Source organism: Nansenia antarctica (genome assembly GCF_963989245.1).
Source record: "Nansenia antarctica genome assembly, chromosome: 12".
NCBI lineage: Eukaryota > Metazoa > Chordata > Actinopteri > Argentiniformes > Microstomatidae > Nansenia > Nansenia antarctica.
Window position 1 is genome coordinate 7,819,608 of NC_137682.1, and position 144,179 is coordinate 7,963,786.

Genomic DNA, 144,179 nt, shown 5'->3' on the forward strand with positions numbered 1-144,179 from the left:
AATGACAAATGCCTACAGTACACCAAGACATACCTTTACAAATTATATTGAAAACCTGTTTTTTAACAAATGTAATTTCACTATTAATTGACTCATTTTGTGCAATAGGTATTGTGCCGATAGTCATCTGTGGTACGAGAAACACACATTTGAAGTGTGCAGACGGGTCAGAAGAGTGTCCTTCTCAAGAAGTAAGTATTGATTCGAGGGGCATTAACAAGTACGAGGACTGATCTAGTGCAACAAAAGTGTGAAAGCAAATCCATACGGAGTACTATGGAAGTGTAAACAGGGTAAGTATGTATACAATGCATTGTATTTATATTGTCATTCATCTACAGCAGGGGTCCCCAAACCAGTGGCGTGTCCAGACCTTTTTCACTGGGGTGGCCCAGGTGGGGCACCTTGTTATGCATGGGTGGCACCATTTTGAGAATTTAACACTTAATTCCCTGCATTCTGGTGAATTTGTACACACCATTTTGTGCTTTTTATTACCATTTCTGTCTCCACTCCCCATTGTATACTTTAATTGGGCTACTAAGGTCATGTTCTTACATGAACATCTGAATCATGACCCAGAGCAAGCGGATGAGTTTGCAACATTTAAACAAAGTAACATAGGCAATTGAAGCAACAGACGTGGTAGTTGATTGGTCAGGAAAATAGAAAACTGCCCGTTCGTCCCCCTCTTATCCAGATCAACACGCATGCGCTGTTGTTTTACTATGGACAGCCTCGATGCGTCGTTTCTAACCGGAGCGAAACCACCCTTTTTAAGCGGAGCATGTGTTGGTTGTTTGCTCCGGGAGTGACTTCGAATGTGCGTTCTCACAGCTCCAAACAACGCAGAGCAAAGCGAATGTTATCCTAAACTCTGATTCCAAGTTAAGCAAAACGTTTTAACCACTAGCACAACACCGTAGCCTATATGTAGCTATGCAAAAGTCTAACGTTATTAATGGTACTCACATTTCTTCAGGAGCGCCAAGACCACACCTCACCGCTGATCAAAAAGGTGTTCTGTTCGAAAAGTTCGTCTCGTGGCGCGAAGTGGCCTCTGCTCTGAGTGACTAGGCAGATAGCCAATCAATCAGGGTGGCACCTAGGGTGGCCAATCAGATTTCAGGGGTGGCACGAGCCACCCCTGGCCCCCCCCTGGACACGCCCCTGCCCCAAACTACGGCCCGTGGGACCCCCACACTTGGACCGGCCCTTTGAACAACGTGTAATTTCTAACTGCAATTGCGGCATTGCACCGACGTGGTGGCGGGGGCGCTGTTTCGCAAATAATTGGAAATACATTTCCACCATAAATTGATGCAGAAAGGGCACAAATTGCATCTAAATTCACCAGAATGCAAGAAATTAAGTGTTTGATGCTCGTTTAAGGACCCCCAGACAGCCCTGCTTCATGGGTCCCCCCGTGTATGATGAGGGTCCTCCCTCAAGTATCAGACTGTAAAACTGATTATATTTCATTGACATATCACTATAGGTATAAATTCCATCCAAATTCAACTGTTTAGACTTTGTTTGCATCCACCAGTGATCTCCTGCGCACAATTGCTTTGCGCAACCGCCTCCATTTCACACCGTTCCACTCTGTTCCATATTATTTTTATGTTAGAGACCAACCCAGGCCCCCCATCACAGAAAGGAAAAATGATGTGGCCCTCACAGAAAAAAGTTTGGGGACCCCTGATCTACAGCAATAGGTCCCAGGTCTCAAACAAACTCCAAAACAATCTACTAATAATGTCATGACATGAAAAATAATTGACCTGTAACTTCTAGATGTATTTTCACCTCACTAGATGTATTTTCACCAAATACATCTTTGGAGGTATGTAGGTATTTATGTCATTAATAGTTTTGAGTGAGTTACAAGTGTCATTCAAATGTTATCAAATCAAGATTTAAAAAAAGTATGATTGCGGCAGTATTTTACCAACCTTTCATGAAAGTGAAACAATTAGCAGCAGATAAACAGAGCAGAACTGTCTTTCTCTTCACTGCACCTCATTAAGGCACCGTCACTCAGAACCAGTGAGCTCCCTCATATCATTGACACACAGACTAATATAGGAGAGGGGTCAGCACAGACCCATTCTCTCCGAGAAGCATTTGAAATGCTAGATCAATCCACAACATCCCAGGTTTGGATGACAGGATGACAGATATGGCTGTGTGTCCTTCACCGGGCCTAATGAGCCCTTCAGGGAATCCTCTCACGCTGGAGGATGGGAAGACGGTGGCCACTGAGTGACCGTTCTTTATGTTTGCACTCTTCAATGATCTCAAGAAGCAGTGGCGGACTCAGGCTGTTTGAAGGGCAGGGGCGAAAAGGAAAAAAGGGCACCTACTGCACAACATGGGACCCCATCAGTGCACATGGTCAAGTTTAGACCATTGGAGGGGCACCAATTGGGCACGTCCTCTCCTTTTTCGCCACTCAAAAGGGCATTTTTGCCACTCAAAAGGGCACTTAAGAGAGACGTTTTTCAACCGTGGGGGCACCAGGAGGGGCCATTGTCAAGAAGTATCCTTGTTACATTACATTACAAAAGAACCCTGTGTCAAATCATTGATATTGCTGTATGTAGCCTAATCCTGCACTTTATGATTGTTATGTGATTGCACAATAATCAAACCGTTAATTTTTATCTCTGGTCTTGGACTCTTGGAGGAAAAACTATTTGAATGTACAGCACCTATACAATTCATGTCAAACATGTCCAGGCCCAACAGTAATTATGAAGGTTCCAATGAAGCAGATAAAGTCAGCTTGATACTGCTTTTCAAAACATATCGATATTTACAATACAGATTGCCTTATGTTAAATACTAGTGTGGCTGATATTTGAATATGCTGTCTTTTACAGTTCTGGATGGATTCTGGATCCATCTGGATGTACATCTCTCTACAAGCATTGGAAATGTTGGTGTTTTATTTCTGTCTCCTCCCTTCTCGTTTCTTCTCACTAACCGCATCCCCCCATCCACAGATTTGAAACAGAGATGTCTTACGAAAATGTGCAAAAAACTGTGACCAGAGTGGAACAGAGATGGATATACAGTATGGTAGACAGAGAAAGAGACAGACATGTACAGCAAAGGAGACTACATCGGATATACTGGATCTATTTGCCACTGACCACCTCAATGAGTTGACACTCTCTCTGTGATTTCCCCTTTAAAGCGATGCTCCACTATACATGTTATTGTTGTCTCAAAGTGATATCCCAACCCAGACAGTTTGTGACGTTAGAATTATAAGGTTCTATCTCAATTTTTGCCAAAATTGAGTTTTTTTTTGCATGATCCGTGTGGTGTTATTTTCAAAATGTTGACATTTTTGAGTCAGTAATTAATAAAATACAAAGGTTCCATCTCACAAAACATAATGGAATGTAAAAACTTTGACGCTCAATATCTCTGAACTGCCCTAAACGGAGATAGAAGAACCTTATAATTCTAAGCTCACGAGTTTGTACATGCATTGATCTTATATATATATATATATATATATATATATATATTTTTTTTTTTCACATTTCTGTCAGAATCACCATATTTCAAAAAGGTCCATAACAACACTCAAATTGTCTGTTATACTGTAGGTTTCAAATAAAATACTCTGTTCTGTTTTAAACATACAGTGACTTCGGAAGGTATTTAGACCCCTTCACTTTTTCCATATTTTGTTGTGTTATTGACTCAATTTAAAACGTATCATATTTATTTGTTTTGCAATCAATCCACACACAACACTCCGTAATGACAATGTGAAAACAGTTTTTTTTAATAAATGTTGCAAATGTATTGCAAGGATAGTAATTCATGTGATTTCAAAATTAATATCTTTAGTCTCTGGATTGCATGGGAATCAATTACACACTGTGTGGATTAGGCTGTCACTACCAACTCAGCAAATGTCCTAATTTTCTCTTGATCCTGACAAACCAGTGACAAACATACCCATGATGATACATGACGCAGCTACCACTGTTATTTACAAGAGGGATCATGCGGAAACTCTATTGCATGTGCTGGATTGCACTAAATGTAATGCTTTTCCAGCCACTTTCTGCTGTATCTGTATCTGTATCACTTGAATTCATTGTTGCAAACACAATTATGGATATGAGATCCATTATTTTTCCATTAAATTATTATTTTTGGCCACTTGGTTATAGACCAATTTTGTGAGTGACTGAGATGAGGTTTCCCCATCAACTGTGCTTTTTCCTCTCCGCCATTCAACTTTGCAGATTTGTGTAACTCTCCCCTAAGCCTCAGGGTAACATTCCTGAGCAGTTTTGTTCCTTTCGTTTAATCAGTTTGTAATGACAACCTGATCCACACAGTGTGTCATCGATTCCTAAGCAACTCAGAGGCCCTATAAAAGATATTCATTCCAAAATCACATTAACTTACTCCTTGTATTAAGATGCTCAACTCAACTTATTGAGTAACTTTTTTTATTTTTATTTTTATGTGTCCTAGCAAAGGGTCTGAATACGTATGTAAATGAGATACACTATATGGACAAACGTATTGGGACACCTGAACATCACACCCATATGTGCTTGTTGAGCTTGTGATGTTGAGCGATAAGGACTGGCTCGCAGTCGGTGTTCCAATTCATCCCAAAGGTGTTCGATGGGGTTGAGGTCAGAGCTCTGTGTGCAGGCCAGTCATGTTCTCCCAGACCAAACTCGGCAAACCATGTCAGTATGGACCTCACTTTGTGTATGGGGGCATTGTCATGCTGAAACTGGAAAGGGCCTTCCCCAAACTGTTGCCACAAAGTTGAAAGCATGCAATTCTCTAGAATCGCATTGTATGCTGTAGCATTAAGATTTCCCTTCACTGGAACTAAGAGGCCTAGCCCAAACCATGAAAACAGCCCTAGACGATAATTGTGTTCACATACTTTTGTCCATATAGTGTATTTCTGTATTTACATTTGAATGAATTTGACATTTCATCATTCTGGGGGTAGTGGTGTGGATTGATGGCCAACGTTTTTTAAATACATTTTAAATTGAGTCTATAACAATAACAAGGACCATGCAAGTGCAAGAGAGATGCCTGCTGGATTGGAACTTCTTTTAATAAAAGAATGTTCACGTGTATTTATAAATTAGTTACAGAAAAAAGTAATAGACAAACTATTCAGAAGCAACAGTGTTGTAATATATTTTGGATTTGAGGGTTTGGAATCTGTTCTAATTGTTGTGAAGGGGAAAAGTGAAGGGGTCTGAATACTTTCAGATGCCACTGTACTTACTAAATGCATTGAATTCCTGACAATTGTGCAAGTAGCTGCCTCTCGCTGTCGAAAGTGCACAAGTTGTGATTGATGGGAGGCTCTACTGAACATCAGAGGTCCCTTCCCATTAGATCGATAGTCAGAGGACCATGCAAGTGCCAGAGACAAACAGGAACATTTGCCTGTTGGATTGGAACCTCTTTTAATAAAATAATGTTCACGTGTATGTATACATTAGTTACGGAAAAAAGGTAATAGACAAACTATTCAGAAGCAACAGTGTTGTAATATATTCTGGATTTTAGTGTTTGGAATCTGATCTAATTGTTGTTACCGAACAAATGGGCTTATTGGCAAAAAGAGCTCAGTAAAGGCTGCACCAAAAAACTAAACAAGGGAGCTATACTTTAAACTACTTGAGCTTATTGACAACATCAAATCATAATGCAAAACAACTGTAGGCCTACAATGTACATATAGTGGAGCATTACTTTTGGAGCACAATGTCCAATAACAGTTCAATAAATTCATGTTTTGTAATCCAAAGCACATTTGTCTGGAAAGTGACTGCTAATATGTATTCAATTATTGTATATTTTTTATTTATTTGACTGAGTTAATGCTGACCATAATTATTTACTAAATACCAGGTGTAATGACGGCATTAGTTAGGTCCACCAGATCACAAAGCAAGTTTACATACACTTAGGTTGAAGTCATTAAAACAAAATGTTATAACCACTCCACAGATGGAGGGGGGCTGTTAGCAGAGTTTTTGATTGAGGAGTGGGGGCTTGCACTAAATCGACGGCGATGCGCTAAATGGCACTGAGTGCTTCTTTGCTTCAAACTTCTGAATAGCATTTCATACTAACTGGTGTTAGATCTCATACGTTCATCATGTTGTACAAGTTTCTTTTTATGCTTATTGTATTATCACAATTTGCCAGCTGACTAAGCCAAATTGTGGATTGACCCTTGGCATGCACACCTCCTACTCAATGTGACATGAGCATTGTTGAGTTTATTTTTTTTCTATCTAAGAAAAAAGGAGAAACATTTATTGTTGTAATGTTTAGAAATACCGGTAAGCACTACTGAAGTCATTTGTAATCCGCCAAATATATTCCTTGTGTTCAGAGTAAGAATCTTCCAGCATCTCTCCCTCATCTCTTGAATGGATTCAGTTGTGCACCTGTCCAACACAACACAATAGCCCCACTATCTGGCCTGCTCTTGATTAACACATGGCCACTGTGTCATTGACTGACTATACTGTCTTGAGAAGTCATTGATCTGGAGTCATGGGAGGAACAGATAAGACCAGGTCAAGCTTTAGGGCATAGCTGTTGGCCCTGGGAGAAAGAATGCAGGTCTGTAGGCTGTTTGTGTGGCATCCCCTCCCCTTGGTCATGCCTTGTGGCTTGGAGGTGGCCGGGGGGGGTGAAGACGGACCATATACCTGGTCAGGAACTGCCCAAAGATGAAGCTCTTGTTCAATTGATATCTGATATCTGACGACACATGCACTTAAGGAGTCATTGAAACACAGGAGCTTGTGTGACCATGAAAGCTCTGTTCCTACCGTAGAAAAAACCCCTCTTTGTGCACAGGAATGAGCCATAGGAAGAGCCTTTGATGATAAAGTATTCGAAACCCTGTCACATGGCCAACAAGCCCCAACTGTTATAAATGCTGCCTGTTCGATGAAGCACATTTGAGGTGACTCATCAGCTACAGTACACATATTCTTTATCCAGCAACAGCAAGGTAAACATGTTCTCTAATATTTTGTTGTTGAATGATTTTGTGAACTAGAATGTTTTTTAGGGGGAAACATGTTCATGTTTTTTTGGCGTAATGAAATTCAAGAGGACATAATACAAAGACTGATAACCCCTTTCACAGAACATCCACTGTGAAGGCAGTGCTAACATTCAACAAGCTTTTATAGTTTGGTTAAAGAGGAATACACATGTATGCTCTAATGTTACAGTCCATGTTAATATTGAAAAACCTGTGGCAGAGTATTATATCATGTTTACTGACATAATGAGTTTCATTGGAGTTTTCCTTCTTGACTCCAATTTGTGGAATAATAACACAACCACTGTGTTATTTTAAAGGCATGTGCCATGTTAAATAGGAGGTTACACTGGATAATCATACTTTTTTTTCTGAGTGGGGCAGTCCCACTCATATTTATCATTTTTATTGGACAGATAGTGAAGACAGACAGGAAAGTAAGGAGGAGAAGGGAGAGAGGGCATGTCAGCAGGGCATGGGCTGGATTCGAACCCATGCCGACATGGGTATATGTGTGCACTGTAGACTGCGGTGCTAGACCACTGGACCACCCCAGGCCACGGATTATCACACTTTTAAGAGAAATGTCTGAGGGCAAGAGTGGGCATATTGTCTGGAATAAGAGACTAGCTGCCACTCTGTGAAGTTCATTGACATGGTCCAAATTGATAGGTGCCCATACCGTGCTAAAATAAGCTGCCCTCCCGTTCAGGCACTAACATTAGCTGCAGCAGTGCCAGAGATGCAACTGATTTGGCTCAGATCGAAGAGCTGTAATCTACCCACGCACTGCTGGAGATCTCAAGTGCTGGCTTTTCTTTCCTGGGGAGAAATGTGCTTGGGGCATGAATAACGTTTGTGACACATTCAATCTTGTCTGTGCCTTGCCAAGCTGTGTTAAAGCAACAGGTGGGCTGCAGATCCGTTTGAAGATGTAAAATGCAGAGAGAGAAGGTCGACGCCAGTCTCATTGTGTTGTTGCGCTATTATCAGGACTTTAAAGGGGAAATCTGGGATTCAAACAACAATAAAGCAGTCACCCTCCAATTGGTTTGGGTAAACAGCTGAGGGATGCAGCTGGAGAAATGTAACTTCATACAGAGCTACTGTATGGGTACAGGGACTGACCATCCATGAGATCAGAATGATCGACTTAACCATGTTTTGATACGTGTTTTTGTTTACGATTAAATTGCTTACAAACAATTGAGTAAAACAGGTGAACTAAGCTTACAAGGCATTATAAGTTATATTTTTCAAGACTCAATGGCTATATAACATATAACACATAATAAAAAACGCCCCCCAAAATAATAGAACCAGATAGATACAATTACACTGCGTGGGCTTGTGCCCTAAGTCCCACACAGGTGTTTAAAGGTGATGCATATAGTTATGCACTCATGGGTTTCATAATAACAGCAAATATGTGCATATCCTTGTAAATAAACACAAAGTCAAATAGGTACTTGAAGGCCAGTACTCGACCATGACCCCATATTTTAGGAAGCATTTTGTTTGGACCAAAACAGTGTTCTTTATTGCATCTTCTTTATCATGTGATCTAATTCCTTGATAACTACTGACTTATCATTAGCACTATATTAAAGCAAAGAAAATCAACATACTGGACCTTCAAGACATGTGAGTATCAAATTCATCAATAATGCTGTCCTTCATTATCCTAGGTACAAATCATGTTTCTGATATGGATTTTAATTGGATCTACTTTTCCAAACAGTGAGTATCATATTGATTCAAATAGAGCTAGAATGATGTATTTTAGTGGACAGTGATCACACAACTAGAGCTGCATACAGTGTATTGGAGTAAGGAGGCTAGTATGGTGTTTTAACATTCATTGTTTAAGTTAGCATTTAAGTAGTAAAAAGCAAACTAAAGCAAACGTATGATGCATGTGTAGCCTATCTAATTAAAACATTATAGCACAATGGTTTTGTGTAAGACAGATTGTAAGATGAACCCTTACCTGTACTATAAAGCTCAGTCACAGATGTCTGTTTGCATGCTGTCCTCAGCTGTCTCTGGAAACCCTATATTCTGCCAGGAGACCAGCGGACTAAACACAGATGATCTCCTTATAGGTGAGATTGCTATGACATTACAAAAGGTTTCATGTGTTAATGTCTTAACACAGTTTTACCTCCCTAAAGTGATAGTTTAATAAATGTTGTTTTAGGGGTGAACTATCACATACCTAAAAGGTTGTCTGTTGACCAGTAGTGATACTTTTGCGACACAGCAGCCTAGTGTTGGCACAGCTTCAGCTAACAGTTTTACATGGATTCTCAATCAAATCTGACACCATTGTCTGCAGTACCAGCCTAAAAGTAAAAAAATGTTGTAAAAAGAATTAGTTATTAATATTAGTTTTTAAATTGAAATCCATTTCAAAGCTACTATGCATACCTTTTTCATCAGGGTTAGGTTATTATTATTTTTTTGCTAAAATGTGGATACATGTGGAATAAAGGGTCAGCTCAGCTACCTATTTGAAAATATATATGCATTGAGGAATGGGTAACTCTTTATAATAGGTTTGTAATGAAAACCATGCTGTTGGGCTAGATTTAAAAAGACAACTAGAATGACAGGCACCTCGCAGATGGTATCACTACTCATCAACAGAAGAAATCTTAACTATCCCTTTAATGAGTCGATAGAAACTCCACATATAAAAAACAGGGTAATTCTCCCATAGCACAGGATCTGAAAGCATGAGAGCAAAATCTGTTTTATTTTATGGTGACTTAATCACTTAGCCCTCCTGTCGTGTTACAACTTCAATTATAAATATTGTGTTGTACATTTAATTGCCTCAAGGCCATATGATATCCTCCACACTAGGCATTTGAACATTTGCTGATCACCACGTTCATTGAAGTGATTTGAGTGGTTTAGTCAACTTTGTAACGCCTGTGGTGTTCCCGGTCAAAAATGACCGCCATAGGAAATGAATGGGTAACCCTAGATTATGTTCATCCATCAGATGGAAAACATCCCCATACACACCCACACATCGCCAACCAGTACATTTTCAGTGTCTATTCTTCTATATTCACTGCAGTTATTCATGTTAACCGCTAGTCTGAGACATTGTTTACAGCTTAAAAGAGTGTTAAATACAATTTGGTGATGATTAATGGTTTTTGTGTTAATGTAAGAGCAGTTAAAACAAACCAGTCAAATTTGACTGGGAACACCAAAGTAAGTTGGGAGAAACGACCACGACAGGAGGGTTAAGAGTAAAATGGAAACATTCTGAATTAATTCTAAAGGTATAATAATGGGAAGCACAAATAGAGTGCAAAGGAGAGAGAGGTACGGATAGAATCAATAACTATGTTATGAAAAGTAAATACATTTATACACCGTTGGATCTTTTAGAGCAAAAATCTTAATGTGAAAGTCTTAACACAGGTTTTATTCAAGTAAAAAAAAAAAAACACACAAAAAAGAACATTTGTACTTAATGTAAATCAAGCACTGTAAACATTTGATTGCACTCCCATCATTTCAGATGCTGTTAGTACACTAGGAGAGTAACCCTGAGTTTCAATCTCATTATAGCCTATACCTTTAAGTTCAGAATGTCCCAAGTAACAACACGGGCCTGTAACTCATGCACAGAGGGAGTGATGATTGTTGACAGTCAAGGTCGGCTGGTTTATTGCTCTGGTGGTTTGATACAAGAACACAATCCTAGCTGAGTTCATGCTGGCACCCATGGAAAGCTGAGAACTTCCATCAGGTTTTGCACCACATGCCTTACTCCCACGCTGTGGTGATAGAGCTGGCCCTCCCTATCTAAGATTACATCTCTTCACTCACCACTTGCTACAAACCAAATATAATTGAGAACAACTTCATTAACTCCCCCCCTTTACCTCCTCCCACCTCCCATGTTCATATATTTGTTCATCGTGGTGGATTTTGTTTGTGTCTGTCTCATGTAGACTGCCTTGGACTGCGCTTCTCATGGCTTCACACGGTGTTCGATAATTTCCCTGCGCTGCTGAATTTCGCACTCAAACTTCGCTGCGCCACGAGCCTGTGCCCACGCGATTTGGAAGATTATGGATGCTCCTGCAGATACAGAGCGGTTGGAGACCCTGTGGATGCTCTTGACAGGTAGTATTGATCGTGGGACTGGGGGTAGTTCTACTGGTAGGGCTGTGATGATCAGGACTTTTTGGGTAACGATTAATTCTCACACCAAAGACTGTTTACAACAGTCATAACCACCAGTAGCCTATGTGGTTACTGTATAGTAGGTCATCTTCTAACCAGATAAACATTACAATTATGCTTTGTTATTATTATTATTATTATTATTATTATTATTATTATTAGGACTCTGTGTTCCCCCAGTTCTCTGAGACCAAACTCGGCAAACCATGTCATTATGGACCTCACTTTGTGTATGGGGGCATTGTCATGCCGAAAGTGGAAAGGGCCTTCCCCAAACTGTTGCCACAAAGTTGGAAGCATAGAATTCTCTAGAATCGCATTGTATGCTGTAGCATTAGGATTCCCCTTCACTGGAACTAAGGGGGCTAGCCCAAACCATGAAAACAGCCCCAGGCGATAATTGTGTCCACATACTTTTGTCCATATGGTGTTTATCTTATTTATTCCTGGGGGATACTAGCTTGAATAGCCTGACCCCACAACATTTCTTGTCATGGTAATTGTGTAGTCTGTTCTGTCCGGGTAGGACTATTTTGCAATAATGCCTGAAAAAAACACCAAAGCAAGGTATTAGATTGGTGTAACATGTGGCAAGGTGTCACTCATTTCAAATGGGTTTCCACCCCTTTGTAGTTACTTTCTGCAAAGGATTACCCCTTGTCTCAACCAGGTTTGAGGAAAACAGACACGTTGACTCCCCGATTATCTTGTCAAACCTATCTATGTTGCACTGCATACGTGTTGCATAATGTACTGATCTTCGTATGTACGGTAATGATCCTTCTCCCTTTGTATTGTTGGATAACCTTCGGTATGTCTGTCTTTCTCCAGATGTTGTTACATACACAGGATATGCTATCAAACCATCACAGAAAATAACTGCAGACAGGCACTCGCGACCATCTCAACTAACTTCACCTGCTCAGAAGGAAACTTTAGCTGTGGTAAATCTGTTAAAAACAAAAACAAACTAAATTACACCTTTTGACTTTCAATTGGTACTTTATGTTGTCATTCTATATTACACGAGGTCTCAAAAGTAGTCAAATTAAACTCGTTTTTCTTCTCACAGATCCCTCTGACCCATGCCAACAGAGCTTCTGTGAATGTGACCAGACAGCCATTGAGTGCATGTCTCAGAGCTTGTACGACGCCAACATGACGGGCCCAGATAAACCATACTGTTCAATTGGAGGCCAAACAGGTACAGTGCTTACCAATATGCAACACATTTTCTTCTGCTTATAGTTCATTTGATTGCTATGTCTCATGTCTCAATTGCACTGGAATATCATAGTGTACAAGAGATAAAATCATGTCAATGGGAAGAGAAAAAATTCAGAGGTTCATGTGGAAATTTGTCTCACTCTCTTTTAAAGTGTTGCTCGATAATGTCACAGAGGCCAGTCGAGTCTTCAATGGATCAGGTAAGACAGGGTGACGTCAATTCACCTCTAATGAAACAGGTGCACCAGACAGCTATGTCAAAGAACATCTAAAGAAACTTGATGATAATGATCAATTTATGTGCAGCTCACCCAGGTCAAACCCATTACAGCGATCTTTTGGTTTGATTTGCACTCCGGAGAGTCTGCCCACACCCGCCATATAAAATGTATTAAAATTGAAATACAGAAATACATCATGTACCAAAGTAATCAGACCCTTGGTCCCAAGGCATTGGTCCTTTTATTAAATAAGTGATGAAAACTGGTTGAGGATGGCCATGTGATTCTATTTATTTTTAATGTTTTCTTTTTTTACTTTTTAAAATACTTTTCTGAGACCTTTCATCTAATTGGATTCTATTCAAGTTGTAGTGTCCTGTATGATATAGCATACAGTGCTTTTTTTATATAAAAAACTAAAAAATAATCCATTTAATTTTTGTTGTATCACTGTACGTATTTAGTACACGTGATGCTGTTTCCATCGATTATGGTTGCTTTGCAATGTGTGTATCTGAACCTTTTCTCACTACTTATGTTACAAATCCCCAAAGCATGAGCAACCCTTCAGTGGATGACCACGGGTCACATTGACAATATGTCCAGTGCTCATCCACTAAATGTCACCATTAGGTGTTACTTCTCTAAAACCATTGGTGAGCTTCACTTGCTTTCTTCTGACCAGCAGATGTGGACACACTCATCAACAACACCACACTCAGTAATGACACAGACACCACAGCGATGTATAATGACCTGACCAGACCTCCTGATCCTTCAGCCCAATCATTCCAAGGTACAACCTAATTGGCTCCAAGTAATGAATGAACTGCCTAACCAAAGGGAAAAAGGGATAATGTTGTACCTTATGACATAATGGCAAGGATACAAGTAATCCTTACTGGTGCATTGAATGAATGAATGAATGAATGGTCTTTATTGTCATTGCTATAGTACAGGTACCAAACAACGACATTTGGGAGGGGTGGCTCCCCTGGTGCTAGGAAAGAAAAAAAACACAAAAAAAACAAGAAGGGAAAGGAGCTGGTTTACATAAATAAAGGCTATGTACACTATCCACTATACTATACTGTACAGATAAAACGACTAGGGTTGTCATATTGCACATAGTGTTATTGCACATTCATTTAAAGTGTCGCAGTTTGCAGGCTTGAAATGTACACATTTGTGCCTCAGCACTACACCTGATTTTTTCAATCCAGCAGCTGCCATCAATCCGTCCAGACTGTCCAGGGCCCAGAACCTAGGTCTTTGCTGTGTTCAGGGCCTGGATGGCCCTGGGGTAGAAGCTGAGCTTCAGTCTGTTTGTCCTTGCGGCCATGGTCCTGTACCGCCTTTTCGAGGGCAGCCGGGCAAAGTGTTCGTACCCATTGGAGTGATTGTAACCAATATGGTGACACAGTAGTTGATTGGGGCTTTTGAGAGCCTTTGTGAGATCTCGTGAGCTTAGAATGATAAGGTTCTATCTCCGTCTAGGGCAGTTCAGAGATATTGAGCGTCAAAGTTTTTACATTCCATTATGTTTTGTGAGATGGAACCATTGTATTTTATTAATTACTAACTAAAAAATGTCAACATTTTAAAAATAACACCACACAGGCATTAATAAACACATAATGGATCAGATTATGTAAAAAACTAAATTTTGACCAACAATGGAGATAGAACCTGATAATTCTAACGTCACAAGTAGTTGATTGGGGCTTTTGAGAGTCTTTGTGAGATCTGTGATCTTTGAGATAATCCTATTTTTGTGTGTATTCCTCAGTTCAAGAGATGCTTGAGATGCAGCGAGAAGGTCTTGTGAAGGAGGCAGAAGAGAGGGAGAATGAATACACAATCCAGACTACCCATCATTATCTAGGTTTCACTACGCAAGGTAAGATCGTTTACCTGATGAATAATCTTTATTCCAATTCACAATTGGAACAATTACTGTTCACCTCTTCACTGTTATAACTAATCTTTATGCAAACAATTATCAATATGATTGGATTATAACTATAAAAACAGTAACAATAATATGAGCATAAACCATAGGCAATACTAAACAATGTAGGCCTAGGTGTGATTTAAATGTTTTAATTGGTGTACTTTACTTTACTGTATTGTATTTTTCTTTTCAGATCGGAATTGGACTGAGACAGAGGCAGTCGGTATGGAGGAGATAATGGACGAGATGAAGGAGTACGCAGCACAGACCCATGACTCTGTGGTGAATGACCCAGGTTAGCATTGTTATTGAGAGCAAACACACGCATTGAGGACATACACAACATTTGGAACATTGAGGAGTGTCAATTAAATAAACCGTCATTTGTTTGTTCTCCATATCTGTCTGTCTGTTTGTTTCACAGCAAACGAGAGGCAAACCAATAATTCTCACCCACTGTTTTAACCTGTCAAGTCTTCATGTTTTGTCACATAAGGGCACAAATACTGTAGATACGCCTGAAGATGAGACATGGAATATGGTTTACAATCTGTCTTTTCAGCTGTTGTGGATAAGTACGAGACTGAAGCGCAGAGCGCCACTGAGACAGAACACCACCATCCACTGGCATCTACAGTTAAACCTGTGGAGACAACATCAACGAGATCAACAACTCTGACAAACCCAGCATCTCTGGATACAACACCATTGAGAAGTACAGTCTTTATCGAATCAACACCGACCAGCACTGAGCACTCTTCTTCTGAGGAAGAGGAAGTGGAGGAGATTGCAGAGCAGGACACATTTACAGCTTCACCACTGGGTTATGCTTCTGGAGGTAAACATGGAATTGAAATTATAGGTTTGCCTTGCTTGAACAGAGTAGCTAAAGCGAGTTTAAACCCATCATCAATGTTAATAATGGTAGCAGTACTGTTCCATGTGGTTGTTGTTGAAACCTTTGTATTTGTTATCCCATATAACTGTGAGTACAGGAACAGCAACATCCACAGCTTCTGTAAAGCTATCATCTCAGACCACCAGATCAACGACTGCTAAAACCTCGATGACGTTGCCCAAAACGAAACCTGATAATTCATCCGAGGAAGATGATGAGGAGGATGAACATGAGGAAGAGCAACAAGGTATATGCAGAGTACCAATAATTCAGTCCACATGCACAAAAAGTTAAACAAAAAAGAAATAACTAGAATTGGTCTTTCACCTTTCTTTTTCTTAGTCAAGGGTACCATTGACACTGTAACATCACGAATACCTATAACAGTGACAAAACCACATCAGAGTACCGTCCCAACCACCACTTCAACAATAACCATCCACACTATCACTGATGATTCCATGGAGGAAGGACATCCATCACAAACCACTCGTGACCTTACAGGTGAGAATACTCCACTACGAGGTTTGTACTGTATTTCATGGGAAAAAACAGGAACCAAAAAGTTGGGTTATGGTATGTAACCCTGTTACTTATTACCATAACAGTGACAAAACCACATCAGAGTACCGTCCCAACCACCACTTCAACAATAACCATCCACACTATCACTGATGATTCCATGGAGGAAAGATATCCATCACAAACCACACGTGACCTTGCAGGTGAGAATATGTACGCAAACATGTACGCACACAAACATGTACGCAAACATAATATGAGTGAGCTTTTGGCACAATTTATTTATTCAGATGCGACACCAGATATGCTCTGATGCCTTATCCGAGGTGACCGTACAAATAAATAAATAATCTATGAATAAATAAATAATCTTAATAATAAATAGAGATGTGGTAGACGGTATTTATCGAGGATGGGACCCCTCAGCCCCCCACCCACCTCTTCTTGGGGATATGTATATAACGGCTGCGCTGTATGGACAGCTCCCTTGTGACTGAATCCAGTCACAAAACAAGCTGGAAAGTCAGATCATCGGATCCCGATATGAGGACCAAAGCATTAGAATGTGTCACATATGCCTTTTTCAATCTCTTTCTCTGTCACTGACCAGATTACTGGGTGGCATTTTCTATCAACCCAGAGGATGACACTCAAGTTGAACTCAAGTTGAACCTGAAAGGACCTCTAGGGCAGCGGTTCCCAACCTTCTTGGACTCAAGGCCCACTTAAAAATCTCTAAAGTATTCGCGGCCCACACAGGCATTTTACACATGCGTAACATTTTTCGGGGGGGTGTCTCATCATTATTCTCCAGGTTTTAAAGAAAAAAAATACAGTACCATGATTATTTTTTTTTTTACCTTGATAAGGTGCCTCGGGCAGGGTCCGCCATGCAAATCGCTCCCGGCCTGTTCCAGGTGTAATTGAATAGGGTTTTCACGCATGGGAGCATAATTGAGACTGAGTCAACTGAAAAAGAACCTGTCCTATTTAGCTTATGTCATATGAGGCATCTACTGGATGTAGGCCTTATAAAGGGTTTATGAAGGCTTACATAAAGACTTACAATTGTAGGCCTGATTTATGTTATGTTCTTTGTAACAGCTGGAGAGCAGCACCCTGGTATCTCAAAATCAACCCCAATGACCCATTCCTCTGTAGAACAGAGAGGGGGACCAGTGAGTCTCTCATTAATGCTCCAGTACAGTCAAACGTTTGCATTCTCATTAAATACATTTGTTTACAATGGACAACACAAAACCTTTGACATGCATGATTAATTACATATTGTGTCATGTTGTGTACAAGTGTCTGTATGTAATTTATAATAATAATTTTGCCATTTAGCAGACGCTTTTAATCCAAAGCGATTTACAATTACGAATTACAGGGACATTCCCCCTGGAGTAACTGAGGGCTAAGTGGGCGGGATTTGAACTCACAACCTTCCGATCACAAGTCCAACTCACTATCCACTAGAGTACTAGACCACCACTACCCCCCCCATACCACCACTATGTCTGTTGTCCATGTCTGTCACTCTGTAGGCCTTAGGACTGATTGCTGCCCTTAACAAAGTTGGATTGAATTGTTTTGTACGACTTGTAATAATGTGTCATGTGTGACAGGCCAGGAGGCTGTTGCTGTGGAAACGACAGGACCTGGGAACTTGACACATCATTCATTTCAAACTACCGAAACAATCAGAGTCACTGCTTCAACAAAGTCACCACCAATGACCTCTGACGATTCATATGAAGAAGAGTACACCGCACCAACCAACATACCTCGGACTTCCACTAGCAATGGTTAGAAAGCCAACAATACATATAGCTACGGAGCCCCCCTGGGGTCACATGGTAGAACAAAAATATTTGATGTGTGAATCTGTTCCCTCGGTTTAGTAATCCGTTCCCTCGGTTTAGTAATTCATTAGGGTTAGGGTTAGGCTCTACGAGCCAGGGCCTAACCCTAACGAATTACTAAACTGAGGGGAACGGATTCACACGTCAAATTTTTTTTTTATACCATGTGACCCCAGGGGGGTATATAGCAGGTGTGCTACACAGAGAAATCCATCTTGAATGTGCATATCATTAACACAGTACCAGAACATTTACAGGTTTGCAACTGATTTGTACAGAGGAACTAAAAAGAGATGGTAGAACAACATTAAGCTTATTAGCGGGAATAAGACGGTGTCCCGGTAAAGTATATCATAGATGAGGACACTCATTAGGTCAGGTTTTATGGCTATTTATGCAAAGTAATTATACACATTATGAATTCATGCTGAAACATGAAAAACAATGCAGAAACATGTTATGTTTTACAGACCAGGGAAACATGATCTTGGTAACTACCCAATCAAGATCTGCAACTTTAGCCAAACCATTGGACCAGACCGCTCAACCAGTGAGACTGACCACCCCAACAAAATCAAGATCTGAGATCACCACGTCAATGAGAAGCACAACCTTGTCAGAAACATCTGATGCCCCAGATGATGCCTCTGAGGAGGAGGAGGGAAGAGAAGAGCAAGAGGAGGCAAAAGACAAACCTCCCTGCAAAGAGAAAGATTTGCTTGACAGCTCTCAAGAGAAAAACACAGATGGTAAAGAACATTTGATATATATATATCTATATATTTATATATCTATATATATACACATTGTGCTGTGTGATAAAACTACACATTTTAGAGTGGCCTTTTATTGTGACCAGGCTACGGCACACATGTAATAATCATGCTGTCTGATCAGCATCTGGATGGGCCACACCTGTCAGGAGGATGGGTTATCTCGGCAAAGGAGAAGTGCTCACTAACACAGATTTAAACAAATTTGTGAACAACATTTGAGAGAAATAGGCCTTTTGTGTACATAGAAAGAGCAAAAACAAAAGTGTTTTTGCATTTATATTTTTGTTCAGTATATATGTTACGGTTCAGGGTTAGGGTTAGGATTAGGGTTAGGGGTAGGGTTAGACATGCCAGCATGTACCAAGTGGACGTAGCACCTAACCCTAATCCTAGTTTTCCCACACGTACCGTATTCCCACATGTACCGTAACATATACGTATATATATTTTCAGTAGCATTTAGGTAAAGTGTCCAAATTCCACTCACTTCTCCATTGTGTCCCAGATCAGGGTATGTTGGTCCAGAGGAGGGCGGCTGTGCCTTTCTTTGCCTGGTCTCTCCTGGAGTCAGTGGGGCTCCATGATCTACAGCTCCAACCTGACGGCAAAGGTACTGTAGTAGGGAAACATGTATGTAGAGCTATAGTATATCGTGAGCTTAGAATCATAAGGTTCTATCTCCGTTTAGGGCAGTTCAGAGATATTGAGCGTCAACGTTTTTACATTCCATTATGTTTGGTGAGATGGAACCTTTGTATTTTGTGAATTACTAACTCAAAAATGTCAACATTTAAAAAAATAACAGCACACAGGCATTAATAAACACCTAATGGATCAGATTATGTAAAAAAAACTCAATTTTGACAAAAATGGAGATAGAACCTTATAATTCTAACGTCACGATGTGATGACGTCATGGTCATAATGCCATGAGGAGCTATTCCTCATGCTTTCATTTATGCCCAGCACCCAGAGATGGATATCCTCACTCTTTCTCTTAGAGCAGTGACTTGTTTTCCCAGTACAGAGTACTCTCTCTCTCTCTCCACCTCTCCCTCTTGTGTAGCATGTAGACCTGGCTACTCAGTATAGTCTCTGTGTGTAGCAGCCACCTGTCTCTGGAGTGCAGTACTACTTTCACTATTGTATATACAATGTCTTTGAACAGTGCAGTTGTGTGAGGTTGGGCCAAACTCTGTGTAGTATGGGGTCTGTGGGTCTCCCCGGTGCAGTACATTTTACTCTGTATAATTTGATATTCTCGCTCTCTCTGTCTCTCTCTCTTTCTTTCTGGCTCCCTCTGCAGAGTGTAGTCATTCCTTCACTCAGTATGGCAGTGATGGGCGTGCCAGGCAGCAGATGGCTGCTTTTGGGGAGATGCTGCACTGTGCTACAGGGCGTTGCCCTCACGAGTATGAGATGTATGGCTGCTACTGTGGCCAGGAGGGGAGAGGTCAACCACTGGACCAGCTTGACAGGTCAGCCTCTACACAGCCTCTACACAAGGTCATACAGTACCAGGTCAGCCTCTACACAAGGTCATACAGAGCCTCTACACAAGGTCATACAGTACCAGTGGATGCCTCTCCACAAGGTCATACAGTACCAGGTCAGCCTCTACACAAGGTCATACAGTACCAGGTCAGCCTCTACACAAGGTCATACAGTACCAGGTCAGCCTCTACACAAGGTCATACAGTACCAGGTCAGCCTCTACACAAGGTCATACAGTACCAGGTCAGCCTCTACACAAGGTCATACAGTACAGGTCAGCCTCTACACAAGGTCATACAGTACCAGGTCAGCCTCTACACAAGGTCATACAGTACCAGGTCAGCCTCTACACAAGGTCATACAGTACCAGGTCAGCCTCGACACAAGGTCATACAGTACCAGGTCAGCCTCGACACAAGGTCATACAGTACCAGGTCAGCCTCTACACAAGGGCATACAGTACCAGGTCAGCCTCTACACAAGGTCATACAGTACCAGTGGATGCCTCTACACAAGGTCATACAGTACCAGGTCAGCCTCTACACAAGGTCATACAGTACCAGTGGATGCTGGTGAATAAATCTGAAGATGGGTTCATTGTAATATATGGAATGGAATGAGGAATGGTAATGCATGCCTCTTTCCATGCATTATAATGAGCATGTCCTCCAATTTCTACCTCCATCAACATCCCCTGTAGTGTAGGTTAGAAATAGTACTGTCGATAACATGTTAGACACTAAGGGAAGGATATAGGGGTAGTGGTGGTCTAGTGGATAGTGTGTTGGACTTGTGATCGGAAGGTTGTGAGTTCAAATCCCGCCTGAAACCACTCCACTACTAGTGTGCCCTTGAGTAAGGCACTTAGCCCTCAGTTACTCCAGGGGGACTGTCCCTGTAATTCGTAATTGTAAGTCGCTTTGGATAAAAGCGTCTGCTAAATGGCAAAATTATAAAATTATTATATACAGTGCCCCAAAGTAATTAGAAGCATTTGTTCTTCTTGGGGGAAATAAGTATTAAGTAAATAAGTATAATCAATATTTTGTCCAGTAAATGTATTTCCATTGAGCCTATTCAAGTGAAATTTGCACCAGACTTTGGTATTAACAATCCATACAAAAAAATCAAAACATTAAAGTCCATATGTAAATAAAGTTTGTGTTATGTGTAATAAAGTGGAATGAAACAGGAAAAAAAAGATACCCAGTATGTGGTGGGGTCAGCAGACTTTAGAGTTATTGCATGCAAAGGATTGTTGACCAAATACTAAACATGAGTAATTCATTTGGACATTTGATAAATCTGTCCTATCACTTTTGGTGATCTAAAATAGGGGGGTGTAAAAAGTTCTGTAATTTCTGAACGTTGAAACCAATATGGTACAAACACAAATACCAGCTGCTAATATTTACTTTAACCCTTACTAGTAAACTCATGTTTGCTTTCAAATCCAAACTTTTGGAGTGTAGAAAAAGAAAAGAAGAAAAAAAATGCTTCACTGTCTCATTACCTACGGAGGACACTGTACATACTTTTGTGTTTGCGTTGGTACAAAATGTAATGCAAGTGGATAAAGAAAAGAAAAGCAAACTGAGACACAACTAACACGACCAGTCTCTTTCATTCCCACTTTCCCTCTCTCTCCATGCACGCACACATGCACACTTCCGTGGCTCTCTTGTTTTTAGTCTTTTTTCCAAGCACCAGGGGAGCCCCCCCCTCCTAAATTTCGTTGTATGGTACCTGTACTGTATTAATGACAATAAAGACCATTCATTCATTCATTCATTTCACTTCCTTTTTCACCCCAGGTGCTGCTTCTTCCACCGGTGCTGTCTGGAGCAGATCAGGACCGTGGGATGCAAACGAGAGAGGAAACTGAACGCCCACATCTCCTGTGAGAACAGGAAACCACAATGTGAGTGTGTAATTAGGACGGTGTCAGGTTTGGATTCCAATGTGGAATTATGGCAAGCTTTTCATGTACAAAAATAACATTCCAGTACAGTAGTGTTTCTTAAGGACTGTCTTACTGGGTGTTTTACATCTCACTACTGTAGCCGTTCAAATAAGTCAAACATAACAAGATGGTTCAGATCGCAATGGCTATACCGTCGATACACAATTCTTTCATATTTCAATGTTTGAAGGCAGTGCTTTTTGTAATGAAGAAGCTTTTATCACACTATCATGCTCTGATTATAGTTTAGTGTATTACAGAACAGTTGTAGACACTTTATAGACAAGAGTAACACAAAGACGATACTATATTACATTTAAATAAAAGAATCATGACACTTGCAGTTAGGCAACTATTGTAATGAAATCGTAAAATTCGGTCTGATACAATTTTTTTTTTTAGGATTACTGTAAGTAAAACTTGTCTGCTTTCATTACTTTTTCTAAAGAAGACACAGTTAGTTGGTCATGTAGAAACGAAAGGCTAAATCCTAACCTGAGGCACATTCATTGTTGTGTATGGCTTGACCTTTTAACTTGACCTTTTGTCAAACCTCCCATTGACATTAATGCATGATTAATCACTTGTGTCTCCCAGGCCGAGGCATCAGCGTGTGTGACAAGCTCCAGTGTGTCTGTGACAAGACCAGCGCAGAGTGTATGGCGGCTGCCCTCTTCAACCACAGCATCCCTCTCCACCACTGCCAAGGCCCCCGGCCCCCGTGCAGACAGGGCGGAAAGCCCCCCAAATCACACACACAGCCCCCCCAGTCTGGATCTAGTGAGGAGAGTGGGGAGCAGGAGAGAGGGGGGTCCGACAAAGACAAAGACAAGGACCAGGGGCTAGATACCAATATGCACACACCACCGCGTCCAGTACTGATTAGGCCTATTTCTTCCAGTGAAGAAGCAAGTGTTGAGCAGGGGAAGAAAGAAAAAGATGAGCAGCACCCAAGGCCAAATTCACAGAGCGTAGCCATCAATACACACACACCACATACACCACCACAACCTCCTCTTCCACCCACCACCAGTGAGGAACAGAGCGGGGAGCAGAAGAGAGAAGGGCCTCAGCAGGAACAGAGTGGGGAGCAGAAGAGAGAAGGGCCTCAGCAGGAACAGAGTGGGGAGCAGAAGAGAGAAGGCCCTCAGCAGGAACAGAGTGGGGAGCAGAAGAGAGAAGGGCCTCAGCAGGGGTCCGGGGAGAGCCACAGACCCCATACTACACAGAGTTTGGCCCCCCAACCTCACACAAGCCACAAGCCTAACAACCAGGATGATGTCCATACGCATGGCCAACAGCAGGGGTCCGGGGAGAGCCACAGACCCCAGACACAGAGTTTGGCCCAACCTCACAACCACAAGCCTAACAACCAGGATGGTGGTGTCCATACGCATGGCCATCAGCAGGGGTCCGGGGAGAGCCACAGACCCCATACTACACAGAGTTTGGCCCAACCTCCCAACCACAAGCCTAACAACCAGGATGGTGTCCACCATACGCATGGCCAACAGCAGGGGTCCGGGGAGAGCCACAGACCCCATAACCAGAGTTTGGCCCAACCTCACAACCACAAGCCTAACAACCAGGATGGTGTCCACCATACGCATGGCCATCTGCCCAGTGTGCTTGGTGTGGGATTTATACCTGGGGAACCAGCAGGGACTGGGGTTAGAGAGGAAGAGGAAGAGGAAGAGGAAGAAGAGGAGGAGGTGGTAGGGGGGGAGGAAGAAGAGGAAGAAGAGGAAGAGGGAGAGGAGGAAGAAGAGGAGGAAGGGAAGTAGAGGAAGATACTTTGAACATCGCATCATATTACAGAGCTTTCTGGATTTTTTTTCTTTCATCTGCACTCATTTTGAGTTGGGTTGAGTAAGTTCCTGTGGGGCTTAGTTCTATTTACTTACTACATCTACAGTACAGTAGAGAGGCATGGACAGGAATGAATGCCACTAAAGACTAGCCTAATGGGTACAGTATTTCTGCATATCATTGATATGGCAGTTATAAATCCTCAACCTACATTCTACAGATAACGAAGAGTACACAGCTGACATTTCACCTGAACAAGATTTCTTTAAAAAAAGCAGATCTGTGAAATATGTTCTTCCTTCAGGTAGTAAAAGGCTTCTCGGACCAAGTTTACAATTGAATTTATTTGAATAATGCTTTCAAAAGAGTATCTTAAGCCATGTTAACACATCAAAGCAGTTGTAATACATTTGAAATGTTTGATTGTTTGTCATTCCCAGGGGCTCAAATCTTCATCATATATATTTGTTTTTATCTGGCATGAATTTTCTTTTCTATACACTTGAGACTTGATATAATTTCTGGGAAGTAAAGGCCAATGCACACGGCCCCGATTTTGTCGCACCGCCGAATTCGATTCCATTGTTTTGAATGAGACAATGCACACGGCGTGCAATGCGATTTTGTCGCACGACAACATTCGATTCTCCATTCACACCCACACACTTCGGTGGTGTGAATTGAGAATAGAATGTTGTCGTGCGACAAAATCGCACGCCGTGTGCATTGGCCTTTACTCTTAATACAGTGCTTATTGGAATAAGTGTTACACTAAGAACACTTGTTTTCCTCCCATTTGTTGTTATAGTCACACTTCAATGCATATGAATAAGACAACCACACAATCATCTTGGATAGATTTGATATAAACATTTTTTAATCTCTTACAATAATCTCTATGCACAATTTACTTTTGAAAAGAAGCTCTGTCATACTCACAAGTGGTTAAATTAACAATGCGTAGTTTTGAAATAAGCAACGTTTTTAGCAGTTCAGTGGCTTTGAATTATGATGCAAAACCACATCACGTCATAACATGTTTCATTGTGGTGGCTTAACATTGACACCAGATCTTTGTATCTCTAAAACAGGCACAACACACTAACGTCTGCGTCACAGACTTGAATGAGAGAGCATCAATGGCTGCCCGGTCTGGTCCCTTTATCTGTTGCAAAAACCAATTGTATGTAGTTGTTCTTACCTATAAGAAACACAATTCACAAAAACCCGAGAAATTTAACCAGAACCATTCTATTCTTTAACCATTTAACCAGAAGTACCCATAATGCATCTTTGTAAAGACAAAATATCATGTCGATATCAGGCCCATGTTAAACAAACCAAGTATCCCATAGTACCATGTACGTAACCATATAAAGTGCAAAAATAATCCATATTCGTATTCATATGACTCGTCAATAACTCTGTTAAACATCTCTACCTCGTAATATTTTAATTTATATATATATTTATATTAAATCAAGAAAATAAACTTCATATCCCAGCAGCCCTCTAACCCCAGCAAAGCTTTTATCAACCCAGGTCTCGAGACCCCTCCTCCTGCGTCAGCTGGTTTACATGCAAACCAATCTCATCATCCTCTTTAGATATGCTTGAGCTGCTTATTGAAATTGGAATAGTGGAATCTGCCATCAAACTGACTTCTGGCAGGATTTGATCCTCAGACAAGGATTAAGGAGATCAGTTAGAATGGCGTATAGGGGTGTCCCACGTCTCCCATTGCATCATTAACAGCAAATAATGTAGACGGCGACAATACAGCATTTGATCTTGGTTCTAGAGACCCAGTTCTGGAGGGACAATGTGTCAGCATGTCTTCACACTGTTCTGATGGAAAAGCATTTCCAATACATGATGAAGCTACTATCACTAGTAGAACAGAATTAGATAGACAATGGATCAGTGATACTTCAAGGTAGTAGACAGGAGGGGGGAGATGCATTTTGAAACAATTTAAACTGTGCAAGATGAACCCTAACCCTAAGGAAATTGGATAAAACGCAGTGAAATTAATTCAATTGTATATAGACGTGAAAAGCAGTGACAAAAACAGCAGACACCATCTCCCTCCAGAAACACTGACCTCTCGTAACATTTTAAACAATAGACAAATGAAATGTATTTCTTTGATTGATTCAAAATATGCATTTGAAAGTCACACCATATTTTACGGTAAGACATTATGTAAAAGGAAATATTCCTACAATCATATCAAGGAGATACATGATATTGCACTATTTCATGAATACGATTATACACTTTTGATATGATTAAAGGGTGTTTTCAACAGAACATATCTACATGATTTCATTAGATCACATTAATCAATAGGATTTACAGTCTCCCACTAAACTTAACTTTCCTTTTTCCATTGCTCATCCATAATCCATCAACAGTTCCAAAAAGATCATTTCCTGACATGTACTGTAAATGTTAAAAAGGCAGAATCATCTCCTTTGGGAAACAGACATGCATCCAACTCCAACTATAAGAGGGTTTAGTAAAAATCCCCCTACAAACACTGACCACTGTCTTTTCACAAATGACCAACCTATTCTGATCAACTGATAACATACATAGCCTTCAACATAAAAAAAACCACCCATAGTCCATTGCATTATTAACAGATATGTCACACAAAGAAAACAAATTCCATGAACATGAAACTCTGTTGCCCCGTCTCAAATTCAAACTACTGTACCCAACGCCTCGATACCTCCAGTAACTTCCTACTAGCCCTCCGATTGGTCCATTTGACTAGTTTGGTTGTTACTGACCAAAGGCCATCAATAACTAACAGGACATGGTTGATCTTCACCTTGTCCAATGCAGCACTGCACATCATGGCGGCTCATACCACAGAGTGGAAGCAGGCAGCGCCTAAAGAGGAATCCTGCACCAGGCCAATTTAAAGAAAAAAGAGACAGTGGCAACCTGACAGCGCACAGATACCTGGTTCCCTCTGGACATAATTTCCTCTTGAGTGACATCACTATTAAGACATTGGGGGAGGGGAGTTTTGGTATTCTAGAATCTAGATGACCAACAGAGCTATGAGGAATCTAGTGCCGCTGGGTAAATTGGAGACATTGTTGACGAACCCTCCTCCATTCTCACATATTGTACATAGCAATCAAGAAGACAAAATCAAGACAATTCCACAGTGAAGCTGCAGCTATTAAGCCTACGCGAACAATACGACTCAACAGCTCAAATCCTATACATCATACACCTGGCCTATAGCATAGTATGATCATGTGCATCATCATGATCAAATACATCATTATGTATTTATTATGATGTATTGATGTATTATTATATCAAGACGTCAAAGTTAAAAAAATACTGAAAAGAGAAATGAAAGATATGTCAATAATGAAAAATGTGGTTCAATCTTGTGTTCCTGATACATCTCTTAGAAGAATAGATCCATTAGTTCATTGCTTTCAAAATAGTCTACTGTATTGTGCTCAGCGTTTTTATGAATTGTCGTTGCTGGTTTTGTGTGGGTTTGACAGGGAACAATGCTGATGACTTTCACACTTCACTTCATTCCTCTATCATGAAGCCTACTTAACACTGTCCAACGATGAACAGTAATACACAGTTAACAACTGATGATCTAAGTAAATTAATAAACTGACATGACATGACATGTTATTGTACGTATGTAACTAACCCTAACCCTTATTATAGGGTGTTATGTCTTGTATACTTAGGGGAGCATAATTAACTTTTTTTTTTACAAGCCTGTCCAGTACGTTTATCCTCCCTGCTAACGTCAATAACATAACATTGTAGATGTTTTTCAATCTGGCAGCTAAAATGGATTTCCTCTAATTAGACAATGTACTGCAGCTTAACGATTAGACACGATATGTTAGAGGCAAAAGACATGTGAGAGACATGCAGTACATATAGTTGTTACCAGTTATAGGGGTTGGATAAGGGGACTCGAATTGGAGTCAATGTTATGGTTGCGATTAGGGTGGGATCGGATGGCAACTCTGATAAGAGGTTGGTTGGTGCGTCGGGAAGCTAGTGGTGAAGTCAGGGCTATGTCATCTAGCGGAGACACTAGTTTTAACAGAGTTAGGGGGGATCTACGTACTGTAAGGGCTACCTCTGTTTTCGCTCGACACACAGGTCTAAGGGCTAGGGTTGAAGGTATTATGTTTTAGTGGTTAAGGGTTGAGGGTGTATGCGGGGTAGTGGTGGAAGTATGCAACTGATATCTGCTCTAGTAGACACAGAGGTCTGGGAATTTCATCTCGTAGACTGGGACAGACTGGTGTTGGGCGTGGCCTGCAGAGATGGACACCACGCCAGAGGGGCTTGGAGGGGGCCTGAGGGAAGAAAAGAATGATGAAGACGTTAGTGCCCTAGCCCACACTTCATCCATCAGTTATCAAAATGGTATATTCAAAGAACCCAGCTTGAGTCACTTACCGAATAGTGAGCTCGAAGATTTGAGCCAGTCTATCGTGTAACATATTGGCCTGTGGATATAAAGTCATGGATGGATACGACTTTAATACAACATATCAACTTTATTTAACTCTATTAGAAGTTGTGTGTGTGTGTGTGTGTGTGTGTGTGTGTGTGTGAGTGAGAGAGAGAGAAATGACACAGTGGACAATGCGTGAGCTTAGAATTATAAGGTTCTATCTCCGTTTAGGGCAGTTCAGAGATATTGAGCGTCAAAGTTTTTACATTCCATTATGTTTTGTGAGATGGAACCTTTGTATTTGATGAATTACTAACTCAAAAATGGAGATTAGAACCTTATAATTCTAACGTCACGAATGGTCTCCGCTGCTTACCTTAGACTCGCAGTGGGCGGCTATCTCCTCAAACGGAGCCTTCTGGAACTTCTCCATCACTTGACGCCTCTTCTCCTTCTCCTGCTCCTCCAAGCCTGTGGTGTCTGAAGGAAGAAAATGTAAATCACCGTATCACATTATGCCTCTCTCAGCAGCTATGCTATTAAAGGACTATGTGGTAACAAGAGGCTACTCCTCTCATACTGTTTCCAACACCTTACCAATGGCCTTCTTTAAGGTCTCAAAGGTGATTTCTTCAGCCAGCTGAGACTGCAAAGGAACCAAAGAGGAAAAGCATCACCCAAAAGGATCACAGACAATACGATGCATAACTTTGTCATTCCACAAGGCAGAATGGGACAAACTCTACAGCAGGGTGAAGCACCATACACCTATATTTTCGGACATATAGTGCCCTGCGTAAGTTATGAGACAGTGAAATATTTTTTCTTCTTTTGGGTCTACACTCCAAACGTTTTGATTTTAAATAAAACAATTACTATAATGGTCAAAGTAGAGGTTTGGTACTTTTAGGGTACCCAAAAGTAAATGGACTTTGACAGACTTGACGGGTGTTTCTGTTAGGGTCCAGTGCATTTGTGTAGGCATAAGAGAGCTAAGTCAATATGTGGTGTTGATTCGAGGCTGCCTACGATGCCTAGAAACCAAAGACAATATTGACCCACCGCAGGGGGTTAGCTTTGCCTTTGTTCACCCCTGTCCCCTCCCTCTCCACCTTTGTGATAGGATTGAGAAGGGAGGGCCGAAGTTACCCACATCATCTCCATCTCCATCCCTCTTCCTCATCTTCTATGTAAAGGATCATGGGAAGGGGTGGAGAGTAACTGTATAAAAGGTGTTTTATGCTGAATGTTGTTCAGGAGTTGCTTCGCCAACCAGCTCAGCTTTTTGATTGTCCGCAATCATTTCTACTGAGACCATCAACAGCTCAGGTTTTGTGAGATATTATTTGAAAGTATTTGAGTAAAATGTTCTACAACAAAGACTGCATGCATGTTGAGCGAGTCCCCTCCTAAAGTGTGAACGTTAACATTATCTAAGATCTGGTTAGCGAGCTCAGGAAAATATCATCCATTTGGTTTTCTTAGCACCGAGAACCAACTTTAGACCATATAATGAGGTCTGCAGTCTGTAGCTCATCAACAGCCTGGTTCGGGGGAAGAGGCAACTGAGTGGATTATTGTGTTGTCTGCACAACTACGCACTTTAGCTGTAAGCATGTCCTTCCCAATGTTATTTATAAAAATAGTACACAAGACAGGGGCTAACATTGAGCCTTGGGGGACTCCCTTAGAGATCGCCATGAAGCTTGATCTGTGACCGTCAGTATATACACACTGGGTTTGTATCTGCAAGGTAGTTTCTGAACCACTCTATAGCCATGTCATCCGTAGCAACATCACTGAGTCTGCCCAGCAGCGGCTCATGGTCGACAGGGTCAAATGCCTCGGACAGATCAACAAACAGGGCAGCACAGTGCTGCTTTTGGTCCAGGGCATTCCTAATATTGTTTGTTACAAACATAGCTGCTGTTATGGGACTATGACCTGTTCTAAAGCTAGACCGATTTTCATTCAAAAATATTATTGTCAGCTAAGAAATGTTTTAATTGAGAGTTTTACTTGAGATTCTGAGATCTCGGCAAAGGGTAGGGAGTTTGGATATAGAGCAGTAGTTATCTAAGGCTGAAGCGTCCCCATCCCTCAGTAGGGGGAGAACATAGGCTGCATTCGGGGATGGAATTAGTCTAGAGGCTCTGATTAAAAATATGAGTGACAGGCTAAGCAATACAATCAGCTGCAAGCCTTAAAAGATAAGGATCCGACTTTTTTGGATCAATAGCTTTCAAAGCTTCTAGTGGGAGATCTGTAGATCTCCACACTAGAAAAACACACAAAAAACCCCACTAAAAACAAAAGGGTCCCTAGTTGTGTCTGTATAGGATAGAGGCGTCACAATACCGAGAGCTCTGAGACCCTGCTGCAGCTATATTAAAAACAGATCCATCTGATATAAAATGATAATTAAAGTGCCTGACAATATCATCTTTGATCTTGTTATTACGTCCGTAGTGTGTGGTTCTGTCTGTGTTTTGTTTGTTTCTTGTGTTTTCTCCCTGGTGATTGTCCTTCCTCCTGCCTATTGCCATGGTGACCTCTGTAAATTGTTTATCACTTGGCCAGTTATCTGATATACTTCAAACTGGTTATTAATACTTATACGCTCTCTCTCCTTTTTTATAGAGAGTAGTTTTAAAGTTAAAGTGTTTCACGGAAACCTGTTTTTGTTACCTTTTGTTTTATTGATATTCTCCTGTCGCCTCTGGTTCTTGTCCCCCCGGTTTATTGTTACCGGTACTTCACATATCCCCTAGATTCTATATGGGGTTGTGACAGATCTTAATTTCAGCGCGCTCGGGTTTAGCAGTAGAGGACAATAATAGCAAAACTATTACCTGGGCATTTCCATTAGACTACCAAAGCAAGACACCGGAGCACTCATATCTGCGCGTTTGTCACAGGGTGACAGTCACCCTGTTCCTCTGCATCAAACGTGGAGATTGTATGAGCGCCCCGGCGTCCCCAGTCGATACACATTTCCGAGATGTACAATCATGTTTATTTAGAAATAAATTATTACCTGTGCCGTTTGACAGCGGATGATGTTAGACATATTTAATGTAAAGTTATCTATCTAATGTTAGGCTGATTTGTGCATGATAGGGGCGCATTTTGACCTAGTTCCATCGCATTTTGCATTTCCCCCCCCTTGATGGTATATGACGATGATACAGCTGTATAGCGGCACTTATTAAACCAAAACAACCCGCAATCAAATCCGAGCAGTTGTTATTATGTAGCCTAATATTATTGATGGATGTGCCATTTTTGATGGGGAGACTGGATGTGAGCATGTAGCTGACTAATGCCGTGGACAGCGGCTGTTTCTTCAGCGTTCCTGTCACAACGGATTTCGGAACATAAAAATAAATCTGCGCTCCCTGTAAGTCATGCATTTTCCCATATCTTATTTCCCCCTTTTGATGGCATATGACGCCAGAAATTTAATTAAACTTCAGCCGCAAAGTTGTTGCACTGTTGTCCTATATCAGTGCAGACTGAAAGGGTAGGAGCACACGTTGCATACAGGTTAGAGCGCCGTTATTCTGTCATGGTCTGATAATGAAGCATTGTTCTTTTTTATTTGATGACTTGTTTGATCGATTGATAGCATAAAACTTAATGCTTGTGAATGAATCGCGAGCGTCAATGCTTTTCTATGACACTACCGATGACGTATCAGGGTCTTGAAGGATTGTCCCATTTCATAGGGAAAGATTTCAACCACTACGGCTTGTGGCTCTGTTCAGAGGCCTTGGCTCAAAAGCGAGTGGCACTCCAAAACGAGCCGTAGGGGTAGAACAGGGAATCGGGATCGGGCCATAGTAGTTTCGGCTCTACACTTTTGGAGTGTAGAGCCGAAAGAAGAAAAAAAAAAATGCTTCACTGTATTGAAAGCCTTTTCAATATCCCTACCCCTCAGAAACAACAAAGAAATTCAATTCACAAACTTATGTGAATTCCTATTTAGGCATACATTATCTGGTAGGCTGTTGGAGATGATGTCCACTTGGAGAGAGATGGTGTCGACAAAACTCTTTCTTCTGCTTAGGCGGTCTTCATCTGAGAAACAATAAAAATAATTGAAGAATTTTAGAAAGATAACGATATAATGCTAACAGGTTAGAATGATCATATCTTTGTTACCTATTTGGGAGTTTACAACAAACCCGCTTGAAGAGCATCCCTTTAGCGAGTATTAACAATTCATATTTATACATTATACATAACCACATGTATTATACATGTGGATAGCCAAATTATGTCTACATTCATAATAATAATAATAATAATAATAATAACAATAATAATAATAATATCTTGGTTTTCACAAACCCAAGGACACTTTACAGATTTTACAGAAAGAAAGTCAGACAGACAAAACAGAAAACACAGAGACAGCGACAGCGACAAAACTAAACTAGGGGCCAAAGGCCTTAGTGAACAGATGGGTTTTGAGGGCTGATTTGAAGGTGTCTAGGGTGGGGGCATGGCGGATCACTGTGGGGAGAGAGTTCTAAAGGGTGGGTGCTGCCACACTGAAGGCTCTGTCCCCGAAGGTCCGTAGGTTGGTGCGGGGGGTGGAAAGCAGACCCATGTCTGAAGACCGCAGGTTGAAGGATTTGTAGGTGAGAAGGAGGATTTTGTACGTGATGTGGGACTTGACAGGAAGCCAGTGGAGGTGAATGAGGGTGGGAGTGATGTGCTGCCAGGGCTTGGTGTGGGTGAGAACCCTGACAGCTGAGTTCTGCACATACTGATGCCTGTCCAGAGCTTTGCTGGGAACCCCGAACAGGACTCCATTGCAATAGTCCAGGCCCCGGCATGGACGAGGCATGGACGAGGGTTTCGGCCACAGAGTCAGAGAGGGACGGTGTCTGGCAATGTTTTTGAGGTGGAAGAAGGCAGATTTGGTGACGGATTTGATGTGACTGGAAGGAGAGGGTGGAGTAGTGCCGAGATAGATTTGGGTATCATCAGCGTAGCAGTGGAAGTTGAGGCCGTGATGACGAAGGATCTGGCCGAGGGGAAGCAATCACAGAGCCTTGAGGCACGCCTTGATTGACTGGGGCTGGGGGGGAACTCGAGCCATTGATGGTGACAAACTGTTCCCTGTTTGAGAGGTAAGATTGGAACCAGGAGGGGGCTGTGCCGGTGACAACTAGGAGGGCGGATAGGCGGTTGAGGAGGATGGTGTGGGAGACAGTGTCGAAGCGGCCAGAGTCAGCAGCGATGAGAAGATCGTTGATGATCTCAATGAGGGTGGTCTCCGTGCTGTGGTGTGATCTGAAGCCAGATTGTAGGGGCTCATAGAGCTCATGGTTGGACATTCATACACATAAGACAACATAAAAGATTGTAACATGAAGAGGCTACCATTTTGAGAAACATTATGTAAAAATAAAATCCAACCACCACTATTACCAGGTAGACCACCTCTCACTCTATGACTTTTAGTGTTGATTTTGGTAGATGGCTGCATTGTTTGATTTTTCTATCCACCCATTTTCCCGAGCCATAGTAAGTACCTACGGTATTCTCTGAAAACCCTATTTATATCACACAGGGTTGCACAGGGCCCTTTTCCTTTTTTATCATTCAAAAATTATAAATAAAAAGAAACCTTGCTTTAAAATGTGCAGAAAGGTGTCATGTTTAACTTTGGTAGCATTAAGTGTTCAGTTTTTTTTTTTTTTTCAATCACTTGTAGATTAATTGTAACAGACATTTAAACCCGGGGTGCCCAAACTTTTGCACCCCGCTGCTTGAAAATAGAACTTTCATGGATACATTTAAAAATGTTGCCATTCCATGTACATTTACATTTGACATTTTTGGCATTTAGCAGGCGCCTTATTCCAAAGCGACTTACAATCAATACATTTGAATACTAAGCATGTGAATCTTCAGTCCACCATTCGTTGCAGGAAGAGTAATCTAGCTCAGGCCCGGGGCCATGTGCAATGACGAGATTAAATCAGGAAGGTCAAGGGATAAGGCTAGAGTGAGGGTCAGTAAGGGAGAGTAGGCTATAGCAGATCAGCTCATTAACAGCGAGATGAAGTGAGCAAATCTTCTGAAAAAAGCTGCTTCCATGAACAGCCTTGAGGCATTCGGTGCAGATGGGCACACCACGATGCGCAGATGGACGGTCATTCTACAGGGTGATCTAGTCTCATTCTCTTGGGCCATCTTAGCTTCTTCCTCAGAGCTTGAGATTGAGCATGGAGGAGGAGGCTCTGTGGACAGCCTCCAGGAAGGACATGTACATCCTAGAGGGCACCTCATCCTTCATCTCCCATGTCTCTGTGGCGGGGTTGGGCAGAAGGAAGGGGGTCCAGTTCAGTGCCATCGTCTCCATTCCCGTCGAAGGCACAGTCAGATAGCTCACTACGAACACTAACTAGCCGATCTTCCTGCGAACAGGGCACTAATATTTTACTGCACAATGCAAAAAAAGTGCTTTGTCAAAGCTAGCTAAAGGCTCAAATGGTCTGTAATCCACAATCACTTGACATAGTTTTATTCTACATCTACATTAACCACAGTAGGCTACTCACAAACATTTGACTAAAACACCTGTATCAGCACATTTGTACTCACCATGATATACATCCAAATGCACCATGTTTACGCCATCCGGCACCATGATTACAAGATACACATGTCATACAGTGCGCACTTAAGGAATTAAATTAAAGACATAACCGGCTACCATAGCTTTTGAAAATAAACCCGTATCTACAAAGCTACTGCTTGGTTTCTAAGGATTAGATGTTTGGGGATGGGGCAGCAGGGTATGTGGACCCTTCCCCCCCCAACTTAAAGGGGTCATAGGTGGTCCTGTGAGCATCAGCACTCTGGTCCTATAGGATCCATGCAATAGGGTTCATCTACAGGTCAGTGATCTCCGGCTTTGGTTATGGGGACATCGTCAGTATTTAGTTTGACTTTGGTTTATTAACTTATTTGGGGTTTTAAAGGTCATAGAGGAGTTCTCACTTGAGACATTTTTTTTTTTTAAACCAAATGACTGCAGTTATCATGGGCTGAGCCACAATGGACACCAGCCATGCCAGCCATGCCCATAATACCATGGTTGGAGAGCAGTGACAGAGGCAACTGTGACATTATGTGGCTACAAACATCTGGGGCATTTAGCTTCCTCTACTTGGGGCTGATTACCTCTCGACGTCTGTTTGCACCTGTGCAGGATCTTCCCTACAGTGTATAGGACTGATTGAAAGAATAAAGAGCGGGGGTAGAACAGCAACAATAATTCACTAATGATCACATATTTTCAAGGTTAAATGAGGAAACTCTTACTGCTCCAGAAGGAAGAAAACAAAACAGAGCGATGAACACAGATCAGAGCATCCTAAATGCACACAAATGAAAGCTAACTGTCTTGGGCTAGCTGTGCTGACCTGTCACTTGGGGGACATAGGGAATGGAGAGACGCTCCGCATTGTATCCTGGGCCGGCCAGGCACTCCGCCAAGTCAGCAGTCTGGAAATACAGCGTCTTGTCCTCCTTCTCCAGGGAGCTGGGAAGCCTGGAGGAGATGGGGAGAGAAGAGCACAGGGCTGTTATTATTACCAACGATGAGTAAGCATTAGCGGTGTGCGTAGCGGTAATGTGAGTGCCTGACCACCCCAAAGCTCACCGGCATTTGAAACCACCCGCTCCATCATTTTCATCACACAAATCACACCTGGTTTTCTGATTATGAGTATGATCCTATTATGAGTATCAAGTTCTGGTTAATGCATACAATTATTGATACAACTATAACAAGATTGGCACAAGATCAGTATTTTTTACTGAAAATGAAGGGTGAAATCCCACTCTCCCATCTTATTTATTTTTTATTTTTTTGGAAGGATGTAAAAGAGGAAGTTGATAGGTGAGAGGATGACATGAGGAGACAGGATAGGGATATGATCAGCTGTAACAATTAGACCAATGCAGAAACAGATGGTCAATATTTGATGTATAGAGAATGGGCAATTAGTCAACTTGGAAACCCACCCCATGGGCATTTTTAGATTGTGGTGTGGTATGGTGCAGCAATGTCTAAATCAAACAATGTATAAACATAATAAAAGGGTGTTGATTCTGTCTTGTGCCAACCATAGAGAGATGATGAAAAATAACTGTGGGACAACGATAACTGGGACAATATCAAAACCAAATGTTGCACAGCAGAATGTGATACATATAACATCTCTTCGCCACCACGTCGGCGCAATGCCGCAATTGCAGTTAGAAAATTACATAAATCCACCGATGCAACGCTTGTAGAAAATACGACCGTCAGAGTTTTGTCGAGAGCTGGAGACGGCAAGAAATATGACAGAGACGGCCGCCTCATAATTCTCTATGCAGGAAAACCCCTGCTACTATTCAGCGGTAAACATTTGGTCTTTTCACACATTCGGCCGAATACCGAATGTGCTTTTTTTGCTATTATTCGGCCCAATACATTCGGTGGCCGAACCTTCGGTGCATCCCTAATTTAATTGCATTGAATGTTTGAACATTGAACATTTGTTAATCTCAGAGGACACTGTGGTTAAATTAAAAGTTTAATGAAACTAAATCGAGTGTCTTTTCAGCAGAAAAAGATGTCAAATGCCAGCGTGATCTGAGAATACAGTGAGTTTAATGTAATCAGATAACGTATCAACATTCATCGTTTGACAACCCCAGTTTCACTGGTTAAGCACAAGCAGGGGAGAGGCAACAAGCAGGGTTTAAGGAGTTTTATAGATCAAGAGTCAGATTATCATATTCCTCCTGATATTGCCTTTGGCTTCAAGCTATCGTGCTGTCAGCATCACACTTGGATGTTTTAAGATGAAAAGCTAATCTCAAAATCTTGACCCTGAAGGTGCTTTTAAAAGTGTATTTATTTGATGAATAATCTCTTTTTCCGATCATAAAGGTGTTGCTAAAGATCGAGAGTTGTTTGCGGGGGAAAATGACAGTACAGTACACATTTGGATCAGAGATAACCAGTGTAACTAGGGGGTTGCTAGGTTAGTTGCCCTAAAATCAAAACAAAATGTTCTCTGAAACAGAATGGTGTATCCAAAGTCCAAACAATGTTACAAAGCCACTCTCAAATGTAGTAATTTACCACCATCTGGACAAATGTCATAATAATCCATAATAACGTATAATATATTACGTAATAAACCTGTGAGAAAGCATCCGATTTCATCCGATTTCACTAAATGTGATTACAGAATCTGATCACTGAGCACACTTGAATGCAGTACTTTAACCGAGGCTCATAACAGATCTAGTAGGGCCGTGTTCATAAAGTGAATCAGAGTAGAGTGCTGATCTAGAATGTGTTTTGCCTTTTGGATGAATAATAATTAATGAATACTATTACATGGACAGACGGAAACCTGATTCTACATCAGCAATTCGAGTCTGATACACTTTTAGATTGGTTTATACTCAGTTCGGCGACTCTCCGTCGACACGAGTTGCAACAACATCATGAACATTCTATTGTTGGGCCACCTCCATTTTGGTCATTGTCGTTTGTGAAAAGTACAAAACATGACAGATCGGTGTATTGTGCCCTATACCGTCACCTAAAGACAACCTACAAACCTACTGACAATCACGCTGTAGTATAAAACCGAATGTTCATCTCAAACAACAGCTGTCACATTCTAACGATTGTTAAGGTGGTTATGCGAGCGAGTATAAAGCAGTCCTATGGGCCCTGGAGTCAGCGGGGAAGGACACTTACTGACACTTCTCTTTGAAGATGTGCTCAGGGAGGAGGTAAGGGGCCTCGAGGTTCCTCAGCTCAATCACCTAGAAGAGAGCAGAAATGGTAATGTGAAACAGAGAGAGAGCGAGAGGCAGAGTGAGCAAAAGAAGGGATAAAATAGATAGAGGAAGCTCAAGGGATAAAGACAGAGAGAGAGAGAGAGAGAGAGAGAGAGAGAGAGAGAGAGACAGAAAGCAAGAGAGAGCGAGAGTGCGGTAAAATGACAGGTAGAAATAATATATATGGGGGGAGATTTAACTTAATCCTGAAAATGGGCAGACAAAACAGGGGCCATTACCTTGTTGATGTGTTGACAGAAGGCCGGGTTGGCAATCATCTGACTGAGGAAGTTCAGGTAGGCTGTCACCAGAGCCATGATGCCACAGCGGATGAACATGGGCATATTCTCCTCATTGACCAGGGCCATGTCCTGGAACCAATCACAGACCGGGTTAATTAATTAATTAATTTGGCCATTTAGCAGACGCTTTTATCCAAAGCGACTTACAATTACGAATTACAGGGACATTCCCCCTGGAGTAACTGAGGGCTAAGTGCCTTACCCAAGGGCACACTAGTAGTGGTGTGGCTTCAGGCGGGATTTGAACTCACAACCTTCCGATCACAAGTCCAACTCACTATCCACTAGACCACCACTACCCCTTAACTCTGAATTTGTAGCTGGCTATTCATTTTCGGATTAGAATGGGAGCAGTGATCCAACTCTACTAAGCACGTTTCTGTATGTGCTTACTACCTATTTGTGTATCATACAACAACATTTAAATGTATTCAATTCAACACATTTAACAAAATCGGTCATATTGGTAACTCTTTAATATCATTTAATAACATTTATAAATGTTGGAATAATATTTCTTAATAGTGTGTTAATTATTTGTTATGGTTTATGAATGACTTACGTTATTATAAAGTGTTACCTCACATTCAAGGTCCATATTATGAAAAACTCACTATACATTTGCGTCTCTGATGACCGTACGAATACAGAAACTAAGAAATAACGCAATCCAGTCCGTTTTCTGTGCGCTGCGTATTTCAGAAAACAGGCGATTCAACAAATCATTCAGACTGGCTGCCCTCCTCTACGTAAGCTGGGGTCTCAGAATTATACCGCCCCCCCATCTGAGTATCTCCGCCAACGGCATTGAGTAGACATAACATGTATATTTTGTTTTTTTCTGAATTGTTGATATTCCAGGGGAGTGTTTGAATGTTTCATGTATTTACTGTATATGTGTCTATCGATGTAGCACTGCCCATTGCTATCTATTTAGTGCAGTTTGGTTTTGTGCAATTTGTTTCGTTTGTTCTGTTCTTACAAATAGGCAAGCTAGCTAGGTACAGTGTATTCAGACCACTTTTTCCACATTTTGTTGTGTTATAGACTCAATTTAAAATGGATTAAATTCAAATAATTTGCCATAAATTCACACACAATATCCTAGAATGACAAAGTAAAACCAACAAAGTACATTGAATAAAATTGAAATACAAGAAATATCCATTGTACGTACAGTAAGTATTCAGACCCTTTGCGATGACACTCTTAAATGTGCTAAAATGCAAAACATGTCATCAAGAAATTACTCAATAAGTTGAATTGAGTCCATCTTAATGCAAGAACAATAGTTCATGTAATTTAGGAATTCATATTTTAGTTTTTATAGGATCTCTGATTTGCATAGGAATCAATCACACACTGTGTAGATTAGGACACCCCCCCCCCGTGGCTCTTCTAGTGTTAAGCAGTCATTACCACCATTAGGAAGCTTGCATGTTGCATACTGCACCTTTGAGTAGGTGGAGTAATCCTAGATTTAAATCATTAAATACAGTAACATCTGTACATCAGCAATGGAAATGCGTCTGTCAACTTTTCTCCAACCCTTATTTTACCAGGCAAGTTGACTGAGAATATAATATGTTATTATTCTCATTTGCAGCAACGACCTGAGGAATAGTTGCAGGGGGAAGGAGAGGGAACCAAATGAGTCAACTAAAAGCAGAGGATGATTAGATGGCCATGATAATAATGACAGCCAGATTTGGAATTTAGCCAGGAACATTTACTCCATTAACACATCTACTCTGGCGATAAGTGCCATGGGATCTTTAACGACCTCCATTTAATGACTCTTCCGAAGGACGGCAACCTCTGCAAGGCATTGTGGTCCCGAGACCAGAGGGAAGAGTGCCACCTACTGTTCCTCCAACACCATCTCCAGCAACCTGTTTTGGTCCCCCATCTAAGGATTGACCAAGGCTTACCTTGCTTAGGCTTCCCAGACAAGCCAGGATTTCAAGGTTGTGTGGCAGATGGCTAGCTATGTGTGAGACACATACACACACACACACACACACACACACACACACACGCACACACACACACACACACACACACACACACACACACACACACACACACACACACAGCTGTTTGTTTTGTCTACCATGCTGAGACCTTATACATTTTAAATGTCAGAACACTGGAGACAGGAGAGACGCATGCACGCACGCACGCACGCACGCACACACGCACACACACGCACGCAGGCACGCACACACCTTGAATACTCTGCATTACTCTCTATCTCAGCTTGCTGGCACGAGCTTACATTAATTATTGATACTGTACATGAAGATGAATACACGTAATAAAATGTCACAGCATTCACTTCCTGTGTCATCTCTGGGTCACAGCCCAGACAATGATCTTTCTCACTGTATGAAAAACAATCAAATCATAACCTCTCCTCCGCATGACCTTTCACATGGCCAAAACCAATCTTCTCACAGTCCGCAAAGCCCTTTACCCGGATTAGGGTGTGTGTTTAGTAATCCTTGCAGGGTGGAGCAGTGCAGCTGGAGTGTGTGTGTGTGTGTGTGTGTGTGTGTGTGTGTGTGTGTGTGTGTGTGTGTGTGTGTGCGTGTGTGTGTGTGTGTGTGTGTGAGTGTGTGTGAGTGTGTGTGTGTGTGTGTGTGTGAGTGTGTGTGTGTGTGTGTGTGTGTGTGTGTGTGTGTGTGTGTGTGTGTGTGTGTGTGTGAGTGTGTGTGTGTGTGTGTGTGTGTGTGTGTGTGTGTGTGCGCGTGTGTGTGTGTGTGTGTGTGTGTGTGTGTGTGTGTGTGTGTGTGTGTGTGTGTGTGTGTGCGTGTGTGTGTGCGTGTGTGTGTGTGTGTGTGTGTGTGTGTGTGTGTGTGTGTGTGTGTGTGTGTGTGTGCGTGTGTTCACCTCTCCGGTCTCCAGTGCTCTGACATTTACAGTTGATAAGATCTCAGGATGGAAGACAAAAAACAAACAGCTGTTGTGAATGTGTTTATTATGTGTGTGTGTGTGTGTGTGTGTGTGTGTGTGTGTGTGTGTGTGTGTGTGTGTGTGTGTGTGTGTGTGTTGGTCGGCAATGTCTAATGACATGAGGGAGTGGTGTTCTCAAGGACAACCCCCTCAATAGTGACAACAGACATGGTAAATGACAGACCTGAACATTTGCTTTACCTCATGGTATGATAGCATGGATGGCATTTAGTTTAAAATATTGTTTACCTGGTACATAGATACTGTACACATCACACACTTTGCGCCCACATCGCAATTCGATGACGTTGCGTCACATATGGTAACAGCCGGGACAGAATTACTATTTTATTTTGTATGGTTTGTGTGCTATTAATCACTAGGAGTCACCAGTGGCTGCCATTAACTTGCAGTTGGCAATTTATTTTGAGACTATAGGTCAGTCATAGAATGTGTGTCCATGGGGAAAGGGTTGGTTACCTGCAGGGCAATAGCTAGCCGGATGAGGTCCACGACCACCTCCTCGTTAGCCAGCTCGATGGTGAGAAGGGCGAGGGCCGTGAAGAGCAGCTCAAAGTTCTTGTGGCCGTTGTCCTCCTCCTTACAACCCAGGTAGATGTGGCGGTACAGCTGCTGTCCATGCTGAGAGTGGAGGGAGAGACAGAGAGAAATGGAAAGATAAAGAGATAAAACAGCAATCCAGAAACGAATAAACAGACTAAAACCAGAATAAAAAAAGAGAGAGACGATTCTGGATCATACAAAGAAGAACGATGATGATAATCTTGTTTCAAATATTGTTAGGGTGTAAAAAAAAAAAAAAAAAAGCAATCACTACTATACATGTCATTTAACTCACTGTATCCAAGAGTTGTGTTTAAAACAATTCTTTCCTGCCAATAAAGCGTTTCTGAATTGAACAGAACAGAATATAATGATATATCTGAGGGGATCTATCCAGAAAGAAAGGGAGAATGAGCAATAACCATGCCTATCCAGCAGACAGAGATCCTTAGTATAAAGATAGTTGCCATGTGTAATTAATGGGACAGTGAAGCATGTTCTCTTCTTTTGCCTCTGCACTCCCAAAATTACTATGAGGTTAAAGTAGAGATTAAAACATTATATTTAATGGTATTTGTGTACATATTGTTTTCACCATTCAGAATTATATATATATATATATATATTTTGATACATGTACACATTATGTATCAAATGGGTCCAAATTAGGCATTCATGTTTAACATTAATTTTAGTTGATAATCCTTTGCAAGCAATAAATGCCTGTAGTCTGTGACCCATTGACCGCACCAGATGTTCGGTATCTTCTCTGGTGACACTCTGCTAAGGCTTGTACCGCAGCCATCTTCATTTGTTGTTCGTTTTGAGGACATCTGACCGTAACTCTCCTGTTCAGCAAATTAAATAGATTGACATCTGGAGATTGACTTCAGGTTACACCTTAAACTGCTCCTCCAGCCCCGCGGTGGCGCAGCGGTCTAAGCATCAGTCTCTGGTGCAAGCTGCCCACTGGGGACTGGGATCGAAACCCGGTCTCGCCAGACCCGGATACGGCCGGGGCCCACGGGGAGCAGCATATTGGACGGCCGCTCCCGAGGGTGGTATAGGCTATTTTCCGGATAAGGATCCGTCGCGCAACACCGCCCCCGTCTGGTGCCGGACAGTGTTGGGCTCGAGGGGCCGGGTAGCTAGTCTATCGGCTCTCTCATCTGGGCTGCCGGCCACGGGGTGCGCGTGCGGCTGATCCTACGCAATAGGCGACAGGGGATAATTGGACACTAGGTTGGGTATAATTGGATACTAAATTGGGTGAAAAAGGGATAAAATCAAAAATAAATGTATATAAAAAAACTGCTCCTCCTGAGACATCTACTACCCCCCAGCACTGCGTCTCCTGAGAGACCCGCTTTCCCCTTTACTGTGTCCCCTATGACTTCTACTGCCCCCACTCTGTTCTCCAGTGTCTATATATATATTATTTTTTTAAACTCCCAACTTTTAAGTCGGATCTGAGGTGAGAGCCAGCTTTTTGGTGTTAAATAATTAGCGCCAATTTGTGACTAGACATACTACTTTTTACATGCTTGGGGCATGCCGTGGTTGGCCAGAGAGCTCTCTGTCTTGACAAAACTAAACCGTCATTGAAGGAGAGGAAACATATCTTTGATGGCCCGTCAAGCCCTCAGGACTGTTCTGGCAGGTGATAGTCAACAGGTCATTGGTGAGAGGAGCTTTTGCAAAACAATCAATTGTTGCCGAACTCTCACAGGCAGGTCAGTCATATCTTTGTGCACACAATGCCCTTTAGTAAGGCCCTTAGCCCTCAGTTACTCCAGGGAGAATGCCCCTGTCATTTGTAATTTGTAATTCGCTTTGGATTAAAAGCGTCACAAATTTGATAATAATAAAAATGTAATTAAAAAATGCTGCCAGGCACCTCCATACTCCATACTGATACTGATACTGATACTCCATACGAAGCAGTGGAGAATGTCTGCAGTCTGAATACAGCCTGTGTTGGACAGGGGCGCTGTCCTTCCGGTAGCCGCGGCAAAGTCTATCTTTTTCTCCTGCTTGCACCACATTGGCCAGGGATACCTTGGCGGGTGGAGATAGCACAGGTTCTTTACACAAGACCTTGCACCTCACATTGCGCAGGGGACTTGATATCCCAATCGCAAGGCCAAATATTCCACCTTTGTGAGTTGATGGATCTCTGGGTTAGCCTGTGAGAGGTCCAACTTACACTCAGAGCGCATGTTGAAAATCAATGACACATCGCTAGTCAACGTACACAGCTTGTTTTGTGAGGCTGCCAACAATGTAAAGTAGTGTTTTAGTTCACTAGGTAGCAGTGGGGATTACTCATCGAATCCATTGTGTTGCTGCAGTATTTTGGCTTGACTAGCGAGTTTGTGTTGTGATTCTCAACAACGTTGAAACGTAGTTCCGTGTTTCAAAAGAAAAGTCTGAACATGCGGACATGCGGACACACTACTTTACATTGGTTGCCAACATGCGGACCAAATGATCAGACAGTGTCACAAATGTGGTCACATTAAGAAAAAAAAGAATGAAAAGGAAGACATTCATAGACTCTTCAGTCCTGTGACAGTCTGTAAGAAGACACCAATACCTTATTGAGGCATTCTAAGCAAGCATGTTCAGTATATATGCAAATGCTGCATAATGCAAATTAATATTTACACCAACTTGCATGAATTTGCACATATCATCAGATATACGTAACCATAGACAAACACATATAGAACTCTATTTAGACAGAGGCATGATTAAAAACACACGCATCATGCCCATCTGCTCATACTAACAAAAATGTGTAAAGACGAGTGATTAGAAGATGTTCTACCTTTTTCATGAATCCAACATCTTGCTTGGATATCTTCTCCCTCTTGATCTTCAAAGCCGCCACATTGGGAATGATCCTAAGTAAGGAACCAATCAAAATAGAAATACAGTGCCCTGCGTAAGTAATAGTACGGGGGAGGCAATTGTTCTTGGATTTGGATTCAAACAATTACTATGAGGTTAAAGTAGAGATTCTCAGCTTTTATTAGATGGTATTTGTACCATATACAGTACAGGCCAAACGTTTGGACACACCTTCTCATTCAATGCGTTTCCTTTATTTTCATGACTATTTGGTACATTGTAGATTCTCACTGAAGGCATCAAAACTATGAATGAACACATAGGAATTATGTATTTAACAATAAAGTGTGAAATAACTCTAAATATGTCTTATATTTTAGATTCCTCAAAGTAGCCACCCTTTGCTTTTTTGTTGTTAATAAAATATATAATAATACTATTAAATATAATATGTGTTAATAATAATATGTTATTATATATATATATATATATATTATTATTATATATTTTATTAACAACAACAATTTTTTGTTTTATTAACAACAAAAAAGCAAAGGGTGGCTACTTTGAGGAATCTAAAATCTAAGTTATTTCTGAGTTATTTCACACATCATTCCACAAGTGTTCATTCATAGTTTTGATGCCTTCAGTGAGAATCTACAATGTAAATAGTCATGAAAATAAAGGAAACACATTGAATGAGAAGGTGTGTCCAAACTTTTGGCCTGTACTGTATGTGTACAGTACATATTGGTTTCACCAATTAAGGAGTCATGTTTACTATTTTGTGGACAATCCTTTGTATGCAATAATCGAGTATGTTCTCTGGTGACGCTCTGCCAGGCCCGTACTGCAGACATCTTCAGTTGTTGTTTGTTTCGTGGTTTGCCTCAACATCTTATTATCAGGAAATGAAATGCTGTGGCTCAATTGGATTTAAATCATAAGTTTGACTTGGCCAGTCAAGAACTTTGCACTTTCTGTCCCTGAAAAACTATTTTTAAAACAAAAATTGTTTTACTGTATGACAAAGTGCCATCCAATGAATTTGGAGCCGTTTGCTTGCACTCGAGTAGACAACATGTTTCTGTACACTTCGGAATACATTCATCTGCTGACATCAGCGTCTACAATAATCAAATAAGACAAGTTAGCACGTTTTAGTGCCAGCTATACATGCCCAAACCATAACACCCCCTGCACCATGTTTCACATACAGTATGTACGTATGAGGTGGTATGACGTACAGTAAATTATGTGCCTTGCAATCTCTCTGGCCTGTGATAATACCAATATTATACCAATTGTCCACAATACAGACCTCTTTAGGCTTTTTAGGAACTTTTTTAAACAAACTCACCTGTGGTTTGGAACTTGTAGTGAAGCGTCTGTAGTTTGGCTAGTTATAATAATAGCAGCCTCAATAATGGCTTCTTTGCCATTCATTGACACCTCTTTGGTCCTCACATTGACAGACACCAATAACAAACTCCAAAGGCAAATCCAAATCCACATTGGCAGCTCTCTTATGCCTGCACACATTATGTGAAGGAACAGACCTGAGTTAAGGTAAACGCCTGTCAAGCCAATTGTCCCCTTATATTTGGGTACCCTAAAATAGGGTGACTATGCATACAAAGTGTAAGTGAATGGTAAAACCAATATGTACACACATACCATGAAATAAAAGCTGTTAAGTCCTCTACTTTAACCTTATAGTAAATTATAGTAAATATTTAAAATACAAACTTCTCAAATGTCGAGACAAAAGAAAAAAAGAAAACCATGTCCCATTACTTACGCGGGGGGGGGGGCATTGTAAATATCAATAAAATAGTATAACAGTATGAATCTAGTTTTGTAGAAAATGAAATTGACCATTACACACATTCAAACAGAAAGACTCACATCTGCAACCAAAACAAACATTAGACAATATCTGTGGGGACCCCTGATCCCCCTAGCCTGTCTGACACTGGGGTAGAGTGTTGGTGCGACACCCAGCTGTTACCTAATCCCCCGCAGCTTGGCACGGTTGTCGTGGCGATCGATGATGTTGTGCAGGATCTCGAGCACCAGCTGGCGGAGCTCGCTGTCCTCCATGAGGGAGATGGAGAAGAGGGGATCCAGGAAGGGCGGGGGCAGCGCGGCGGCCATGGTTTTGGACTTGAAGCCAGAGGTCACCTTTGGTAGAAGCACGGAGAGGTCAAGCTTTAGTCAAGTTCTCTATCTCTAGTATAGTCTCTGAGTTCGCCACCTTTTACGAACTGCACTGGCTTCGACCGGGGGAATTAACACACACCCAACCTCATCATGTTTCCGTGCTCCACCGTTAAGTTCATTCTTTCCTTATCTGCTTTACGCAGCCTCCTGATCAACTCATCCTTGCTCAGCATCGACAACTCCTTGTTGGAGTAAAATCGGTAAAATCGGAAATTGGTAAAATTGGTTAAAATCATCCCACTGCCCATCCAATACAATTTTGGCCATATTCTGTACTGGTTATGCGTTCCCAGTTTCAATGGTATCAGAATCAACAACCTGTGGCTTTTCCGCCTCCTCTACCCCCTGGTCCATATGATGTCAATCGGGGGCAAGAGGCTTGGTTTATGTTGGCATGGCCATTAAAGCATCTAAGCCATAGTTGTACAGTTATGAAATTATAAGTACAGTATTCTCCCACACTGTACTCATGATGTCATAACTGTACATGTCCTATACTAATATCCTATCACTATTGCAACTTGAGAATTGCTGACATGCGGCCCTTTTCACCAGACCGTGTGACATATTCTAAACTCTCAAATGATGTTGACAGGGCAAAAAGACGAAAGTATTCCCTACTAAGTCAACAGACACATTGAATTGTTTTTCACTCTGAAACACTGAAATTGACAGTTAGCAGTGTGAGATCTGATCCATAATATTTTAGACTTGCTCCTCCAGCATTCTATTGTTTGACCAAGGACCTAGGTTTCAAATGACAGTGTGTGAGCGGTATATGTTTTCCAATCTAGGAATGTGTGTTGTGGACAGACTTGCTGGCTCCCGCAAGCCATTTTCTTCGCCTTATCTGGATGGCCACTGAGGCAGAGGAGGTGGCAGATAGGGTGAAGGGGTCAGGTTGACCGATACATTACGACAGACAACTGTTGATAGAAAAGTACGGAGCCCCCCTGGGGTCACATGGTAGGATAAAATTATTCGATGTGTGAATCCGTTCCCTCGATTTAGTAAATCTGTTCCCTCGGTTTAGTAATTTGTTCCCTCGGTTTAGTAATTTGTTCCCTTGGTTTAGTAATTCGTTAGGGTTAGGGTCAGGCCCTACGAGCCAGAACGAGAGGGAACGGATGTTCTACCATGTGACCCCAGAGGGGCTCCGTAGAAAAGTCTACATAAACCGGCGAGAATGCTGAATTGTTTATATGCGTGTGCGGACTGCCAGGATCTGTGTATCTGTACTGAGCTGGACTTAATAAACAATATTTTCTGCAAAGGCCACGCATATCCATGTCGGGAGTCTGATTGAGGATTCGTCTGTATTTGTCTTTTCACGGTTCCAGCAATTTCCTTTCATTTGTCGGTACTGAACACAATGCAGAGTCAAAAATACATTTTTACAAACACCTTAAATCCAACAGCAGGCACCAAAAATGCATCAGACAATCATAGTGGCATGTTCACAGTAAACAGACTTTGAGCTCCACTGATGCATCGCTCATTCAATGACCACGGTGAGTGGGTGTTCATCTGTGCCCCTGCGGTGACAGGTAAAATGAGATATGATTATTAAATGTCTATCTTTAACCTAAGGCTGATACACACTTTTTCCAGAGCAAGCTTCCTGTCACGGCCTAGTGATCCCTCTGCTCCTGATTATTAGATGATGAAAGGAGAGGTGTTTGTGTGTGTGTGTGTGTGTTTGTGTGTGTGTGTGTGTGTGTGTTTGTGTGTGTGTGTGTGTGTGTGTGTTTGTGTGTGTGTGTGTGTGTGTGTGTGTTTGTGTGTGTGTGTGTGTGTGTGTGTGTGTGTGTTTGTGTGTGTGTGTGTGTGTGTGTGTGTGTGTGGGGGGGGGGGTTGATGACTGACTGACAGTCTTGTACTCTGGAGATAAAGTGTGTGAGTATGTACATACAGGCATTTCTAAAGCAGTCTGTATCATGTTTTACTGATGAAGACAGAGTATTAAGCAATATGCCAGATAGGGCTTTCACACACGCCAAGGAACCGTTCCGGTTCGCGTTCTGGAACCTCCGAACCTTGGTGCTGTCTGGCGAACCACGTGCTCTTACTAACCAGCTACTCTGATACTAGAATAGAAATGGCTTACGAAGTTCGCGTTCGCGTGTTAACACAGGCAGTTAACACTCTCATATAAAGTGTAATAAAGTGATCGAGACTCTGAATGTACGTTTTCTTAACATTGCCAGTTGAAAGTCTGCATCAGACCATCTCACAGCTGAAAATAATAATTAAAATGTTGACTACGGTATTTACGTTTTTTTAAATACAGATTTTCCAATTGTTTGACTGAATGAATGGAATGAATGAATGAATGGTCTTTATTGTCATTGATATAGTACAGGTACCAAACAACGAAATTTGGGAGGGGTGGCTCCCCTAGTGCTAGGAAAGAAAAAAAAGAAGAAGGGAAAGGAGCTGGTTTACATAAATAAAGGCTATGTACACTATCCACTATACTATACTGTACAGATAAAACACTGTGCTGTACTCTATGCTATGCTATACCTATTCTAACATTTCCTATTTCTCTACAACCTTATGTACCCTGACTGTTGCACAACTGTGACACAATATAAAATGTCAATCGGGTTGGTTTGCTCGCTAGATAACTAACTGAAGCTTACTTTACTAGTGTATCTATTTTGGTGTAACGGCTAGCTGGACAGTCAGTAATAGCTTTGGGGAAGTGATGGCTCATTTTACATCCCCACGGCATTGTTTACATTCGTATATAACATCCCACCTCGTTGTTTATTATTATCCCTAACTTAAATGATGGCTTCTAACACCTCTTGGCCAATCACAATGCTTGTTTTTAACGAACAGTTGTATAACATACTGCAATGACTGATTCAACCTAGTCTAAGCTGTGAACTCTGGCCCCCCCATCCTATAATGACCCCACCACCCCCAACCGATAATCAGACACATGCCAGTGCAGATCCCACCGCTATCACCTTTGACACAACTGGCCACAACTGACCGCTCTGGCCCCAGCAGCTGCATGGTGTTATAAATACTTCAACCTTTCCCTCATCCTCCAGCTGCACTGGAAAGCAAAGCGGGCAAGGGGGGCGGAGGGGTTGACTCCGTAATACATTGCCCTTCGAGAGAGCCCGGTTAATCGCTGTGCGTGCAGCTCTGGAAAAAGGAGTGTGTGTGTGTAGTCTTGATTGTGTGACTGCTGTTTCTGTTGTGTTTTTTTTAGCCACCTGTGTTTCCTTAATGAAGACAAGTATTCCTGTGCACTCAGTGAGGACAGAGAGATAAAAAGGTCTGAGAGTCGACTAAGCTAACCTGACACGGTTGGAGCAACACTGTCCAGAAGGAGACGTACTTATTTACTTTAACATTAAAGTAAATTGGAAAACTGGGTGTTTACAAAATGATGGGAAATCAATATAACACATATTGTTATTGATAAATGTATTACAATACATATTGTTAGGATACATGTGCTGGAACAAATCTGTATGGGCAGGTAGCATTACTCTCTGTACATTGGAACTATCAACAGAGACCCTTTCGACAGACAATTATTGGACGCATCTGTGGCATTCCGTCTCTGCTGACGCCATAATTAAAAAGTCTGTTGCAATTGGCAGGCAGTATTAATGGATAAACGCAGGACTCACCATGATGAGAGAGCTCAGCAGCATGGTCTGGATACGCTTGGTGCCCTGGTGCCTGAGTGGAATATAAACAAGAGTTTACCCTGTCATTAGTTACTGGAATAGGAATAGTGGTGGAAGGACACAGAGGCTATGTCTCAATCGAGAAGGATACTGTCTTTTAGGGCAGCATTTGAAGGCAGGAAGTTACAACCTGCACTCTTATGCATGTCCCATTCAGAAGGCGCCATAGAATAATGCCCGCAACGGTGCCTTCATTGGGCCGATTTTGAAGGCACCATACCATACCGTTGCCAGGTAGGATATCACATAACTAAATGCGAAATGCAAACATTCTTAAAGTAATTCCAAAATACATAAACATCTCTTGATGTATTTTGCCTCCTAATGCTAGCAAGCTACTCTGTTTATAGCATAGTGTGCCTACGAAGTCCGTGTTAGTATAATTGCTCATTGTTGCTAGCTAGTTTGCTAGTTAACAAAGCACTGTAAGACTCAAGTCTTTTTCCTGCGTGAAGAGTGAACATGTATGACGTAGCTTGCTACCTTTGAATCTGTCTCAACTTTGGAGACAGACACAGCAGGCACCTGTCTTTGGATTGATATACAGCCAGAGAAGGAAGAAATCAAGGGCATCTCACAACGTCAAAAACACATACACAGGTGTAGATGTAGTGAATGTGTGTCTGGTCTTGTTCTATAGAACAAGTAAAACTATAAGAAGCATTGGTATCGTGGAAGTGAATGTATACAAATCTCCTATAGCATCTGTGGATCGCAGAACCTGATGTAAGCGTACCTCAATGTGACTCAACACTATAATCACAATATTACATTCTCAGCACTTCACGACAAGCCCCTGTCCTACAGAGCTCTTGCGGGGCTGAGCGATTTGAAGTGGTTGAAAGTGGCCTCCCTACCAGCTCCTCCTCGACTCAGGAGTAGGATCAGGAGTAGATGAACCACTGAATCTAATTTCTCTCCTGCGGCAATTAAACAAAAAGAAAGAGAGAAGGAGAAGAGGGCCCTATTTCGGCACTGCAAACAGGATCGTTTGATTTGGGATTATCTGTGCTTGCACTTGGGTGGCTTTAGGGATTAGTGCTTTGAAAAACAGTCCTTTTTACTGACCCGGGGACAACATTCACTTTAGGGGGGGAATGGAAAATAAGAGGACACAGTGTTTTACAGAGCTTAAGAAACAATTTACTTTGGAGTAGAAGCTGTATGGGACCTTTGCCTCTGAGGCGAGCGGCGAGAAGCTAGGAAACAAATTCCTGATGGGTAGAGACATCAAGACAGGGACACTGCAGTTTGGCAGGGAAGCAATTTTTTGTCAAGTTCATGTCAAGTGAGGGGGAGTTCTACTGAGAATAGAAACCTAATTACTGTAAAAGTGTAAGTGTTTGCATTCAGAGTATACTTTCTGTTGGTATTTCTCACTTTTACACTCTAGAAAAGAGGAGGAGAGGTACCAGGGCTTTGTGAGGGGAATTCTGTTTAGGGAAAGAACATGGTGCTATAAAGAGCCAAGTCACTAAAGTACTGTATGCTCCCACATCGTGTCTGTGACTATGCTAAGTTCAAGACTCATGTGTTGGCTATGTACTCTATAAGCTTAGGTCTAAGTGACTGCTGAATAAAATGTTAGGCCCAATTATTTGATCGGACAAATACATTGGTATTAAATTAAATAGGTCTTTGAGTTTAATAGTACTCAACCTGAATCATAAACGTAAACATGTGTATAAAAAGGACTACACCTGTGCTTAGCACCTAGTTATACTTCATTTCAGTTCCAATCCCTGGAACAAACCTAATATCCCCAGGAAACCTTGACAGTGTCTCTAACGAGAGTAACTCACCCGATCTTAACGGTGTCTAGGGTGTGGCAGGGGGTGCCACAAACGGGCACCTTGCCCATGATAAACATCATCACCTCTGCGCGCTGGTAGTCTGGCAAGTTGCCACCAAAGAACCCTGGGAAGAGAGGAAAACATTAATAAAAGCTATATGCAGTCTTATATAAAAGGATACTAATGCAGGTACATGACTCAGTAACGGTACAGACCCCATATGAAAAAGGATATATTGGATTAGATATTTAAAAAATATGATAATATTGGAATAGAGATATACCAATATAGACACCTTTACTGCAGCCATCTTATGTTTAATACAGGCTATACAGTACATTCCATGAAGACCATGACGATTGCAGTAGAAAATGGGAACATTGTTGCTACAATAATACAATGAAACCCTGTTACAATCAATAGTGGATCGGCAACAACATTGTGTTAGAAGCATTTGGTACAATTGCTAGCCTTGAGAGCTGAGCATTGCAAGGAGCCCTACACATTATACAGTATACAGTATACACTCAATGTACACTTTACTAGGAACACCTGTGAACATGCATGGACCCAACCTGCCTTCTGTCAACAGTCCAAGCTGGTGGAGGTGGTGTAATGGTGTGGGGAATGTTTTCTTGGCACACTTTGGGCCTGTTAATACCAATCAATCATCGGTTGAATGCCACAGCCTATTTGAGTATTGTTGCTGACCATGTGCATCCCTTTCATGGCCACAATTGAATCTTCTAATGGCTACTTCCAGCATGATAATGCACCATATCACAAAGCAAAAGTGTTGGGGCGCTTAGGTGGCATAGCGGACTAAGTTGTTGACCATGTAACCGCAGGGTTCCCGGTTCGATTCCGGCCGCGGACATATCCTGCATGTCATCCCTCCTCTCTCTCTCACCCATCCTTCCTGTCAAATCTCTACTGTCTCTATCACAATAAAAAAAAATATATGAGTGGGACTGCCCCACTCAGAAAAAAAAAGAAAGAAAAGAAAAGCAAAAGTGTTCTTGAACCAGAAACCTTGGATGAGCAGTGAGGTACCGCCCACTGACTGCTGATCTTAGATCTGCCGATGCAGAAGTCTACAGTACATCCAGGGCCAACCTGAAGAGGGGTAATCAGGAAAGCCAAACACAACCACAAACTGTGGCGATTGAGGAGCACTCTCAGAACAACTGCGATCCCTGACGCATGTCGCAAGGCCATCACAGGCCATCACAGGCCATCACAGACTACAAGCCCAAAAACACAGCCTCCCTTACCAGCACTGCCTCAGTACCTGATGAGCTCAACAACTTCTACATTTGCTTCGACCAGGACAACAAAGGAAGCAGCCATCAAAGCTGAGCCTCCCCCAAGACGACCAACACCCCCTCCCACTCTCCATCAAATGGTAAATGGACTGCACTTATATAGCGCCTTTATCCAAAGCGCTTTACAACGACCTCTCATTCACCCATTCACACACACATTCACACACCAATGGCGGCAGGCTACCATGCAAGGCTCCGGCCCGCTCACTGGGAGCAATTTGGGGTTCAGTGTCTTGCCCAAGGACACTTCGACATGTGACCAGCTGGGACTCGAACCGCCGAACTGCCAACCTTGCGTTCATTAGACGGCGGCTCTACCTCCTGCGCCACAGCCGCCCCATCACTGATGTGTACCCCTCGCTGAATACGGTGAATGCACAGAAGGCTGCTGGCTCTGACAGGACGCCTGGCCCGTGATCTCAGGACGTGTGCTGGCCTGGGCAGCTGACCGAGGTCTTCACTGACATGTCTAACCTGTCACTAGCCCAGGCAGTTGACCCCCAAGTGCCTCAAGTCAGAAATCATCACGCCGTGCCGAAATATTCCGCTGCAGCTGAATGACTTCTGCCCCGTTGCACTCATGCCCACCATCATCATGAAGTGCTTCGAGAGGTTGGTCCTGGCTCAACAGACCACCCACCCCCCCACACTGGATACCCACCCAGTTTGCCTACCGCCCGAACAGGTCAATAGAGGATGCCATCTCCACGGCATTTTAAGAGCAACGGGAGGCCCCTACCCAGTATTAGTATACTGTTCCTAATAAAGTGTTCGATGAGTGTATATATGCCATTTAGCTGACACTTTTATCCAAAGCGACTTACATTGCAGTGAGTACATCTATTTTTCAGTAGGCCTATATATATGTATGGTCCCAGTTGGAATCGAACGCCCCAACCCAAGCGTTGTTAGCACCATGCTCTACCAACTGAGCCACGGAGGACCACATAACGCTGTGTTTAGTGAATGAGACACTGACCAATGGTCTGGATGATGGCATTCTGGACGATGCGCTCCTCACTCTCCTTAGGCCGACCAGAAGAGGACACGCTGGAGCTGGAGTTCCTCCTGGAGCTTTCTCCCAGCTCAAAGTCCACACTCATCCTCAGGTGCTTCAGCAGGGTGTTGAACACCTCCAGTACTGTGGGGCCTGCCAGCACACACACACACGTGCACACACACACACACACACACACACACACACACACACACACACACACACACAGCACATGGACAAAAAGGAAAACATACACAGACGCACACACACATACACACACACACACACACACACACACTAAGATGAATTTCATCAGAGGAATGCAGCATATTCCAATATTACCAGAATTTCGGGTAACCGAATATATGTTTACACATGTAGTCACACATGAGCTATATGTTACATAATACATTATACAGGGGGGGTGGGGAAACAGAGTAGCCTAATCTACTCTACCAGCACAATGAACAACACCGTCATAAACAGAAGACACAGCAACACAACAACAGAGACCAAATCAAAACTTTCGCCCATGCAGTAGAGACACAACAAAGAAAACCATTTACATGAGATAGGCCTACTCATACTGTATGTTTTCTAACAAAACTGGTTCATTTGCCTCAGATGGGTTCAGTTTCAATTTGATAGGGAGGCCCACTATTACATAAACATACCTAACCAGAGGTTTGTTGGGGAAGTTGGGTTAATATTATTTTTTTTGTGCTGGTTCAACCCTGTTGAGAGAGGGTTTCATCCAGAGGGCAAAGTGGACGAGAAGGAGGGGTTCAGAGGATGAATGCATTCAAAATGTGTACATTTCTCTGGAAATTGTTTTCCTACTGCAATTCATTATAGTAATTCTGTGACAACATCATACAGTTTCTTACGGAGCCCCCCTGGGGTCACATGGTAGAAAAAAAATATTTGATGTGTGAATCCGTTCCCTCGGTTTAGTAATCCGTTCCCTCGGTTTAGTAATTCGTTAGGGTTAGGGTTATGGTTAGGGTTAGGGTTAGGCCCTACGAGCTAGAACGATCGCAAGGATTAGGGTTAGGGTTAGAATCCTTGCGATCGTTCTGGCTCGTAGGGCCTAACCCTAACCCTAACCCTAACGAATTACTAAACCGAGGGAACGAATTACTAAACCGAGGGAACGGATTCACATATCAAATCTTTTTTTTCTACCATGTGACCCCAGGGGGGCTCCGTAGTTTCTTGTGGAAACACATGTGGCAACAACAAATGTAACATATCATGAGGACAAGCCCACACGTAGTAGTCAGAAACAATCAGGAGTCAAACACTTCATCAAAGCTTTTTCTTTTTTCATATGAGATAACTCAGTCGTAAGATAAACAAACAAAGGTAAATATGCCATTGATAACCCTGAATGAAATGTTGTAAAATTCTTCAGCAGCAAGCTACTGTATAATGGAGGGACAACGCTACACAGACACATTGAGGCTGCAGGACTCACCGACAGAGCCTTTGGCTGCTATTGCGACTGTCTCTAGGAGAACCTGCACAATGCCAGCCCGCATCCGTGGCGTGTTCTTGTTGTGGGTGTCCAGGTGGCCCAGGACTTGTTGGATGACATGGTGAGAGTGTTGGGCCTGAAGAGAAGAAGGGATGGAGGGAGGGGACTGTTAGTCTGAGCTGACAAGCCAGCATTTGGCCACTGGAAACATATTTTCGAAACTACAATGTACCGTTTTTTGTTCATGCTTGACTAGATTACAAAAGGTGAAGGTGTAAATGGGGAGTTTTTTTTATTCCTTTTCTTATTCCACTTTCAAAGGGTTAGGGTTAAGTAAAGTGCATCATACGGCAGATCTAAAACCTACATCTGTTGTCACGATTCAAGATTCAAGATTCAAGATTCAATACATCTGCAATAAAGGGTATTTTCATCCTAGTAGTAGTAGTAGTCATAGAAAAAGTCACCTGCACAACATATCACATTGCCAGCTACTCAAATGGTGAATGGTTACCTAAAACAAGTCACCCAACATAATCAAAACTGTACACCTAACGAAAACAGTCTATGTATTTACACTCAAAACAGTCCCAAATTTCTACTCGTAGTTAATCAAACGCATATTACACAGCTGACAATACCCTGCCTGCTACACCAGAGCCAGAGAGATGTTCTCTCCTCCCATCAAGACTGACCACCTTTCTCTTTGCAGAGACAAAACCCTGAAGAATTACGGCTGACCCCTCAAACGAATCTTTTAAAACGCACACACACACACACACACACGGCTAAACACAACTCAGCCCGAGCCCCATCGATCGCCTCTTATCTCTTCAAGGCACCTTCTGGCCACCTGGGAACTCCAAAGTAGCCGGGAAATTAAAAGAACAACGGAGAGAAGGAAAGGAGGAGAGATGAGAGAAATTGAGGGAATGAGAAAACATCTGAGCGGGTGGGGTGGGGTGAGAAGAGCGGAGCGTGGAGGAAATGGGAGAGAGTCTGGGGACGGGTGTCCCCCGAGTGAGACAAAGAGCAAGAGAGAGATAAAGAGAGATTGAAAGAAAGGGAAGTGCTTTTTACCCAGCAGCTTCACACTGGCTAAAGTCAGTGCTAGCCCACGTAGGGATGTGCAAGTGTGAACAGTTCGCCTCGTGCCAGACTGAAAGCTCGCCTAGCCATAGGTTAAAGGCAGTATGAAAAAGCCTAGAAGGTGTGTCTCCTATAGAGGGAGGTTGAGGAAAGAGTGAGAAAAATAAATGTTGGACTAGTAAGTGTGCACAACTGTCCAGTCACTGATCATTAGGTGGGAGGGGCTGAATGTCTGCTGCCTTTGACACAGTAAACCACCCGATCCTTCTCTCCACCCGCTCAAAACTGGGCATCTGGGCTCTGCACTCTCCTGGTTTGGCATCCTACCTGGCTAAACGCTCTTACCAGGAGACGTGGAGATGATCGCTGTTCTCTCCATGAGCCCTCTCCACTTGGGGACCCCCAGGGCTCCGTCCCAAAGCCCTTACTGTTCTCCCTCTATACCAAATCTCTTAGCTCAGTAATGTCCTCTCACATGGTTTCTCCTACGACTGCTACGCAGACAACACTGAACTCTTCCTGTCTTCCCCCCCCCCCCCCCTCCTCAGAGGTGGCAACACGTGTCTCTGCGTGTCTTGCAGACATTTCTGCTTGGATGTCGGCCCGCCAACTCAAGCTCAACCTTAACACGACTGAGCTACCGTTCCTCTTTATTTTATGACTTTAATCAGAAGAGACGGCTTAAACAGATCGGGAGAATATCAACAAACAATATACTCTTCAACCTCATAAACTCTGCTCCCCCATCCCTCGCTGTTCTTGAGCCAACTGAACGGCCTACAGCGCAGGATTCCTCAGACTCAACACAGTCAGCTGAATTGTTCACACGGGATAAGTCTGGATACTCAACACTGAAGGATATCAATACCAGTCCTCTCCTCATGGAGAACATGGTGAAGAGAGGCATGACCCTCACCACTAGAACACCTGGCCCCACTTTCCCTGGGATGCTAGCCTCAACAATAGCACCCACCGCCCCACCTCGACACCGCAAGAAGGCGCTAGCCTCACCAACAACCCCCCCCCCCCCCCCCCCCCCGATGTCACCCATAACCAGTTGACACTCTGACAGTCTGACAGTCGCTGCTTCCATAGAGATGATACCTTTGACCTTCCTGATATAAAGCTGGGACTCTCAATTCTTGCTATCCCTGTTCATATCAGTAACAGAACGGCTAATCCCAGGTCAGAATACCCAAAATCTAATCTCTATACTATGCCACACACAGCCTACACAGAGACCAAACACAAAGCCACTGAAGGTAGCCCTTTTTAATGCTAGATCTTTAGATAATAAGTCTCTCTTAATCAACGACTTGATTAGCCCCTATGAACTCGATTTCCTGTTTGTAAACGAGACTGGCTAAACAAAGATAACAAGGCACCCAATTTTTTAATCCTAGATGTTGTCAGATCCCATAAGTGCATACCTCTTGCAGCCTCTGTGTGTGTGTGTATGTGTGTGTGTGTGTGTGTGTGTGTGTGAGTGTGTGTGTATTATGCTACACAGTGAATAACATCCCAACGGCCCAACGGAGTTGAGTTCAAAGGAGGATGAGTCACAGGAGCTCCCACACTGCCACTTTCTCACTGTCCCAGTCTTCATTTCACAATGTCCCCCTATTTCAGGGCACCAAAGGTAATAGGACAATTGGCTTGACAGGGGTTTTAGTTTGTCAGGTGTATTTCTTTCTATCATTTGTGGAGGCTGTAGCGACTCCCCCCGGGTGTTGACATGGGCCAGCAACATGGACAGAGGCCATTCCACCGGTGGGGCAGGGTGATAGCGGGAAGACACCATAAGGATGCACGGCTGCCCCACATCACGCAATCAAGGTGTATGGCCGCGGGAAGCAAACCGCGGGCTCGTTATTCCAACGTGCCACACCTGTGCCCCTTACGGGAGGCACAGATAAAGAGAGTGGAGCTGTCACAAAGGGGGAAGAGCAATGAACCGAACAACGCGTATCGAGAGGGTGTGTGCCGGTCTCCGGCAGAGCAATTCTGTGGGAAGTAATATTAATGAGTGTGGAGAGAGAGCCCGACAGCCCGTAGAGTGGAGCCGGAAGCACCCCACGGCCTCTGAGCCACTCATGCATGCATTGCAGTACTGTCTATAGGCTTTTTGTTCCAGCCCCACTCTAACACACATGCTTCCACTAATGATGGTCTGGATTATTTTGCACTGCTCACCATTTTTCACAAGGAAAATTGGGCACTTTGATTTGTTACTGCAGCCAATAGTAATTGAAGAACCCACCTGTATGGAGTACATGATGATCCTGAAACAGGAGACTGCAAACTCATTGGGATCCCACAAACGGTGGTTATCTAGATGCCTGTGAGCAGAAGAAAACAAGGAAATGCATTACCATGACAGCATTCAACCATCCTGATGGTTTATGCCGGCATTTCCAGGGACATGCCAGGATAAACCGCCGACTTGGTACATGCCGGCATGTCCCGGGAAATGCTAGCATGTACCAAGTCGACGGTTTATGCTGGCATATCCCGGCATAAACCATTTTTCCACATGTACCGTATATATATATATATATATATATATATATATATATATATTACAGTAATATGTTCATTATATTAAATATATTGTTGTATTATTGTTGTATTATTTAAATATCAAACAGGATATTTAAATAATATAATATTTAAATAATATCCTGTACATTTTAGCAATGGGCGAGTAACATTAACAAGGTTTACTAATGTATACTCAGATATTTACATGGAACATGGATATTTACATGGAACAGGAACATGTGATCCTGATTGTAAAATGCTACTTTTAATGTTTTGTATTTACGTAAATAGGCAATATTTATACAAATTATTTTCAACTGTGAGATGGTCTGATGTTGAACGTCAACTGCCAATGTTAAGACTTTCATTTTCAACTCATCAGCAACCATGTAGCAATGTTAGCTGATGAGCATCAAATGACAACCTTGAGTCAATGTTGACAAATTACCATCACATAACAACATTTTATAATCTAACCCTAACAGTTAATTCCAAACAACCATCAAAAAAACAATGTCAATCCAACATTGCAAAAGCTACAGAGCTCAAGCACTTGCATTTGCATGTTTTTCTTTGCACTTAAAGTTGTTCCTTTTACTCTTAGCCCTGAGACGACAGCAGCGATTCATTATAAAGACACTAGAGTGATCTCTCACAGTGGCATGGCCCGCATTTGACTCCCACTCTGCGTTCAGTCCCAGACACTCCCACACAAGTTATGGTCAAGCACAGCAGGCAGCTTGGGCAGTTAACAGATTCATAAAAGTGATCTATGGCTGCCTCACACAGATACACAGACATGGAAACAAGCATGAATACACACACACACACACACACACACCCCGACATGGGACCACTGGCCTTCATGGTATACAATAAAGCTGTGTGACCTGTCAAAGGCACTGTGGAAGCCATTGAGTCACCGTTAAATTCTAACTGACTGCCCCGCGGTGGTGTAGTGCAAGCTGCCCACCGGGGACTGGGATCGAATCCCAGCTCGCCAGATCCGGATATGGCCGGGGCACACACGGGGAGCGGCATATTGGGCGGCCGCTCCCGAGGGCGGTATAGGAGTATTTCCGGACAAGGATCCGTCGCGCAACACCGCCCCCTGGGTGCCGGAATAACAGTGCTGGGCTCGAGGAGCCAGTCAGCTAGTCTGCCTGGCGGCCTCCTCTGGGACTGCCGGCCACGGGGTCGTGCGGCGGATCCTATGCAATAGGCAGGGGATAATTGGATGCTAGGTTGGGTTCAATTGGCTACCAAATTGGGTGAAAAAGGGATAAAAATCTGAAAAACAAATTTATAAAAATTAAAAAAAATCTAACTGACTACATGCAAATGAGTCACCGTGAGCTGGTGGTAGGCAAACTACAGGGATCTCCATACATTACATTTAATATTACATGTAATATTTATGGCACCTTGTAATGACCAACATGGCCACATAATGACCACATAACCATAATAGGCATACATGTGTTGCAGAGATGTTTCCTTGTGGCAATAGAAAGTCATCACACCCCCCTTCACTTTTCCCACATTTTGTTGTGTTATAGTCTCAATTTAAAATTGATTAAATAAATACAAATTGGTATCAATCCACACACAATACACCATAATGACAAAGTGAAAACAAGTTTTTAGAAATGTATGCTAAGTCTTCTATAACAGCTTCCAAACACTTCCTGTAGCCAGCTAAGAGTCTTTCAATTCTTGTTTTGGGAATTTTTCCACATTCTTCCTGGCAGAACACCACTAGCTCAGAAATATTCTTACGCCTTCTCGCATGCAGGGCATGTTTGAGACATGTCTCCACAGATTTTAAATAATACTCAAGTCTGGGGACTGTGATGGCCATTCGTCTTTCCTGGAGGTACTTCATGGTTGATTTTGAGGTATGCTTTGGGTCATTGTCTTGCTGGAGTACCCAACCTCTCTTCAACTTACATTTCTGGACTGACCTTCGAACATTAGCCTCTAGAACATGGGTCTCCAACATGTCGCTCGCGAGCTACCGCCTCGTCACGTGATACGCTGTAGTGTAGACTACTACTGTATCTGAGGTAAAGTTAGTGTTTGGTGTTAGCAAGCCAGTGTAGCTACAGCGAGTGGAAAACCCTTGGGCTCGTTGGTAACATTAGTCCGCCAGTAGTCTTGCATAGCCAGACCTATCTCCACACTTCGCTTCACGCTGTGCCAGCGCTGGAGAATACTTTTTTTTGTTGTGCAAGTGTGCGCGCGTGAGACGCAAGACTTTTTGCAGGGTGAGATGTCTGCAGATGAAAGTAAGCAAGTTGAAACGTTAGCAAATATGTGACCGGTGCTAGTGGAATTGCGAACAACATGCTCACGGCAAAGCCTTCAAATCTCTTGTTAAAGTATTTCTGATCAAAAAGTCAGATTTTCTTTTTTTGTCATCAGACGTTTTGAAGTACCCACTCGTTTTTTTTCTGAACAGTTTTTATTTCATTAAATACGTGTAGTAAGTCAGCAAAATAAGCTTGTTTAACATGTAATGGGAGAGATTCGTCCTAGTCGCCTGGGGGCGGGGACGGTAGCGGGAAAGAACAATGTAATTTAATTCGGTGTGAATGGCTGTGAGCTCAATCGATGTAGCCTATTCATAGTTTTCAGTCACGTGACTGGCGCAGAGCCCTGGAGGGCAAAACATAGTGGAAATTCCATAGAACTGCAGCACCGACCTGTCATTTTTCCACCTGTTTCAAGCAACGATTATTTAGATCACCTCTCAAAAGAAGAAAAACAAAGATATGTGAACAAACTACACATTTTGGGCACTTGCGATCCATATACAGCACCCGCCGCAGTATTTCAATCACTAAAAACAGCGAAGTCGCTGCCAGAGCTCCAGTTCGGTGATGTTTACATATATCTTGTGGAGAATCCTTCCCCTTACACTGCCACCAGGATGAAAGTGTACAAAAGTACAGACAGTTATCAGTTTTTTCGATCTGGATGGGTCAATAATGCTAACGTTAACTAGCTAGCTAAAGGACGGACACAACCAACTCCAAGCTGGTAGCGTCCACAAAAACAAACCATGTCAGAACGATTATGCAAAGAAAATAAAAAAATTCAAATGATCAGTGTTTACTTGAGCTTATCTTTCAAATGTTCGCTGCAGAGACGTGTGTACTTTGATGGTTTGCCCTCCACAGGGACTGAGGCACGTCTAATAGCTAAAATCCACAATCTTCCCCTCTCCGGGTTTTTCTTTTTCTGACGGAATTCTGTAGAAGCACAACCCAGGGTCGTCTCCTCGTCGGTTAGTGCACCCGATTGCACAGCAACTATCCAGCATTTTGTCAAACGACTAATTACTTGGTATAAACCTGATAAAATAGCTGGCAGGCAGCGGAAGAAAGATTTGTTATGCCCGTCAGGTGGGCGTTCCTATAAGAATTTGACGTCACGTGAAAACTATGAATAGCTGGGCGAGGGGGAGGGATAAAAAGGCACATGGTCCACTGTTTACAGTACTGTGTTTTCATTACACGACGCAAGATGGACTCGCAAACGCTCGCCGATGAGATCGACAGAATCTCTGCTGCCGGTACAAGGATCGACACCGGAGAATTAACGACCTTGTTCATCGCTGACTACATGAACGGAGGCTCTTCGGTGCATTGTTATGAAAGCGTGCATATACACACACTCACAAGGATTGCAACAGAAAAGTAATTGTTTGTTTGTGTAACACTTTTCATGCTGTGTCGTATATTGGCCAACAGATGGCACATTCTGATATATAACCAGCAATCGGAGCAGGCTGGTCAGGGGAAGTTAATGTGCTGGACATGTAGCCAGACGCAACAGGCTCCAGAGTGTGTGTGTGTGTGTGTGTGTGTCAGTGTGAGAATCATCCACCCACCCACAGAATCTCACTTCTGTCCACCGACACGCCCATTCAACAGTGCCACCAAGGAACATAGGTAGAGCGTCTTGTCCATTGGGACTATATCAGTGAGTTAGTAGTCTAGGTGTGTTCCCGTTTACTCTCTTCACATGATGAGCACAGTGGGGGAAACAGAGATTACTGAAGGATTCTAACAGTATTTTCTACCACAATATTTGATATCCACTGTGAAGATTAGGTCAGAGGTGGAAATGCAGGGTCTCGCACACCAAGGGCTGTTCCCAGACTGCTCGGGAGACAGTTAGTCAATGTTTTTGAGTCACCATCTGTTGATGTCAACAACTGTGATATGTGTGGGTCTTATATGCTCCTGTGTGTGAAAAGATTTTGTTGTTGGGTTTGTTTCAGGAGAGGTGTATGGTCTGAGGTATGTCACTTGGATATTACTTTATTCTACGAAAACCACCACAACCCGTGAGGCGTCTATCCTTTAGAACCTGAAGGTCATTGTGTTTAATCTGAGGTTGCTAGTGATATTTGATATTGAAAACTGTTGGAAAGAAACACAACAGAGAATCAGGAGACATTTGTCGCCAGATATATTTTTTAGACATCAAAGAGCCACTAGAGCTGACTCCTGGTGTGACAATACTACGACACCACGGTGTGTGTGTGTGTGTGTGTGTGTGTGTGGTGTGGTGTGTGTGTATGTGTATGTGTATGTGTATGTGTATGTGTGTGTGTGTGTGTGTGTGTGTGTGTGTGTGTGTGGTGTGTGTGTGTGTGTGTGTGTGTATGTGTGTATGTGTGTGTGTGGTGTGTGTGTGTGTGTGTGTGTGTGTGCCACTCTCTCTCTTAGCATCAGCCCCGTCTCAGCATGAACATGTTACTTTGGGACACAGTATTTGTGTGTGTGTGTGTGTGTGTGTGTGTGTGTGTGTGTGTGTGTGTGTTGGCTACGATACATTTTTAAGCTGATGCTTCTTGGCGGACAGCCGAGCATTATTTTAACCTGAAATCAGATTTGACACCACAGGAGCAAAGCTAGAAATTATGGAGCAGAGGGGTTCGCAATGATGAAGGAGCTAAGAGTCACTGATCTGTCATAGAGATACAACTGACTTATACCTCCTTCACCTAAAACAACCATTATTCCTCATGCTCACAACCGTTGTAATCCACTGACATCCACTTGCCTTCCCTTACTTTCTTTTTTCATAAAAAAGTCATTCAAGTCATAAAAACAAACAAACAAAAAAAGAACACAAATGTGTATCTCTATTGGGCTCTCCCCAAGTCCAAAAGGAAAAATTAGGAATGCTGAATGTTGAAGACATAATATGGGGCTCAAATTTGCTTCCACTAAAAGTGCCCTGCACAGCACAAAGTCTATAGCCCTCGCCAATCAGAATTTGACTGCAAATGTCGCAGTTTTCTTTACAAATAAATTGACAATACTTATATACTCCTCTCGGTAAATGCTACAGTAGCCTACTGAAGGTCTATTTTGGGTCACTGGCAATAGTGGCAAATAAATAAATGGTTGTTTGAACCTGAAGACAGCAATACGCACAGTTCCAATGTTCAGTGGGGGCAAGACTTACATTGGCCTATAGTATGTTTGTTAATATTATTCTCCCCTCCCAATATTACCATGGTTTGAAGTAGTGGAATTTGACAACACAAGAATTTTGAATTTGAAATTCTAACAACCATCATTTTGTGAGATATTCTCTCCCATGAGGAAGAAGAGATAAGAAGATGACCTTAATTGGCAAACGACGGCTCTGATATGTGTTGAAGACGTCTAATTAAAAAAAGGTCCTCCACATGGAGGCTTGCAGGCCGATTAGCGTTAGCTGGTGCTTGAGCATTAAAAAGGGAAGCAGTAATGGCTCAGCAATTTGGTTTCAGGAAGGTTGGATAGGAGGGGACCAAAAGCTTAAATTAGCCACAGTGAAATTGCATAAAATGGGATGATAAAATGCTTTTTGAGTAAATTATATGTTAAGCATTCAGCTATCCAACATCATTTGTGGGTCAGTTTCATGACCTACATTATCGCATTCCCAATGTGTGTAGGAGGGTCAAGTCGATTTTTTTTACATTTGGACCGTTAACATTGTTTCCCCATTCAAATAAACGCAAATTAACTGACATAACTAATGTTGGTTCTGTAGCACTATTAGTTATTGTTTTTGTATTAATAATGCACAAAAAAACAATATACACAATACATGAGCATAATATTAATATAGTTCCGTAATTATTAGCCTATTACTTATGATGACTATTGAGTGTGGAACGGGATGAGAGTCTGACGTCATTCAACTGCATGTTGTGTAAGTTAGTTTACAGAGCAGCGGCCGCAGCTGGACCCTTCTCTTACATAGTGCTGTTGGAATAGGCTAACTATAACAATTAGACAATCGTGTCCAGTGTGGGATATGTGGAACAAAATGATGGTAAATGGTAAATGGACTGCACTTATATAGCGCCTTTTTTTGCTGCTCCGAAGCTGCTCCAAAGCGCTTTACAACGGCCTCTCATTCACCCATTCACACACACATTCACACACCAATGGCGGCAAGCTGCCACGCAAGGCGCTGGCACGCTCACTGGGAGCAATTTTGGGGTTCAGTGTCTTGCCCAAGGACACTTCGACATGTGGCCAGCCGGGGCATGAACCGCTGATCTGCCAACCTTGTGATCATTAGACGGCGACTCTACCTCCTGCGCCACAGCCGCCCCAAAATGATCTATCGTAAACGAAGCCCTATTGGCTCTGGACCAGTGTTCATTTTGGCAGTCTTTTTAGTCACTTAGTCTTTGGTGTTTAGATGAAGATGCACACCAGTTCTAGTCACACCAAGTCACCTCCATTTTTCTTAGTTCCAGTCCAATTCCAGTTGATGAAAACTGAAAACATTCCAGTGCAGTCTCAGTCCACAAAAACATTTCAGTCGAGTTTTCGTCTCTGACTACGGCTAGACTACAATGTTTTGGGGTTTTTGTGGGAGTTCCCCAAGAATCAATCATTGCCCCCTCCTATTCAATCTACATGCTTCCACTGGGACACATCCTAAAAAAGAACAAAATTGCCTACCACAACTATGACACAGATGACACTCAAATCTACACCTCCCTCTCACCGAACGAGTATAGTCCCATCAACAATCTCTGTAATTGCATTGAACAAATAAATGCCTGGATGACACAAAACAACTAAGTTGTTAAAAATAAATCTTGATGTAATTCTAGACTCTGATCTAACCTTCAACAGCCACATAAACTCGATAACTAAATTAGCCTACTATGACCTGAAAAACATAACACGAATGAGAGGTTTCATGTCCAAACAACACCTTGAAGAAACATGCATTTGTTTCGAGTAGACTTGATTATTGTAATGGTCTACTAACAGGCCTATCAAAAGGATCCGGTCGTAAATTGCAGATCATCCAAAACCCTCCAAAACCCGGCTGCTAGGGTCCTAACAAAAGAAGTTTGAACACATTACACCAATCCTGAGATCTCTACACTGGCTACCAGTCTTTCAGAGAATTTAATTCAAAATACTCCTAATTGCATACAAATCACAAAATGGTCTTGGACCAAAATAACATATCAGATCTCCTCCCACCCTATATTCCAGCAAGGCCCGGTCAGCTGAGACTAATCAGCTAATCATTCCAAGAGTGAAAACAAAACGATGTGTGTGTGTGTGTGTGTGTGTGTGTGTGTGTGTGTGTGTGTGTGTGTGTGTGTGTGCGTGTGTGTGTGTGTGCATGCGTGCATCCGTGTGTGTGTGTGTGTGTTTACAGAATGTAAGTACTCACACTAGAACAGGTCGAACTGCGTTGTTCATATTGCCATAGGCTGCTCTCCCCAGCAGCTCTCTGAAGCAGCTCTCCGCCAGGGCAGCCGGGTGCTCCTCTCCACCCTGCTCCGTCTCAGAAGGAGTGCTAGGGTGGCCGACCCTGAGAGAAACAGAGAGAGAGAAGGAGCGAGAGAGGGACATAGAAAGAGCGTGAGAGAGAAAGAGAGAGATACAAATACACAACTCAGTCCAACATAATCTACATACACACAATATAGGTCTAATAGAATATATTGAATAGGTCAAACAGAGAGAAAAAAAGGTGGATGCAATACTAATCAGTCCACATCATGTGGGAGCCAGAGAGAGAAAATGGTTGGGAAGAAATCAATCAGTCAATCACAAGTGAAACCAGTCTTATTATTGAAGTGAGCCAGGGCATATAACAGGGAGTTATATATACAATCCTATAGGAGTAAAATGAGCATCCCATTGAGTGTGATATTGATAGAATAATGACATGCTGCTAAGTCATTTCCCTGAAATAAGCCAGCCACAGATGGGTCCGTAGGCAGTAGCCAATCCCTCGGGAGATAAAAACAATTAAATGATTCTTAGGCCCACATGCAGTTCATGGACAATTAAATGCTTATCGATTGTTTTCAAGTCAGGAACATTGCTTTTGAAATAAATAAATGTGAGGACAGCCTACTTTTTTTAAATTATCAGTCGATGTCTCTCCAACAGGCTAAACAGCGATACCTCAGAGAGACTGCGCCTCTATGCTGCTGTGAGAAAAAAGAAAGAAATTGTGCCGCGCGGCGACCGTATGGCAGTCAAGGTCGTCTTCAAGGTAACTTATTTAATCCTCAGTGTGACACCGTTTACACGGGGGGGGGGGGGGGGGGCAACGGCACAACAACAACAACAAAAGCTATTAATTGGAAGCCATTCCCTTGTACCCCAGCCATTTAAGCTGCACCTCATTCTCCTATTCAGGTCACGTAAAGCCTTTCCTGAGAAGCAATTAACAGAATCAAATGCCCTTGACCGATGCTTTCCACCAGGTCTTCTAGCTAGACCGACATGAGATGTTTTTGTAGTGTAGGGGTATCTCAGCACGTTGTATTATAAGGCAATGTAATATGAAGCATATTTTCCTTGTGTGCAATCTTCACGATTATCATAATTACATATTGATAATAAGAGCCAGATAATTACCCTCTTTAGGAACTCTTTGGTAACTGAATCTTATTAACTGTGGCATACTCATATGTTTGCCTCTGCTCTGCTGCCCCTCATAATCATTATGGTGACAAAAATGAGACAAGCATTTAGACTGAATTGTCAATATTATTTTCAGAAAAGGTCTTGGAGACCCTGGACCAATGATTATATGGTACAGCTACATGAAGTAACCTGACCCGTATCAGTGGATCAATGGAAGTGATTGGCTGATGGCTGGGGCACAGATGCACAGCTGGGATTCGATCGATGTCTCCTTATAGACCGTCGTTCGGTCAGGTTTCATATTCCACACCTCTGAGGCTGCGAGGACACTAGCCGTTTGGCATTCAGGTCACACTCTTTCACCACATAGGTCATTAAAGGAATCAGATATCCATGGCCGGCTGCTAGCAGGGGGCTTTGGCCATCATTCAAAAATGGCTCCATTCTTTGTCCTTGCTCCCTGAGTCGAGATGAGTCAAGTCAAGCTTGGAGAGTAAGTTGTGTACTAAAGAAACTTATGACAATTAATTGTTTTATCAGTATTTGTTTGCCCTATAATACTAAATGTGAGACAAGACAAGAGTTTGCAACAGAAACAGAGAGGTAGTTGAAACAGGAAGGCATTTGTATCTAAGAATACAGAATGAATTTCAGAACACAGTATAAAACTTCACACCAACAGAGCCATCCACTGTCAGCGCACACTTGTCCTCTCATGTGCTAGTCCTCCCCCACACCACCCCATTCCTGCCCCAGCCCCAAGCCCACCTGATGGGGGCACACACATCTTCTTCCTCCATCGTCGTCCTGGGTGTGACTGAACCTAGTGGGGAGGCCGATATTCCTGCATGACTGAACCAGCGGCCGCTTATCTTCCTAAGCGCAGACTCTAAAAGTGGGCTAGATTAGCTTCTCCTTTGGGGGGGCCAGTGAGGGAGAGTCACTGGGGAGTATTCCAAATATTGGAACAGGGCCACATGGTGATTCCCTATGGTGAAGAACATCCCCGAAGCTGGTTAGGGTTGATGAAAGAAGACCATCTTCTTTGCAGATAAACTGCATCATGCCTGTCAATGCTGAGGCCCTTTCATGTGACACTGTTTAGGATCAGTAATCAGTCTTGGCATAAAAAGTCACCCTGCACATAACAAATGTGTGCACCTGTCCATGTGTGGTTTGGGCAGACGTAGGGGGCATACTGTCACAGTGTAGCAATGTATTTCTTGAACTGTATCCCTCTAATGGAATTAATACGTGTGTGACTAAGGATACAGGGAATATGCCCCTCCTTTCTAACCCTGGGCATTGTCATCTGGTTTGGTGTCAAATAAATGTCCAAATAATGATAGAGACACACTGCTGACATACATACATACATCAAACCCCATAATTCCTCAGCATGCACTAGTGCTCATCTGTGCTTACACAGCTCTAGGTAAGAATGGAGGGTAAAAGTCTGTCTCCAGAAATAGCTTTGTTCACATGGAAACCATCCAGAGGGAAGGAGAAGAGAGAGAATGCGACGGTGAGCGTGGGTAGTGTGCGGTAGGGGAGAGGAGGTTGGAGGAGGTACGCTCTATCTCCACAAACCTGTCCTGTCTCATCAAGCTGTTGTGTGGCAAGGTGCCTAAATCTCCCATGGGGTAAGTCTCTGGCGTGGGCGAGTCCCAGCTGAAGCAGCAAAGATGGAGGAGGGATCCTCCTCCTCCGACCCTCTCTTATTTCTATATTTCCTGTATAAAATGATCATCAAGCTTTCCATTCTCTGAAGGCTTTAGGAGGGTGATGACTGATTGCAAGGAGAGGGGAGGGGGGCTACTGCAGTACAGTAATTCAGCCAGCTTGAGTTCCTGTGCACCGCTCATCCTCATCAGAGCTAATGGGATATTATTTTATTGACTCTATACTCCAAAAGTGTGTATTGTAAACCAAACAATTATGTTGAAGTATAGATTCTAATTCCTGGGGGGGTATTTGTGTACATGTTGAATACATAGTACACCTATTTCAGGGCACCAAAAGTAATGGGACAATAGGCGTGACAGGTGTTTCTGGTCAGGTGTGTTAGATCACATCATTTGTGAATGCATAAGAGAGCTCTCAATGTCTAGTATTGATTATGGGCTTTGTATTTGCCTTTGGAGTCTGCTATTTATGTTTATCAACATGAGGACCAAAGAGGTGCCAATGAATGTCATAGAAGAAGCTGAAAAATCAGGAAGAAACGTTTTGACGCCAAAATAGTAGGCTTTCCAAAATCAACAGTTAAGAACATTATTGAAAAATAAAATAAAATAATTGTGAACTCAACTATCGCAAACAGGCTGGTAAGAAGACTTCTACAGGGGACGGTCAAAGAATCCTCACCATAATTAAGAAAACCCCCAAAACAACTGTCCCACAGATCAGAAACTACCAACCGCAGAATACGTCACTAGCCAAACTACAGTCTTCACTGTAAGGTGCAAAACACCTACTTATCCTAAATAAATGGTCAGGATACAGTTAGCTTTATAAAAATAAAAATAAAATATTTAAAAAATAAAAAGCCTGCAGAGGTCTGGAAAAGGGTATTGTGGACAGATCAGATTAATTAGATCATGTACCAAAATGAGGCGAGGCAGGGCAAGGCAAGGCAAATGTATTTGTATAGCACATGTCATACAGCAGGGGCAATTCAACAGTCTACTCTCTCCAAATCGGCCACGGTAATACTACACAATGCATCACAATTAGGACTCTCAGACCCCTGGAGATTTATTAACCCACAAAGTAAAGCCTTCTCCTTCTTCTCACACAGACACCACACCTTTTCACAAATAGATTTCTTTCTACTCAATAACAATTTGATTAATCTAGTCAATTCTCAGCCCAGATTTGGGACACTTTGGTCAACTGAGAACACGTTCACCGACAAGGGATGTTGAACACATGAATGAACAATGAACACATATGCCCATGGGTTCGAATCCGGCACATGCCCTGCTGACATACCCTCTCCTCCTTACTTCCCTGTCTTTCTCTTAATATTTCTATCCAATAAAAACATGGACAAATATGAGATTGGGACTACCACAGGTACCACACTCTAGCCCAGCGGTTGGCACTCCACACATTTCCTGTTCTGGTTACTAACCCTTTCCTGTTTCCCTTTCGTCTGTCTCATCCCTCTTTCCAAATATACTAAATACCAAAAGGAGGAGTGTCATTCTCCTCATCTTAAAAAAGGATGCAGGAAAGTTTGAGATGTATTCGCTTATATAGTACCTGTCCAAATCCTCAGCATCCTGCATGTTGAACAGCATGGAGGGGATGAGTTTGTCCATGTGTTGGGGCTCCCAGATGATGGCCTGCAGCTCATCGTTCACAGTCTTCCTCACCACACCCTGCAGACCTTTGATCCCAGCCACACGGATCCTACAGACATGGGAAAAACAACTCATTCAACTGACGAAACCAATTGATTAAATGCCAGTGATTATTATCTATTTGTGAATCATTTTTGAATACATTTGATCATCGCGATAGATAATCATGGTTATTTTAGAAACTGAATCGAAAATAGAACAATTCAAAAAGTGGTAATCTCTAAGCATTATAATACATCAATGCTACATTGTACACATAGACAAGAGGGGAATATATTACCAATGCATCCAAATGACCTCTAGATACGCCTGAGAATCTCATCAATCTCTACTCGTAGAGCGTGATGTTCCCTTTCCAAACCATAGTATGACTGACCTTGTCTGAGGTCGTATTAAGCATCAGCTGTAACAATCTTATTCGGAAACGTTCCACCTACTTGTATGACCATATGGACGGTGAAAAATGAAATAAAAAACGAGCGATAAGTCATATTGTTTATCACATTCTACCCCATGTTCCTTGGCTCCTGCTAGACCACCCACACTAGTGACTGGAAAGAGAGCTGCTGGAGTGATATTTCTGCTTATAATATACAGTGAAAATGGTGGGGGGTTGCCGTCTTCACAGGGAGAGAGAGGGAGAGAGAGGGGGGGGGGGAGAACTCATGTGTCTAAAGCCAAGCAGACACTGCAATTTTTGTCAAACGCAGACAATTCAAATCAATGAGTGTCTTGTATTGTGTCACAGTTGTGCGATCGAAAACTAACCAAACAGATGTTTGTGGGTGAGAACTGTTGAGTGAGAATGTCTTTTGGATTGACATTTTGTTGACGGTTGTTGGTTAGTAAGATGTCGGTTGGATTTAACAGTTTGTTAGATTGACTTAATTGTCAATTGACTTATTGTTGACTTAAGGTCGTCATGCCAAATAATTAAACATAGGATGAAAATAAATGTGTGATAAATGTTGCCCAGAAGGAATGGCATCAGTGTTCCATTCAATTAAAATGCAATTTCCCATGGTCATATTTACATTTGAATCAACACCTAAAATGTACAAAAGAGGAGATTTGCTAAATACATTTTTACATTGAATATAGTTTCAACTAGAACATGAATTGATTGCCAAAAAGTTTTTTGAGCAGAACCAAAACATATAAGGAGTTCCCAGTATGTTCCCAGAATGTTCTTACATGTATTAAAAATGTTTAAGAAGGTTGATCTAATGAAGTTCTCCTCGCTGTATTTCACATATCTGAGCAATTGGGCTGATACGATTTTACAATCAGGATTACATTTAGCATTTTAGAATAGGATAATATTTGCCTGAAGAAGGTTTATGACCGAAAGCTCGCAATAAAACAATGTTTTTGCACAGTGCTTGAGTGTGCGGATGGTGTTATTTTGCACTCTAACGATACTCTTCAGTTCCAGCAAAGTCTGATCATGGATGAGCGGTGGTATTTTCACTATTTTGATAGAATAGGATCATATTTAACATTTGATTTCACCTTATAACCTCTTGTAGGATATTGCATTGCCTTAGTTTGTGTGCCACCAAGTCAGTGTAGATTAGATTAAATTACACCCTCATGACTACATGACTTTCCTTGTTCCCTTGTTATTGTTCATTTGCTCATTGTTTGTTTCTTTGTTGGTCTTGGTAGGTTTCATTGTTAATTTTTGTAATATATAAATTATTTTGTGCAAATTCTGGTTGTGCGCCGACCATCAAGTGACATTTTTGTTGATGATGAATAGGGGGCAGGTAATTATACGATTTTTCTTCTTCCTGCTCCTTTTTTGCCCATGGGAAAATCAATTAATTGTATAGGACACATAAAAATGTATGACATGTATGATAATCCCATGTGCAAAAATAAATAAATGAAATGAAATGAAAATGAAAATATGTGTGGGAAGACCACACATCTGCACGTTGCTATAAATGGGCCTGAGCACCGTTATCTAGTGTCCCTCGAGGGGGTTCAGATCTTATTAACTTTATTAAATGTGGACCAAGGTCTCCTTAGAGGAATCATAGGTGACAGACTAGCAAAGACTATTCCAGATATCATAGATACAGACCAGACAGGCTTCATAACAAAATAGGCAGCTATCAGATAACGTTCATCACACATTAAACATTATAAATAACCCAAGTAAAGACAGGACCCAGGCAATGAAACTTACTTTGAATGCAGAGAAGGCTTTGGTTTTCATTACACTGTTATTAATTGGTTACAGGCAATGTATAATGGATCCAGAGCCCAGGTTAAAGTGAATTGAACCTGCTCAGATAGTATTGAGCTGTTATGGGGAAACTAGACAGGGACATCCTCTCTCTCAATTGATGTTTGCACTTTGTATCGAGCCACTGGCAGTGACATTATGTTAGAGAAGGAAATAGAAGGAGTAGAAATAACAGGTGAAAGGCACAAGCTAGTTTTATATGTGGACGACTTAGTATTGTACATCACAAACTTGGAGAAATCAGCACTTATAGACAGAATAACGGAATATAGTTTATTAAGAGGATATAAACTGAATATGCAGAAATGTGACCTTGGGAGACCCTATACCCTCACAGTTAAAAGGTCATTATTGATGGGAATGGGATCAAGACAGAGTTAAATATTTAGATATAATGATCCCGAAGAACTTAGAATTATTATGTGACTTAAATTATGGGTGTACACCATTGACACCATAAGGATGAACATACATCCCAGGTTTCTGTTTCTTTTTCAGACATTGCCTCTTTTTATTAAAACAAGCACCTTGGGTGTTTGGGACAGATTATTCAATAGTTTTCTGTGGGATAGGACAAGGCGAGGGTAAAATTGAAAACAGTCAAACTTGCAAAAGATTGAGGGGGACGAGCTTTTCCCAACCGACAGACCTATTCTTACCCATCCAAAAAACAGCCTATATGATACTGGTTGAATAAAAAAACTGCTAGATAGAGAACCATAAAGGTGATGGCAGAAAACAGACCAATCAGAACACTCTTGGAGGAAGGAATATAAAATACATTGATAAAAACATGTTTAAAAAATACTTGGTGGTACTGAAAGGAATAGCTATTGTCTTGGTGGTACCGAGAGACATAGCTGTCGCTGTTGCTCCTTACTTTATCCCAAATTAAAATGATGCAACCTTTAAAGAATGGACTTAGAGGGGTTTGACTATATTTGGACAGTTTGTGAATGAAAAAGGAGTAGTATTTGCTGAGCATTTGCAGTAAACTTACCACATTCCCATTTCTAGAGATATCTTCAAGTGAGCAGTTATATTAAGAACAGTGACTTCAAGGAAAAAACATCAAAGGAACTACATCCTCTTCTCATTTCTCATTGTGGGCACTTAAGTGGCGTAGCACACTAAGGCGCATACTATCGCAAGGTCCCTGATTTGCAATGCAAAGAGTGCAATTTGTGTCATTAATTTCCTGCGTCAAAGTTCACGTTGAACATACAGTACATATTTCACACGGTTGAAATGATTGCTTTCATGAATCAATCAAAACAAGTTTACATGCCATGTGCAATGAGAATAATCCATCTGACAAGGGTCTCAAGGGATAATGGGAGCACGCAGGGGGGACTAGAATGAGGGACAGCGAGGGACAGTATAACAGATCAGCCCTTCTCATACTGTGATCAGTGTTGATATGCTTTTATTCACATTGTTCTGGAGGCCTAATACATACAACTCACAACTGTTAGTCTGTAAATAAATGGTTATATTTTCACTGTTTTACTGACCGTATCCAACAAGTAATTTGTAGTTGCCTCACTGTCAGTATTTTACTCTTCTTTTTCTCCTGTCTGTCGTATCATGTATCATGTATCATAGTTGGCTACAAATTAATTACTTTCATAGGGGTGTCATTGCTGTAGCTTTGGACAGTTCTTGATATGTGCAACATTCATGATCTATAGTCTACACATGTTGCTGAAGCTCCTGTTGCTTGAGCTCTGCTTACAACAAGGTCAAATTGTTTCTCATTAACAAACAGCATGACAATTTATCTAGCCACTAGACATTCTTTTAGAGATACAATTTGAATACTGAGTAGAATCCAGGCCCACTCCTCCCCTAGAACCTTCTTTATTTAACACATTCTCTTAAAATTCAGAAGATTGACATGCAAACATTGTTTTTACTGAACTTCAATTCAGATGTTTGAGTTTGACTATTTGAGCTTTACTTGAATTGGCATGACATCCTATTTGTGCATATACCACCGAGTGCACAGCCTAAACTGCTTAAACTATTAACTTTAAATCAGACTTGTTTAACTTAAGTTGCTTGAAAAAAATCTTTACATACCATTCATACTTTTTGAGGTATACTTGAATTAGCCTGAAATTGTATTAATTCCTAAAGCCATTCACTCTGAATGGGGACATTTCAAAATATATCCACTTTTTCATAATATTTTAAGCATGACAAAATGTGTACCAACTGGACCTACTTAATAGACTTTTTAAACAGATACTTTTTTTTAACATCAAGCACATTTACACTCTCTCGCTCCATCGATCTATTTATTTATCCATCTATCATACTAGTACAAACCATTTGTTTTACTTTTATCACCAAAATAAGATTTTGCAAGCCCAGGAAATTTCGGTCAATTGAGCTTTCGGTCATAGACCTTCTTCAGGCAAATATTATCCTATTCTAAAATGCTAATTGTAATCCAAAAATCATATCAGCCCAATTGCAAAATCATATCAGCCCAATTGCTCAGATAGGTGAAATACAGGGGGGAGAAACTTCATTAGGTCAACCTTCTTAAACATTTTTAATAAATGTAAGAACATTCTGGGGACATACTGTATCCTTATATGTTTTGGTTCTGAACAAACCCTTTCGTCAATCAATTCATGTTCTAGTTGAAACTACAGTATATTCAATGTAAAATTTAGCAAATCTCCTCTTTTGTACATTTTAGGGATTGATTCAAATGTAAATATCGTGAGCTTAGAATTATAAGGTTCTATCTCCATTTAGGGTAGTTCAGAGATATTGAGCGTCAAAGTTTTTACATTCCATTATGTTTTGTGAGATGGAACCTTTGTATTTTATGAATTACTAACTCAAAAATGTTAACATTTTAAAAACGTTTTAATAACACCACACAGGCATTAATAAAAACCTAATGGATCAGATTATGTAAAAAACTCAATTTTGACAAAAATGGAGATAGAACCTTATAATTCTAACGTCACGATATGTCCATGGAAAATTGCATTTTAATTTCATGGAACACTGATGCTATTCCTACGGAGCAATTAACACTCAACAATGTTGGATGTGTTTTTAGAAGCGTGGTCCACTTTTGTATCTTTTATGCACAATCCCAAATGAACCCCATCATTACCCTTGTGTTGCAGCAACGGACTAGTGACATTGGGGACAGATCATTGTACTACAAATCAAAAGGTTGTGGGTTTGAATCCTAAACAGTGTCATAAAGAACAGTGTTTATTCAATCGTAGTGACCGACGACATGATATTTAGCTTGAATTTCATGTTTTTTCTTATTTTAACACAGGAAAGAGAGACTGTTCCAGAGTGCTTGCTCACCTGGTCCTAATCTCCGGGTCGTCGTGTGTGGAGTGGCACATGGCACTGAACTGGGACACAAAGAAGTCGTAGCGGCGGTGGTAGGACGGCGTGTCCTCCTCTATGTTGGCAAACTTGACAAACTGGTGGATAGGAAGGGAAATGTGTGTCAATTGTTATTCTGGAGACCGACCACGAATTACACCTAATAAACTTCCCTTATTCATGGTTAAGCACAATAAGATAATAATTACACTTTCCAACAATTCCAAGGGGATACAAGGGTTTCAATAGGGAAATGCGCTGTGTGGCACCAGATGAATGTGAAATCATGAGAAATAAACATTGGTTTACAAGTGAATGGTTTGGCTTAGTAACCATAAGGACAATCTAATTAACATGGCTTTCACCTCAAAGTCAAAGTGGTTTATTGTCACGTACTCTGTGAGCAGACCAGTGAAGCACAGGGAGATTGCACAGTGACAATATATGACAAAATATACTTAAATGCTAAAAAAATATACTGTAAATACAATACTGGCTACAAGCAATAATTAACAATATGTATATTTTGTTTATTTAACCAGGAAGTCCCATGAGATTAAAATCTCTTTTCTCGAGGGAGACCTGGCCAAAATAGCACACCAGTACAAGAAAGACAATTATAGAGAGAGAGCACAGAGCAAATCAGATAAGGAACAATAAGGAGAACAGAGCACAATAAAAACAGACAAGGAACAACAGATACATATTATAAAATCCATTTTAGCAATAGCAGTTGCACATTTCAGTTACATTTGCAGTTACACATTTCTTGATCAGAGCTTTCAACGCTTAAGGTTAGGTGGTAGTACTGTAGGCAGTGCAAAATAAGTGCACTAAAATGTCTATCTATAGTGCGAAACATCGTATAGATAGCAGAGGTACTGTAAGGTCCATATGAAAGTCAGCATGTCGGTTGGTGTGTTTGTGTGACTCTGCTGATCGTTCATCAGTCTAGTGGCCAATGCGGTAGAAGCTGCCACAGAACCCAGTTAGGTCCCAGGCTGGTGCTCTGGTACCATCTGCCAGATGGCAGCAGGGTGAACAGTTTGTGGCTGGGGTCTTTAACGATTGGCCTTCCTCCGACACCTGTTGGTGTAGATGTCTTTGAGGGCCGGGAGTACATACAGCTCCAGTGATGGACTGAGCAGTTTTCACTGAGTTCCTGAGTGGTGAAGTTGCCATACCAGGAGGTGAGGCAGCCAGACAGGATCCGTTTACAGTGAGCTGAGCAAGGCCAGAGACAGCTGTACTGTGCTAAATAACAAAGATATGAAATATAGTGTACCATCCCTTTAAGGCTCTTACTACCCTCACCCATATCACGCACACGCACACGCTTCCTTCCCCCTCTCTTCTGTCAGCCACTAAATACCACATATAAATAATGCATAGGCTTTCACATCTAAACCACCGGCTCTGTTTCCTGCTCAAATTGAATGAAGGTTGCATTGACAACGAAAACAAATTCGGAATAAGGAAGTGGGGGAAAAAACACTTCTCATTCACCTTCAGAATGCTTAGGGGACGCGGCCTCTTAAAGCACAGAGGCTAATTCTAACATGCCTCCGGAAAAAATTAATGTACCAGTGAGGCATTCTGAAAATGCAAATGTGCAGGAATTTCAGTGGACATTTTTGACAGCAGGTTGTATAACAGCAGGCTGTATATCAATGTAAAATTGTTCAATACATGTACATAACATTAACAGAGGCAAGTTGACCAATGTATCCTGGGACCAATCCTGTGTACAACAGTTACACATCCTCACCAACATTCTTCAATCTGTCCACTGGCTGAAAGAAGAACAGAATGCCTCCATTTGCCCAACACCTCCTCCAATCTGACAACAGACACTTGCTACCACAACCTACTAACTCTCCCTCAGGCACTCACAGAAACTTGTCTGACAGAGGCCCGTCAGAACAACAACTGAACATGACAGCTGTCCCCTACATAATAGTAAATGTATATACCGGTAGCGCCTTATTCCAAAGCACTTTACAATGGCCTTTCATTCACCCATTCACACACACATTCACACACCAATGACGACAAGCTACCGTCCAGGGCACCGGCCCGCTCATTTAAATAACGTGAAACAATACTATTGTGCAATATGACAACCCTAGTCGTCTATCTGTACAGTATAGTACAGTGGATAGTGTACATAGCCTTTATTTATGTAAACCAGCTCCTTCCCTTCTTGTGTTTTTTTTTTTTAAAGTTTTTTTTTTTTTTTTTCCTTTCCTAACACCAGGGGAGCCACCCCTCCTAAATTTCGTTGTTTGGTACCTGTACTGTAGCAATGACAATAAAGTCCATTCATTCATTCATTGGGAGCAATTTGGGGTTCAGTGTCTTGCCCAAGGACACCTCGACATGTGGCCAGCCGGGGTTCGAACCGCCGATCTGCCAACCTTGCAACCTTGCGCCACAGCCTCCCCGACATGACAACTTTTGAATGCCACCTCCAAATGTGTATATTGTATACTGTTTTGTGTGTGTTTTTGCCATTAATCTTGCGCGACTTGAGAATTGCCGACATGATCGTGTCACATTTTAGCAGAAACATTGAAGTCTCATCAGAAAACATCATAAGAACATTCTCAAATCAGTTGGGAAAATGTATATAGGTGCAACCGTGTCAACCCAAAAATTGCATGCATGGGGGGCCCCCCTTGACCAAGTCAGGAGACTGATGATCCCTCTTACTGATGCGAGAGCTGTGCTTACCGAGTTGGTACCCAGGACCTGCAGGTCTGGCTCACGGGACTCCAGTAGCTTGGCCACCATGTGGAGGAAACTCTCGACGAAGGGCTTGATGCTCTGGGAGTGGCAGGCCATCAGGAGCTGGTCTAGAGCCTCCATGGCGATCACCACATACCTACACATGGGTCAATAGTCAATATTAGGGTTATCCATGAGGAAAGAGGTCTACAGATCTTATATGAAAAAAATCTAATATAATAATTTCCTATAGGACACTTCTGTCCGAATTATTGGAAGGTCTGGTGTCAAACTTGCCCTTCGTTTACCGGTTGAAATTGCCAGTCGCATGCATAGCCATTGGCTTTAGATTGCATCCTCTCCTACATCACATCACTTCCTGCCAGTGCTTCCTACCACACGTATCCTATAAGTGACTGGCCTGGTGTGAGTAATAGGAGGGACACGAAAGGGCAAAGGTGGAAGTCTATACTGAGTGGACATACTTAATCCAAAAGACCAAGGTGCCACACAACAAACATCTAATGATGGGTAAAAGCAAAGAGCTGTCTCAAGACCTTCGCAACCAGATTGTTGCAAAACATGAAAATGGAATTGGCTACAGGTGTATTTCACAACGTCTGAATCTTCCAGTAAGCACCATTGGGGGCATTATCATTAAATGATAAGATAACACTTGTTATCAAAATGGCATCCTATAAAGTCATAAAGAGAGGATAAATTACGTTTTTGTTTCAAAACTCAGAGTGTAATGATACATAACATAAGAGTTCAAGGTAGCTAGCCATATGGCGAAAGGATTAGACAGGCTGGATCAGTAGGTATGGGGTAGTGGTGGTCTAGTGGATAGTGAGTTGGACTTGTAATCGGAAGGTTGTGAGTTCAAATCCCACCTGAAACCACACCATTACTAGTGTGCCCTTGAGTAAGGCACTTTAGCCCTCAGTTACTCCAGGGGGAATGTCCCTGTAATTCGTAATTGTAAGTCGCTTTGGATTAAAAGCGTCTGCTAAATGGCAAAATTATTATTAAAATTAAATTAAATTATTAATTATTAGGTTCAAAACCATAATTGGCAGTTATTAAGTTATTAAGCCCATGTCTCATTTAGTACGCAGTTATTGGTTGCTAGATAATACATGGTAATATGTTAGGCCTATTATGTAGATGAGATCCAGAAGCCACATTCTGTAACCTGTGTCCTCAATGTGTCCCTAACTGAGCCTTCGCCACAGAGGGCACACAGGTTTCAAACATGCCCTTGGAGAAGAACCGTCTTGAAAACAGAAACTCACTAATAGGCCTTTCACACCGGCAATGCCCCGTGCCAGTTCTGATTCCCGAAACTAATTTTGAACCGGCTGGCGCGTTCAGACCGAAAATAAATAGGTTCGGAACCAGAAAAATTGGTTCTCAGCTGGAACCAAAAACGAGTTGTTTTTTCCTGATGAACCGTGACGTCGTCAGTGGGTGTGTCATATTCTAGGCTGTGAAGACAAGAGCAAGAAGGAGGGAGACAAAATGTAATCTAATCTAAATCTAATCATTAGTGACTAGAAACGTTTCATCATTCTCGGAGCCTTGCCGGTGTGAAAGGCCTATGGGTCTGCAAGTCAAAATGTTCTGTATTATGCTATCAACATTGGGATCTGCTTCTATGACTTGGCATAATATAATGAATGTGTGTTTAATCTTTTATCTTTTACAATTATTTTGTTCAAACATAGAGAATCTTCAATGGAATAATGATATAAAGAGAACCGGGGACAAATGTAACAGTGGTCAATTTTAACAATCTGATTTTATCCAATCAGTGTTAGCTGGGTGATTGTGAATATCCAGCCCGATTCAAGCCTAATAGCGGGGCGTGTTCTTTTGGTGTCGGCTAGATATAAGGAGCATTGATCTGCCAGTGAATTTGTGGGGAGCTGTGTATTTGTGGCCTGTAGAGGGATCTAGGGGACTGTGGTGGAGAGTGGGTGATGGGATGATTGACACCGGCTGGTGTCAATCATGTCATCATCATTTGGCATTGAAGCTGTATGTTTGTTCCCTCTCGAGAGCAGTGACGGGAGAGTGAGATGCAAGCAGCGAGTGACACCACAGACCCGAGCGAACACACGCAGTGAACGACGTCCGCAGAACCGAAAAGGTTGGGGAACCGGACACGCTGCACACACTGCTGGACTGACATAATTATTATTTGTGTTCAATGTTTGATTAAAGACTATTCCAGCACACCTGTTTGGGGTGTGCTGAGGGCTAATTTGTGTTGGCGAGAAATAAACGGGCGGCGTCCCAACTACATACTCCCTCTGTGCCTGAGTCCTCTACACACTACAGTATTATATACCTTTGACTAGACTAAAAGAAGAATCTCTAGACTTGTAAGTGAATTTAATCTTGCTTAATACTGCGTGCTATTGTGTAGTTGTGGTGTGTAATCAGTGTTGCTATATATATATATATATATATATTTAGTTCTATACCCAACCATGTATACCCCTTGCCATATTGACAATGAAAAGACAAATCTATTGGCTGCACTCACCCATAGCGGTGTCGGACGACGTCTCGGCTCAGCCTCTCAGCCAGGTAGGCACCTATCCTGTCCAGCTTCTCTGGAGCTGAAACTGCATAGAAGGTCAGCTTCTCCATGTCCGACTTGACCAGGCCATCCTGGGAAGAGGCCACAAGGAGTTACACAAGACAGTAAGACAAGGTTAGACATTTCAGGGTAGTGTTTTCACATAGTACATTTTTTATGGACAGGAAATTGGTGAAAGGGTTAATAATAATAATAATAATAATAATAATAAATAAATAATAAAATAATACAAGGGACAGTGCTGTAATCTGAATTCAGGATCATTGCATCACCAATGCAATCCAAGAAAGAAGTAACCTTAAGGTACACCTATTCAATCCATCATAACATATCATTTCTATCCTTAAAGTGTTGAAGAAAGAGAAGGTGAGAGATGGGGAACAACAGTAAAAAGGTATGATACATGTTGCCACAGATGGGCCTCTGGGGGATGGACAATGGTAGGGGACCATTATGGTCACGATGGGTAAAATGGGTGAAACATGTTTTTACAGAAAAATCTCTTTTCAACATCTAATGCTCTCCAAGTGATAATTAATTTGAAACGGTCTCGACCGTGAACATTTAAATTTCCCTTTGCACCTTAAACTAAAGGCCCTTGAGATGACCGCGAGAGAGAGAAGAAGAAAAAAGATACTGCCATGTTTATACAATACTGGGCTTCATTCATCAACCTTGCATACGCATGGATTTGCTCTTAAGTCGTGTCTATTCAAGAACCTTTCGGCATTCATCAATTTCTTCTTAGTTGAGTCACATTGCATCACATTAACACATCTGTGTTGATCCTCAATGTACAATAAACTATTATAAGCTAATAAATGCATAATTTGTTATTTCAACAACTTTGATTCATGTATTGATTTATGTTAGTTCACAACATAGGTTATTGCTCATCAATATTGATGCAGCCTGTGAGAAATGAACTGTAAACATCCTTACTTATTGATAGGAGCAAAACATCCTATGATAGCTTATACAGTGTGATGTTATGAAATGGCTGTTGTGCCCTGTGTAAGTAATGAGACAGTAATGAGACATTTTTTTCATTTGGATTTACACCCCAAAAGCCTGTTTGCAATTGCTGAGCATTGCTTTTTTTTATTTTTATTTTTTATTTTATGATGAAAAAAATTATGATCTTCCAAACTGTTGATTTTGGCAAGCCTACGGTACTGGTTACATTTCTGATCTTTATTTTGGGGGGATTTTCCAGCCTAATAATGCCTTCATTGACATCATTGGTGTCGAGCCAAGAAAAAATGCTCCACTGTCTATTACGTATGCAGGACACTGTATGTATGTCAACAACAATCCATACAACTGAAGATGTAGCAATGCCATATCTGGTGTCGTTAGAGGTTGTGGCCATGCGCCATGACTAGAGAGCACATCTTCAAACACCGCAGCTGTATGTTTGCTGAGAGTAACAAGTGACTCAAGCCATTTTTGCCTGCCAAGGCAGACAGCGTGGGACTGATTCAACTTGGAAATGTCCTTATATGAGATATTATACAACAGTTAGTTCCGACCAAGTCATTTGATTGGACAAGAGGCATTCCATGAGTGCTGATATACAGTATAACAGCACTGGGACCTTTAACTATATGTATCACTCCGCCGCACAGATGTTCTACTAAATGACCGTTAATTAGACTACATGTTTGTGTTCAGGTTACTAGGCAACAGTCCATTTGATGTTCAGTTGCGGAACACATTTTTTTTATTTTTATGATTAAATAAACAAACAAATCATAATCTGTTGTCGCTTATTACTGTTAACTAACAGGCCTGCGGCCTCGTACCTACGACCGAATCACAGCCGTGCTGATATTCAGTATAACAGCACTCCCTCTCGTGTGATATTGCTTAATAAGGGGTGTTGTACTTATGCCAAGTACCTGCATGCACATACAATTTAAGAAGATTTGGGCATTTACCCGCGGGCAAGAACAAAATTGCGTCTCTGCGCGTTTCATGAATCACACTTTGGTTTTGCTTATGAGAACAAAGAACATGTGGGCATTATTTAAAAACATGTTGATGAATGAGGCCCACTGCTTTTTAATTAACGGGGGGGTCAAGAGTTAATGAGTTGTCATGTCCAGGTTATCCTACATTATCACGTTTAATATGATAGACGTGTCAAACTATAGAATATGAAAATAAAACACAGAAGAATAGATGACAGGTCAAACATAAGACATACATGTATTCCCCCATGAGTATTTACAGTCATGGACATGATCGAACAAACATATATCTTACACAACATTACGTTATTATATCTGACTCCAAAGGACATTTCATGGTTAATAATGATTGACAATACTTTGCTCATCTCTGTGTGACAGAGTATCGATCATAACAGATGCTAGATTCCATTAAAAATACTCTAAATGCTATCTCACCATACCCTCACGTTAAGATAAATCGGCTTGCGAGGAGTTTACACTCATGCCAATAGCTGAAGCTGATGAGTCTCTCTCCGCCTCATTAACAACGCATGTGAACATTAGATATTGATGGTAAACTCTGTGATAACTTGGTCACGATTATGTCATGCTGTTTTAACCAAAAATGAGAATTGAGTATCAACAAAATAACCAATGTAACAGATTCAAAGCGACATATGACTAAGTTCTAACCATACCATACCTGCATCACGGACAACACGGGAGAATGGTGCCTGCGACGGGCCTAACCCAAAACTCTACTACAATAACGCTGTCCCTCGCCGTAAATATAATTTCCAACAAAGGACAAGGTGTGAGATACATTGCAATCACAGTGGAATGACCTGGGTGTGATCTCCTCAGACACATTACAATCGCTACGGAATTGACAAATGGTGTGAGGGAGTGACTTCTTCAGGATGTCCTCCAGGCTCATTCAACTGCAAATAGTTATACATTATATTGAAATCGACGCTGACACCCAATTATGGTGTTTGAACGTGATGCAGGTTTCTCATCATAGTGGTTTTCCCGGGATGACAATAGGCCTGGATAGATGCAATCATCTTTGCTATTACTGCAAGTGCAGTGACAGCTGCTTCATAAACACATTATTACTGTATCTGTATGCATATTCAGTTGCTCTTAGGGCAATGGCTCTGTAGCTGTTGATAATGTTTCAAGTTTTTATTGTTACATCACATTACACAATAGTTGATAGTTGTCTACAGTAGGTCAACAGTAGGCTTGTTTATGAGCCTGATCACCTGGGGGAAGTAGCTGGTTAGCCTCTGAGTTTTGGCCCTGAGACTCTGGAAGAGTCTTCATCTTTTGTATTACATCGGTTCAAACAGACTGTGGTTGGGGTGGTATGTCAACTGATGATAGTGATGGTGATCGTCATCGTACATCACAAAAAATGTTCGGGCTGTCGATCAGCTTTGAGATGAAAATATTTGATGGGAATAATTACATTGGTTTTAGCATCAACTGATCAAAGACAGCTGGAAACTGATGGTAATTAAACATCCACGGGTCTGTGACGGGTCACCTTGTATTGTTGGTACTACGCAATTAGAAACCATGTACCATGCCATTCTGAATAGCTAGGGTGAGTCAAGTGAACTTTTGAGGCTCCTGTCTGGTGTTCACAAAAGTATGGCTTCAACACATTTAGAGCGAAAATTATATTTGGCAGCCCTAGATGTAACTTTGAGGACATGGAACAAATTATAGTTATAGTGGGAATTAAATGTTGAACAATGGACACATTTTGGAGAGGCAGGTAGCCTAGAGGTTAGAGGGGCTAGCAAGGGGCTAAATGTGATGAAATGTGTCATGTTTAACCGTGTACCATTTAGAGGTTAGGTTTGCTTCTTTTCACTTAGATATTAATTGTAAAAGGCATTTTGACTAGGGGTGCCCACATTTTTGCACCCCAATGTATCTACCACTGCCATTGTGCCCTTGAGCAAGGCACTTAACCCCTAATTGCTCCAGAGGCGTTGACTGTGGCTGACCCTGTGCAAAGAGCAAAACATACATTTTGTTGTATTCTGTGCAATAACAAAAAAGGTTGAAGGTAAAAAAAAATAATAATAAATAATACAGTATTATGCATACGCTAAGAAAAACTAAATGTCCCTATCTTAGCAAATGTATTCTGTAACAGTGGCTGTACTCACTTTGGGGTCCTCTGGGAAGATATTGTCCACCAAGCGTTTGTATCGAGGCCTGAGTGGCCCACAGCATCCACACACACCTGGCAATTAAAACATAGAAACAAGCTGATGAGGCTGTGCTCATAATCAGGTGATAAAAACAACAGACCATGATTGCAAAACAAGAGGATTAGATCGAGAAACAATCTTTAAAAGGGGCAATCTGGGATTGGCACATTTATTTTGACTTTTGTACTATTATTGGGTTAATTGATTAAGTTGTACTTGGTGGTCATTGGTGTATTAAAATAAGGTCCGCGGATGAGGTAGAGATAGGAGCCAATACCACACCCAAGAAAAACAAGCTATAAAAAAGTTTAAAACTGGGACGGTAATCATACTTTTCACAATTTCACAGTGTGATTTTGTAAATATAAATAGGGAAATAGGGTTTTGACTACATGACCCCTTTAACATGCATTTGTATTATCAAACAGCACTTCATCAATCAATATGAACTGGTGATTCTGGTGACTGGTGACTCATTTAAGGGGCATGGTCAAAGTATGGATTTGTAGGAATGCAAGCTTGTAAAGTATTGTGTAAGTGTGTGTATGTGTGTGTGTGTGTGTGTGTAATGTGTATGTTTAATTTACATTCATGGCCATGTCTGGAGCCATGTCCTCCTCAGTGAAATGCCAATCAGGGTGTTTTATGGGTCTCAAGGAGCAGCAGACGAAAGCAAAGATCAGAGGAAGTCAGTCCTCCAACGATACAGCAATTTGGAAAAATCGTTAGCATTAGCCGCTAAACCCCATTCTGCAGCGCCAATAATAATGGTCTTCAACAAATAGCGACTAGGAATCACACACTTTCTATGAACCACATGTGTACAATAGAGTCATGGTGCTGGCAATTTCACTCACACTGCTTTATGATAATTGCGATATGCATCTATTATAACAGAACCTTTGGTTCCATAATCATCAATGCACAAATGCCTTTCATAATGCATAAATGCCAGAACATTACAAGCTCATAACAGAACCAGAGAGTAAGCACATGATGTCAGTACTGAGGCCACAGCAAGTTAGCAACATGAATTACAAACTGAGCTAACCCTCATACAGAGAGGTAAACGGGCTCTGCCACTCCAAGATAAGGTCATAAAATAGACCAATAATATCATACGAAAAGAGGGAAAAGTAAGACTAATTAAAAGCTAGGTGGGTGCTTCGCTGGGATACAAGCAACGTCTACATACTCCAAGTAAACCATCTCCAAGTACAGTGCAATATTAACACAATCCATCATATTATTTCAGACAGGACAATTATAAATGGTCATTCTTCAAACTCATGAATGAACTTGAGAAAGGGCAAGGACTCCATTTCCCAGATGCCCCTCCGTAGACACCTGACCTGAGGGGGCATTCCTGGTATACTAGAGTGAGAACAGATACAGTACAGGTAAAGTAAGGTCCAACGTTATTTTCTCTACACACATGCAGCTTGCTGAGTCTCCCGGGGGTTGGAGATTAATAAACTAAATACTAACACTCATATCAAAGGCCTGTCAGCGGGAAACGTATCTAGGCCCTGGCTTTAAGGCGTTCATTATGGATCCAGCAGTGTCCCACCACAGAGGACACCAGGGAGCTTGTGAATATGCTACAGTGTAATCAGTGTCGATTAATGGAGTTCATTTCATACACAACGTTTCGGGGGCATACAGTATGTTTTACTGCGACGGCTTGAAGTAAAGAAAAATCTGAGTAGTAATTTGTTTGGGGATTAGAATAATTTTGGATTCTCTAGGAGACATGTTTTTCCCCAATAGAACCTGGTCAAGTACAAATTGGTCGAAATTTGAACACATGAAACCTCTCATTCTTGTTATGTTTTTTCAGGTGATAGTAGGCTGATTTAGAATTACACCGAGATTTCAGACCTGTTTTTTTAGTTTGAAGTGAGAGAGAATCATGTTTTGCACTGACTTTCTATCTTCTGACTTTCTATCTTCTGACTTTCTATCTTTTTCTTTTCGATCGCCAGCCTGGCTGGTTTACTGCAACTCATTGTATGTTGGCATCGACCAGTCTCTGACCAGTCTCTGACCAGTCTCTGTCCAGTCTCTGACCAGTCTCTGACCAGTCTCTGCTCCAGTCTCTGCTCCAGTCTCTGCTCCAGTCTCTGCTCCAGTCTCTGCTCCAGTCTCTGCTCCAGTCTCTGCTCCAGTCTCTGACCAGTCTCTGCTCCGTCGGCTGCAGCTAGTTCAAAATGCTGCTGCTCGACTACTCACCGGTACCAAAAAGCGGGACCACATAACCCCAATCCTGGCTTCACTCCACTGGCTCCCTGTCCGCTTCCGTATCGATTTTAAATTACTTTTGATTGTTTTTAAAGCACTTAACGGGCAGGCACCCTCGTACTTGGCTGACCTATTGCGCCACCATACCCCATCCAGAGCCCTTAGGTCAGCTGACCAACTACTGCTGGAGGTCCCTAGGACCAGACTCGAAACGAGAGGGGATAGAGCCTTCTCTAAAGCAGCCCCTAGGCTCTGGAATAGCCTGCCCATCCACGTCAGATCCGCCCAGAGCATTGAGGCTTTTAAAACATTTGCTAAAACACACCTTTTCTCCCTGCTGTAATTGCTGTATGACACACTTACACCAAAACATTGCATAAATGACATGGCATTTGACTTGAATGATTAGATGTTAGATATACACAGACAATACACACAGATGTTCGATACACACAGACAACTAGCAGAAGCTGACCGCTGAAAAGCATCATGGGGGATTTGACTGGGGCAGGGGTGAAATCATTAGATGGAGGTCATGCTTCAATCACGCCTATTTATATTACACGCTCGCAAGACCCACGGACAGGGAGGTTGATGCTTAATGCACCCTGACAATAGAGCAACGATTTTGGCCAGCCAAAACAGTGTGTGTATGTGTGTGTAAATTAAAATGGATTAAGGGGACTCTTATCTGCTAAACTAATTTCTGTGCCATTGCCAAATGGCCCAGTCCTGCAGGATTAGGCGCGAGTGATTTCATGTATCCCCCTGGTGCTTTGGAAGTATATCAGGGATACAGACCTGGAAAGGGTTCGGGTTATTTTGAAAACTTCAGAGAACTGGACAGAGGTTACTTTATTTTGAGTACTTTCAATGGATTGTTGTCCCTATGATGAGTTTAGCTGTAGGCCTACAGTGTTTTGAGCCTGTGGATCCCCGACTACTAGCACAAGCGCAGGAAATGACTGAAATGTAAGCAGCAAGAATGCCACTACCTAGCCATTCCACAACATGGTGTACCTTTACACAAAGCAAGAAAGAAGTGCAGGATTTATCTAAGAAAAGCCACAAAACAACTGTCCCACAGATCAGGAACACTCTACAGTACAGGAGGTAAGTGTGAATGTGTCGGAGAGAATTTACCATATTCACCTATAATTTTGCCATTTAGCAGACGCTTTTAATCCAAAGCGATTTACAATTACGAATTACAGGGACATTCCCCCTGGAGTAACTGAGGGCTAAGTGCCTTACTCAAGGGCACACTAGTAGTGGTGTGGTTTCAGGGGGGATTTGAACTCACAACCTTCCGATCACAAGTCCAACTCACTATCCACTAGACCACCACTACCCCAGCCTACAGAGGCTACACTGCAAGGTGCAAACCACTAGTTGGCAACAAAAACAGGATGGCTATGTTACTTAAAAAAAGGCAGCAGAGTTCTGGAAAAAGGTCTTGTGGACAGGTGTACAGAAACAAGCCCAAGTACAAATGCCTCCAATCTCATTGGACAGCTCTTCATCATACAGCAGGACAATGACCGAATGATTACAACATGATGAATAACATCTTTGTGTTGTCTGCTGGGTCATTTTAATACAGTACCGGACGGTACACAACCACAAGTGTTTCACTCTACACAGTAAGCTGGATTAAAGCTACAATGATTAGCGCCACTGCAATGTGGTACCTTCCAAAACAGTCACTCAATCAATCTGCTCCGTTTTTTGTGCAGGTCCTGAGAGATTGGTACCTAATTAAATGTGTAAGTGAGCTACATTTTAGGATGCATCTGCAGGCACTGTAAATTATGAAAATAAATGATTGACATTGGCTTTTGTGGTTACAGAAAATGTTGACACACAAGGGTGTCATGTTACTAAGAGAGAGATTTACACCACCACATCTGGACCTGACATTTGCTCGTTAATCTGCTTTCATTTTAGAGAAAATTAAATGTGCAAAACGTAGCTCGTGTGAGTGTGAGACCATTTCTTCCAAAAACATGAGGCTCGTTGCGAGCTTTGAGATGCAGATACAATTCAACAGTTGTATGTAGGCCTACCACATTAAAAACAAGCATCAGGGTGCTCCGGTGGGAAAATATAAAGCACAACCAACCAACTATCCCTTCAATGTTAAAGGCAAGAGCCAGCGCACCTTGTGTCAAAATGAGAGCCAGGCAGAGCTGAGAGCTGTCATTCTTCTGTGTTTACCCACAGTTCCACTTAGTAAACTCAAGCCCATTTTAGGCAACATTTTATCTCATAGTCAAATTGTTGATAATTGTACTGCATTCAGATTCAGAGATGTTCCTAATAACTTGTGTGTCCACTGCTAATTCTTGCTTGTCTGCATTATTCGAGCCAAGGAAGGGAAACATTCTGCGAATATACAAATGTTGTACCTACAAGGCAGCTTGGAGAACATTGTAGAGCATTGTATCAACGAAGCAGCTTGGAGAAGAATGAAACATTGTACTTGTCTACCAACAAGACGCGGTTTATGCAAAGGTGTTCATGACCCATCTTGTCTGATGTTATTACAAGGCAGGAAATGTGATGTGCAATCACTCAACCATTGGTGATCCAAATTGAAGAAAAAACAGCCACCAAACACATACAGTTGTGCTCCTCATAGCTACGACATTAGAAAATGTTGATTGGTTAGTGAGTGGTCAAGCCCTCGACACACCTCCATTCATATATTAACCTAAAGCCACTGAAAATAAACTAAATAAACACACTTAAACTGCATTCCTCTTCTTCTATGACTCCAGAACTCCAGCATCTGCCTGAAGCTGCCTATTGGATGTGTACATACGTTCTTATTCCTGTTTATCTGTACATCAAACCTACCAAGACTCAGGAGGGATCGTCTATCCCAGGCTCTGCTGTAGTTGAACGCTCCGTCAGCTTCCGTGCGAGGTACCTGCATGTATCTCCTCATGGTGCCCCTTCTCAAGGACCCACAAGGAGAATTCACTGGTCCTCACAAGACACTGGTCCTCGCAAGGTACGGCCCCACCAAGAACTTCAGAGTCCAACAAACTTAAAGAGGTGCATTTTTCTATTTCCCTCACTTAAGAAAATCTGCTGGCTATGTGAAGTTAGAGGAACCTTCTAGCTCTGACAGAGAGGGAGCTTGGCCAACAGGGCTGACTGCTGAGTTGCCTGTCTGTTAACACCTGCAATTATCAGCCAGTCTCATGGAGAGAAGGGGAGATGCCATTGGGCCGTTATCTGTGCCTGTCTGCCCTGGGTCAGGTTACTCTGCCTGATTGGATGGCAATCGAGAGGATAAGGTGATACAACCTAGAGAAAGACCTTGAAAGAGCTGGAGACTTGGAAAGACCAAAGGGGTCATGGATGTATGTTTTTACAGTTTGATAACGACAATCTGTTTAATAGGCAACACCATGTTTACTTGCATTATCATTATGGTGGCATTGCAATGTAGTATTATGTTGTGTCAACATTGTGCAACAAAGAAAAACACATGACTACACCACTAGACCCTTCCTTTAAACAAGAAAATATATAATATATAACATACTTTCTAATCTAATTCCCGCCATGAGATGGATAGTTTCCCTTTGAGTAAAAAAATAGGCATAGATTTCATTTTTCTAAACGTTGAGAGATGGTTATTGAGTTACAATGCCATCCTTGTGAAATGTACAGTATTTGTACCTAAACGTTGAAGATCATTCAGATGCAAGTACTAAGAATAACATGGCTTTTTTGCACACTGCAAGGGCTTTTTCTGGACAGAAGACGTCACCCTCAATGATTCTATATTGAGACCACCAACCCACACTTCACCTCTGTCACTGATATGTGTGTCTGGTTTAACTTTCTTTGCCACCTTACATCACATCGTTGCCACTCATTAACATTTTAACAGTTGGATCAACATGACTTTGGTACACTATGTACTTGTAAATATACAAGTAACCCTACATGACATATACATTTAAAATGCCCGCCCAGCAAGTCGGTATGCTGTTTTCCATATAATTATTGATTGATTGATTGATTGAAAACTTTATTAGAAGGTTTGCAGAAGTAGGTACATGAAAGTACATATTACATACAAGGTCAACTAAAAGGATAAAAACCCAAGAAAGCCACTGGCTTATTTCAATTGGGGTCCTATAGACAGAAGAGATAAAACAGTTATGTATTGCATTGTCACAGCTAAGGATGTAATGATGCATCGCGAGACAGTTAATTATCGCTACAAATATGTGACGATTCAAATCGATGAGATGAAAAATGAATCGCGATACTCTTTTTAACCCTAAACACCAACCATGTCACCGCCAACAGCATTTTACACTAGTTGTTCTCATTACAATAATTCCTAAACTATGTGCTATCGAAACAATTCCAATGGTCCCTGAAAGTAGAGAAGCTGCGCTTTCTACCCATATATGATTATTATGATAATTCAAAGCACAAAGCTGTGGAGAGCTGAGGACAATCCGCTTGTTAAGTCGTGACGTGTTTCCGGGTCCAACGTTGGCTGAGGCGCTGTCTTCGAAATGCCGAAATAATAATAATAATAATACATTATATTTATATAGCGCTTTTCCGAGGCTCAAATACCCTGACAATATGGAGAAAACGGGAAAGTGCTGTGTCCCTTGTTGTATGAATAGATCTGAGTCTAAAAAACGATTAAACTGTCATTCTACCGCTGTAGTTCACAGGTACTCTGGTGCGGGGAATTTCTGGTTTGGACTCGGAAATGGCTAAACGTCACTTTTGACGTCAGACTTAACAAGCGGATTGAAGAGAGAAGCGGCATTACGAGTGAGAATGTTTGTGGTATTTTCACCACAAACTTTCTTGGACAGAATATAGTTGGCCTTTTGAATACTTTTTGACCCTGAAAAACTCCCTCGTTCGTTTTACAGATGATTGCTTTACGGCCACCCTGTTTGTGAACCTTGAAGCAAAAAAATAGATGATGGCCCCATACATTTGGAATCCTGCACGTCCCGGTAGATCCCAAAAAATACAAATAGCTAAATGTATATTGCCAAAGAGTGGCTTTTTTTCTCTGGTGTAATTGTCGCTAAATGTAGCTCTACATTGGAGGGTTAACTCTGAGAAGAATTCTAGGAATAGAGAAGATCAGAGTCTGCTTGAATATGGATCCCAAAGCTCCTTGAAATGTCCGCTTCCATCAGATAGCCTAATCCTCGTCCTCCACCCTAGGCACCATGCCTGCCCCGTTGTGATTGGTTCACTCTATGGTGTGTGTGTGTGTTACAGTAATATTATGATTATTATAATTATTATTATGGAGCACTACTCATCTCTGTCTTCATCTTGTGTCTCCATCCTATCATTACAATATTTCTCAGGACATTGACTACTCAATCCACTAACCAGCAATACAATGCAGCCATCTGACAGTGTTAATGTATTACATTGAGTAGAAGGAGACCATTTTCCATCAACATTTCCACACATTATAAGGTTTCATCTAATCTAATGTATTTGACATGTAACAGGATATTGGAGTCTAGAGATTTGGTATTTTGAAGCACATCTTTTTCTGTGTGGTATTGTTTTATAATAGGTTAACCTGAGGCAATCTTCAAGAAGATTGTGTTATGTCCCAAATGGAGTTGAGAAGCTCTGGCATAATGCAGTAGGTCCATGGTTAAGTTACGTAGGTGGAGGAGCTTGCTGTTCTCATTTAAATATTCATGGTAGGCGGACAATGTGGGCATGTAAACCGATTCTGCTGAAATCCCCGGGGTCACATTTCCCAGATGGAAAAAGAAAAGGGAATTGCAAAGAGAAACTGCAGCTCGATGACATAATTCACAGAGGCAGATACTAAACAGCAACCGCCGGTATCAACAGTCATAACACTTGTTGACATTAAAAGGCACCATATGCAAGATTGCACTCTCTGTGCAATGAAATGGGAATTGCCATGACAATGCAAAATAGTGCCTCATAGTGCCTCCACCTCTCTCCACCCCCCCCCCTTGCTCAATGCAAACTACTTCTAACTGAAACAATGACTTTAGTTTACATGACCTTGAAACAAGCAAAGGACCTGTGTGGTTGAAATGCATACTCATTATCTAGTTCGGAAACGTTTGCAGAAATGTTAACATGGAAAAGAGCCAGCCAGCAGAGCAACACTCACATTCCTTACACCCCAAGTTTCAAACAAACATCCCCTCATTCCCCAAATGTCAAACGGGACGTTTACGGTACTAGGAAAAATCCTCAGAATACATTTTACAAACTTATTATTTGGCACAAATGACCAAAAAGCTTCTTTAGGTTTCACCAAAACCTTACTAAATGACCAAAACCTCTCCACCAACACAAGAAGCACTCCTTTTCTCAGCCTTTAGCACAGACGGGTAAGCTAGAGCAGGACAGCACACAAAACAACTCGAAAGGCCGACGCAGGAATATCCATCAACGTGGCAGGGAATTATTGCAGCGTGGCCCCATCCATCCCGGAAGGAATTACAGGCACCGCAAGGGAGAGATCAGGGAGCGAGAGGGAGGGATGGAGGAAGGTGAAGACGACAAGTCTGGTGACAAATGAACCCAATATAGCTTCTCTCAATCCCCCACGTTCCATTTCCAAATATGAATTTCTATAGAGCCCAAAAAAGGCATCGATCACACTGTGTACTCTGGAACGCGCACTCTCTCAGGCCTTTGGCAAGTTTAAACAACAGGATCCCTGGGGAGGCCTTGGTTAAAGAAGACGCTGATAAACTACTGTACTGTGCAAAGCAGGGGAAGTGCTGTGCCACAAACTAAAAAAAACAATTATCTGTCAAACCCCATTTCCTGCAAAACTACGGTACCTTAACGCTAGAAGCCCAGGATCGTTATGATTAACTCAAGTACCCAGAGAGAGGTCTGGAGATTAGGTCCATTTGTTCAATTTGATCAATACCATGCAAACAATGATGCACTGATTATGTCCAGTCAGGACTTAAGAATCACTAGAATAACACATTTTGTATTTTAAAGAGCTACATATTGAATGTAACATTATTCACCAACGTATGTCAACTCACAGTGAAATGTGCAGCACATTACAGATTGAGGGCCACTTCACTCTTCATCACCCACACCCCCGTGCTGTGAATTCTCGACAGAGGTCGGAAAGCTCAACGGTTCTGTTTTTGCAGTCAACTTGTTTGCCAGGGAAATTGATGTGAAGAAGTGATCCATTTCTGCCTTTGCAGCCATATTATGACTACTAAACTAAGGTTTCATGGACAATGCTGAGTGCAGTAACTATTGTTTTAATAAACCTACCAGACACGCACACGTACGGAGCCCCCCTGGGGTCACATGGTAGAAAACAATTAGTTGGTGTGAATCCGTTCCCTCGATTTCGTAAATCTGTTCCCTCGGTTTAGTAATCCGTTCCCTCGGTTTAGTAATTCGTTAGGGTTAGGCCCTACGAGCCAGAACGATCGCAAGGATTCTAACCCTAACCCTAATCCTTGCGATCGTTCTGGCTCGTAGGGCCTAACCCTAACAAATTACTAAACCGAGGGAACGAATTACTAAACAGAGGGAACGGATTCACACATCAAATACTTTTTTCTACCATATGACCCCAGGGGGGCTCCGTACACATGCACATGCACACACACACAAATTGTTTGCCTCATCCATTATCCATATCATTACGCAGACTACCCACTTTCAGTATTGTTATCAACATCACTGGCATTAACGCACAAACACACATACTGCAGCCTACATACACACACAGGAGGAGATATTATAGGATGCTCATTAAAAACAAAGTCTAAATAGAGTAAAACAAATAGATCGGTGTTCCTACATACAGTGTGATGAAGTGTACTGTATGTGTCTCTTTTTCAGAGGATGGGTACACACTGGCTTCAATTCACACAATTGCATGTCATTTTCTTTTCTTTTGGCCCTATACTCCAAAAGTTTGGATTTGAGATTTGTCAGCTTTAATTTAAGGGTATAGTCCCCCTATTTCAGGGCTCCAAAAGTAATGAGACATATTCATAAAATGTCCTAATTAAGCACTCACATTTCAGTGTTTCCTCCAGGAATTTTTCCAATGGTGGTGGCCGTGGCCGTGGCCGCGCGCGCGTTTTTTAGCGTGCACGCGCATGAAACGCGCACGCGCGCTCAAAACAAGTTTTTTTTTTTTTTTTTTTTTCCTAATCACAGCCAAAACTAGAGGATGGCCAAAAAAAAAAAAAAAAAATATACAGAATATAAACTTGTGACTGACAGTCACATACACACACAAAGATCATCAGCTATAATATAATACGAAGTAGGCCTACATGAGCACAAAAGCGGCTAACGTTACTGATTAACTGTTTACTGTAGTGCAGAGAGATGGTAGTCGTAGGCGGCGTATCAAATGACAAAGCTAAACGTTTAATGAAGGACATGAACGATTGTCAACAACACACTCAAGCAGTAAATAGAACAGTCTAAACAACTTGGGTACTACGGACGGAACAATAGTCTCAACCTATAGTTCCGTGCGTGAATTATGTCAACCCACCACATTACAGAAGTAAAATCACAGTCAGATGGAGCATTCGGTAAACAGCTGAGTATCAGCTGAGTTAAAGAAAACAAACTCTTACCTTTGATGAGACCCACATGAGCCCTGTTTTCCCGTACTTCTCCCGTGTGTCTCTTATTGTCCAAATGTTCCCTGAATTTTAGCTGCATGTTTTTCCAGCATGTAATTCCGTTGTCAATAAAAAAATCGTCTCCCCTTCTTTTCCCCTTGACAATACTGTGTCGTTGCTAAAGTGACGGCACATAAGAATCGTTTTTTGACTTGCTAATGTCTGCTAACGTAGCACTTGAAACTGGCGCCGTTCTCTGGACTGCAGCTGCTCCCGCGTTAGCATTAGCATCCATCTTTTCTTCTCCCTTCTCACCGTCACGAGCTCAAATGACACTTGTCGGCCGATCTAACTCTTAACACTCACTTACAGGACTTCTGACACCATGTCGTGTTATTCTATTAAACATACACGTGAGTCCTTCTGTATTTCAATGTAAGTGTCTTTATTTTAACTCGCTCTGTAAGCTCTACAATACCGGTCTCTTGTTGTCTCGTCGTAACCTGCCCACCTGACCTGGGGGGTATTCCATCAACGTCGCTAAAGGAAAATCCTGGCTTATTTTTGATAACTCTCGCGAGACCTATCAGAATATGCCTGGATATTTGTAAGAACTCTCGCGAGATTTATCAGACTAAACCTGGATTTTCCCTTTAGCGATGTTGATGAAATACCCCCCGGATGTCACTACGGTGGCCTGTACACAATAACAATAATACCACAGTTCACATTTAGACCAATCAGGAGCCCTTGTGTCACGTCGTCAACTGAATGTCATTAATCTGATTTTGGATCAGCGGTTAGAGAGAGATGGGCGTGGATTTAGGTGCACTTTTAGTCAACATCCATTATAGCGCTGATCTAGGATCAGATATATTTTAATCAGCTAAAATGTTCAGAAATTATTATTTTATTTTTTTTGAGAACTTTTTTTTTTTTTTTGTTGTTGTGGACTGAATCAATTCGTGGCGGAGGAAATTCCATCGTGGCGGCCCGCCACCAATAAATGCATGTAGAGGAAACACTGCATTTATTTTGTTGCCGGACAATGCTTTGCATGCAATAACTGCCTGAAACCTGTGACCCATTGACCATTGTGTGAAACTTTGCCAGGCCTGTACTGGAGCCATCTTCAGTCGTTGTTTGTTTTTAGGTCTTTTTGCCTAAAGTCTTATCCTAGGAAGTTAAATGTCTGTTAAATTGGATTTTAATCCGAAGATTGCCGGTCAAGAGCTTTCCACTTTTTGGCCTACGTTAGGGATGGACGGTTTCTAATTTCTGATACTGTAAAAACCGTCCTGAAAATAATCACGTTTTTTCTGTTAACTGGATTCAAAATTACATTGTTGTAGCGTTTGAACTACGGAAGGACAGTCGAAACATAATTAGGCTACATTCATTAAGCTGTGCCAGTGCCGGGCTGTAATGGACTTTACATGCTTATTGTTTGAGATTGAAGGACCGGCCAGCTGTAGCAGATTCAGACACAGGGAGTTCGGTACACAAAGGCTTCGTTCCCACGGCAGGTCTTCATGCTCAATTCCTATCTTTTACACAGATCCGATTTTTTTGTTTGGCAGTTCACATTACTTTTAAAATGTGACCTCGATTTGACCTACATTGACTCCTGTGTGAACATTCCACGGCCCTGACAATAACAATGACGTCAGGATGTCACACGCAGCGCACTGTTTACGGAAGTAACCATGGATAACATGATAACGTTACAACCGGTGTCATTTTCAAGTTTGTGTACAGCGGAAGCCGGCAAAGATATGAGCAAGTGGTCCAAAAAAGAAGGATGAGGAAAAAGAGAGCCAAATGCTTAGCTATGGGTTTTTGTAGAGCACTCGCTACTGTACTTGCGTCTAGAGTGCAGGGTTGCCAGATGGGGCGGGTTACCGCCGAATGGGCTACTGTATTTAGCGGTTATAGAGTGGTTAGGCTGTAAATTGTCAATCCCAAACCCAAACGCGACCCAGGTCGGATTTTAAAAAGTCAGATTTCATGTGACTCGCGCTGTTCACACGGTCATGCATTAATCACACCTGAGTCGCATGTCGGCAAAAAAATCTGATTTGGGTCACATTTCACTGCCGTGTGAACGAAGCCATAGAGTAGGGTTTGGCCCGTTTATTACATGAACTGAAAACTCCCTCAGGTGTGCTGGAATAGTCCTTTAATCCCAAACAATAACTACGTAAAGTCCAATACAGAGCGGCACGCCCGGCTCCACAACCTACATCATTTTGTGATTCAATATTATCACAAATGTGTGTTGGTGCTACAATATACATAACATAACATAACACAGATCCATCGAGCATGCTAACAGGGTAGGAGCACACCCATTTCACATATCACAGAAGCATGGAACAAATCGCAGGTCACAAAATGTAATTACTTTCTCACACAATGCGATTTCTTTCTATGACATTTCCAGCATGACGAAGATTCAATTTCCATAGATAAAGTTTGTAGTGAGCTAGTTGCACGCTTGAGAATGTCAGGTGGTGTTGGATCCATCCAATCTACCTGGATGAATTCACATTTTCAAAGCGATGGTAATATCAAACAGGTGCTCCTGACTAGCTTGTCACACGTAGAGGGAAAGTGCGTTCGAGTGGAGAGCTGGTTGATGTTAATGAGGTTTCTCCTCATATCATAGGAGGGTGGAGGCGTTTGATTTTGCATCGGGAGGGTGAGCATATGTGATGATATAGCAAAGGCAAGAGAGATATGATGAAGAGGTTCAGAGGTGCTAGCTCAACTAGCGGTGGGTATTTCAGGAATAACATTGCACCTCAATGAACACCTCTCATTCCATACAGTAGGACATCATTGGGGGGTTCAGAGTGGCAGGGGGAGGTAATCCATACTCACTGTAGGCCTATATCAGTGCAATTTTGTAATATAGGATAAAACCTGGACAGCATAAGGGTGACATATCACCATAATAATTCAAGAGAATTGTATGTAAATGTCCCACAATGTTGAATTTCAACGTAATCATAAAAATATAGCCTATGATCAACGGCATATCAAAATATGTATAAATAAATACATATATATAAAAGATTTCCCAAAGCCAAGACATCACATATTCAAATAGACTACATTCCAGTGGGAAACTCATTATGGAAAAAAGCATCATCTATAACATAGTCATGGACAAAAATATTGGCACCCCTGCACTTCTGTCAGATAATGCACCACTTCTCCCAGAAAATTGTTGCAATTACAAATCCTTTGGTATTCACATGTTTATTTCTATTGTTTGCATTGGAACAACACAAAAAAGCAGAGGAAAAAAAGCCACATCTGATATCATTCCACACATAACTCCAACTGGACAAAATGATTGGACTGTATATACATTGCATATCATGTTTGTCCTAGAGTTATAAACAGAAGCTAGCTAGCTAGTTAGTTTGCAATAGTGATCAACAGGGGCATAGCTATATTTAAGGGAAGTTATAAGATGTATTGTTATGGATAGAGTCTGGATCCAGTCCATTGGCCATCTCTGCAACAAAGTTAGCTGACATGTGGTTTGCGGGATTGATTTAGAATCCAAGTTAAACCACTGCTAAAACATTCTCCACCTGTCCGTCCTGCTCCTCCTTTCATGTTGTCTCTCCAATAGTAGAAACAACATATAAAAAGGATCGAACCAAAACCAATCATTGGGTGTGAGGGTGGCTTAGCCAATCATGATGAAGAACTAATGAACGGTTAAAGTTTAAGGTGAACTGAATTCCTTCACCATGCTAACTTTTCATAATCATTCAAAGAGCCCCCATACAATCAAAGATATGGCAGGTCCTTCATTACCCGAACGCTATGAATTATGCAAACCAATCACTCAGTTTGTCCAGTCATAAACTGCCCTTCATAACAAAGTGCTCTGTTGGCTCCCCTACTTTGCAGTCCTCAAGCCTTTATTAACTCCTGACCGCCAGCCATCTAAACTATGATTTCAAATATTCATAATTAAAAAGCAGAGATTAAAAGATGCTAATTCATGCTACCTCATAAAAAGAAAAAAAAGAAAACAATTGTGCTCCTCATAATGTCAGATGAGCCAGGGGTCAGGGGTCACTTGGGGGTCACAAGAGCCATTGGGGGAGTGGGAAATGACAATAGTCTTTATCAAGATGAGAGAAGTTCGTGTCTGGCTGCTGCTGCTGACGGTGTGTGTGTGTGTGTGTGTGTGTGTGTGTGTGTGTGTGTGTGTGGCAGAGGAAGGAGGTGGAGGAGGGAGTAACGGAGCATGAAAGACAACAGATGACCTGCTTTAGTGCCGTTTTAATGCAGCAGCACGACAGCCAATCACATCTGCAATCAAAGGGGGGGGGGAGGGACACCTGGTAACTCGGCATTAGTCAAACAAAATCTCAGAGGTGGGGGAGCAATAGAGGACAACTAGGGGTTAGGAAAGATGGAGATGAGACAGGCTTTAAAAATTCAACCGTAGATCAATACAAAGACCCATACAAACCAGAGCTCAGATACAAACCCCCTCACTTCCACTTCATCATCCTCTCTCCCTCCCTTTCTCTCTCTCTCTCTCTCTCACACAAGCGCATGCACGCCACACACGTGTGCACAGGGGCGTCACACAGACACGCACCCCCGCAGGCACAGGCACAAATTCAAAAAGTCACCCTACCAGAGTCGTTGTTCTCTGAATCCATCTGGTTGGCTGGTGCGAGAGGCTCGAGGCTGGGAATGTTTCACAGAGAGGGCCCTGGCAGGTGTACTTATGCCTCGGGCTCTTTGTCTCCCTCTCACTTCTGCTCTCTCTCTCTCTCTCTCTCTCTCTCTCTCTCTCTCTCTCTCTCACTCCCTGAGTCTCGTCTATGACCTTGCGGTGCTTCGGTTCTCCTCACCTCCACAGCAGAACTGCTGAACAGTGCAGGTAGCAGCCAGCAACACTGCAGCAATAGACCCGGGCAGGTTAAGCCTAGCCTGGACGGCTATGTTACTCCTGTTTCACCTCATGGACAACAGTGCAAGTGTGCAATGTTTAACACACTTGCACACTCACACACACGCACACGCACAAACACGCGCACAAACTGTTGGGCTGACTCATTACAGTGAATGCATTTTTAGTAATGAGCAAATTCTGTGTCAGGTTTTGTAACCTGAGTTCACCTGAATGCTGTGATTTGCAGGTGTTTTAATCATACTGATTGAAGTGTAATTACTCAGATTTACAGACTGAGTGGTACCAGGATTGGGGTCGTGGAAAAAGCGGTTTACAGGTTTATTTCCATCAGCTATGCCCCATTTGTGCGGGGGATATTGTCCTCAGCCTATTTTAGCACAGCATGACTAATTTGAGAGTCCTAGGCATCATTAGATACTCTTTTTCAATATCCTCTCCTCCACAGAGGCACAACAATGATATACTGGTGGCCTGGGGTGGTCCAGTGGTCTATCTGCGGACATGCCCTCTCTTCCTTCTTCCCCTTACTTTCCTGTCTTCACTGTCTCTATCCAATAAAATGAAAATATGAGTGGGACTGCCCCAAAACTAAAAAAAACAATGATATACTGAACAACAGAATGACCCTTGATTTGTCACATTCAAACATGTGACAAACAAAGACCCTTTATAGTGAAGTTAGGAAAATATACAACTATAAGCACAGACTTCTTCTAACTGGGTGAAGAAGAAAAAAATGAACTAACGAACTTAACAAGAGTGCAACATGTATGTCATTATTCTCGATGGAAGTTATTTGCTCTACATTTGTGTGATTTGCTGGCTTTGCTTTCCCCACTGTACTCAACAACAATGAAGTCTCCATTTATTGGAGCATGAGATGTGGGTGTTGATGCGGTGCCTGGTGAGGATGTTGATGCAGTGGTTTCAGGGCATACAATTAGGCTACTTTTTTGGTCTACCAGCCAAGGTGTCTGGTGGTGGATGAGAAACTTATTTTACCATCCACATTTATTTAAACCAACATTAAGGCACAAATCACAAAAAAGCCTCCTGTAGAAGTAGGCTTTAAGTTTTGTGCTTATCCCTGTCAAAATACTGCTAAATATTTTCTCCTGCATGTTATCGATGTTTACCATCTCGTGGCTTGGATCTCAGAGTAATGCTTTCTTTTAGGTTGTAACGAGGGGGGTATTCCATCAACGTCACTAAGGAAAATCCAGGCTTATTTTCATAAGTCTAGCGAGATAAGTCTACCTGGATTTTACTTTAGCGACGTCGTGGAATACCCTCCAGAGACGTTGTTGCAACTAAAGCTCTAAAAGCTCTAAAGCCCATAGACTCAGAGGTTTGTTTGAAAGTCACGAGATATGTGAATGAGATAAGCAGCCATTACAGTCAGCTGGAGAAAACAGGAGCAGCAGGATTTTTGTCACAAATGTCAATGGTGGAATCAATTAAATCAATGGTGGAATCAATTAAATCAATGGTGACCATAATTGCAGATCGCATCAGTTTCTTTTTTAAATGAATTATTCACAAAAATGTACAGAAACCAATACCACAGATATACTGTAACCTCATAGTAATTGTTCGATTTCAAAATCCAAATCTTTGGAGCACGAAGCCAAAATAAGAATAAATGCACTTTTCTTTTCTATTGTTGATTGGCAGGCGAAAACTCTCTTCTCTATGTGCCGAAAATATTGTAAGAGTCTGCATATTACATACGTTATACATCTATTTTTTCCCCAGCATTGAAAATACTGCCCAGCCCTTATTTTTTTCACAGACGGAAAAGGATGCAGTGGCTATCTCTGTGGTATTATGGAGGCCTACAGTATGGTGACTAATCAAGCAGCAACCACACCCTTAAAGAGAACCAATGAGTCACAGCTGTGTCCACATGATCAGCAAGTTTCTCTGTCTGGTTCAGTCTAGTAGTGCTAAGTAGGCGAGGAGGATTGAACACCCTATGGCAATAGAACACACACCAAACTGGTACTGCAACTGTAGATACACAGTTTTTAATTAGTGTTGGATGTCAGCTGGCTTTAGGATCATGCAGAGGCTGCTGCAACTGCTGTAAAATGGGGCCATTACTGTGTGTACCCAAAAAACTATAATTTACCTCAGTGGAGAAGTGCTTAATATTAAGATTTTTCTGAATTCAAAGATTGTCTACATAATTGTCTTTGTGTCTGGACTAATCGTTAGTTTCTTTCAAGGGTAGAGAAACATGCCAACAAACTCATTAGTTAGGCTAACATTATGTCTGCAAATTTCTCAGACAGGCAGATTTACACGCAAGAGGAGCGGGACAGAGAACGTTGGATGTGCATTATGACAGAGCACGGAAGGGCTGATGTGTAAAGCCCAATGCACACGGCGTGCGATTTTGTCGCACCGCCGAATTCGATTCCATTGTTTTTAATGCATCTCAATGAGACAATGCACACGACACAGCGTGCGATGCGATATTGTCGCACGACAACATTCAATTCTCCATTCACATTCATTCATTCATTGGTGTGAATTGAGAATCGAATGTTGTCGTTGTTGTCGTTGTCGGGCTTAAGCAAGCGGCAAATCACAAAGTGGTAAGCAAGGAGTAAGCAACCTGTCGCTAAAGATGTTAAAAACTATGTAGAAATTAGAATTAAATGCACTTACAGGTCTTGTCAAGTCTTTTATCAAATCCACGTCCAACCATATACAAATTTTGCTCATGTAATTCCAACAAAATGAGTTATTTAACCAATAAGCATAACCAGTTTTAAAGTATTAGTGGTGTTAGATCCTAGTCTATTTCTTTGACTATAATCTATGTGGTAGTACAGGGGTCACGCTGCTCTGCTATTGTCTGTCATGTTCAGAGAAGATGGCCTCTGCATCTGTCAGACTGGCTGGCATTCGGCAGACCCAATCTGCACCGACCTTGGGTGCCTTGCGTGTGCTGAGACGCCAGGGCTGGCTGATGTGTTGATTATTACGATGTAACAACTGTAATGTAAGGAGTATTTAAACCATCCTTAGCCGTTGTGTGATTGTCTAATGCAGATCTCAGATGCCAGAAGACGTTCATTCCGTATGCAGTTCCTTCTGATTAATAAACCTGAGTGATCATTACGACCCAGGTGCTGCACACCTGATCTATCCAGAGATGACACAACGCATTTAAGATCACGACTATCCGCTATAGATCGATTCATAACATCATTATCGACAAGAAGATCCTTCAGTGGGTGGTTTTTGACATGGGATATTAGCTAAATAACAACTGTAAGCACTTATCTGTCAAAATGGAAGCTATATCTCAAAACAAATGTAAGTGTCAAAAGAGTGAACCATCCGTTTAGCTTGTATAGCATCATGTGAATTTCAAGTTCCACTAGAAATTCAAGCTATAGGTTAGACTATCGGATTTTCCATGTTAGCTGGCTAATCTTGTGATCCAGCTTTCTGATGACGCCCTGAATACACATAAACAGTGCTATACTGTCACCACATCACCTCTTCCACCCCTCATCAGTGCTATCTGTCAAGTACAAGAGTAATGCAGTATTTGCAGCAGCTTGTTATACTATAGTTTTGCTGCAGCTTAATCAACACTTCTGAAACACTGATTTGAAGTTGTAGGCTATGTCTCATACAAAAACACTAGGCCTAAGATCAAATATAATATAAGGGGCTGCACTAATAAGTTCAACAAAACTTGGGATCCTATTCTCTCTTTTGTTAATGCAATTCCTTCTTTAGTTGATTAGATTATTCTTATTATAAGTCTTATTACTTCTTTTACAAAGCACACAGTATGCTACTATTTGTATTTATATATTCATTGGTCAATGGTTGGTTATAACAATGATACTTAATTGTCCTTCTTGAAGTATGAGTGTTCATTCAGCCCCATGTGCAGCACAGCCATTTCTTTGTTTTGTTTTGAGTCCTCTCTTTTACTGTTTTTTCTTAGTTTCCTCCTTTTTTGTACTGTGCTGTCCTTTTTGGTTTTGTTTTGTATTGTTCTAAAAATGTAAAAACGGGTGATTTTATACTTTCAACAATTTGTCTATTTGGTATTGGTAACCCAATAAAGATTTTTTTAAAAACAACAACAAAAACACTAGGCCTACTAAAAGTGTAAAATCCCCATAAACATTGAATTTTACCAAGGGGAAAGAATCAAAACACTGGCATCCAAAGATAAAAGGCTATTCCGAATAGATGCAAGGAGGAGATGGAACAGCACATTTTCTTTTAAGTTATATTTAGGCCAAATCCTCCTTTGCGGAACACACAGCTACACCGCTATGCATACAAATGACATCTTGCACCATCCTGAAAGCACATGTGCCACCACAGACATGCAATTGCTCAATAGAAGATCAAAACAATGCAGCAGCCCAACACCAAGCGTTGCCTGTTTAATGTGTTTGATTGAGTTTGACACAATTACCATGTCAAAGTAAGGGAGGGTCAAATTAGATACGAGAGGACACAGCGTCAGATGCTTTATATGGCAGGATCACATCGGTCTGCCTCTCTCATCCCTCTACAGCTCCTTTGAATTTGCATTCTGAATGCTTTTTATGATAGGCCTACACACAAACACAAACGTTACTAATGACCCTGTTTGCACTGGTTTCATTCATGAGCCTATGTGTAGAATGGCTAAGAACAATGTACTAGAGATGTTGTTGGCAGTGAATGCAGCATTATTGCAATATAATTACAAGCAGCAGCATATGTCTCTTATAGGTATATGTACCACTTCAGGAGAGCACCAGCACATCTGGCTTATTTCCCAACATAGGCCTAGTTGGGGGACTGTTTGCTCTGCCAAAGACATCCATTTGGATGAATATTTTAAAAATGTACCTCAAAGGCATTGGAACTTGACCCCAAGACAACATTTGTGAATTTGCATTTGCTTGCACAACACATTTGCTATCTTGGCACACAATTCAAATAAACTGAGTGAGGCATGATGGATAAAACAGATTTTTAGAAAACAATCAAAATGGTCATGTCTATCACTCTTTAAGTGTAAACACAGCATTTGCCTGGAAATCAATTACTCTTTGGAAGCTGAGGAACATGTTGAGCCCTTAACTAAACGGTAGTACATGGGGGAAGCAATAAAAAAGCACACACACAACAGACACAGCACTGCACAAATTGCCAAACATCTGCTGAGGGTTTAGAACGAATCACCTCCTGCTCCAGTCAAGCCTGGGCGGACGGTGTTGCCCTACATAATTACTTAATTGGTGGATAACACTGAGCACTGAGCCTTAATGAGAGCCTCCAGACCTATAGGGAACCGGGCCTAAACAGAGCATGACAAATGGGTAACCCTTGATCTTACACCTCTGTAGCCTATTAAGCAGGTATTTACTTAAACCTATTGGGTAAAAACTGTTACTTACTTAATTGCATATTAATCACACTTGCTTTTTCTGTCATTCACTGACACAAGCACCACTATGTGACATTTAGTACCAGGTAGCTTCTTTCCAATTGTGTCTAAATGATCTAGGTAAATACCAGAAAGTACTCCTTGTTACAACATAGTTTCACAGGACTGGGTAAGTACAGACTACTGTAATCTACTATCTTCCTCTATTACATGGACCTAGCAATGTTAATATGGGCATCCCTCAGGAACTGTCTGTGGCAAATAAGGCTTCAATCGGTCAGCACAAGTCTACAGAAAGGCAGGCAGGCAGACAGACAGACTGAGATGCTTGTGCTAGTTAATGAGAGGCACTAAACGGGCAATCTGGGATTCAGACAGCAACAAAACGCTGAGGGATGGGACTGAAGAAATGGTACGAAATGCTAGACGGAGCTATGTATGGATACAAGGATTGACCATCAATGAGATCAGGGGGGGTGTTCCATCAACGTTGCTAAAGGAAAATCCAGGCTTATTTGGCTGAATCTTGCGAGACATATCAAAATAAGGCTGGATTTTTCAATAAATCTTGCAGGATTTATCAAACTAAGCCTGGATTGTCCTTTAGCGACGTTGATGGAATACCCCCCAGAATGATAAAGTGATAGCTACATTGCTTGTTTACAAAACAGGTCAAGAAACATCAAAAACAAATGTAGATGTTGGATTCTGATGGGTGGAGGACAATTCAAAAGAGCAACCACAGTTTAATCTCTGCAGGCAAGAACCGCAAGCACAACTTTGTGTGCACGCCTGTCAATAAGCCTAGACCTGTTTTGTTATGGTGTTGAGTTTGCAATGCACACAGTCCAAATCCTGCACCTGCTGCCAGGGTCTTTCTACCAAAGATGATTTCAAGCAAATGCAATATCAATTCGTGAGCTTAGAATTATAAGGTTCTATCTCCGTTTAGGGCAGTTCAGAGATATTGAGCGTCAAAGTTTTTACATTCCATTATGTTTTGTGAGATGGAACCTTTGTATTGTATGATTTACTAACTCAAAAATGTAAACATTTTAAAAATAACACCACACAGGCATTAATAAACACCTAATGGATCAGATTATGTAAAAAAAACTCAATTTTGACCAAAAATTGAGATAGAACCTTATAATTCTAACGTCACGAATTGTAGAATGCTACCTGTCATAATCGAAGTGGTAACATGCATGTGCACTTTTTGTATTGTGACAATGTCGCATTCACACGACGTATAATACATATCAACAGAGCAATTTCGTCGTGCATGCAGCCACTAATGCATGTCTATTCAATTGGTTATAACATTGCTGACGGTCCCATATGTTTCTCTCGAAGATAATGCATGTTTGAACAACCTTGGCTTGATTGAACCTTTTAATCGTACTGGTACTGGTTGTTAATTCAAACTGTTGACCAACCAAGCCCCTCTCTTCGATGTATATCTTTGTTGTATCTCAACCGTTTGCATGTATACATTCTCCAGAAACAATCCCATCGCTGATCGCTTACCCGCTGGCATATCTTCGGCTTAATGTACCGCAGTTCCTCTGACGTTGAGCTGCAGATTTGATTATTAATATTTACTGTAGTAGGAGTTTGCAGGCTTTTAGCGTCTCCGATATTCTCCCAAATCGCCGCTCCTTCACTTCATCATATGACATTGAAAAAGGTCGATCAAGCCAAGGACACAACTGTAACATTAAATGATAGAATACGAAATAAGAGTTAGTTAAACTGATCGCTTAATTAAACAACATAATTCAGTCTGTTTGGGTTCGAAATACTCTGACAACCCGTGTTAACCATATGATATGATCTCAAATCTGGCACATTCGCGTAACATTGCCGAACAACTGTCAAATTCGCTTACTGATTCGCTACTGATTCGCTACATTCTAGCGTAATGTTGTACAACACAGATACAATGTAACAACATTCGATGGCTTTGATGTTAAATACCTGTAAACTGGATTAAGATTAACCCCTAAAGATTACGGCTTCCTGTGTTAAGGCTTCTTTACTATACAACACGGAAGTACAAGAGTTGCTCTCGCATTACTTCTCCCTCTTAACACAGGAACAATAGGTTATTTTATCGGTATTCAAAATAGTTTTAGTCATGTCACTTTTGTTATCATTCAAGCGAGGAAGTTAGTAGCCTAAATGTTTGTTCCAAAAGTAGTTCCGCCCAACAATAAAACTATATACATTATTGATCTCTAAACTTTTTAGGTTGCATTATGACAAATTGCTACACATCCGTATCAGGCATTAGGATGCAGTGCAATAATGACAGGGTGCATGTTTAGACGTGTGTGTGTGTGTGTGTGTGTGTGTGTGTGTGTGTGTGTGTGTGTGTGTGTGTGTGTGTGTGTGTGTGTGTGCGTGCGCGTGTATGCGTGTGTGTGTGTGTGTGTGTGTGTGTGTGTGTGTGTGTGTGTGTGTGTGTGCGTGTGTGCGTGCGCGTGTATGCGTGTGTGTGTGTGTGTGTGCGTGCGTGTGTGTCCCTGCTGAAGAATCAATCTTAAGGTAATAGGCAACTCGTGACGTTAGAATTATAAGGTTCTATCTCCATTTTTGTCAAAATGTAGTCTTTTACATAATCTGGTCCATTAGGTGTTTATTAATGCCTGTGTGGTGTTATTTTTAAAATGTTTACATTTTTTAGTTAGTAATTAATCAAATACAAAGGTTCCATCTCACAAAACATAATGGAATGTAAAAACGTTGACGCTCAATATCTCTGAACTATCCTAAACGGAGATAGAACCTTATAATTCTAAACGGAGATAGAACCTTATAATTCTAAACTCACGAACTGTCTGCAGTAACAAGACAGTTTTGGGAGAGTTTTGTTAAACCAATTTACACTTTGGTGTGTGAGAGGTCAGCTCATATGGAGGGTGTATCATGCCGTATTTAAATACAATACAAACATCGGAATGCAATACACACATCGGAATGGAATACACGTGTAACACCAAATACAATGCAAAAATACGGAATGTTTGTGCCAAAATAAAAGCAATGTGTATTACATTTGAGCGCAGCGTATTCCATTCTAGCATGTGTATTGTATTTGGTCACGAGTGTATTCCATTCTGCATGTGTATTACATTTGAGCGCAGCGTATTCCATTCGGTCATGAGTGTATTCCATTCTAGTGTCGGTAGGTATTATGGCACTCGCAAATACAATGCAAATTAGTATCCGCCCATATGCAAATTAGTATCCGCCCATAGGTTCTGCCCTTTCCGGCCATAGGATTCGCGATGCCAACGATGACGACAGTTTCTGTAATAGCTTATTAATAAAGATTCGAAAAATTATGCTGACCATCGTATTATCTTAGTTTAATGTCATTTCAATGAATCATATAACTTTTATTTACAACAAGCACAACACAAAAATCGCTATTATGCACCGTCTTTGTCCACGAATAACACCCCGTGTATGCTGTCATTGCTGTGCACCATGACATGACAACGCATTTAAGATCACAATCCTCAATAGATTGATTCCATCGTTTTACCGACAAGAAGATTCTACAATCTATCAGCCTTTCCGTAGAAATACATCGCTCCCTGTATAACGATATATATCTAACGTTACATGTTTTAATAGTAAGGGCATTTTACCAGATATTTGACCAATCTGCGAAGTAAATCGTTACCAAGACATTTCTTCACCAATGTGTTTCTAAAGGTGTGTAATAACATGTCCTAAAAGGTTGAAATTCAACTCCTGTGGGAAACCTCATTAAAAAACTGCTCAAAGTTGGGGTACCGATAACGGATTTTCGAAAATTCGAAAATGCTTAAATTGGACTTGAGTAACTTTTGAGGGGTCAAACTAGGCATTTTTCATGATTCTGAGTTGATTGCAAGCATTTATTTGTCACCAAGAGCACTTCCTGGTGCAACCCCCAAACCCCCCCCACCCCCATTGGTGGTTGGCATTCAAAGTGAGGAAGTTTGGAGGTAACAGGTAACATTAGACAACATTAGACAGCACCAGCAGAGAGGCACTATGATGGGCATGGACACTTAGTCATAGGCCTCACTACATGTGGAACAATAGAACCAGGCTGCTTCATTTACTCACACAGCCCAGCAGAGAGACACTATCATGGGCATGGAAACAGAGTCATAGGCCTCACTACATGTGGAACAATAGAACCAGGCTGCTTCAGCTACTCACTCAGCCCAGCAGAGAGACACTCTGCTGGGCAGTAACTTACCTGTTATGGAGGCCTAAAAAAAGGGAGATGAAAGTGAAGCTGAATAGCTTCACTCTCACCTCCCATTGTGGAAGAGATGTACCAACATGAGATGTACCAAGGACTACCAGAGGTGTTCAGCTAGACACACAGCCCAGAGACAACACACCTTCCATGGGTGCTGTGACTAGGCCTGTGGCCCTATGCTGGAGGTCACATGAGCTCCAGGGCCTAACTGCTACTCTGTCAGTCCGATTAGGAGTGCTCTCACTGGGCCTAGCTGTCTACCATTCACCCCTCATCTGGAGCTCTGACCTCCAGGGCCTAACTGCTACTCTGTCAGTCCGATTAGGAGTGCTCTCACTGGGCCTAGCTGTCTACCAGTCACCCCTCTTCTGGAGCTCTGACCTCCAGGTACTATGTGATACACTGCCAGTCCGATTAGGAGAGCCCTCACTGGGCCTAGCTGTCTACCAGTCACCCCTCTTCTGGAGCTATGACCTCCATGATAGTGCCTCTCTGCTGGGCTGTGTGAGTAGCTCAAGCAGCCTGGTTCTATTGTTCCACATGTAGTGAGGCCTATGACTAAGAGTCCATGCCCATGATAGTGCCTCTCTGCTGGTGCTGTCTAATGATTGATTGATTGATTGATTGATTGAAAACCTTTATTGTCCCCAATGGGGAAATTTTGTTGTCAAACAGCTCAGTTAGGGCAGAAAACATTCAATACAGAAAACAGAAGACATTCAATAAAATACATAAAACAGTGCAGGCTCAATAAGTAAAAAGTTCCAAAAGTTCCAGCTCCAGGTCTCCCCCACCCTGCAGGGCCTGGTTGTAGAGTTGACTCTACAACTCTCTGGTTGTAGAGTTGTAGAGTTGTAGAGTTGTAGAGATCACAGGACGGTTGGTGAAGGGATGGGGGCGCAATTGGCACCGGCTGATCACCAACCGTCCTGTGGCTCCCCCTGCAGGTCGGAACGCGCCATGTTCCCCACAGTTACGGTCTGATAGAGTTGATATGGAGGTCAGATCCTGGTGGACGTAACAGTTAGTCACTGGGTCAGATAGCTATAGCTAACATTATTACCTAGCAAGGTATTACCTAAGCTAATTAGCCAGCTTATCATTATGGAGGCTTTATGGTTGTTGTAACTATTATTCTTTTAATGATACAAAAAAGTCTTGAATCAGAAACAGAATTTATTTTAATAACATGCTGTGCAAACACAAGTAAACAAGTAATGATAAGTAATAACGTTTTGCCAGTCGTAGCATTGAACAAGCACGGTGCCATTCTCCAGGCCTACAAGCTGGGGGATGTTGCCGTGTTTCACTGGAGAGCTGTCCCTCACGACTCTAGCAATGTCATCCAAAGTCTAGCTCAACAGGGTAGTCAAGACTTCCAGTGTTTGCAAATACAAGTGCACCCCATAATCTTTCACTGTGTTATCAGGATGAGGGAGCTGGTCTAGCTCTGCCTGAGAAAGTTGCCGTGACAGTTGAATCTCAGGCACTTGAATTCCAGCAGCGTCTTCTCCAGGGTCACTGGGTCCAATCCAGTCAATGCCGTAGTTAATGTCCACCTAAACATCAGGTTAAACAGAATGGATAGGGTTATTGGTTTTGAGAGGTATCTGTATGACAGATGACGTCACAATCTCATGCTACAACCGGACACACACAGACGGACACATGTCATGTATAGAAGTGGCTGCACCACTTTAAAAGACGGTTACATTTTTAACAGCAATGTAATATGAGAATGTCAGCCTATTTCAGCATGAGTTGAAGGATCTTCCATTAGTGATCTACTGTTTCCAATAAACTCCAATGACAACAACTGTCTATTTTGGTATGATTTTAAAGGTATATAAAAACAGTGTATCCGCTCACTGTTTCTGTTGCTTGTTGGTTGTTATTTTATGTTGTATGTTTTTATAGTATAAATAAATAATAACAACATCTTTTTTTAATTAAGTGCTGCTTTTCTTGGCCAGGGCTCATTTGAAAAAGAGGCTACTGTCTCGATATGACTACCCTGGTTAAATAAAGGATTAATAAAAAAGTATAGAAACCTGCTGTAGATCTGGAGCGCCTGGGCTGTTTCGGAACCTGTGCCATAGCTGCATGGGTGACTGATTTCGGGCAGTGCGGATTCCATGGTGGTTCCACCCCTGGACAAAGAAGTCCAGGTGCATCTGAATCCTGGGCAGGAACACCCATTGAAGAGCAAAGAGGTGTGTCTCATCGTCTGGACACAAGAGTCCTTCACACTCCAAGTGCCAAAAGAGTGAGTGGAAGAGCTCTGTCACACCGATGAAGACATCCCTCCAGAGTCTCTCTATTCTGTTGGGGGATAAAATATACACCATATGTATGGTGTAAACCACAAAGAGGGATGCATATATCAAAATATACTGCATGGGTAGGCTGCTCATTAACCCTACCCATGAAATATATACAAACGCCTCAGAGTGCTTCATACCATGGTCACCATTACAATAATATGGGTAATAGGTGTTGAACAATTGTAATTGGTGTAAGGTGTTACAGAGTATTGTTACAGAAATATGACTACTTGTGAAAGAAATACCTCTGGTTATGCACACTTCTCCCAGCAATGTGGGAGTGTCTGTCGATACCTCTGTTGGCCACCATGTAGCTTGCTACATCCCAGTTCTCGCCCCCTTTATCGCTGCGAACCCTGGATGGCAAGCCGTGTGCATGGACAGCCTCAAGAAAATGGGAACAGACTGTCTCGGCACGGTTGTTGTTGGATGCTTTCAGAAACACAACCATTCTGCTGAAACCATCTATCCCTCCATGGATAATGATGCGCCACCTTCAGAAAACATAAGAAATGAGACACATTTATGATGAATATGATTTTGTTTTTCTCAATTACTTGTTATTCATCACTTCTGACCAATATTATCTATGGATACCTGATAAGCTTATGATTCCCATCAATGTGCCACAAGCAGTTTGGTGCGGGGACACTGTACACCCTTCTTCTTATTGTGTTCAGACGTAATGTACGCTCCAATACTCCCTCTGGGTCAATGCGTCTCATTGCTTGTTGGACTCGGAGACCTATGATCATAATATCCAATAACAGTGATCATTAATACAATTTAAAAGGACAATATGGTTACAAAATACATCACATAACCTTGTTTTGTGGGATTTGGAGCTTTGTATACTGTTCTGCACTAACAACACAAGCTACTTTCCAAATCCCCCTCCCTCAATACACTGTATACAGTCATGCTTGAAAGTCGTCATCAGACTATGGGACTCATATGAAGATCAAATAAAAGCATAAAATGTGTGGAAATTCCAACAGGGTTCACAAGCGTTCAAGCATGATATACGGATCCTGCTGTGGACTCATTTTCACCATCGACCTTTTTCAATGATTGTCCATTGGATGTAAACATGATTTAAACTTTCTTGATGGCAAATGTATTCATGTGATAAAACCTTTGGTGCCAAGATAGCTGTAGGTTTGCCAAACTCTGAATCAGACTACATACTCTGAACCCTGATGCCTCTCCCTTGAAGATGTCCTCGCACCATCTTGTACCCACAGTTGGGAAACATATGCTGGATATCAGAAATAATGGTGTCCAGGTGCTCATCTTCCACATCAGAATAGAAATCTGATACCCTATTGTGAAAAAAAGATATATTGTAATATTTATGACATACTTATATGACGTTACATACAGTTTACAGTGATGTCTGTGTGTGTCCGTTCGTAGGATTGATTGGACAAGAGGCATTCCATGACTGCTGATCAGATTTCCAGAGCGAATTTACGAACGCAGCCGAGTACCCAAGTACCCACTCGATATAATAAACAGCAGTTTAACGATCACAAAATACTCATACTTTGTGGATACGTTCGTTTGGGGCTGTGTGATCATCTAATTATGTGTAGTTATGTGTTTCTAGCATGTCGATGTTCTATCAGAATGTTGTGATGTTATCAAAATTAAGAACATGAATACGACATCTAAAGTCTGGATGGAACGATTATATTTCAAAACAAACTTTAACTCCCCGAGGGCTCCGACTACTGCCAAGTCTATCTGGGTTTATTTGCAAGGACCTTCGCCTGTAGGCCTACAGTGTTATGGAAAACGAAGGTTTCTGCCGAATGCTGCAACACTGGAACCACGATATTACATACCAGTTAACACAGATATCTGCAAAATCATGCAATGCCTACCAAATACTGACATGTCAATCCGGACGGTAATATAATTATCAGAGTTTGGTTTTAGTTTTAGTATTCAGTTCAATGTGTGACTGACCTCATGTCGTTTTGCTCCATTCTTCTTCTGATCGTCCTCAGCGAAACATTGAGTATACCGGCAACATCTGTCGCTGATATGCCCAAGCTGACGTAGAACTCAATTAAACTGAACGGGACGTCCAATTTTGGACGGCCCGGTCGGCCAGTGGTGATGATCCCAGTCTCGGGTGCTGTTGCGTTTGGCATCGTTAATGTCAACAAATGTTCCTGTTGAATGGTCATCAAGGCGGTTACCGTTACTTGAGGAAATTCTACACCCATAGCAGCAGAGATTTGCCCCATTCTATCCAACAGCCACTCTACGCGGTAGAACACAAAATCGTTAGACACTGTGTTTTGCTCCGTCTGAAGTTGGAGGCCACGGATTTCTCGTCGTACAATCTCAAATGCGTCCATGTTGTTAACCTTATGATATGATAAAGGCTAGGCTAATACTATAAGGCTATTATAAGGAAAAGGCTCGTGGAAAGGCTGGAGACACACAACAGGCAAAACGTGCAGCAATTGATGAAAGGGCAAACTCTGGCAAATTGATGAAAGGGCAAACTCTACAGAACTCTACAAACTCTAGCGAATCACAGCGCCACTTATGGCCGGAAAGGGCAGAACCTATGGCTGGAACCGGAAGGTTGTATTCCATTCCGATGTAGGTGCCATAATACCTACATCGGAATGGAATACAATGCAAATTAGATCGGATTTACATAGGATATCGAAAAGCAATGCAAATGAGTAACCGGATATCGAAAAGCAATGCAAATGAGTACCCAGAACCTATGGGCGGATACTAATTTGCATATGGGCGGATACTAATTTGCATTGTATTTGCAAGTGCCTATTTGCAAGTGCCATAATACCTACAGCGCTCAAATGTAATACACATGCAGAATGGAATACACTCGTGACCAAATACAATACACATGCTAGAATGGAATACGCTGCGCTCAAATGTAATACACATTGCTTTTATTTTGGCACAAACATTCCGTATTTTTGCATTGTATTTGGTGTTACACGTGTATTCCATTCCGATGTGTGTATTGCATTCCGATGTTTGTATTGTATTTAAATCAGGCATGATACACCCTCCATAAGCTCAGTGAGGTCAAGAGCTAAATGGACTGAAGAAATGGCGAAAGGTGCCCAGGTAATATACCTGAGGAAGGCGGGGCTTCCTCTGCACTGGCACACCATTGGCCCATCGAAAATGTCTTCAGCCAGTCTCGAGAACGGATTCAGATTCAGATTCAGATAACGTTTATTGCCATTATGCATACACATATCATATAGGAATTTGCTTTGGCGTTACAGTAAGTGCGTTTATACTTTTTTTCCCACATGTATACATGAACAAAAACAAATGCAAAAAACAGGACAACACAGGACAGACAACAGTGCATTAGATAGTGCTACATATATAAAAGTGCAGTGCAAAAAAACAGTGATACCCCCATAGCTATACTGTATCTAGTGAACCGAATGGAAGTGTCTTCAAGTAACTCCATCATGTTTTCATTTCATTTCATGCTGGAAAATCAGGATGCATGGATAAATAAAAAAAAAGGTGAACCGGTAGAAGGGTAGGATCATCATGAGTGGAGCTGCAATAACCGACAGATGAGATTCTGGGGTTTGAGATTACTAAACTGTGCGCCAGCCAAAGGACCCAAAGCAGTATAAAACAGCAACAACAGTGTACTCTGATAATAATAACTAATCAGTTATGTCAAAAAAGGGCTTAAGTTAAGTCAGAATTCAGCATGATAAACAGCGTGTGTCCCACAGGGTACTGCTTTTTAAGCTCTTAGGGACCTTTTGCTGCACAGTCCAATGGATTTAGCAGTGATTAAGAGATTTTATTCCACAGATGGCAATCCTAGCTATCTATTAAAACCCATGGACTGACAACATCACCCCTACACAGACAAATAATCCTATTTCTGCAATAATCTAACCATGGTATATTCACATTTTAGAACTAAACACAGACACTTTACTGTGATGTAAAGTGGCCACAGGCTCAGCTTCTACCCCTCAGCCGCCAGGCTGTTAAATGACTCTGGCTTCCCCCCCCCCCCCGCCCCCAAGTCTGCCCAGGACTGAACTGGACTCACTGTAAAAAACTCTGCACTGCACTTTACTTTATACCGCACTATCCAATGCACTGTTGTCTGTCCTGTGTTGTTGTTGTGTTGTCCTGTTTTTTGATATGTGAAAAAAGTATAAACGCACTTGCTGTGGTGACGAAGCAAATTCCTATATGTGTAATGCATAGTGGCAATAAACGTTATCTCAATCTCAATCTCAATCTCAATCTCAAACAGTGTTGTGGCTCAAATATGTCTGGTGTACATCCTATTACTTACTTCACATAATAAGCCCTTATGGGGCTGTTGGAATCAGTCGAGAAAAAATCCATGCAACATTGCTTTCTTCCAAAAATCACTGTTTATTATCGTTTATTCTGTATAATGTTCATATTATTATGATGTTTTGGTCATGAGACCTTCTTCAGAGTGTGGTGTACCTGCAGTTAGAATATCAGGTGTACACATTCTTTAATTATTCATAAACACAAAACATGTCACACCAGTGGCAGTGAGGTCTGAGGCTGGGTAGCCTCCCCCCGACACCCCTACTTTATCATGCCATTGAGCATGCACATTTGTGATTTGAGTGCAATGAAAATGAATTGGATGTGAAAAACAGCGAAGCTCTGCAGCTGGGCAGTATAAGGTAGAAACCCGCATGCACAAGTCATGTCAATTAATGCCTTGCATTGAGTTTGAAGAGTGGCAAAGGCTGAAAGCATGGCTGCCTTTCCCCTGGCCTCCTTGCACATAAGAGATGACTGCACATTTGGGAAGTAATAGTTCAGAAATCGATTTCACCCAGGTTGTTTATCATGCAACAAAAACATGAGACAAAATTCTTATTGATCAAATGTAGGGATTTTGTTTTTCTTCACAAGGGCTGACCAATCATGTGTTACATTCAGCTACTGGGTTAGTGAAATCATCAAATAAATGACGTTGATATGTCCGACCACAGGGCTGACATTTCTCCCACCACTCACTAAGTGCAAACCCTGGTTGTGTTTTCACAACCTGAAATCCATTGACCTCACCAGTTTTTCTGAAGAAATCAAGACTCTCTCTCCACCTGAACCTGTTGATACAATTGTAGGGTTCGACAACACATTCCTGAGTGGTACCCTTCAACAGTTTGCAGTTTTTAATTAAGTCCACTGGGCGCAGGAGTGTTTTTCCAGCAACTCAGGCCTCACCCTCCACAAACATGCATATCGATATCATCAGAGGGCCTATTCCAAAGGGGCTGTCTTCAACTCAAACCTCATCAAAGAGCAAAGTGCAGGCAATTCAAGGCTCCTATTTTCTACCATCAACCATTTTCTTAAGCTACAAACCCAGTCTCCTATGGAAGCCACCGAGGTGCAGTGTAACAGCTTCTCAAAGTTCTTCAGGACACAGTTTGACTTCATAGGGTCTCAGATCCACTAGACCCCAACCATGACTCCTCCACCGCATGACCTGCCACCCCCTACACAGCGTCTCAACAGTTTCTCCTAAGTGTCTCAGAAAGATACAGAAGAATCCCAAAAATGAAAACATCATCCTACTTGCTGGATCCTATTCCCACTGCCTTAGTCAAAGTGTGTGGCCCTGCTCTTAGCCCACTCATCACCCAGCCTGTTCACTCCCTACTGTCCACTTGAGCTCAAAGTGCTGTTTGCTGTTTTCAAGCACCTCCTCGAGAAGCCAAACCTTGAGTCTGAGGTATTGGCCAATTACAGGCCTAATCTCTAACTTCCCTTTCCTCTCCAAGGTCTGAGGAAAAAGCACTTGCCACACAGCTCCAACACCATCTCAATTCTTCAGATTCAGTCACAGCACGAAAACCACTCTCGTCAGGGTTACAAACAACTGGATTTACAGTATGTGCAGTCTTTAATACCATTAATGACTCTACTCTCCTAGAGTGTTTTAGGACCACCGTTGGACTCTCAGGGACAGCTCTAGGCTGGTTCTCTAGTTCTCTACCGAGACAGTATCTCACTGATAGGAGAGTGCAGGTCGTTGCCCCATCCGGTCACCTGCAGGGGTCCCACAAGGAACAATCCACTCCATTTCAAAACGTTGTCCCATCCTCACACAGCCTGATGTCAAGATTAGCTGTAACACACTCTTTAAAGGTATCTCCAGCAAGAGCCTGGAGATGCATCCATCCAATACATCCAGAACAGTGCTACATTGTTCCTGATGACTGCAAAAACATGCACATATCCCTCCTGTTTTGGACTGCTTGCACTGGCTCCCAATCAGCTACAACCTCTGACTCGTTAACAGCTCTGTACATTCTGTAAACATTCTAGGGCATTCTTATTATCTTATTAGGTGACATAGAATGTTTACGGAGTAAAGCTAGCTAGTTAGCTGTGTACTATCATACTTTTCATGACAACACAGGCATTTATAGTACAATATATCCAAGGAACATTCATATAAATGTGTGTAAAGATTGAATTTAACTGTACGGATGAGTCAAGTAAACAACATTGTTATTTTGAGCATCGTAAATGGTTAGTTCTCCTTGCAGTGTTACTAGCTAAGTAGCAATACATGGTTGTGAATAAACAAATAATGAAGCACCATGATGCATTGTAAACAGTCACTATCATTAGTAAGTTGTGGACCAATGAATGAATGTATACTTCAGTACTGTTAAGTCATTATTTCTAAGTGTATTCATGCATTGTTATAATTACATTAATGATTATTTATGACATCAATGACAATGGCTAGTATCCTTCATTGACGACCTGTTACAGACAAGAAAATGTCATGAAGGGCAAGAAACCCTTGAAATAAGTAATTTCAATCCAAACAAGCATAATTGGAAACCATACCTCTTTACTAACATGAACTGGTATACTTGCAAGTAATTTATTAATTATAAGACTATGTTCATGTTCATAATGTTATAGTACTTTCTGGGAAAACAAACCATTTGGATCACTAACTACAACAGCAGTCCTTAAAAAAACTATGACTTGATGTACTGGTAAATATACTGACATAAGCCATAATTAGCTAATGCTTATTAATGTATCCTTATTGTAAATTGTTGTAAAGTGTCATTACTCAAGTCACTAGGATCATCCCCCTTATGAAGATGGATGACTTCCACACTTGGTGCCAGCGAGAATTGTGTGTGTGTGTGTGTGTGTGTGTGTGTGTGTGTGTGTGTGTGTGTGTGTGTGTGTGCGTGCCTGTGTGTGTGTGTGTGTGTGTGTGTGTGTGTGTGTGTGTGCGTGCGTGCCTGTGTGTGTGTGTGTGTGTGTGCATGTGTGTGTGTGTGTGTGTGTGTGCATGTGTGTGCGTGTGTGTGTGTGTTCGAGTATTTGTGTAGTGTGTGTGTGTGTGTGTGTGTGTGTGTGTGTGTGTGTGTGTGTGCGTGTGTGTGTTCCTGCGTGTGTGTTTGTGTGTGTGAGTATGGTGTGTGTGTGTGTCATTTAAAATATGAGCCTGAAGGCCGAGAGCCGCAGGATATGGATCAAGCATGCCAACCCCGGCAGACTTTTCAACATCAATCTTACACAAATTGTGGCCTGGGGTGGTCCAGTGGTCTAGCACCACGGTCTACAGTGCACACATATGCCCATGTTGGCATGTGTTCGAATCCGACCCATGCCCTGCTGACATGCCCTCTCTTCCTTACTTTCCTGTCTGTCTTCACTATATATATCCAATAAAATGAAGTGGGACTGCCCTACTCTGAAAAAAAAGAAAACCCCTCACAAGAGGTCATATTACATAAATCTTACACAAATCATCAAACACTTTCTCTGGTAGAATCACAACAGCTGGAGAATGTAAGATCATTGTTAGCCAGTGGGGGCAGCTAGCAGGCTATCAGTCTAAACAGGAAACCTAGCCAGGCTATCAGTTTGACTGGGGATAATATATGATATGTTCATTAAAAGAAAAAAAACACCACACAAAATATAATAATCATATCAATATTTAGTGTATCATATTGTAATGTGTGTTGATTGTTGTAATACTGTGCTCTGCGAAGGTAATGGGACAGTGAAGGTACATTCTCAGCTTTTATTTTAGAGTTTTTGTATACATTGGTTTCACCATTTAGAAATGACACTACTTTTGATACATAGTCCCCCTATTTTAAGCCCCCAAAAGCAATGGGACAGATTAATACACACAAAATGATTTGTCATGTAGCATTTGGTGAACAATCCTTTTCATGCAATAACTGCATGAAGTCTGTGACCCCTTGACCCCACCAGACGCTGAGTATCTTAATGCGCTGCCAGGCCTGACCAGCAGTCATGTTCAGTTGTTGTTTGTTTTTAGATATTCTTTCCTACATTTTCTTTCCTCTATTGTTTCCTAAAATCTTAGCATCAAGAAATTAAATGCATGTTCAATAGGATTTAAATCTGAAGATTGACTTGGCCAGTCAAGAACCCTACACCTGAAACTATGCTATGGCAGTATGTTTTGGGTCAGCAGACTTGGGGGCGGGGGGGAGGGGGAAGCCAGAGTAATTTAGCAGCCTGGCGGCTGAGGGGAAAAAAACTGAGCCTGTGGCGGGCCTTTACTGTTTTAGGCAGCCGCAACCTTCTCCCAGAGGGAAGCAGGGTGAGGAGGCCGTGGCCGGGGTGGGAGGGGTCGGCCATGATCTTCCTTGCCCTCCTCAGAGCCCTGGTGTCGTGCAGGGAGTTGAGGGAGGGCAAGGGACAGCCAATTGTCTGTACTCGAACAAACAATATGCTTCTGTACACTCGTCAATTAAGGCAAGTTATCCATTATAGTGGCAGCTTTACACTCGGAAATACCATACTTAACACTACTTAAGACTACTATGTTTCACAGATGAAGTGGTATGCTATAAATCTTGGGCAGATCCCTTTTTTCTCCAAACTTGCAATCACCCTGGTACATGATCATATTAATTCTGTCTGTCCCTAATACGAAAGGGTTGTCATTTATAAATGGTGATAAACCAATATGAATATTTATTAAAGTTGAATTAAAGTTGTGAATCTCTTGCTTCAACCTCGTAATTGTTTGATTTCAAATCCAAACTGTTGGAGCATAGAGCTAAAATAAGACAACATACTTCCTCTTTCCAGTACTTGAACTCAGATATTAGTTCTTTGGTTATGATCAATGTGCAATTACCCAAGGTGCAAAGCGATTCATTGAAAGATGGTGCTGTGAAAGGAAAGTGAACCGAGACCACATCACTGTTGAAATGGACCAGCAAGAAAACAACTCTTCTTCTTCGTCGTATGGGTTGTTGTTTTCCTCTCCACTCCACCAGGCTCGGGGCCGAGGGGCTACCCTTTTACCACCCCGAGGCCTGGTTGAGGGGCTCACCCGGGCTATCTGGACACCCCTCCAGAAGCCACGTCATCGTCTCGTCATCTAATACCGTCAGACCATGCATCCCGAACAACTGAAAACAACTGAAATCTAATTTAAACAGAAGGGCATTGTGAATAAAAAAAACATTATTAGAAATAGTTATTTAACTTTTTCTACACTTCTTGGTTCACAAAAAGAGGACAGTGTTTGGTTCCTTTATAATAGACTGTATGTGAAAATACCCTGAAAATGTTGGCTTCAAATCTCCAGTTGACAAGAAATGTCTGAGAGGGTGAAAATACCCCGAGAGCGAAAAGAACAGACTCGCACGCATGCGCTCAGGTAGCTTGTTATGTAACCCATTTTGGGACAAAGCTCTCAGATGTATTTTGGGATGCAGGAGATTTGAGAAACTGCTTTCTGTCAGTGTTCATACAACTGAGGAGCCATCTAAGATATTAGCACTTAATAAAATGCTCAAATGTATCAGAAGAGTCTTGGACTTTATGTTTTTGATTGGTGACACGCTGTGATTAAGTTTCTAACATTACATTTGCTTTTACATCTACAGTACTGTACAGCTCATGTCATCTTCCTACTGGATGTATTGCACCATAGTGCAGAACGTTTGTGCTGTTAATATTTTAAAAAGCCTAGCTTGTATTAAAGATGAGAAGAAAGAAATGACACAATGGCATGTTGTCATCATGTTGTCATCATCGATTCATGGTCTTTTGTTAGGGTATCAGTTTAGAGTGTGTTAATGTGGCGTGAATATAATTCAAGAATATAATTGAGGATTACTGTAGCAGGATTTAGGGTTTGGCAGCAAGGAGATGTGTGATGGGAGCTAATGACAGAGGCTCAACACACATAACAGGGTAAAACCAGGCAACGCTGGGGTGAAAGGGGCTTCTTAACACTAGAACAGCCATGAGGGCTCATTTGACCCCTGTGAGTAAAGAAAAATGTTATATCTTTGCACTGGATCACATTTCAGGACCCTCCTTTCATGACTTTTCCTAGATATGTGCGTTCTACCACCCAGTATCCTTACATTTTCTAAATCACATCAGGATAAGCTAATATAAAGCTATTTTGCTGTTTTTCTGTGTAGGAAGCAGGCTAATTTACAAGCGGCCAACTAGTGGTCGTTGTGTGTAAATAGCACACTTTTAGTAGGTAAAAAGGCACGGCTGTTCTAGTGTTAAACTTAGGGCTGGGAGCTACACAGCTTATGTAGTCCCAAATCTTTCTCTGAACCAGAAGCAGTCAATGAAGCCAGGTCTAGTTCAGCCACATCCAGCTCTAGCCTAGCTTGCTTGGCTGCACCTTGGAGGGAGCTTGTTGGCTGCTGAGGCGGGACTTCAGGTCAATACAGGGGCATTCATTGGCCACAGCCCAGGGGGTGACAACAATCACAAAGCCTAGTGCTTACATTTTTTTTTGAGTCTAGTACATGAGACATTGTTGCAATGTCCACTTATGATGATGCAATGAAGCTCATGTTATTTCAGATGGGACACAAAAAAAGGGACAAAAAAACCGAACAAAACATACAAAACATCTGAAATTAAAGCTGAGAATCTTTTTTTTCTTCTTGATAGTAACGGTTTGATTTCAAATTCAGACTGTTGGAGTATGGAGCTAGAAGAAGACAAAATCCTTCCTCTTTCTAATACTTATGCAGGGCACTGTACATGAAAATATTGGCGAACTGGTCTGAAAGGGACCAAGTGTGAATGTATCAGCAAGAGATCCAAATAACGAAGTTATTTCATTTTTTTCATAGAGTTACTTTAGATTAGAGCCACGGCTCTGTTCAAAAGTAGTGCACTACATAAGGAGCAGTGTGGCATTTCAGATGCAATCTTCGAGTATAGTTTACACCAGACAACGCTCTCTTATGGACCTCACTTCCTCTTTGAATATCCACAATATCCTTCCTCTTTGAAAATCCACAAAATATCCTTTCCCTGCTTATAGAAACCGTTTGAGTCTAACAATATGATAATTACGTTTTGTGTGGTGTTTTCCATTAAATAAACCTGTATTTAATTTAACTCATAGTCTCCAAACGAAAGTCCACAACCGAATAAGATTGTGCAGGTACTTCACGCACACAGAGACACAGAGGAAATATCTATTCTCTCCCTTTTAATACATATAGAGCTGGATTGGTCACATTACAAATCCTTCGCATCACCTGTTCCTCGACTGCTGAGCCACAGCCTTAGTTTTTATCCAATCGAGACCGAGCCCTTCCCTCTCCCTGAGAGGCCACAGCAGGAGATCACACCAAATCAATCTGAGCCACCCATAGAAGGGACAGACATGCAGTCATATTGCTTTGTTGTGGGTGATAAACATAGGCCAGGGTCAACTTTGATCTACTGCGTCGTAAACATCCATGCTCAGCTGTAAGCTTGTTTGTGCCTTTGATAGGAACATCCTCCTCCATGGAAGTAAAGGGCAAAATGTGAAACAGGGAGTGAGACAGTATGTGCTCTATGTAATATATAGTGTATACGGTTCTACACAAATGTCAATTTCAGCTGAATGTACATTTTCTTTTCATCATGACTAAAATCTACGTAACACCACATTATATACAATTTACTTGGAGTGAAATGATTATGAATAATCTTTTATTGATAAATCAGAGGCTCAATCCCAATGCACACCTATGGCTCAGTGTTCACCCCTATAGCGTTCACGTGTAGGGTAGTGGTGTCCCAATTCTTGTTTTCGTCTAGGGGTAGGACCAAGGGTTAGGGCTTTTCACCCTCGCTCTGTTTGGAGATTTTTCACGACCAGACGTTCGTAGCCATGGCCCTACGTTCCAGAATGCCTTGCAAATCATCTACAGAAATATATCGCTCTAGGCAATGCGGAAGATAATAAAGATTTGAGAAATTATGATAACCATCGTATTATATTTGTATAAAGTAATTTAATCATCTATATTTCAGTCATCATAAGAAAAACAAATCCGTGGCCTGGGGTGGTCCAGTGGTCTAGCACCGCGGTCTACAGTGCACACATATGCCCATGTTGGCATGGGTTCAAATCCGGCCCATGACCTGCTGACATGTCCTCTCTCCCTTCTTCTCCTACTTTCCTATCTGTCCAATAAAATGAAAGAAATATGAGTGGGACTGCCCCACTCAGAAAAACAGAAAGAAAAACAAATCCATGCTAGGCCCAGGAGCCATTGGCAGTCACAATGCTAGAAGAAGGAATCTTTTTTTTTTTTTTTTTTTTTGGTACTACGTAACGTAGAGTAATGTCAGACAGCCAGCGTAGGATCTGATGTGAGCTGCTACGGGGAGCCAGTGTAGGGTGTGAAGGAGGGGGGGTGACATGGAAGAACTTGGAGAAATTGAACACCAGACGGGCGGTAGCATTCTGAACGAGTTGCAGAGGTCTGATGGTGGAGGTGGAGAGCCCGGCCAGCACTGCATTGCAGTAGTCAAGGTGGGAGATCACAAGTGTCTAGACCGAGAGTTGTGCTCCATCTGTCGTGAGGAACAGACGTATCCTTCCGATGTTGTAGAGCGTGCTGTCCCTGTGATATTTGCCACACAGGATAAGTGGTTGTTAAGGATCACCCGCAGAGACGTGTTGCCACCTGTGGTCAGAGGGGGGGGGAGAGAGAAAGAGTTCTGTATCATCTGCGTAGCATGGTAGGAGAAACAATGTGAGGAAATTACCAAGACAAGACATTTGGTATAGTGAGAGAACAGTAAGGGCCCTAGGGTAGAGTCCTGGGGGACCCCAGTGTTGAGGGCTCTTGGTAAGAGCGATCGGCCACGTAGGACGCAAACTAGGAGAGTGCAGAGCCAGAGATGCCCAGTTCAAAGAGGGTGAGAGAAGGAATCGGGTGGTTTACTGTGTTGAACGCAGCAGACAGGTCCAGAAGAATGAGAACAGAATAGAGGGAGGAAGCTCGAGCGGAGTGGAGGGGTTGATAAACCAGAGACCAGAGTGTAGCGCAGTGGGTTCGGGAAGAGTGGTAGCAGTGTTGGCGAGAGGTAGAGAGAAGGAGCTGCTAGTGTCTTTTCAAAGTAGGTGACATCGTCATCTGTAGACAGGGTTAGGGTTAGTTAGGGGGGAGGAGGAGTGAAGAAAATGTGGAGAAAATGTCTCCTTGGGTCAGAGGCAGAGGTTTGAATTTTTAGAATGGTAGTAAGAAGCTTTAGCAGCTAAAGCAGAGGAGGTGTAGTTGAGGAGGAGAGAGAGATAAGGTTGTAAGACATCAGGGAGGCTGGTTTTTCTCAGACAGCCCAGGAGCGTGTGGAGAAGATTGTGCTGGCCTTGAGGTCAGTGGACAAAGAGTCGAAGGATGAGGAAAAAGTGAACAGGAGGAGGCTGCATCAGTGGATAGAATGGAGAAGGATTTCAACAGAGGGTAGGGAGAATAATACAGAAAAAGGGTAGTGAGGATAGGCTATGCAAGTTTTTTACAAGATTATACAGTGTCGGTAGAGTCTGACTGGGAGGGGGAGGATTTGAGGGGAAGGCAAAGCAAAGTATAAATGGCTTCCATTTGCAAGTGCCATTCAAAAATGAAAGCCAAGTCAGATTTAAATCCCATTGAACTGGCTGAAGTGTGTGTGCATGCACATATCAGGAAATAGTAACCGGGAGAGGCCCACAAAAGGAAGACTGGCTTATGGGGCGGCTGTGTCGCCGTCTAATGATCACAAGGTTCGCAGATCAGCGGTTCGAGCCCCGGCTGGCCACATGTCAAAGTGTCCTTGGCAAGATACTGAACCCCAAAATTGCTTCCAGTGAGCTGGCCAGTGCCTTGCATGGCAGCTTGCCGCCATTGGTGTGTGAATGTGTGTGTAAATGGGTGAATGAGAGGCCATTGTAAAGCGCTTTGGAGCAGCAAAAAAGGCACTATATATATAGAACCCCTATTTCTGTCCCTCACTGACAGTATGAGTTGTCATAAATCCCGCCTCAAACAAATAACCCAACTGGTTTCACACCTGGGTCACTGAGTGGATGGGTGGCTTATATTATGCATCCTCTTTTTCTGCTAGGTTGATGCGGCGGCACACGCTCCGTTGTCCACCCCTGGCACCTGCCTACCGCACAGCTGGTAGGCTGGCACTGGTTCAAGCCCCAACACGAGGCTCGTGGGAGGGAAGTCACCAGCGGTCATTTGTGGTCACATCAGCCCTCACCAGAGTCTCTCGCCTGCTGCACCTTATCACCTTCTGCATCCTTCATTTCCCGGCTCCAGAGCGATCCGCCATCTGGTCCCATCAGGGGCTTGTGAGGGAGTGGGTGATTGATGCTCTGCACGTAACAGGTGATGCGTGACTCCTCCACCCGCCCGCCGCTGTGGCGGCTGGCAAAAGCCCCTTGTTGTTTTGCATTCCACAAAACGACTGGTGTTAAACAAGTGTAGCAGGGGTTGAAGTACCCAACTACGCCACCCCTTGGTGTACACCAGGAGCAAAGCTCGACATAGCAAATGCAAACACTAAATCTCATCAAACGAGACGAGGAGAGAGTACATTTCAGGTTCTTTATTTAACTATTTCTTGATGGGAAAACCAGGTTTAAAAATAACAAAAATCAATGAACAATAAACAAGAGGCCACTGGGTGGTACATTCAACAAACGACAATAGGAGAATGGTAGCAAAAGACACAGGTTATCAAATCTAGCCATACGTGATATTAAAAAGGTAAATGTGATTCATAGCATGTCTATTAGGGATACGTATATGGAGATTCAGACAATAGGGGTGAAACAATCTAGGGAAACTTTTGTCAAACCTAATTCCAATAATAGTTTACAATTCAACTATAGTGGGTAGCCTTTGGAAGTGCTTCATCTAAACAATAGGACATTAGGGAAGGAGAGAAACTGCCCCATACTGCTCAATCAATGAAAACATTTATTCAAACATTATGACATTGTAATGTTCAAAGTTATGTACCAATTCAGAGGACAGTGACTCAGCACAGTGTAACTGTGATCGCATCTATTTTCACCACTGTGTTCACCATGGGGCAGGACCCAGATTGTACTATTTGGTTCACCATGAGGCAGGACCCAAAATTGTACTGTATGTCTGTTCGCACCATGGGGCAGGACAGTGAGGACACAGAATGGAAGAGTAGCAATTCCTAGTGCAGTGACAAAGCACGGTATACCCTTGGCCGTGTCATTCTCAACAGCTTAAAAAAATCACCACAGGAAGAGAGACAGCCTGGAGGAGACACACTAATTGGCGCTTCTAAGGGCAGCCGCATGAAATTGCTCTCCAGACTGTTTGACATTGTTTTAGTATTTTTTTCAATGTTTTTAAAGTTAATTCTTAGCAATATTTAGATCAACAGAACCACTTTCAACCACTAAGGAATACCACCTTATCAGGATGACGAATGCTTGTAAAACATCACATAAAGTAGTGTTTCCCCCTTCACCAGGAAAGTACATAAAATCCTAAAACTCTGCCTGTTTTGCAACAAAAGCCCTCCAAAGCACAGACGTATACAAGACAAGACTACAAAGCTTCAAAAGTAACAAAAAACTGTATCGTACAAAAGAAAAGGATGACTAATCGTTATTCTCAATGCCTGTCCTTAGTTTTCCAACTCGTCAGAGGCCTCTATCAGAATAACTAAGCTGTGATAATAACAAACACATTAGCCCCCCCCCCACACACACACTTTCCTTTCAATCTGTTCAGTGGCCCAGACACATTTTCGTATCTGAAAGAGTCACGATGAGCCAACGCTCATGTGTTCTCGTGTCTGAATTACTGAGCTGTGATCAAACTGCTTATTGAGATGCAGATGAGAGTTTGCTCATTTAAGCTTAGCTTCAAAGCTTTAGCACTTTGGAGGATGCCACAGAATGTTTTGTTGTTTTCCTCTGTGTCTTTAACACGTCAGCCATGGGTTAGGAGATGGCTGTGACATGACAGCATCCTCGTTTTTGGAAGCATCTAGTTTTATTAGGTTTTGTTTTTGAGACATAGCCAAAGAGATGGTGGGGTTTTTATTGACAGATTTTGAGTCTTGCACGGTATGTTTAATGCCAAGTAGCCATGCTGTGCCCTTTAGCTGGCTTCGCTCTAGTGACTTATTTGTAATTACATTGTCACAGAGTTTAGTGGTTAGTTTGTTAGCTAATTAGTGCTAATTAGTGCACTGAGTTGACAAATTCCAAATCCTCCCGGCCATAACCTCTTTTATGTGGTAATATATTATTATTTGTGATCATGGTCAAATATTCCAATGTTATTTCATGGTTTTATTTACACATAAATGTACATATAGCCTGATTTACATGATTTAACCTTGTACACCCTACACACTTCTGACTTGTAGAGCATGGACAGGCTCAGGCTGTGTTCTACTTATGAATGTACTTTATTAATTACCAGCATTTAAATTATATAACGATATATTCAATCATGATTTTAAACCATACTGTAAATACATTTGCATCGTATGTAGTAAATGAAAATCACTGGAATGAAAATCTAATATACTTTGGTATGGTAGGAAAGGATGTATAGACAGAAATTGTCAGTAGAGGAGCGACGGAGAAGAAATGGGTACCAAAGAAACCAAAGAGTCACAACAAGGAACACTACACTCAAGCAAGAGAACCAACGACACAATATCGAAATATGATTTGTCTTGACAGTTTTCTACATTTCTGTAGCCCCATACCTCAGCTGTTTACCAAACGTGACTGAGAGACATCTTTGTTTTTGTTTGCATCCCAGATTACCCCCCTTAAAGCCTATGCAAATTGTGCATGAATCACATAAGAAATGTTATGGTATGAATACTGTCCTTAACCATGCACAACAAGTGCATCTGCACAAGCAAAAATATCCCCCTAAACCTTTAACAAGTCCTCTCTTCCAGTCTTGATTAAGTTGTTCCATTTTAAGCTGTCTATTGCCCTCTGTCTGCTAGTTGTTTGATGGGGCTCAAAATGTAATTTGGCTAAATGGGAACAAAGCGCCAGCATGCTTTCCAATTTACAGAAGTGTTTTCCAGTCACTATAGCGACAGCTACACATTATCAATCTCACTCAAAACACCATACATTTGAGAATTAACTTTAGGCAAAATGAAATCAAAGAGACAAAGAAGGATTTGACAGAAAGGTTACACTGTCTTAGGGTGTTCTTATACGTGTGGGTGTTCTTATATGTATCTTTTCTCTGGTATAAAAACAACAACAATCATAACAGTTAACATAACAGTTTTATCTCTCAATGGTCTAATGGTTTTAATTGTTTAAATATACTTTAAATCATGTACACAGTAGGATGTGAATATGTATTTCTGTGACATTCTAAGTAACACCATATTTTCTAATGATAAGTCTCTTCATTAAAGTTCCACTGTGTAGATTTGAGCTTTAAAATAGTGCTTAATGGTAATGATAAATCGATAGCCGTCAAGGATTAAGATCATATAATAAAGAACGCTCAGTGAAGAGCACTGGTTGAAACAAAGCCTTTTGAAAATGTGGTGTCAAAGTCGAGCATTGGCCCCTCACTTACCTATTGTACATTCTGTTTTGTTTTCAAGGACATGCACGCTTCACTGCACGACAAACTCCTTTTCTTTGCATGATATCATTAGAGTTATTCAGTCTCTTAACACCCTATTGGATTGGAATTGTTACCATCTGCTCCTAGGCGTTTACCCTTCTACACTTCCTTAGATTTTACAGGATCGGAAAGCTGTATCCAACAATTGCTTCTATAACAATCACATCCTTTCAGATGAAAACTGTATATGTTACGGTACATGTGGGAAAACTAGGGTTAGGGTTAGGTACTTCGACTTGGTACATGCTAGCATGTCTAACCCCAACCCTAACCCTAACCCTACCCCTAACCCTACCCCTAACCCTAACCCTAACCCTAACCCTAACCGTAGCACCTAACCCTAACCCTAGTTTTCCCACATGTACCGTAACATATACATGATAGGTCGAGGGTTAGGGATTTGGGATTCAGCAAAAGAGATCCCTGCAAAGGTCGAGTGAGCTTTTCAGTCTACTTTGATTGGATCATAGTTGATGTTGAGGGAAATAACACCTACCTCACATCCCACTCCACTCATCCCAGACACACTGACAAGCCATCCCATCTTTAACCACCCCGACACCCCCATCCATTCTTCTACCATCACCGTCAGTTCCACTGGAAAATCAGAGCACACAAAGTGTCACATCTCTCCTTCCTCTACATACTCTTTCTTCCCCCAACAACAGCCAGGGTCAAACCCACCAGATCACCATTATCACATCTGGCTCCCAGCTCTGTTTTAAATCCTTTCAATATTTTTCCAGCTGGCGGGAATGAATGAGAAAGATGATTAGTGTGCCTAAACCAATAGTCAATGTAGTGTAATGGCACGATCACTGAAGGCACGCTAAGCCATGGTAGTCAGGCACATTCCCATTTTAGTGGAGAGAGAAACACAACAATGCTGTATTGACTGCTTATTTGGCGTTATGGCCCTGAACTGAGCTTGAAAATGCCAAATCGCCTTCACTAATTTCACAGCCGCTTGACCACCGATTTTGATGCCATTTTGTACTGTATGTTGTTTGCTCACCGTGCTAATGTCTACACATCACCTGGATATTGAAACAATTAGTTCCTGTTTCTAGTTCTCGTTTCCCAGGTGCATTAAAATGCTATATTTTTCTTAGTCAGACCTACAGCAATTTCTATACAACCAATTTAGATGCGGTTTTCGGTCTCACCATTGTCTCAGAGCAGTGCATCTAATTAAACAATCGAGAAATACTGTATATAGTGTATTTTTTTAGCACAGAATAATTATGTTTTTCACATAACCTACAAACCAATGTTCAGAAATGGTGTGTACCATTTCTCATTCTTCTATCTTTTTGTCTCTTGTGGTCATCTCTGATTCAGAAAGTAGATCTAAGCATAGGCCATTTTTAGTACTGTCCTTGTGCACCCAAAATAAACCACAGGGCAATAGATATTCTCAAGCGAATTCAGAGAATTTCAGTGGGAATGTGGAGTTTAATCTAACCTGTGTGTGTGTGCACACGTGTGTGTGTGTGTGTGTGTGTGTGTGTGTGTGTGTGTGTGTGTGTGCGTGTGTGTGTGCATGTGTGCGTGTGTGTGTGTGTGTGTGTGTGTGTGTGTGAGTGTATAGAGATAACAACAGAGACATCACCGTTACAGAACTCAGTGCCTAATCCTGCATTTAGAAAGGGATCCATTTTCAGGGAGGCACACCAGTACTACATCAATAAACAGTGTGACACGTGAGAGGATACATTCTCTCAATATTAAACTTAATTATTAATTACAGATGTATTCATTAACAGATCAATGAATGCCATAATCTTGCTAGAAATACATAAATACTTCTAAAAGATGTATCACACAAATCTTACGACCCCACAAATATCATAACATGTTCATTCACATGTTAATTTTGCAGGTGGTATTTTCCATTCATTAGATTTAGAGAATGTACACAATTTTCCTGGTGGATCAACAAAGAAAGTAGAAGGTCCCTAAGAAACAGCGGCCAAGAACTGTGAGGATATGCAGTATTAAATCATGACATTGCAATTTTGCATGTAGGGACAATGGTATTATGCGTTATTGTATGAATTAGGGTTAGCATATTATATAGCATTTCAAGCCCCTCTCAGCAAATAAACTTCCCTCCCAATAAATAAAAACCTCTCATCAGGCTTGGCTGGTGTGCTTGCTGGAGCTACAGAGGCCAGTTTACAACTGTTCTGATGTCAGAATGTAATTACTCTGTACACAACTTATTCACACGTATGCAGAACATCCATCATTGTGGGGCGGCTGTGGCGCAGGAGGTAGAGTCGGCGTCTAAAGATCGCAAGGTTGGCAGATCGGTGGTTCGAGCCCCGACTGGCCACATGTCGAAGTGTCCTTGGGCAAGACACTGAACCCCAAATTGCTCCCAATGAGCGGGCCGGCGCCTTGCATGGCAGCTTGCTGTGAATGAGAGGCCATTGTAAAGCGCTTTGGAATAAGGCACTACGTATATAAGTCAGTCCATTTACCATCCATCACATGTTCAGGGACCAGGCTTAAAGCAGGCCATGTTATGCACTCCACCATGCAGTGTAATGCCATGACCTATGGGAGTTATTTGTTGGTCATCCTCTTACCTTCATCCGATTGGGATATTCTGATTGGGCCCACAGGCCGCATTCTTGATATTTTGTTTCGCTGGTAGATCTGTTAGTCAAGCAGGCAAAGCATCAATAGGCTACAGCAATGTTTAGGGCATGCAATGCTTGATAAATCACATAACAAAGTCTGGCCAACTGAGTTGCACAGTGAGAAGCACACTAGTGATTTGGAGACATCCATATTTCTTAGCTGGAGTGATTTAAGCACACTAGACTAGGATGCTATGCCCCCTCAACAATGTTACCTCCCTTGTTACTCCCACTCTCACTGTGGCTGTAATTTAAAACACAATACACAGACAAGACAGATAGGTCTAGACATTTAGATTTCAAAAGCACATAAAACCGTCTTTAAGACCCTCCCCTAGGGCCTAGCACATAAAACAGTCGTTAAGACCCTCCCCTAGGGCCTAGCACATAAAACAGTCTTTAAGACCCCCCTCTAGGGCCTAGCACATAAAACAGTCTTTAAGACCCCCCTCTAGGGCCTAAGCTTTGTGCTGCACCGTCCGACATGGCTCATGTGAGTCTGGCTCTGGGGGAACAGTTGGTCTGGCGCAGGGAGAAATTAGGACCGGCGGCAACCAGGAACACGGGAGAGGACAACACTCCTGTTGAACTGGACCTTGTCCTATCTGACTCCCACCAACTGTCTTAACGATCTCTTCTCTGCTGGTGGCCCCGAGACAGCCACGAACACACCCTCCCTCCAGGAATGAGTGTCATTCCCGTAACGCGTAACTGGTACAAGAACCAGAGCCTCAGCTCCGACGCTAACAACGTGCCCCATCATCCCTGGTTCTGTTTTAATGTCTTTCTGAGAGTCCCAGATAGAGTTCTTCTTTGATTTGATGTTATACAGTAATGCCTCATGCCTGTTGGGACACAATAGGACTTTTAGACTGAACGTTTGAGTTAAAGAGAAAAAGCACTGCCCCAATTTGACAGCGATCCCTAGTTTCTGATGAGTCATAGGTGGCATAAAGCAGGGGGAGGAACAGTAAAGGAGCCATGCACAGGAGACGAGGTCAGGAACCATCATTTGGGGATCTGAGTATAATAGATAGAAATAGAAACTCTATTTTATAGGCTTTGGATTGATTCTGGTAGTTTCTTTGCCAATTCAGTGTTATTTTTTAAAATTATGATTATTATTTTCTAACCCTTTAGTGCTTTGTTGAAACTTGCAGATTCCACGCTCCAGTAACGTGCGGTTGAGCACGTTACGGTGGCGTTGTACTATCTTTACTGTATGCACATTTTGTTCGGAGACTGTTGCTATCTTCTGAGAGTTGGGGCTGTATATAAAAAAAAGGTTTCCTTACGAGAACCACCTTTTTGCTATACTGTACATTGAATGACTGTTACTAAGCATCAGATGGACTGACCTTATGCATTTTTCAAGGGCAAAACGTGTTTTCCTCTACGTGTTGCCTGTCAGTTAGTTTGACGGGTGATGAGTCCAGTTGTTCAGGGAAAAAAACTAATGGGAACAGGGAGCACAATGGGAACAAGTAGGTTCTATGATTAGAGTCAGCCATGGACGCTTTTACTGTGAGGTGACTTAGAAAGAACCTTAACTGTCAAATCAGAAACTCTTGTGAAATGAATGCCCAGTGATACTGGGGTGAATTACAGTATGTGAAGAAATCACCCAGTGCCTTCCAATTATGGACGTGTCAAAACTGCACTATGCAAAACCTGCATATGTTCTCACTTTTTATGATATATTACCAAACACCCCCAATGTCAGGACCTGTGAAATAGAGTGATGGGAATAATGTAGGAAACAGACCGATTCAATACTGCAATAAAATTAACCTGTTTTATGTACCTGCATATGTTCTCACTTTTTATGATACATATGATACATATGATACATATTACCAAACACCCCAATGTCAGGATCTGTGAAATAGAGTGATGGGAATAATGTAGGAAACAGACCTGTATTCAATACTGCAATACAATTAACCTCTACATGTACATGAACATGGATTTATCAATTGATGGTTAGATGTTTTGGGACAAACACAATGCCAAAACATTGTTCTGCTGTCCTGACTGGACTTCCTCTTGTGCTGTGTTCTCAACATATTTGTGTGTTTTTTGACTATTTTTTTTTATAGATGGGAGTGGACTGTTCTGTGCAGGCCTGTATTTATCTTCAACTATTTTCTGGTAATCCAACCTAAGATTTTATTTCGTTTTTTTGTCAGACTGGGAGACCTTAAAGTGAAGAAGGCGCTTGCATGGAGGGCCCTGAACGGCATGGCCAGTGTGTGGCACTCCAACATCCCACAACAAATCAAACTCAGCTTCTTCTATGCAATTGTAGAGTCCGTTCTCCTATTATGGCTGTGAATGCTGGACCCTGAAACCTACCCTGCAGAAGTCCCTAGATGGGTACTACACCAGAATACTGCGTGCAGTACATAACATTGACAAGATTATTGACAAGAGAGAACCAGCAAGCATATGTATATGGGGGGTCACCAAGGATAAGCGAAGAAATAGCAGATGTATGGAAGATCGGGATGACTGGAAGCGCCGATGGAGGACTCGTCCGAGGATGACCTATAGTAGTAGTAGGGAGAGCAGGCGGCTCATTGTCAGGGAGATGAATCAGACAGCCTGCATGGAAAGAAGTGGGAGGACAAATTTCTGGAACAAATGATGATTGACTCAGAACTGTAGACATGAAGTCTGTTAGGTTTTCTGTCCTCCCTATACAGTGCACTGCGTGTAATGGGACAATGACGCATTATTTTCTTATTTTGACTCATCTATCCATAATACCTTTTTCCAGAACTCTGCAGGCTCTTCCTAGGTATTATATATATATTTTTTAAATCAAACCTTAACCTAGTCATCCTGTTTTTGACTAGATCAATTTAGATTTGACATTAAACAATTACTATGAGGTTAAAGTGGAGATTCTCAGCTTTCTATTTAATGGTATTTGTGTCAACATTCTGAAATTACAAGACTTGTTATGCATAGTCCCACTATTTCAAGGTACCCAAAAGTGATGGTACAATTGGGTTGACAGGTGTTTTGGGTTTGTTAGATGTGTGTACAATGTCTAGTATGCTGACTTCTGTCTTCATCGATGACGTAACTGCTGACAGCAGCAGCAGGATGAATTCTGAAGTGTACAGGCACATCTTGTCACCTCCAAGTACAAGCAAATGTCTCCAAACTCATTGGAATGGCGCTTCATGAATACAGCAGGACAATGACCCAAAGTCATTGTCAATCTCCAGATTTAAATCCTGTTGAACATGCCTTTTATTTACTGAGGAGGAGACTTAATACAAAACATCCTCAAAACAAATAACTACTAGAGATGGCTGCAGTGCAGGCCTGGCAGAGCATCACCAGAGAAGATACCCAGCGTCTAGTGGGGTCAATGAGTCGCAGACTTCAGGCAGTTATTTCATGCAAAGGATTGTCAACCAAATACTAAACATGAGTGCTTCATTTGATTAATCTGTCCCATCACTTTTGAGTACCCTGAAATTGTTTGATTTTAAATCCAAACTTTTGTAGAATAGAGCCAAAAGAAGACAAAATGCTTCACTTAGCCCCCTTGATAATATTATGTTGTCCATCTCCAACTGCATATGTGTATATGCTGTGTGCATATACATTATTATAGTACATGCACACAGCATATACGCATATGCAGTTGGAGAAGGACAACATAATGTTTATGTTACATCAAGTTAAGCTGAGGCTAAGTGAAGCATTTTTGTTCTTTTGGCTCTATTCTCCAAAAATGTGGATATATAGTATACTGTACATTTATCTCTCTCCTTTTCTCTCTTGCTGGCCTTTCTCTTTCGTCTTTCTCAACAACAAAGGCCTCTGAAAGTTGCAGTAGCCAACTATTAGTAATAATATTCAAAAGCAATGTGCAATACATGTACCTGGATACACCTGATGTGGTTCACCCTCACTGCATTCACATTCACGTCATCATAACACATTAATGGTGAACAGTAAAGACAACATGTCTCTGTTTAAACAGTAAACATGAGGGTACTCACACTAAAGAATGGTTCTATGGGGAGTAATGATGGACTTACAGGAGGGGGCACTCTTCTCCCTATCCTTCCCTGAGTGTTGATTGGAACCTGGTGCCACACATTACTTGTCCTGACCCAGTTTTCATATGAATTGGTACCCCAATTGTGACATTTTCCACTTTACTTGTAGCAGAACCGAAACAGGCTGCTGCCAATACCCATTTCCATTCAAATCATGAATCAACATGGATTAAATACACATAAGCTATGTGATTACCATATACTGTATGCTCTTTCCCAGAGTTTAGAAGATTACTACTGCCATTGACATCAAACAGCAATTTCTGGCTAATGAAATGCAATGTGATGCAATCTCTCCCACCAATGGACTGTATCAACCACATAATGATCACATTAAGGTGATCGCATTCTAATGCAATTTCAGAGATTTTTTTTTCCTGGTAGTAATGCAGGTGTTTGTTTTTTAAAATAATTTATGTCCATGTCTTAGTTCACCATAGATCACCCTTGGATGATGATTATAGGCGGTTTATAGGCAGTGTTTAGGAGAGCTTTGTTTTAGACGTTAGATGCAGATGCTCTAGCTAAAAGGTTGAGAATCAAGGATAGAGCCAATCATTTGTACTCTTGAGGTCTTTGAATGAATCAAGGAAAGAAACCTAGCTTGGGCTAAGGCTAGACCTTCTGATTTAGCTTCTGATTGGCTATTCTTTCACTCAGAAATAGATATATGATACGGTCTGGTGAAAAGGTCCGGATGTCGACAATTCTCAACATGTAACGCAAATGACCAAAACGCTTTTTTATTAAAAGAAAAACGTGTTTTCAGTTATTTTCATATTACTAAAGTTGAAGTGCTGAATCATTGTCATGTTTTCTATCATGTTTTATCACTATTTGCACTACTGGTTAGAATCGATGCTTAACTGCATTTTGTTGTCTGGTACATGTACTCTGCAATGGCAATAACGTTGAATCTAATCTAACCTGATCTAATCTAATCTAATCTAATCTAATCTAGTTGCTATCCCTCCCCTTGCCCTGGCTGTAATACAATACAGTACAGTGTAGGCTATACACTGGGACTGATCTATACCTATGCCTCTATGCCTGAGCTTTAAAAAGCAAATAATAAAGGTTGGATGAGTAGGAAAATATTTATATAAGTCATCAATCAAATACCAAAATGACTTGTAAAGTTAGAGGCTCTACACACAACATACACTATTTTAATGGCATAGTATAGTATGCGTAATTTAACACAGTTTATTTATAGACAATAACCCGGTACACATCAGGCACACACAACAAATGCGCCAGTTTAAAAGAAAATCTTTCCACATTAATATGTAGTTAATACAATAACATCTCTTCTGTCCGATCTCGTCAGCACATAAATAAATATCAAGCAAGGCTCGCGCAACTGCGCTCAATGACAGCCAATTTATTAATACTTCTCCAGCAAACCAGTGACAACCACATACAGTGGGGGAAATAAGTATTGAACACATCAACATTTTGTCCAGTAGGCTAACATTTTTTGCCTTTAGTTTTTTTTTTACTATTACTACTAATTTGTATTGTTATTATATCTTTTTTCACATGCCCCAAATCTGTAAAATCTCTTGAAAATTGTACATCCATTTGTGTGATTGACAGGGCAGTCTCATCAGTCGCAGTGGCCTCAATGTCCTTGTCATTAATTGTACCCGCATGAATTTCAGCAATGTGGCACTGCCCACCACTACAAGGTTAAAATCCAGAGAGATGTACAGTATGTTATGTTTTGGGCAAACATTTTAAATACTATTAGTTCTTAGCTAGCATCTAAGAAGGAACATCTAACTGCATGTAGCACATCACAACATGGTGATAGAACATCAACATGCTAAAAACACATAACTACCGGTACACATAATTAGATGATCACACAGTCCATGCTTTTGAACACGTCCTAAAACCTAAGTTTGTTTACAAGCCATATATCACGAACCCAGTAGCCTGAAGCAGGACGGGAGGCAATGCAGTGAATCCAATTCACAAATTATAAGTATTTAGTGATCCTAAAACTGTTGTTTGTTATATTGAGTGGGCTCTTCAACACCTAAACTTTCGTATGAAAAAACTTGAGAATTGCCGATATGCAAACCTTTTCACTGTGTCACATAAAAAAAAATAGTATTAACTATACAAGTGATTTGGATTCCTGAATTTCAGAAAATTGTATATGGTTTGGGAATTAATCTTGCTTTTTAACGCTGATTATCTGTTGTATAAACAACTTTTCACTTTTTCTAGAATTACACTATATGATCCCATTTCTACTTTAGGTAACAAAACCTTCAAACATATAAACACATGATTTGCAAAATTGACAAGATGTTTAATCTCTTAAAAAGACATTAGTAAAAACTCCTTAACAATTAGCAACCCATATGCATCATCATCAACAGCAATCCTGTAAAGATGGTATTTACCATTCCCAGTAAATCTGTCCTCTTTCAAACAGCCAAGATGAGTTTCCCACATACCGTCTCTGCGGAAAATGTGAGGATTTTACAACCTTCCTGTCGTGACAGTCTCTTTCATTTAGCTGATTTGGTAGTGTTCGTATCCAGGGGATACACAAGACCATGCTATCGTCTCTTCATTAAAAGTGCTACCGGGTCAGATCAAAGGGAAATCCTTTCCATTATCTGACGCTCTAATAAAACTATTGTCTGGGATTTGCCCTTAATACTTCAGTTACTATGGGGGCCTATGTGCTGGGTTTGGCATCCCTGTATAAAACATTTGTGCCCTCTCTGAGGATAGTGTTGATATTTTGCTGAAGAGAAAGTTCACCACTGCCAGTGTAGGAACATCAACTTCAACCAATTTCTTTTTTTTAACAAAATGTTTTTGTATGGGCTGCCATATTGAGGAATATTAAGGTTTGTTTGTTTTTTACATTATTTGTTTCAATGTAGTGATGATGTAGGTCTGATGCATATGGTGTAATTTAAAGTATGATACACACAAAGGGTCAACATTACTTTGTCTTGTTATGTACCGTACTTCAACATTACAAGACAAAGCATCACAGTTTTCATAGAGGGGTCACTATGCTCCATGATAATCTCCACTTGAACCAGATAAGCAAAAAACCATGGTGCCTATTATTGTCAAAATATATGTTCAAGAGTCACCATCAAATCAATCTCTAAATCATTGTTGCTTCTGACTTTAAATCTCTAGTCAGAGGGGGTGGTCGGAAGCTGGTGAACTTTCCTCAAACAGAGACAACAGAATGACAAGAAGCCCAGTGGCAAACAGGATGGTGTAGTTCAGCGTGCAGATAGATAGCAGGTCATTTGGAACAGCTGTCGTAATTAGGCGGCGCTCGTCCTCTGTGCTCGGCCTAGTTCGGAATTGTTTTGAGGGCTCTAATTAAGCAGTGACATTTGAGACGGAGCCAGAAAATCACAGTCTTTCACTCTCCTCTAACTCCCCTTCCCTCAACTCCAACATCCCTCTTGAGGCATTCCAGGTCACCACCATTGCAGTCGGGCTGCACACTTCAGCAGATTGCTATGAAGATATTCCTGAGATATCACAGTCACTTCAGGTCTTTGTGTAAATCTGTTCAATGCAGTGTCAGTGACTTGGAGTGTAACCATAGATGCTAACCCTCTCATGCTCCTCTCCTCCCAGCTGGCTTCCATACAAAGCAAACCATATTGTAGGTTAAAGATGATAACTAATGCTCTGTGTGGGGCTTCCCAGAGGCCTTTGCAGTGATACAATTTTAAAAATGAGTGGCTTATATCGAGGGAACATTCTTATGTTGTGGTGACGAGAGTTACTGTCAACATGCCTTTATCATGATCTAGGGTCACTGCAAACATTCTGTGTTCTATCTGTCGTTCAGTTAGGCCTATTGCACAGTGCCCAGTGGTACAGTGCCCAAGGTACAGTGAAGCATTTTTTTTTTTCTTCTTTTGGCTCTACACTCATGTATTGTGTACATATTGGTTTCCCCATTTTCCAACA

At 41.7% G+C, this 144,179-nt stretch overlaps 3 protein-coding genes across 4 annotated transcripts in view; 1 reads left to right on the forward strand and 2 right to left on the reverse strand.

Annotated features, from left to right (window-relative positions):
- hhla1 (HHLA1 neighbor of OC90) overlaps positions 1-3,052 on the forward strand; it is a gene marked incomplete at both ends in the record, with an annotated part of 14,127 nt that extends 11,075 nt beyond the window's left edge. The window contains 2 exons of the mRNA XM_080543466.1: positions 109-191; positions 3,009-3,052. Of these exons, the coding sequence (XP_080399592.1) occupies positions 109-191; positions 3,009-3,052 (127 nt within the window). The remainder of the gene's footprint in view (positions 1-108; positions 192-3,008) is intronic.
- A 25,234-nt stretch (positions 3,053-28,286) lies between these two features.
- Positions 28,287-83,522, reverse strand: efr3a (EFR3 homolog A; the record flags this gene model as incomplete). Of its 2 annotated transcripts, XM_080543418.1 has the most annotated exons (22): positions 83,401-83,522; positions 80,856-81,006; positions 78,099-78,220; positions 72,399-72,548; positions 67,921-68,061; positions 59,921-59,999; positions 56,572-56,707; positions 55,077-55,247; positions 52,782-52,896; positions 50,920-50,971; positions 47,052-47,224; positions 45,018-45,093; positions 42,104-42,265; positions 38,606-38,737; positions 38,284-38,351; positions 35,939-36,066; positions 35,697-35,747; positions 32,488-32,573; positions 29,091-29,139; positions 28,870-28,973; positions 28,496-28,545; positions 28,287-28,392 (listed from the first exon to the last, which is right to left on the reverse strand). In XM_080543418.1, the coding sequence occupies exons 1-22, from the start codon at positions 83,505-83,507 to the stop codon at positions 28,287-28,289; spliced, it is 2,409 nt and encodes an 802-aa protein (XP_080399544.1). In that variant the 5' UTR covers positions 83,508-83,522. The 2 variants fall into 2 exon arrangements, with proteins under 2 accessions (XP_080399544.1, XP_080399545.1); XM_080543419.1 differs by lacking the exon at positions 35,697-35,747.
- Positions 83,523-88,917: 5,395 nt separating this feature from the next.
- On the reverse strand, positions 88,918-117,646 carry LOC308168823 (uncharacterized protein; the record flags this gene model as incomplete). The annotated part of the gene is made up of 9 exons (XM_080543467.1): positions 88,918-89,017; positions 89,681-89,867; positions 92,744-92,841; positions 114,559-114,722; positions 115,215-115,485; positions 115,733-115,981; positions 116,085-116,232; positions 116,676-116,809; positions 117,459-117,646. 9 exons carry the CDS (start codon positions 117,644-117,646, stop codon positions 88,918-88,920), a joined length of 1,539 nt encoding a protein of 512 aa, XP_080399593.1.
- Positions 117,647-144,179: the final 26,533 nt, after the last annotated feature.